The 144179-nt window shown below is 39.9% G+C and overlaps 1 protein-coding gene across 3 annotated transcripts; it reads right to left on the reverse strand.

Moving 5' to 3' along the window:
* Positions 1 to 11339: 11339 nt before the first annotated feature.
* Positions 11340 to 99617, reverse strand: Mdfic (MyoD family inhibitor domain containing). 3 transcript variants are annotated; one of them, XM_050145916.1, is made up of 6 exons: positions 99331 to 99617; positions 98876 to 99069; positions 79564 to 79686; positions 45264 to 45542; positions 44539 to 44574; positions 11340 to 13850 (listed from the first exon to the last, which is right to left on the reverse strand). In XM_050145916.1, the coding sequence occupies exons 2-6, from the start codon at positions 98967 to 98969 to the stop codon at positions 13603 to 13605; spliced, it is 780 nt and encodes a 259-aa protein (XP_050001873.1). In that variant the 5' UTR covers positions 98970 to 99069; positions 99331 to 99617; the 3' UTR covers positions 11340 to 13602. The 3 variants fall into 3 exon arrangements, with proteins under 3 accessions (XP_050001873.1, XP_050001872.1, XP_050001874.1); XM_050145915.1 differs by having other exon boundaries at positions 98876 to 99072; XM_050145917.1 differs by lacking the exon at positions 44539 to 44574 and having other exon boundaries at positions 98876 to 99072; positions 99331 to 99611.
* Positions 99618 to 144179: the final 44562 nt, after the last annotated feature.

Consider the following 144179-nt stretch of genomic DNA (forward strand, 5'->3'; position numbering starts at 1 on the left):
CAGTAAAAATTGCCTGGCATTTCCAAGGCAAGCTTTAGTGAGCTTGCCGCTCTACTTGTTGCTTGTCTTGCTTGCTGTCTACCTTAGAGCTTCATGTTTCGCACACCATATGCGAATTTTCTTGGTGAACGAAGGCCATCATTCAAATTTCGAGATAAATATGGCAACAGTAAATCTTTCATAGCAGCAGTGACTTTCTTTTAAAAAAAAAAAAAAAGCCTCTGCCGATAAGCCAACTTCTCTTGTGAATGCTAGAATGGCTTGGAAAGAGATTATTCTCAAACATCCTTCACTTTTATGTGAATCAAGCATGCCAGGTTCCCTGTTGCAAGGATGATGAACTTGTAGCACCCTCAGTCAACAATGTCTTTGCTTTAGCCATCCTGATTCATTGAGTGACATTCAGTGTTGGTAAATCTCCCAACAGAGTAACCTGAGCTTGCATGTGCCACACCACAATGCCAGTAATGACAAGATCCTGAGGGGATTTGAAACCCTACCTCAACAAATTTATTTCTGTTTTTCAACATATACTCAAAGCAACACTTTGGCATTGTAATGTGATTCTTGACAGGGTAAGGTAAATTCATCATGCTAAACTAAAATGTTTCTGGCAGATGTCTACTCTGTAACAATCAAATTGAGTGTACTGTAATATATGACAACTACCGTGCTACCTTTAGTGGTAAAACTCACAAGTATAATACTTTATTAATGCAAACCTGGAATACAATTACACAATGCATTATCCCACCATGTTTTTCATTTAGAAATTTTTTTTTGCAGACAGCGTGCTAACTTACAAACAATGGAAATTTTTAAATGAGTACAGGATGAAAAAGAAACTGTAACCTTTACATTTCAAAGATATTCAGACATTTTGATACGTTTCAAAATCATATGCCTGCTGAAATTTAAGAAAGCATAAAAGTGAAATGTTTTCTCTTATTAAATATTAACCTTTGTTCTCCATGGAAAAAGTCATTTGTCCCAGATGAATGCTCTTCTTCAGAAAAGAAATTATTAAAATGCCAACAGTAAGCAGTGAACTCTTTAAAGTGGGTAGTTTTCGCACAACCTAAATATGGACACCATCTATATACTTCAGTATAATTTATTGTATTTTAGCTCCAAGCACCTAAAACATATTTTGTTTAAAATAAGGTGTCATCCAAATGAATGGCACCCTTTTGATTTCCTAATAAATTCAAAAGCTCAGTATGTGAACTCTGGTCTATGGCACGCTCACTCCAAACAGCAGCACTCTTGGGATGGAAACACAAGACCTTTTAAGTGCCTGTTACATGTAGCTCTTCGTGTTACAGTGTTCAGACAGCAGCAATACCTGTTTCCTTGCTTCTGATACTTTATTTTAAAGTATGTATTTGCATGAAGAATAAGCTGCCAGTTCCTATTTGATGACCCAGTTGCCAGGGATAAATTGAGTTTCTGCCAGGGGAGCTGCATTCTGACTTTCTTTAGGTATCTACATCTCACAATAGAAAAAACTCCTGACACTTCATCTCCCTGAGAAAAACTCGCCAAGTGCTATTCTTTTGCTTAGGTAGCTTTCCTTCTTTTGCTCTTATTATTTGTTTTCTCCAAAGACTTCCTTGAAAGTCCTTACGCATTTGCAACTCAAAATTCTGATAATTACAATTGAAGTTAATTATTAAAAAACAGTAATTTATTCAATGTCTCTTTTATAACTTAGCATGAAAATTGAATTTTTAAAGCAGGCTTGGTGCTTACTATTAGGATTATAGAAAAATAAGATATGACACCTAGAACTCAAGGCAGGTTAGGTAACCTCTCCAGGGTAGTCAACAGTCACTCAGAATACAAAATTGGAACATTTCCAATTGGGAAGTTGAATTAGGAGGTGCAAAATACAAAGATTGGCAAGACTATGGCTTTGGAAACTTTACTCATTAATTGTCTTGCTGTTGGAGGCCAAGCAGAGATTTGAGTCATCAAGTACCTAAGTCAGACTGGTGCCTGGACCTGGACTTACTGGAATTATTTAATTGGTCAATTGATTAGTTACCAGTATGTGAATGGTTAGGGATTGACTGATTTTGTTTTCAGAGGGCCAGTTAGAGGTGTGAATAACCCAGCAGAGACCTCTCCTGTTAATTTGCACCTGTCTTATAAGCTGCTCAGCCAATGTCTGACTCAGAACATTTATCTTTCCACTGTATACTCCTAAACACCAAGAGCAGATGCTTGAGCATCTCTCCCCCTCCAGGGCCTCTGGACACCTTTGTCCATGTCCCCTGCTCATTTTCTTCCTTTCACATTCATTCCATCTCTACTCATTTCGCCCAGCATTCATCCTATCCCTAAAGTCACCCCAGCCCTGCAGTTTGGCTTACAGGGAGCATTAGTAGACTAGAGAATTGGAACATTTCATTCCAGCTTGTCTCCTAAGAACAACCACCGTGTACAGACCTCACATGTACAGCCATGGTTACCATGCAAACTTCTAGGAATTTTGGCAAAAGTGAGACTGCTTTAAGCTCCTTCAAATCCAACATCATGGTGAGGGAAAGATAGCTTTTATGTTTTGAAATACAAAGGTTCTTTCAAACTTTGATGAACTTGATTTTATTTCACATTCATATAGTTCATATGAGAATGCAGGACATACTTCACAAATCCATCCATCTAGGACATGCTTTCAATTATCACGATTTTTAAATGGGTTAATTAAAGTCTTGGCACAGGTTTGCGCCATCATTTGGATAAGTAAATCAATGCATAATCTTTCCAAGTTGTGCTTCATTACCTCCAGTCCACCATCCATATTGTTTCCTGGATATGAATTTGATCTATCCCATCTTGTCCTCATTTAGCATCCTCAGAAGCTTCTTACGCCATGCAGGAAGGAGTCCAAACATTTCCAAAAAGGCTTCTCAATATTGCCTAGTGTGGCTCAGCTCTGCTTCTCATGGCTGCTGTTCTCCGTCTTGACCATCAGCACAATTTCGGAATATGCTGATGACTGGGAACTTTCTCCGAATCGCAGGAGAATTCTTTCCACTTTTGGAAAAAGATCCAGGTTATCCGAAGGAGCCTACCACTCTCATCCTTCTCCCATTGCGTACAGTCTACTCTTCTTTATATTAAAGCTCACTCGCTTTCTCTAAACTGTCGACAACCCCATAATCTGTGCACCTGTACATCCATGTGTTCGGAGGCAGAGGACAACCTCTGCCACCATTTCTCAGGCACAATCCACTGTCGTCTTTAAACAGGGTCTCTGATCGGCATAGAACTTGCTAAGTAGGCTAGACTTGAATGCCATTGACTTAAGGACCACTTGTCTCTGCTTCCCTAGCACAAATGTCTGGGCCATCATGTCACTTTTCTACAAAGGGACTCACAAAGATGACCAATAGATATTCTTTAACTTTGTGAATAACTGGAGTGGCAATAAAACTGTTACAGTTTACCTTTCTCCAAGTGAACTGATATCTAAGCCTGATACTGGACCTATTTTAGTTCAAAAGTGGTATAATCTCTGAATGAAAATACATACAAATTATTTTATTTCCATTGTTAAGTGTATTTAAATACCCTCAAAAGGACAGGTATGATTCATTTCTAAACTAGTATTTCTGTTATAAATCTGCTTATGTGTGTTGATACAGAATCATTTCAGTTTGGGGGGGGGGGAGTAAAACTCCATTACAGTTAGGAACCCTACAACTTTCTTCACAAACCCAGATGAAAACTGGAACCTTCTGAGGAGTGATACTCCTTTCCCCACTTCCTCTAACTAATTTTTAATAGTGTCAAATGACAGTGTGAAAGATAGGTGATGATCAAAACATGTTGAGGAGCTTTCTGGAGTGTCCAGTCCCACACTTGTTCTAGAATATTCGACTAGATGTCCATGGTGAAGACCCACAAACACCCACAGGGTTCTCAGTATTTATGTTTTGAAAGAATTTTAGAAATACACAATAAAGTGACTGATTTAGACATGTGGTTTTGCACACATGCAAACTTGCAGCCTTAATAGCCAGGATACTGGCAATAAATAAATGGCTCACTCAGAGGGTTTAAGCGAAGGGACTTTTATTTTATTTAAAAAAAAAAACCTGTTTGCAGAAGAACAACCAGTTGAAAGAACATGAGCAAGGGGACTCGAGTGTTAGAAACCAGCTAATCAGAAATGATTAGTTCCAAAGCCTAGAGAGGAAGGATGAGGTATCAGGCATCCACAGAAGGAGAAGCCCTGGGCAGAAGGCTTCTGTATGGAGGAGGTCAATTCACTGCAAATTAGAAAGGAGCCAGCATGAAGGATGGAAGTTATTAACAATGACTTTCCCGCCTTTGTGGGTTTCTACCAGTGTCAACCATCCACAGATGCCTAACAGAAAGCAAAGCTCATAAAAAGGCAGAGGTGTTAGGGACGTAGAAGGGTAAACAGAGGATGAATGACGTGAATGACACTTGACTAGGATAAAGAGCATCGATCATAATCATGTCAGTAACCTACATTAGGCTGACTGACTCAGTTAAAGGTCCGTACATGCAATAACAGTTAACTACCATAAGCAGCTGACTTTACATGTTGTTGAAAATCTAATCCAGATAAACCATTCAAGTTAGGAAAGATGGGAGATAAGAAACCTGACAGGTAAGATTTCATATCCCCATTCCAGGTTGAAGCAGAACAGTGGCGATCAAATCTGTTAATCCTACTAAACAATGTGTGAGATTTCATAAGACACGGGCTGATATAAAGACATGACCCAAGAATACGAATTAAGTTTCCTTGATTTATCTGCACAGTGAGCGTGACTTTGGGAAGGAAACTCCAGTTTTACATTTCAGGTTTTTCATATGTAAAATGGAGGTAGAATTGTAGTGTTGAGAAGATCAAATAGGAAAATGAATTTGGTTTCCTTTTGAAAAGCTTAACAAGCTCTACAAATGTCAGGCCCTATCCCTTCTGGATGCTATCTCACAAAGCTGGTCCCTGGGTACGTGCTTGCCAATCATCACGGACTATCTTCGCTTAACACATGGAACACTTCACTCAACTCCAACTGAAACATCACACACAAAGGGAAGATAAGCAGGGAGGAAATCCAAATGTGTTGGCAATACTACTGCATGTTAAAAAGAAAGAACGAGGTTCACGTTGAACTTAGTTTCTACCATGCCTAACTCCTCTTTCCATAGGTTCCATTAACTTCAAAGGGAGCTCCGTGCATGTAAATGATTATATTTATTGGATGCGCCAACTCCTTCTTATCCTCCGGGCACAATTAGAAATATCATAGAAAGTGAGTGCTAGAGACTTGGATCCATATTTGATATTCTATAGGAAATTTCCCATCGTTACAGATGTTAAAAATCCTGCCCAACAGTTCAGCTATGAATTTGTAGTATTCACCCTTTTATAGCCTTGGAGTTATTTTTCCCCCCTGTGGTTTTAGAATGTTCTTCTTACAACGAAGGAAGCTTATTCTCTTTATATGTGTCTATTGTGGTGATAGGATTTTGGCTGATGTACAAGTTGGTTTAATAATACAAATTTAGATTGCATTGTCCCTGTCTCAAGAAACTGTTAGTGCCTCCCTAAGATTATCCCAAAAACACAGCAGCTATGTTCATACTTCCATATCACTCTGAGAATTGCTATCAGAGTCCCTGCCTAGTATCTAAATGAGCATCCAGGATGATCAGTTTACGATTCCACCCCCTAGACTACACTGTGATTCCAGGGTTCTTTGTAAATTCAGGCATTATCAATATTCTTGTTAGACAGTGAGCTTTCTCTGGGAGGAATCTCTTGAATCAGTGGAAACCCCTTGGTGTACAGAGCCCCGTGCCTGCGTTTTAGAGCAATTTGCTCTTTATTCGCTCTATATTCAGGAGTCTCTCAGCTTATAAGGGAAGTGTCTTCAAGACTGACTGTGACAAATAACTTAATGTCCTCATTATGTTCTATCAGTAAATATAAAGATCCTATAAATGCTACAGTTGGTCTCAGCAGCACTGTGGGTGTGTGTTTGTGTGTTTATGAGTTTATCAAAGAGGACAAGTTAATATCCAACTGTACATTCTTTTAAAGTGTCACGTGGAGAGAAAAATGAGCCTTTCAAATTAAATATGTTAAATTACTATGAGAGGATGTTATAATTCCATGATGAAAATATGTCTACTGAAATATATTCGCATGGAATTGGCAGATTGATAGATACAAATGCTTCTATGTATGATAATTGTATCTATGATAGATAGCAAAACTTTGATAAGCAACTGGTTATAAAAATTCTCTGCCCACCTTATAGACCAACAAATAAAAATACATCAAAGTAGATATAAGTCCATCTTGAATTATCCGTAACAAATAAACAGGAAGAGGCTAACTTTAGTAAATATTTATAAAGCAAAATAATCTAAAGTCTCCACAGCAATCAAATTTCTAGTGAGAATATGTGTAAGTGGGTTTATTTTGAAAGGAAAAGTCCTACTCCCGGTGTCATAACCAATTAAATTCTCCAGGTAATGACCCCATTTGCATAGTGAGCGGAGCCCACGAGTGGGAATTTTAATGGGCACACCACCTGATACCGTGATTGAGAGTGACACGACCTGAACTAGTTTTGTGCTTACCTCACTGAAAATTCTCCTCAGATTATTTTGAATGTCAAGCTACAAGTCAGATTCCAAGATGATGGATTTGTTCTTTTTTAAGCACCAAGTTTGAATAAAAGAAATGCATTGCATATCTTTGCTTTAACTAATCTGTGTTTCTGTTTCTCCCCATTGCTTCATTTTCTTCAGTGATTGGAATTTAATTTTATTCATTAATTTGTGAATAATTAGATAAAAAGAAATAATGTCCTCAGCAGCTAAATTGCTTTTGGATTGCAATTTAATGTACTTTTAGCAGAATATATATTATATAGTTTAAACTCACATAACAGTTTACTAGAAGGTAATTGTGTAAATATGCCCAATTATTCTTTCTGATGATCTGACAAAATCTAATGTCGTGAGCATTCTGGGATATTTCACTTGTCTCTTACCCCGATGCTGATAAAACACACTTTTCTGCAGAGCTGATCAGAGCTGACTTGTCACCTGAAAGTGTTACTTCTAAGATATTCTCTGTATCTCTCGGGCACTATTCATGTCCTTGAAAGAACTGTGCACTCTGATTGAGGGATCATATGACGGCCACATTAAATTATATAATAAAGGAGATTTTAAAACTCTAAGAGTCAGGCACATGATGAACTGTGCTTTCTGGGTTTTGAGGTGACATTTCAAAACCTCTTTTGTTTCACTCTAAGATTGCTTTCAGTACTGTTTGTAGGTGTTTGACACTACTCAGCCACATCTGTAATTGGCATAGCATCCAGCAGACAGGCTCTGTACATCTTTACACTGCAACCTACCAAGTTAAGAAATGTATTGGTTCAATATAAAACAGCAGGCTGTTTTTAGACATAGTTACTAGTGCACAAGCTTTAATATTGCTTGGCTTCATCCTATAATGAGATCTTTTGGTTCCCTGCTCAACAGACTTTTATTCCTTTGGAAAAGGCTATGAACTATGTCAAGTGGCTCAGATGCTTTTGTCCACCCTCTTTCTTGGCTTTGGAATGTAATTCCTTTGCTTCTACCCCTTTATGCATCAGACAGAACTTAAGAACCGTTTCGATTTTTCAAGTTAAACTCAGAATGTCTGTGTTTGAATTTGGTTTCTGCTATTTTTTTTTAAATAATTACTTTTTCAACTAAATTTCACCAAAGGGGCTGCCTAGAAGTCAATACCTAATTGTCGATCTCTGTTTTGTCTTTGTCCTCAGCAGATGTATTTTTGGCTCCAGGTGGCTAATGTGTCAAAGGATGGGTTTCTTAAAATGATTATTTTCACAGCCAGACAAATGATTCTTAGTTTGTATTTATCAAATAGGATAAGGGAAATGTCCCAGATAAAAACAATGCACAAACAAACAAACAACAGGACTAAATATGTGAGCTATTGTCCAACCAGGACACATGGGACTACTTACTTGACAATTGACTGTGTCTGAGCTTTAGTTGTGCTCTGTCCCTGTATGGTAAGAACAGTGTGGAACAGGTAGGTCTCTGCCCTGAAGGACTCTGGTTTTTAGCTGGAGTCTGATCATGACTCTGACCTTCACCTCCAGATTAGCTGCATTAATTATCATTTAATTGTAACTAAAATTTAATCTTATAGGTAGTATTTTGAGACATCATCCTTTTTATAAAAAAGATTTTTTAATTTATTTACTTTTTATATGTGTGTATGATGGAGAGAGGCTACATGAGTTTCTATGCACCATGTGCATGTGGGTCCCAAGAGAAGCCAGAAGAGGGTGTCAGGTCCCCTGAAACTGGAGTTATAAAGGTGTTTGTCAGTACCCCGACGTGGGAGCTGATCACCAAATCTAGATCTTTTAAAATGTGGATTCTCTGAAAAGAGCAAGAAGTGGTCTCAACATTAAGCCATTTCTCCAGTCCCAGAGGCACAAATTTTTAAAGAAAATGGTGCAGAAAGTGTTCACTTGGAATTTTGCAATGGGAAGATACAGAGTAAATTTAGTAACCAGTGACCATTTCTGCTAAACCAGCTTCCAAATTATTTCACATTGCCTATATATTCCATACTATATTGCCATTGATTCCATAACTATTTTCTATTTTAAACCAAACCTGCTGTGGGAAGTCCTTCTGTATATGTGTTGCTTTTATTGGTTAGTAAATAAAGAAGCTGCTTTTGGCCAATGACTTAGAAGAATTCAGCCAGGCTAAAAGGGGTGTGTGTGTGTGTGTGTGTGTGTGTGTGTGTGTGTACACATCCTGGCTCTTTCAGGAGGCCAAACACTTAAATGGGGTTCATGGGCAGTGTGCTGTGAATTACTTGGTGACAGAATGGCCCAACTGGTTACCAGAGTTGAGGTGGTGAGCATGTGTGGCTCCCACCCGACAGTCTCAGAGGCAGTAAATGGACCTCCACCATGTTGGACTGAGAGGAGCCAAAAGACAAAACTGCCTTAGTCCTAGTCACACCATGGCTTAACATTTTAAAAAGTGCCCCTGGACAAAAAAAAATTTACAAATACAAAATGAAAGGTCAGACACAAAAGACCTCTAAACAAAACACAGTGTGTTTAAAAAATATACAGACAAAAAAAAGTAAAAAAAAAAAAAACAGTAAATGTAATATAAAAAATACAGATAGTCAAAGACTAAAGATAATAAAATAAATATTAAACTTATTAAAAAAAGTAATAATAAAGATAAAATATACACAGAGAGTCTAGATTGCATGTATTATTGTGTTTTCTTTAAATATTTTGACTATAAAGGGGCTAAATATAGAGAAATATTTCATTGTATGGACTGCTTAGCTAAATCAACATATATGTTTTAAAGGTATCTTGACTTCAAAATTTGGGCTTAAGGATTTGTTGCTTTAAAAAAGAGGTTCTTCTTTTGTTTCCACAGAGGAAAAAAACATATAAAATCCTTCCAAACTAATGTGATTGAATGGACAAAGAGCCTCCCAAAAGGCTCTATAAACACCCGCAAAAATTACTTCACCCAACAAAAAACAGTTAAAGAAAAACTATGCCCAAATTCCCAAATATTGTTTATAAATGTTTATTTATTTAAAGGGAAGTATGCTATAGAGATGGATAATTTGCATTGATATGGATCTTGGTTTATTGATATGAATTTAAGATTAATAGATTAATTTTGTTTTATATATATATATATATATATTTCTGCTCTTGACTAAGGCATTTCATTTGTGTGGCTCATTTGAAAATGCAATGTGTAATTAAAAATAAATGTTAATAGATAGTCATCTATAATAAAGTTTCTAGTCATGTTAGTTAGATTTTTTATATATAAAGATATATTTCAGTTAGATACCTATTCAAATCTTTCAGAGACCTACAAAATATGACATTTAAATGTTTGAAGAACTTACAATTTTTCATGACAATGAGACACCTCTGCTTTTGGCAGCAGTGATCTACTTCAAGAAGACCATGGGCATTGAATAGGCTTCTCATGGAGTTTGTTAGCCATTTGATCAAGAAACTACTCTTGCCTTGATTGCTTGATGGTATGTTGTGTAAACTGGACATGCAGGAACCACAGAGAAATGACTGCTAAACTTGCCTACAGGAGAGAGGTTCCTTTCAAGTTCCTGCTTCATAAAAGAGTCTGCCAGTAATTTTGCAGGACACACAAAAAAAGTGACTGACAAACTGCCAACATAAGCAATACTGTCTTTAAAATTTCCTGCTTCATGGGAAAGTCTGCAGTATACTGTGGGCCAGTAGGCTGAAGATGGGTGCCCACAATATTACAAAAGAACTTTGGTTGACTGTCCAGGCAGTGAAATATCTCTGTCAATTCTAGAGTTTTGGAAGTTGCTTATGATGCTTTTCTTAGGTAATATTATATGCGTCTGGAGTTTTTGATGGAGTTAAAAATAGAGAGTTATCGTTTTTCTTAGTTATGATAAAAAATAAAGTAGATATAAATATTTTCACTGTAATTCTTGCTTGTAACCTGTTTTGTTATATGTAATTTATTATGTTAAAGTTAAACCTTCCTTTTAGTTAAACAGAAAAGGGAAAATGGTATAGGAAGTCCTTCTTTATATGTGTTGCTTTTATTGGTTAATAAATAAAGAAATTGCTTTCAGCCAATGAACTAACAGAATATAGCCAAGTTAAATAGTTCATTAGAATTAAAACAAATTCCTTAGGTAAATAAATGATATCAAATAGTGAATACTAGTGGACGTCATAATGACGTCCAGTGCTTGTGAGGTAGAGGAGGGGGACTGGGATGAAGCTGAAGTCATGGAGGGTTATATGGTAAAGGACAAGTCAGCCTTGGTTACTGTATAAAATCTTATCTCAAAAAAGAAAGAAAACAGAGACAGAAGGATGGAGAAAGGAGATAGGAGGAAAGAAAAAAAGGGAAAATATAAGGAAGGGAGAGAAAGAATGGAGGGAATGAAGGAAGGAAGAGCAAGAAAAAATAAGCTTATTTTACATTTATCTCAAAAGAACACTGTATTTTGATAACATAGGGCAGCAATGACTTACGGATAAAATATCCCATACATTTCTCACTTTGTAAGTGGGCACGAACCTTGTGATCTACATAGAAATAACGAGAAATGGAGACTAGGAAAATTTTCAAGATGAGATATAAAAGGATAAATAAATTATTCAGGGTTTGCATTATCATTAAAATCATTTAAATATAAAGCAACTAACATATTAATCAGATATACAAAGAATCTTAAAGCACAATAAAGAATTCATTTTTTTTAATTTGAAAATGTCCAGGATAATACAGCTCCAGTTTGAAAATACGTCACGTTTAAGAGAACACTGAATGTCTAACTGTCAACTATTGCAATTAGTCTTGATGGCCATAGGATTCAACAAAACTCTACATAACAAAATTCTAAAATATATTGAAACAGTTTTCACATTTGCCTATTTTTCTTGTGAATTATACAAGATGCCTTAAGGAATGGCTTGCCTGGAGTAGAGAGCTGGAGAAAAGTCCTACATGTACAAGTATGGAAATTAAATTCTGGTATTCACAAGTGCTTTCTACTATGGAAAAAATATTTCAAATGCACTAATATTTTCATTGCAAATCAATGCAGGGTATATTGAGCATCAGACAAACATACTGGTTAAACAGTCTTACAGGATAATGAGTCAGATATTCTAACAATCATTAGGAGGCTTATCTATCAACAGATGCTCGTCTTCATCCTATGACACAAGCACAAGCCAACGCTGGGTACGTGGAAATATTAAGGTTCCCATTATAATTGGCATAACAAATGAAGAAGGCAGTTGTACATTAGCATTGTGTTTAAACCAACATCTTAAAGTGAGTAAATCGCACTAGACAGGAGATTCACTTGCTTTTCTTTTTTTCAAAGAATATTTAAAATAATAATTTAATTTTAAGATAGGCTTACTCTCAAAGGAAAAACATTGAAGATGTTCTCATTCTTCATGTGAAAAAAAAAAGCCAAAAATAACAACAACAACAAGAACCTCAGATGCATGAAAATCTAGGTTGGCTAAAGGCTTCCTAAAATTGCATTGATTTTAACAACTAAACCAAACACACTTTCAAAAGCACACAATGAATTAGTCAATGAATTCAAATTTTAAATCTGAAGAGAAAAAAAATCTCTGTGGGAGGATGTGTGTAAAACCAAACACTCTCCTTCATGAGAGCAGACTCCCTCATTCTATAGTTAGTCTCATCCCAGACATATTTCTTTATACTTTTAGTATCTTTGTAACCTGACACATCAGCATAATTTAACACACAATTGGAACACTGATCTCTAGTGATGGTGTTGGACATCTGACCTCCTCCTGTAGTGGATCCAAGATACACATGCTCGTGAAACACAAGACTATGGCTACAAGCCAACCAAAATAAATAGATTCCCCAGCAGCCCCTCCATAAAGAACCAAATCTTTCAAATATAAGTAAGCTTTGGAAAAACCCCAAATCAAAAAACTGGGATTTTTTTTTAATCTTAAAAAAAAAAATAGAAAGAGAAAGAAGAAAAAAAACTTATTTAAATGATAGTTGTTAAAAAGTGTTCTACATTTTTGGTAAAATATAGTTATGTTAACAAGGTATTATGTTTTCATTAAAATTTATAACACTTAAATTATGTGTAGCAAAGTGCATATTTGCATTAGTTCTGATTTTATAGCTTTCAGAAAGCTGTGTTGCTGAAATGTGCAATGAAGGCACATTTTTTTCACTTGTTCAGAACCATAGACAGTTCAGGTCACCCACCTTCAACTTTCCCTAAATTTAAGTAGCTCATCCTAAGGCATCTGCAATGCCACATCCTCCTTCAAAGTCTGCCTCCATAACACGTACTTGGCTTCTGTTTGTTCCTATGACTTCTTTCCTTTCCTGCCCAGAAGTGAGCATGCATGTGACCTGGTTCACTGTTTACTGCTCGTCTCCCGCCCTCCTGCACTACCCTGCATGCTGCTCTGACGAGAGCAGAATGATCTCCTCAGTGCCTTCTGGGTAGAATACTGGTGGTGGAATCCACACAGAGGAGGCCAATATGGAGAGTCCCACATCTGTTTATGGCTCTGCCCAATATGTGTGCTTCTTTAGAAAAATGAATGTTCACTTTTAACCTCTAATAGATAAACATCAAAGATAAGTGATCTGGTTTAAATACCTATTGAGCAAAGAGTTGTGAGAATGATCAGGAGAAACAGTTATGTCAGCAGAAAGAAGACATACAACATTGCTGGGTGGGTGTGTCGAGATGTCTTCCAATTATTATCATCTATGAAGAAGTTTCAAAACCAGTTAGTCAAGACTTCACATATTAAACCACATAGATCTAGTGAACGAGAAAGAATTTCAGCGATTACTTAATCATCACGAGTTAGCAGTGCAAACACTGATTGCTTTATGAGACTTTTACCATGTGCCTTTTATCTTTCTTACAAGGAATATTGGAAATGGTCTCCAGTTTTAACACAAACGAAAGATACATCTTTATGAAGGAAAACAGATGCCACAGCATTCCATACAGATTTCTAGACAGTCTGAGGATTCACAACAGGCATCCATGATTCCACAGTCCATGTCGCAAGGGCAGTTGCAGTCATCGCCCATCTCGTCGCCACAGCAACAGCAGCAGGCTTCGGAGGTGCAGACGCCACAGGAAGCTTGTCCCAGGACAATATTGCAGAGGGTCAGGAATTCACAGAACAAGCAGGCCAGGATACAGTGGACACAACAGTCTTCAGTCACAGGCCAGAGGAGAGTATACAGAGGAGAAAGAAGAGACACAAAATACATATGTCAGCCAGAGCCTGGGAAAAACTGGTCCAAGTCACGGCTCAAACAATCTGCAGCCCTAGATTTCCGTTATGCATTGTGAGCTAGATGTACAAGGACTCAAACTAAATTCCAGACGAGTGACCTCTAGATGTACACACTGGGCTAGAAAAACAATCTACGGTTGTGTGCACGTCTGTGCATGTGTGTTGGATTAGCACTCTGACCCGCTGTGACATGGATCTTGGTCCCACGGATCACTTTTCTATGTATCTTATCAATTGTTCCTACAACCTACTGCTCTCAGTAACACTCAGCTGAAATAAATTTCTTAAGTAGAAAGTTTATTCTTTTGTACTACACATAGGCTTCAAAATTAGAAAGAAAAAATAGGAAATATAAATATTAATCATTAATTTAATACTTTAAGCGAGGGTCATTAAACCATGATTCACAAGCTTTTTTTTCCCAATCAACTCACTTTCATTTTTCTTTGTTTTTGTTACAAAAACATTTGAAGAAAAACAATGAAACTCTCTAGTTGTGTCTAAGTATAATTACCAGTTTTAAGTACTTCTCACAAGAGGGAGAGAAAACACCAAACATGACAAAGAGACTTTACCACTTCCTCTGGTGGTAAAGTAGTTCAATCTCTACCATTTCTTGATGCTTTCCCACATAACATTATATTTCAGAAACCAGCAGAAAAGAAAAACAAAACAAAATGAACAAACAAAAAAATCCAGCCATCTATATATTATACATACTGCAAAATGTTTTCTTAAAAATTTGGGACAAAAGGGAAGATTAACTGGTGGAAATGCTTAGTTTTCAATTCTTTAACACATGAAATAGACGTATGACTAATATTTGAGATTTCTGCCTCAAATCAAGGATACTTATATTTTTTTACAGTATACATTTTGGGTTATTTCAGGGTTTTTTTTGATTAGTTTGTATATGTATTTTTTACAAGTTAAGTTGTACCATACTGGGGATTAAACCCACAACTTCATGATTGCTGCACAAGAGTTCTACCACTGAGCTATACCAGAAACCCTCAACAGAGATTCAGCAAATTGTATGAGAACGAAAGGATACAGGGACTCTCCCCAAGACACAGAAAGGTTGCTCAGCGGTTGACTTTGTGCTGTCATAGGGAAAACCACTCCTTACTCTGCAAGGCGTTATTCTGCAAGTAGCTGTGGCCTGACAGAACTATTCCATCGCTAGTGCTACAAGTGTTTCTGCTAAGGGGAAGCCAACGGGAACACTTCACTTCCACAGATCTGTCACTAACATCCCATTGGTACTTCCCTAGACCCTGCAACATGTCAGTGTCTCTGCAGTGGAGACTTGGGATGGCACCTGAAGAAAGGGTTCGAACACAAAGTTCTTTTCCATGCACCAAATGTCTTGCGGGAGGAGGGGTCAGGACACTGAGAAGATGAACTCCAGAGCTGGATGTGGTACTGGAGACACTGCACACCCCTTCCTCTTTCCAAGCTTTGAAATGCCAAACCCACTCCCACACACAAAGCTCAGAGAGAAACTGAAAATAGACTAGAATTGTGAGAATTTAGATCTCCCCTATCTTCCCCTAACATGATTTTTTTTTTGTAGCATCCAAACATTTAAAAAAAAAAAAAACTTTTGGTTGTAACAAAACATTTAAAGAAAAACCTTTAATCCCAGCACTTGGGAGGCAGAGGCAGGCGGATCTCTGTGAGTTCGAGACCAGCCTGGTCTACAAGAGCTAGTTCTAGGACAGGCTCCAAAACCACAGAGAAACCCTGTCTCGAAAAACCAAAAAAAAAAAAAAAAACCCTCAGTGTGAAAGTTTTGAGTCTGAAGTCCATGGAGCTCCTGCCCTGTATAGCATCTTTGGGTCCTCCTGGACATCTCCATCCCAGTTTCCAATTGTTAGCTCTTTGTTCATTTCAGCTTTTCCAGGATGATATTATCATTATGTGTAATATCAGAGACGTTATAGAGAACTACTTTATCATTAAGAAAATAGTGCTGAGAGTTCAGGTGACTGCCTATAATCCCACATCTGTCAGGGGAGGATCATAAGTTAAAAGAAAGTTCTTGCTGCACCATGAAAAACTGTTTCAAGAACTGACATAGTGTTTAATTGGCAGTATTTCAGCCCTACTCAGTGACCCAAACAATTACCTACACTGACCAATTTCAACAACATCTCATTGAGAATTTAATTTTTTTGTTCTACAGAATGCTTAAGTTTCAAGAATGAGAAACGAAATTTATAAACAGTATACATTTTACTGAGTAGCCCTAAATACTAGAACACTGCGTGGACATATAGATTCCTTATTTATGAATCATAGAAGAGATCATACATAGCACTATTTCTGTGTGCTAAATCTATCAAATATAAAGAGGAAAAGCGTGTTTGTTCCATTGAACATTAGGCCAAACACAATGGGACCATGTCTGTAACCCTTGTAGTTAGGAGACTGTGGTAGGCTGGTGGCAATGGGTTCTGGGCCAGCATGGGCTATAGAATAAAGCCCATTCTCAATCAGAAAGCAAAATGAAATAAAAGAGAAACACTGACCTCTGGAAAAAAAAAAAAAAAAACAATGGCTATACTATCGACCTGTGCATATTCTGTCGGAATCGACATCATCCTGCATAGACGCCAAGGAGCAGCATGTTTTTCTCAGAGCACTTGAGATGCATCCGCCTTCACTCACATGGCACATTTTCCTCCTGTGTGTCAACCTATTCAGTTAACACCCAACAGATTTACTGATGCAAGTCTGTAAATATTTTGTTTGCTCTTGTAGCTCTGCTCGACTAATCATTGCTTTTGGAGAAAACTGCATGCAAGTTCCTCAAAAGAGACATACTAAAGAAGTAGCTGTAGGATATTGGGGTTGTGGACTTGCATATATTAAACAGTTTGGGGAAGTTTATTAAAATTAATTTTTCCCTAAGCAATTGCTCCATTGTTTACTCCCACTAAAAAAGCAAGGGATCATCCACATTTTCTTTAACTGTTGAAACTGTCTCACTTTACCATATGACAAGTGGTTGAATTCGACATAGTTCCCCCTATTTTCATTTTTGTTGGCTATTCAAGCTGCTTCTTCATGGAAACGCATTTTCAATGGGTTCATGCTGTTCCTCACTTTGGTATTTATTTCTTATTGGCCAGCATACATGTTTTATATGTTCAAACTACAAGTCCATTGTGAAATGAGATTGACTTCTCAGTGTATGACAAACTTCGGCTAAAATAATGCAACAAAATGGACAGGTGACCTAATCTTTAGACTTTGAGAGTTTTGGGTGATGGGTACAAGTGCCAATCAAATCTCAGAGTAGTTAGCCATACAGGATGACATGGTGAAGGAGGTAAAGCAATCAGACAAAAGGAGAAAATAAAGAACGGACAGGCAAATAGGAATCATTACCAAGACTTGGCAGACGAATGAAAATGATCAGTTTCAGTGTTTTTGCTTTACTAAAGCCCAGTGAGAATATGGACAACACCAACACAAATTGAACTCCTCAGCTACTGCTTCTTCTTCTTCTTCTTCTTCTTCTTCTTCTTCTTCTTCTTCTTCTTCTTCTTCTTCTTCTTCTTCTTCTTCTTCCTCCTCCTCCTCCTTCTCCTCCTCCTCCTACTCCCTCTTCTCTTTTTCCGTCTTTTTCTTTCTTCTCCTCATCTTCCTTTTCCTCCTTCTCCTCTTTCTTCATTTAAAAGGAGGGGGGAGTGGTCACAAGGGTCAGGGCAGACCTGGGAGGACTGTGAAGTAAATATAACTGGGGTGTATAATGTGAAATTCCCAAATAATCAAAAATATTACATTGAAAAAAAATTACATTGGAAAAAAAAAGAGTTGACAGTCAAGATGAACCTTCAAGCCACACTGAGTTGGCTGGCCGATAAACTGCCAGCCACATTGCTGAAACAGATGGAAGAGAGTGGGTGTCTTAGAGATGATGCCATGCTTAAAGAAATGAATCTGCAAATCCAAAACTATAAAAATTCATGTCCACCTATATGAACGAGAGCAGAGACATTTTGAAAAAAACTGGAGGAGACGACAAGACAGACACCTTAGAAGATGAAGTTATTTTCAGGAAAATTTCAGTTCACAGAAACACATCATCACCTGAAAGACTTGAATCCTACATAGTTTACTCGAGAGCCATCAGAACTAAGAAAACAAACTAAAAACAAAATACTGCAAGACCTTTGTATATCTCTACACCACAAATGAAGAAAGCAAGGCACTAAGAAGCACCTAGAGAAGCCACAAACCAAAACTTGTAATGATTACAGAGATATCAGATAAGACATCTACACAAGTGCCTTCATCTTCTGGTTTCCGTGGAGAAGTAGGGAAATGGATCCCTAAACTTTATCACATCAACTACACAGTCATATTTATTACTCGCTGAGAGAGTTTTGGTTTTCTGGAACTATACACAGTATAATGAAAAAGCACACAGACATTGAAACAAACTGTAGTTAGCAGTTTTTATGACTGTCTATAGGAGTCAGGCCACACAAGATATTAACATGGTGGGGATTTATGAAGCAAAATTCGATTGTAAGAATTAGCATTCCAGTGTAGTAGAGCATGTCAGAAAGCACCATACTAAGGAGGTGGAGGCAGAAAGATCTGGGGTCCCAGAGCAACCTTGGCTTTAGGAGAAAAATACCTCCAAACAACAAACAAAATCAACAAGAAAAGAGGAAGAAAATGTCAGATGAGGCAATGTACATTATAATGCCATGGTAGTAGCCTCATGAATTTGAGGCCAGCCTGGGTTACATAGAGTGGATCTATCTGGAAGAACAAAATAAATAAATAGAATTTGGGAAGATGAGTAGAGAAACTAAGTTTAAAAAAGATGAGGTCTCTGTCTACATGTGGTTCACTGTCAAAAAAAAAAATTCCTTTTCCCTGAATCCTTGAGGTTTTCAGTTTTTATGGTTTTATTCAGTCATGATTTGCAGGTTTTGCCAAAACTGTTTAACCTTTAAGAAGCCAACTGGGTTCTGGGAAGTTTGCCTATCCTAAACTGGGCCAAGCAAGAATTGCGCAATTCAGTGTACTGAGAGGAGAGCTCAGCAGAAGACTGGCAGTTACTGTAAATTTAGCAAAAACAAAGGAACACAGCAGCAGCCAAGGCACTAAGAAGAGAGCACAAAAGGAGATCTTTAGCAGGACTTCTGAGTTTAAAAGCATCAGCAAATAAAACAAAACTATACTGTTACGAATTACTGCTGTCACATTCCCAAGCCAAGGTCGCTACTGGCAAACCTGTGCTTACCTTACACATCTGCAGGGCTTACAGCCCCACATCACCCCTAAGGTAACAACCAAGACCATAAACAGTCCCTTAGCTACTGGAGGGAATTGTCTGTGACTGATCTCAGGAGTTAGGTTCTGTTGAAAATGAAACTGAAGGTTCTGTTTGGGAGAGCAGCCACTTTATAACGAAAGTATCTCAGATTGATTTATCTGAGCAGTATGTGACCAAATACACTAGGCAAAATTGGTATTAAAGAGGCAGTTTGTAAGAGCAAACAGTTGATCAAGAGCCATCAAAAAATGATTTGGTTGATAAACTAAGGTCTACTTTAGACAAGTCTTTTTTTTTCTTCTTTTTTTCATTTTGTCCTCAGAAGATGTATGGTAGGTACTCTTAGTTTCTTGGAACAAAGACACCCAGATGCAGAAGCGGAATACAGGAACTGGCAGAAAGCAGAGAATTCTCAGAATCACCCACAACCCATTTTTGAGTGAAGGAAGGTTTGTTATATGCGCCTTATCTTGATTAATAAAGTTTCCTTTGACTTTAAGGGCTTGAAAATACTTTCCTTTCTGGGTAACTGACATGTATGTAAGCGAGATGCTGAGAAACGAGGTGCTTCAGCAGTTTGCAAGCCAAGGAGGAAATGTCACCTGAAGAGTGACACACGGTTAGTGATGGAGAAAACTGCTTTGAGATCGGGCCTGACTCTAGTTTTACCATCCAGAGTTCCCCATCCACCTGCTGAGTGGTGGTGCAACCCACACAGGGGCTGGCCTCTGACTGATGGAAGGCATTGCTGGTCCCAGGTATTGCATCACCGTTCCCAGATATTACACCCCTGTGTTTGTTGTTTCTTAATGGAGAAAGAAGGCTGGAAGGAGGTTTGAGTGATCCCAAGTGACAGCCACGATGGTTGCGTGTCTAGCTTTGGCAAAAATACAGCTGGTAGAGCCCAGACACAAACATCTCCAGGGAGTCTGGTTCTTCAGTGTGTGGAGGGTATGTGGGTGGGGCAAATTTACAAACTCTGCACAGTAGCTGGCTGTAAGCAAATGCCTGACTCAAGACCAGGGCTGTGCAGGATACTTGGCCACCAGCCCGAGAGTGACCACCTGCCTGGGTGAGCAGGCCTGGACTGCACCGCCTACACAGAGCCCTCTGGCACATGGCAGTCCCTAGGGCTCTGGGCCATGGCGAAAAAACAGAGGCAACATTTTCCTCATGGAGAGGAAAGTGAGCTAGGTCAGGAGGTTTCTAAAAAGAAAGTTAGAGGAGAGTTATATTTTCCATGCAGAGAGACTCTGGGGAAATGAACAATGGTCTTTATTATCGTCCATTCTCCTAAACAAATTCAGAAGAATATTAGAGCCCCAGTGTGTCCTCCTGTACCTCACCAAGGGACTCCTCAAAAACTTCCCTATCCGATATCCAAATACTGGGACTCACTGGGTCTAATGCAGGGGTTACTGCAGGTGACAGGCAGATATCCTGGCCCTGTACTGTTTCTTGCTCTCTGGTCTTTATTCTCTGGGCAGCATTGTATGCAGCTAGGGCAGCAGGCATTTCAAAGTCTCTGGGATTTGATCCAGAACTTGGTCTCAACTATAGCAATAGTTCAAGACGTCCGTCTAAAGAGAGGGTTTACAGTCTAGGAAGATAGCATCAGGATCAGAGGAATTACTGTTCAATAGAAGTTTAACACAGAAAGCTGAAGAGGAGTGATGGAGCTTCGGGTATTAGCTACGTGTCTTTAAGAATTATTACATTTTCTCCAGGCTATAACGATGACCATGCAGCCTTTAATCCCAGCACTCGGGGGGCAGAGGCTTAGCCTGAGCTACAAAGTGAGTTCCAGGCCAGCTAGAGCTGTTACACAGAGAAACCCTGTCTCAACCCCCCCCCCAAAAAAAAAATCATAACATTTTTTAAATTATTTATTGTGTGTATGTGTTGTGTATGGAATGCAGGCTCTTGCTTGCCACAATATGCATGGAGGTCAGAGAACGACTTATTGTAATCATTCTCTTCTTTTACTATGTGGGTCCTGGGGATTGAACTCAGGTCACCGGTCTTGGAGCAACCACATTTACCTCCTGAGCCATCTTGCTGGATCAGAGGAACTTGCCTAGCACATTTTACACATAAAATCAAATCAGTACCTGAGCAGAGAGTGGCTAAAGGCATATGTTTACTGAATTAACAGGTCGGCAGTTGCCAGCGGTGACAGCTGTGCTGCTCGTGGTGGTGGCAGTGGATAATGTAATTTAAAAAAATGGCATGCCAGACAAGGACGCCAGGCAACAGAGTTAACAGAGTTCACGTGGAAGGGGTTTTATTAGGGGAAAGGAAACGTTAAGAGGGGGAGAAAACGGGAAGACCGGCCTCTGAGGACAGGAGCATCAGAAGAGAAGAGAGAAGCAGGAAGAGAGAGATAGGGAGAGACAGAGACAAAGTCAGAGAAGGAGAGAGAGAGAGAGAGAGAGAGAGAGAGAGAGAGAGAGAGAGAGAGAGAGAGAGAGAGGAGAGAGAAAGGAACAGACAGAGAGAGAGAAACAAAACAAAAAGAGATGGGAGTTGGGCAAGGTCCACCTTTTGAAAAGGACCATAGTCAATGTGCATTGGAAGTGCTCCAGGTTGCCCTGTCAGGACCCCAAGGACAGCCCAGCACAGATGCCTGAATTCTAACAGTGGAAACGGTGGTGGAGGCAGTGGCAGTGGTGGTGATGGCGTCAGAGTATTGAATCTAGGAAGACTGCAACGCTCCTCCTATGTCCAGCCAGCCTCAGTACTGCTATACCAACATGGGGGCCATTCTCCTCAAAGCCAAGAAGGCTTGGGGAAAAGTCTGCTCATAGTTCAGACACAAAAGCAGAGAAAGTACCAAAAAGTAATTCCAAGAGACAGACACTAAAGAAGATGGAAGCAAAAAGCTAGCCAAAAAATTAGTAATCTGTGTCTGGCTGCAGCAGAAGATTTAAAAATAATAGTCTAGTTTTCCATATTTCAACCATTATCTATTTCCCTCAGAAGCTGGAAAGCAGGGAGGAAGGGGAATATTATGCTTTGCTTGAATGCACTCGGTGCTATTCCTAAGTTGGCCAGTTGAAATATATCTAAGACTGAGCGTAAAATAAATAAATAAACAAACAAGCAAATAAATAAATAAAAATAAAATAAATAAAATTAAAAAAAATAAAAAGACTGAGTGTAAATTTTGGATAAGAAAATCTATAATATTTTATTTAATTGCAAAAAAAATAAGCATTTGAAAGGCTGGTTAAAGAGTTCAGACGTGAAAGTTACTTGCCACTAAGTTCAAGTCCCAGGACCCTGTGGTAGGAGAACTGGCTCTTAAAAGTTGTCCTCTACTTTAGATGCCATAACAAACAGGAACCAAACAAATATAAATACAAATTAATAAATCGTTGCTTTCCTTGAAAGAGCAGTGTTGAACCATCTTCTCAAGGTGGTAATAAAGCCTCTTAGGGATAGGACAAACCAAATGAGAGTAAGTTCTCCAGTTTTAATGAAAATAAGTATTTGAAAAAAAAATGACGGAAACGTTCTTTCCAGATGCTAAGTTTAATATTTTCCCCAATTTGATTTTCCAAACTGCATTTATTTCATAGCTAAAATTTTGGCTTGCCTGTTGTTATACTTATATCTTTGGTTTAAGAATTGTGCAAGGCACACTTTGAAAGAAAGGAGTTTTTTCAGTGGTAGAAGACACATGAGTGTACCCATTACACCATAACTGTGAAGTGAGGGCCATGGGGGAAAAATGTAAATTAATACACAAGCCAGTCAGTGGGAGTCGTCTATTACGAAGACCCATGACTCTGCCAGCTTGCTTATGTCCCAAGTCCCCACGGCAGATGGAAGGGCACAAGCAGGACAAGAGAAGGCTTGGGTCACCTAGACTAAGGATTTCACAAGGCACGGATCAAGCACACTTCTCTCAACAGGAATATTTACATAAATACCCCAACAAGGCTACTGCTGTGGCATGGTACTCTCCTGCAGAGGCACTACAACTTGTCCAGCAGGAGTTCTATGTCCCATAGGTATGAGATGACTGGTCTAGGGAGGGCCCAGGATGTGTTCCCTAATCTTGACAGAAGGGACGGACCCCAATCAAAGAGTCACAGCAGTCTAACACACACACTAGCAAGATGAAGAGACGAGCAGAATGAGAAGCTATCATGGGATAAGACACCAAAGCCTGATTCAAAGTGGTGCACGGGAGGTAAATCGTATTATTTATGGAACTAATTTGTGAATCAAGCACAGTTGCTAGTCTTTCCACATCACCCTGTGTCACCCCGTCTCACCTATTAATGTGATGTGATGTTTTTTCAAAGGCACAATCACCAGTCTCTGATGAACGAGACAGCATGACACAAAGATTATAAGGTGTTCATATCTCTATCTGAATTCAGTATCCCAACAATTCTGAAGCCAAAATAAGTTACAGGCGTGTTTGCAAGTGTCCTAATCATGACAGAAGCCTTGGGACCTGGCCTCCTAAACAAGACCTATCATAGCTGCGCCGATTGCTCTGAACTGTGGAAGACAAGATACAAACCCTCTCAGTGAGCTGCCTCTCAGTCCCCTCCACACTCCATTCCTGCCAGCCCCGAACTGAGCCTTCCCTCTGTCACAGCTCATTTCTTTCTTTCTTTTTTTTTTTTTTTTGCTGAGCATCAGAATAATTTTTTATTAATTTATTTATTTATTAAAGATTTCTGTCTCTTCCCCGCCACCGCCTCCCATTTCCCTCCCCCTCCCCCAATCAAGTCCCCCTCCCTCATCAGCCCAAAAAGCAATCAGGGTTCCCTGCCCTGTGGGAAGTCCAAGGACCACCCACCTCTATCCAGGTCTAGTAAGGTGAGCATCCAAACTGCCTAGCCTCCCACAAAGCCAGTACGTGCAGTAGGATCAAAAACCCATTGCCATTGTTCTTGAGTTCTCAGTAGTCCTCATTGCCATAAATAAAGGACATTGAGCCTATTATTAGTGATCCTAGAGAAGCTAAATAAGAAAGAGACTCCAAAGAAAAACATATAGGCATCTTTCTGAATATTAACCTTCATCAGGCAATGAAAGGAAACAGAGACCCACATTGGAGCACAGGACAGAAATCACAGCTCATTTCTTGCGACTCCCCTTCAGACAACTAAAGAAAATGCTGTAACTTTCCAGGTGCTGAAGGCTGTACGTGTTTGTTTAAACAAGCCTTTCAGCAAACAGGAAGAAACATACTTGGGGGCACACAGACAAAAGGCCTTCAGTGAGTGATCATCCTGTCCTCCCCAAGTGGCACAGCTGGGAAATGTCATGCTATTTAGAAGACTGTGATGCTAGGAAGCTAAGGCAGGCTCTCCAGTGCGGCTGCCTCACTAACGCATTAAGAACCCTTGAGCAACTCAGGTGACTCTGTATTGGTGGGCAGGCATAGTGGAAGGTTAACACCTGCCAAGATCTTCTGAGGAGCTAAGGTCCCAGCACCATGACATCTACAAGAACAAGTTTGTCAGTCTAGCTTAGGTTCTTCTCCTGGCCTTCTAGAGCCATTATTATGCTTATTGCAATAGTCAATTCTCTTTTTAAAAAGAGATTTATTTTTAATATATATATTAATATTATATATATAGAGAGAGAGAGAGGAAGGGAGAGGGAGAGAGAGAGAGAGACAGAGAGAGAGAGAGAGAGAGAGAGAGAGAGAGAGAGAGAGAGAGAGAGGACAGAGAGAGAGAATATATATGCCTCAAGTGTGCAGGTACTCAGGAAGTCCATAAGAGTGCCAGATCCCCTAGGGCTAGACTTACAGATGGAAGAGAGTCACCTGATGTAGGTGCTGAGAACTAAACTCAGTTCCTCTGCAATAGCAGCAAGTTTGTAACCTTTGAACTATATTTTTAACCAGTCTCCAATACCAATATTATCTCTCTCTCTCTCTCTCTCTCTCTCTCTCTCTCTCTCTCTCTCTGTGTGTGTGTACACAAGTGTGGAGCTGTTGGGTGACCTGTATATATGCACACAAACGTGCACCCGTGGTGACCATGAGTGCAAACAGAAGCCAGAGTGGGGCATCAGTGTGATATCACTCTCCACTTTCTCCCTTCAAGCCAGGGGCTCTCACTGAGCTTGGAGCTCAGAGTTTCTGAGCTGCTCAGGTTGGTCAGGAAGCACGAGGGAGCCTCTTACTCCACCCCTTGAACTGCTGGGTGACAGGTTTCTGCATTCTCCACTCAGGGCTTGCATGGGTGTTAGTGACTCAAACTCAAGTCTTGTGTTTGCTCAGCAAGCACTGATCCTTGTCCCCAGAACACTTTTACCCACTAATCTCTGCCCCTGCTCTTAAAATAGTTAAAGCACAACGGAAAGCTAACTAATGCTGAATAATAGCAGACTACATTTCAGATGAGCCCAAGGATGGGATGGCCACAATGTGCATGAACCGTGATGTACCAGAGTCTTCAGGCAGAGAACATAGGCTTTGCAAAAAGATTGTACAAAGGCCAACATATAAACTATGTTCTTTTGTTCACAGAAGACATACACATCAGGTAGCATTAGCCAGAGAAGACTTTTGAAACTGGCAAGATAGAAAAAAAAAGAAAAAGAAAACAAACAAACAGAAAAACTAAATGACAAAATATTGTCACCACCATTCCTTCTCAGCAGAGGAAACCAGAAACAAGGCCTTGATGGCTAAATTCAACAGAACTTACTAAGAACTGGGTTATGAGGCAGACACTGCTCTAGGTCCACAGACACATCTCAGGAAAGCAATGTTAAAGAGAGCATAGTGCCAATATAGTAGGACAGCTGCTATGATTCAGATGAGGCCGGAGCGCTAGGGAGCTCCGGCAAAGCAGGCTGCCATGCTGTTGATATGCTGGCCTTCCTAGAAGAACGGCTGGACATAGTTTATAAATACATCTTCTTTAAATGTAAGAGTGTATAAAATAGTTGTCTTGATTATCCTTAAAGGTGAAATGAATAGAAGATTTACTGTCAATTTATATTTGCAAGAGCTGCACAGGATGAGAACCCTGAGCACAGGGTCGATGGAGAAAGTCAGAGTCTCGTGACCTTATATCTGAATATACTCAAATGGGGATATTCAAGAGGAGCTGATCCTGACCTGGAACCTGGGGGTGGGGAGAGAGGGATGGGCTGCAGCCTGGGGGTGGGGGTGAAGAGCTGTAGGGAGTGGGAGGGGCTGCAGCCTGAGGGTGGGGGTGGGGTAAAGAGCTGTAGGGAGTCAGAGGGGCTGCCACTTCATAGTGAGACTTTCTGCAATTCCCAGGAAAAAAAGTATAGGACGACAAGAGAGAAGACTGAAGAGAGAAAAAGTGTTTGAGAGGAAGCGCTGAGCTAGCAGAGACGGGAAGTGGCTATGGAACGCTGTCTACTTCATATGGCATGGCTGTTCAGGTATTGAAACTAGAACAGCTGTGACTATACATATAAAACACTCACGAGAACAAGCCCAGTAACATCCCCTTGAGGAGAGAGGAGTATGAGGCAGTTCTGGTGGGCCGTGAACAGTTAATATCTGGGAGGGGGCTCTTCCTACATGTAGCCACCTAGAAGTTGCCCATAATCCTCCCTGGAGGCCCTGTAAGCAACCCCAAAGAAACTCACTGCTCACCAAGGTAACTTGAATGGAATCATTCTTTGATCTGTCATGATACCCTATCTGGAATGAACAGACATTTGTTTAAGTCTCCCCAGGGAAGCTCACACAATAGGAGTTAACAAAGAATGAAAACCTGGGGAAGGGAGGTACCCATGAAAGGATGAGGAAGAAAAAAAAAATGTTTGAAGAGGTAGTCAGGTACCTCTTTAGGCCAGAGAAATTCCAGGGATAGGGTAGGAATGCAGGTGAATAGATAAGAGGTAGGGAGTGACTGAAAGGGACAAAGAAGAGGTCACAAATGCAAGAAATCTGTCTACCTTGGAGAACCAGAACTAGAAATGCAAAAGAATGAGCAACTTAGAAAAGATCACAACTCACACTCACTCACACGCATGTTCACACACACAACATATACACATGCCTACCATACATGCATGCACACATGCATAACACACACATGCTCACATGCATGCACATACACATAATATACAACGCACATGCTAGAATGCGCGCACACACATTTCTAACACAAACGCATACAGACACACATTTTTAGGCAGAGACATATGTGGAAAACCCTCTGTTATGGTTTTCTGTCTCTTTAAGAGACAAGCCACACCCACTCCCCTCCCCATCCACTGAGGCAGGCTGATATTCAGCTTCTGGCCTAAGCTCCCTTGCTTTTCCATCTTCCTCTCAGAGAGGCATCTTCGCTTCTGCCTTTCTCCCCACTTTAAGAGACAAGGCACGCCCACTCTCTCCCCCATCTGCTGAGGCAGGCTGAACTTCAGCTTCTGGCCTGAGCTTGCTCTTTTTTCCATCTTCCTCTTGGAGAGGCAGCTTCGCTTCTGCCTCTTTCCCCACTTCTCTGCTTCCCCCCTTCTCTGTCTTTTTCTCCTCTCTCTCTCTCTCTCTCTCTCTCTCTCTCTCCCCTTCACCCTTTCCCCTCCACAACCCACTGAATAAATATTCAACCTCACTCTGCAAGTCATGTCTATCAATGTCTCTGTCTCCTGCCTGCCTGCCTGCCTGCCATGTGTCTCCCTGCCTGGGATCAGCCACTGCTAGAGGACCGGTAGCCATCTCTGGCTGCTCCCATAGCCTGCTGCCTGCCGCCATATGGCCCATCACCACTGCTCGGGCCACCACTCTGGGACCAGCAGCTGTCTCTGCCTGGGACTGGCTGCTCCCAGGGCCCGCTGTCTGCTGCCACATGGCCCGCTATCACCATTTGGGACCTACAGCATTTTTGCTGCCTACTGCTGCTGGGGATCTTGCAGCATTTAAAAAAAAATGGATAAAGCTTCCATTCTTTCAGGATGCTTAGAGAAAGTTCTTACTCAATAAAAAGGACATCACCCTCCTTAACTCTGGCAAAAGGGAACTTGTGGTCTTTCCCTAATGTGTGACTATTGTGCCTTAGAACTTGTCAAGGGCAATGCTAGCCCTGGGCTCTGTCCTGTTCCCATTTGCCCTGGGATCTTTTCCTTGACTTTACAGGAGACAGCATTAACAGCTGGATACAAACTTGTTCTGTTTTTACCCTCAGCATGGCTCTTTATTAACTACAATTCAAAATCATTACATTTTTTAAGGCTAAACCTGATATAATGTAAAGTTTTAGTCTTATGAAAGCTGCTAGCTTATTATAGCCTATTAAGAAATATAAGTTAGTAGTGAGTCAACCTTAAAGTACTGATATAATTAATTATTGGGATAAGCCTTATTTATTTCTCTGTATAGGTTTTCAAATTCATACTTAAAACAAGTAAATAGAAACAAAGTTTGTCCAATCAGATATATATGTAGGCTGCACTCATTAATAATGATTTAAAAGCTTATATTAGACAGAGACTCCAAGATTCTAGCCATAACCCAAGGCATCCAAAGAAGATTATGAGACACCATGATGTGTCTACCTAGATTATGAGAATGCTGACCACTGGGCGAGATGCCCATTGTAATACCTGCTGCCAGGACCTGGTCCAGACTGTGGACAAACAGCAGGACCTTGGAGAATTGATTGCATCACTTTTGCCAAGACAAAATAAGGTCAGTCTTTTCAAAGTCCCTCTTCCACAGGGGAAAAAATTCATCTTATGGGCCCGGCTAAGACTGTAAGACTGCTGTTCTAGATACTTCTGCCTCCAATGCTATTGAAAGACCTCCGGAGCGGGGAAACTCTCACTCAAGTCTCAGACTAACAAACACCCCCTCCCCACCAAGGAACTCACGAGAGACCGTATTTTCTGCAATCACATGAGGTTTATTGACAGGACAGGAACCAGTATACTGGGCCTGAGACTCATAACCAAAGCAAGAGTAGAAAGTTCAACTCTGAGTAGCTAGGAGAAGGGGTATTTAAGGGAAAAAACCACAACCCAGTAATCCAAAGGGGGTAGGGAGGGTGCCACTGAAAAATTCTGAAAATACCAGTGATAATCACAAGGGGGTAACTTCCTGTTTCTCAAGATTATTCTCAAGATTATAATCTAACTTTATCTTCAGCTAGTTCCTGAAACAGAGTCACTGAACCGGCTATTCCTAGATTTTTGGCTCTTCTCTTCCTGCTAGATTTTGGGTTCTATTTTTCCTGCTAGAGGGGTCTGAATTTATCACTTTGGAAACCTGGGTATGGCTAATTGTATATGGACTCTGGTCCCTATTATTTTTAATAGATTTGGAAGCTGCTTGGTTTGTGTTCAGGTATAATTTATTTATTCTTCTGGGATCTTTGCTTGATGGCTAGGCCAGTTATAATGTTGTCAGTGTAGCAGCAACAGGTTCCAGATCCTTCCACAAAGCTATAGCCATCTTGTTAGCTCATTTTTATATATATTAGAAAACAAACCTAGCTTTATCTAAAGCTGCTAGTTCTCTTGACAAAAAAAAAAGTTTTAAGATATATAAAGTTCTGAGGATATAAAAACTCTGAGGGTCTAAAAATGATGATGTAAATACAGGTTAAGATATGAAAAATGTTTTTGATTTCTTTCCCCTTCTATGGTATAATTCTGATAAGCTGATAGAGCAATGACTACTTTCTGTTTGGGTCACAAGCTCAAGATTTTAGATTTATTCTGGTTGCCATTTAAACATGAATTTAAAGGTGTTTCTCATCAGTCCAAAGACATCTCTGTAATGATTTCAGCCACATAAGACTCATGCTCCAGGTTCTAGGGGTCATGCAGGTACAGACAAGCCTTCAGACAGAAGTTCCCAATGACCCTGTGGGATGTTAAAGGTCCCTGCACAACTCAGCCAAGCCCTTGCTTGCAAGTGTAGATTACATCATCCACCTATGACAGAGCTAAGCCCTTGCGAGCATGTGTGAGCCCTGTCATCTGCATATGACATAGCCACGTCAACCCCCTGTGCGCATGTGCTAGGCAGCTTTTAAAAAAGCTGGACACACCCTCTTCCTAGCTCTCTCTCTCTCTCTCTCTCTCTCTCTCTCTCTCTCTCTCTCTCTGCACACTGACTTCCCAGGCCTATACACGCCCCCTGTAATAAACTCCTAAGTGAATTTGTTGCTTGTTCCATGTTTCCTTCTCACTCACATCAGATAATTTTAATCTTTGTCCAATCCATACCTGGTTCTCTATACAGCAGAAAAATATACTTTTTTTGTTTGTTTGTTTGTTTGTTTTTTGTTTTCGAGACAGGGTTTCTCTGTGGTTTTGGAGCCTGTCCTGGAACTAGCTCTTGTAGACCAGGCTGGTCTCAACTCACAGAGATCCGCCTGCATCTGCCTCCCGAGTGCTGGGATTAAAGGCGTGCGGCCACCACCGCTGGGCTAATATACATGTTTTTAACCAAAATCTGCACTAGCACTCAGAGGTAGGACTCAGCAGTCTATGCCTGCTGTTTACCGATACCCATTATCTGCTTTTATCTATGATGCGGATTTCAATACAGTCCCAAAAGCTTCACAGGTATTATTTTCTTTGAAGTACATAAATTTTAACTTCTGTTCCTAGTTTAAACTTATCTCAGTAGGTTTCCACTTGGCTGGTAGATACATCTAAGCATCAGTTGCTGACTACAGCCTGCTCCAAATGACTGTGAACCTTGGACTTGCTGAAAGCTGATGTGGGCCAGTCCAGGTTATATGAATGCTCCTGGTCTCTTCAACCGTCTGTGAACCAGAGGCCTGACTCTCTCCTTTACCTTTGGCTAGACTTTCAGCCTTCTTGGGCCCTGACAACAATGCCTCAATTGCTCTAAATAGTTACAGAAAAGAACACATTGTCCCATGCTCCCTGCCCAGAATAGATTGAAATGTTAAAATAAGAGGGAACTCCATGGTATGGGGGACAGAATTTTTACCCATAGTGCCCATAGTGCCCATTGATGTATCAGAAAAATAGACCCAGAGTTGTCAACTAATAGATCTATTAACTAAAACTGTACTACAATAAAAAGACAATTTGGTTCTTTATGCAGAATCACAGAACCAAAGAGGACATTCAGGATTATAATTACAATTTGGTTGTACTAAAAAATCAGGGCTACAGGGCCTGGTAGGCTGGTCACTGCCCTGGAAAAATCTGTTAGCTAATGTTTCTTAGGTCCCAACAATATCTCCTTAATCCCATGGGTAAGCAGGTCCCATAATTGGGTCCTGTCATTGGAACTTGTGAAGAGGGAAATGAAAGACTCAGCTCAATAGAGGCCTGAGTCTCAGCAGTTGACCCTGGTTCCAAGAAAGACCACAAACTGTGACTAGCAAGTCTCCACCCAGAAACAGACCATCCAAAGAAAATTCCTAACATTCCAACCATTGTAGATATGATCACCTGCCAGACACCCATTGCTTTTCACCAGGACACCCCTAGACAAATGGCAGCCAATCAGGGGTCCTGAACCTTAGAAATCCCTCACCCACACCTTTGCTACTACAGAAACTCAACCCTAACTGAGCTGGGGTCTCTTTGATCACTCCAATATGTTGGACACATGGAGAGACTCAGTTTGCAAACTAGTATAAGAATAAAGGCTTTTTGCTTTTACATCAGGACTCAGTCTCCTAGTTGGTTTAGGGGCGGGGACCCTGTGATCTGGCTATAACAGTTACAAGATGGGGGGAATCTCTCTCTCTCATTCTCTCTCTCTCTCTCCTCTCTCTCTCTCTCTCTCTCTCTCTCTCTCTCTCTCTCTCTCTCTCTCTCTCTCTCTCTCTCTNCTTCTTCCTCCTCCTCCTCCTCCTCCTCCTCCTCCTCCTCCTCCTCCTCCTCCTCCTCCTCCTTCTTCTCAGTGTAACAGCCTTTGCTGTCCTAAAGCTCACTTTGTAGAGCAGGCTGGCCTCAAACTCCCAGAGATCCACCTGCCTCTGCTTCCTAAGTGTTAGGATTAAAGGTGTACACCAGCGCTCCCAGTTAGGAAGTATTCTTAATGACTGAACCACTCCTCCTGCCTTCAAATGTATTTCTAAAAGCTTCTCTCTTTGTTTTTCTTTTTTAGGCAACATAGAAGAAGATGCACTTGATTAAAAAATAGATTGGGACTCCCCCTTTAGAGTGTAGCATGCAGGCAGGCTGACCTTTGGTAAGTACCCGTGACTTAATGTCAGTCACCTGCATGGCCTGCAGTAACATTGCCTTGCGCTTTCCGGGAACATCTCTTGCCAACTCGCAGACACCTGCCCCCAGGAGAATCTACCTTGCTACTGAAATGTTCTTGCTAAAACCGCCACTTTTTTTGTCATTCCAAATGCAATTTCCACATCACTCACTGAGCATAATTATTAGAAAAAAATAAACTTCAACTTCTTGTGTCAAGTTTAAATGATGCCGTGCTATGGGGATATTATTCCCCGGGAGGTCCACTTGCTCTAGACTGATTTCCCCAGAGAAACCACAGGAGAAACGTAGGCAGGCTTAATATGTCTCTGGAAAACTGCATTAATCCAGTGTACTCTTTTCTTTCAATTATCTTCACATTTCCCCAAACTCTTGATGTCTCAGTCTTCCAAGCAACAACTACGATTTGCTTGTCTCTTTTTCTTCTCCTTCCAACTAGGGAGAAAGGTTAACTTCCTCAAGCAAGCTGTTTTCTGATTATTCTGCCCGGCTCCTCTGATTGCCTCCCACATCCGCCTGATCAGCTGCAGCTGATCACCTTCTCAGTGTCCCTTCAGTGAACTCTACAAGAGGAAGGGACACCAATACCAACGTCCCCATGCTCTGCAGGGGCCTGAAGCCACACTCACTACTCATCAGTTGGAAATCACAGGTGAAGATTGGCCTAACAGCCCTGAAATAAATGCGTCATCAGATTGTGGTTGACTCAAAGTTTTTCCTCTGTTTTCTCTTGTACTTATCTATAGAGATTTAAATAATGGTAGCTCAAAACATACCATATAAAAGTCACGTACTCGATTTCTCCCTTCTGCTATAGCCTGTCATTGCTGAGTATATGTTATTAAAAATAGGGCTTGGAAATAAAAGCATTAAAATAAGACTTAGAAATTTACTATGTACTACATAGGTTTTTTTGTTTGTTTGTTTTTGATTTTTGATTTTTAGAAAGGGTATCTTTCTGGTAGAGCCCTGGCTGTCCTGGAACTTGCTTTGTTGACCAGGCTGGTTTTGGGGATTCATCTGCCTCTACTTCTTGAGCATTGGGACTAAAGGTGTGTGCCACCACTGCCTGACTACTGTAGATTTTTCTAAGGTGACCATCTGCATATGCCACTTAGTATCATTTCAATTTACTGGGAATCTCTGCAAAAGCTATTTGAAAAGTCTTTTCCTGCAGTGTAAAAAGATAATTTATATAAATTTGAAATAATACATTATAAAACAAATTACTTTTATTGCATGCAATGATTAGGACATTAAGGGGTTAAGAGTAAGTGTCTCTATACTGTTTCTTCTTTTTTTTTTTTTTTTTTTTGATGTGCCATGGCTAAAAACTTAAATATGTAAAACAAGCACACAGAATTTAAGAGATATGCAATGATGTCAAATCACATGTACTATTAAAAGTTAAGGTTTAGTAAATGTGTTTCTTTGCAAATATACTAGGAAGATCTAATAGCGGTCAGATAGCTTCTGTAATCCCAGAGTAATTATTATAAGAAGCACTCATGATATCTACAATTGGAGTACAAAAGAAAAACCACAGTGCATCTACAGTCATTGAGAAAACATACTACTGATTGTGCCTAAAAGGATGTTTCAAGAGAGGTTTGAAGGAAGAGACTCACAGCAATGGAGATAATGGGCTGAATACAAGAAGAAACCTAGCTGAACACCAACCAGCATGAATCTCTTCACCTGCAGACTGAAGATGTATTGTGCCCACTGCCACAGATTCCTGTCAGCATAACTTCTGTTCTCAAAAAATGGTCATTTTATTGTAATGATCTGAAATCTGATATATATGCACACACACACTGACAGTACAGAACCCTGCTATGAATTGCCTCCCCTCTCATTCACCCAGCCTCACCATTATGCATCATTATTGACCCTACCCTTGAGCTGTGAACCAAAATCCACTCTTTCTTAGTTGCTTTTGTCATGTATTTTGCCATAGCTATAAGAAGAGGAACAGAAATACCCACCCACCAAAGACCTCCATGAGTAAATCTCATTCATCTTATTGAACTTTTAGAAACATGTGACATGTAAACACTCATTCCAATTTAAAACACTTCCTTCATTTGATTTCCCAGATGGCTCTCTTTTTTGTTTTTATGAATGTCTACTCACCTGTACTCTCCCCCAGGTTTTTTTTTTTGTTTTTTTTTTTTTTTTGTTTTTTTTTTTTTGCTATTCTCTAATCAATGAAATGGTGGCTCAGGGTTCTGTTCTCTCTCTGTCTCTGTCTTTGTCTCTGTCTCTGTCTCTCTCTGTCTCTTTGGATATTTGAGACAGTGTTTCACTACTGACTGGTTTTAGGGTTCTGTTCTTAAGATATTTCTGCACTTTCTTTCTTGGCCCCAGTTCTTAACTCTGAATCCATATTAGAATTATATGGAAAATGTCCAAAGGAAAGCCAACACTTAGACTTTATTTCCCGTTCCCCTCATCCTGAACTACAATGACTCAGCCATTATATACACTACACCCTCACATCCCATAGAAAATATCTTAGACTGCAGGCTCAAGCTCCCCATCATACCAAACATTGAAAAGTAACAGTCATAGAAATTACAGCAGTCCACATCCAACAAAATCAAAGTTGCCCTTACCCTAAGAACCAAGTTTTTTCTATCTTCAGTATCACAACACCACTCTTCCTCTGACCAAAATGCTGGGAGTCATCCTTCATCCTCCCATTTCTTCTGCTGAAAGTGTGTTCTTCACCGAAGTATATTCTACAATCAATTGTATATCCATAGCAACAGCATCTCATGGCCTCCAGCAATGCCACACCGATGCTCACCCATCACTCATCCTCTGAATCATGGCAAGGGCTCTTACAAAGAGCACTTATTTGGCTGTTTTGTAACCTACTCTCAGCCAATAAGATAAGGTAATTTTTAAGAGCACTAAATCAGATCATGTCAGCACAATTTCCTCAATACTACAGCAGGGATTCTGTTTCAAAATTAAAACCTGCCACCATGGTTCATTAAGTCCCATGATCAGTTCAGTACTTAGAAATATTTGATTTTTAAATAAGATATCTTCTTAGATCTAATCTCTTTAGTTACCACAAGAATACCAAAACCGCTAACAAGATTTTATTACCTGTCTTTAAATCTTAGAAGAAAAAGAATAAATTTTATCAGATTCTCAAATTAATTCATTAAACCAAATATGATCAGTTACTCTGTAAGACACAATCACAATTAATCACAGTTCATAATTATAGTTTAAATATCAATCTTTTCAAGTCTATGCTGATACTAATTGAATGAAGAGTAGATCATACTAAAACACATCTTTGCTTTCATTGTATAACAGTTTCTCAAAAATTAAAACACCCACACTTCAAGAAAGATACTAAAACTCATGAAATATACAATAGCTTACTGAAGTCTCTGAAACTGACCAGATTCACTAGGACCCTCCTTCTCAAACATATATAAGTTGTAGGGATGGCTGAGAAACACTCTCAGACAAGCTGACCTGCCTGGAAGTAGCTGGAAAGGAAAAGGCCAAACTAAGTTGCCTGGAAAAGACACTTTAGCCTTTTGAGCTGTTTATGTGTTGTGGAATATGCTCTAGCCTTCCATCTTTTCTGAGCTGTCACTCATGCTGGGATGGGCTTTGTTGCTGCAGCTGCTTTTGGAGTATTTGTGCTCCTATAAGTAACCCTTCACACATATACCTATAAGTAACCTCAATGAAACTTACCGGTTCACTCACTAAGTGGAACTTTGGTGGGACGCACACTTCAGGTTGTCATTATTTCTTACCTGGGGTGAGTAATATTTGTTCACATCTCCCCAGGAATAGCACTTTACAACATTCTTAAACATATATTACAATCAACATATTGTGTTCTGTTTGTCTGAATTACACAGTGGTTTCCTGACTCATCTTTCCTACGCACGCGCTCTAAAGCTGCAACCATTTGTTCAGCAATTCAAGTATTGCTTTATTGTTAACTATTCTTTGTGTAAAATCTGTGATTAAATTCAACTCAGGGCCTTGTGGACATCAGTTACAAGCAGCTATCAAGTCCTATGGAGCTGTGGACCAAGACACAAAAGTCAGAAATGTAAGACTCATGATGATGACTCTTTCGATGCCTTCTATTCAAATGGGATTGGTACCCTTACAATAGAACAGGAATGGGGCCTTGAGAAGAAGGATGTTTCAGTCAGCAAACCTTCCCACCATGTCATTCCAAAGAAGTTACTCAGAAGTCTTCTAAGATTAACCAAGTAAGTTTACATCACATACAGAGGTCAGTGACTCATGAAATGCTTCTCTGGTTGCTCAGTTCTCTTGTTTTGATAATGTTTGTGTATTCATTTGGTCTAGTGTGATGAACTCAAGACCTAAACGCCAAGGAAACTATGTGTTGGTTTGTGAAAAATATATCCTAACTACCTTCTTGAATCTTCAGCCTTTTTCTCTCTCATGGATCTTTTCCATCCAAATGTAAACATACTCAAATCTTTCCCATTTTGAAACAAAACAATATAAACCTGAGAAAAGTAGTTCTCTGGTTCTGTACTTCAGCCTAGTCTCTCTCTCTTTCTTTCTTTCTTTCTTTCTTTCTTTCTTTCTTTCTTTCTTTCTCTCTCTCTTTTTTTTTTAGGGTTCTACTGACGTGTTTCCTCATACCATTGATCCAAATCATTCTGGCTACTACATGAAAATGGTTCTTAGAAGAGCATTAAATAATATCCAAGTTACTATATCCAATAGGATTATTTCAGAGCTAATCTTCTTTATTTGCCAACAAAACTTGGTACAGTTGGGTATGGTCCCCTTCATGATCTTAGACCCTTTTATCCCTGTATTCCTGACAATAGGCTATCAAACCTTCGTCTTCTTGGTTTCTTATTTCCTTCACCCAAGTGGTCGTTCAATTCTCTCTGACTCTGAATCCTTCCACTGTACCCTGTCAGTATGTCATTACTCAGTCTTACTTTCCACCTGATTTTGTTTCTGGAGAAAAGTACGACATTGCTGTGTGTTTGTCTCCAATGACTCCAACACTTACACTTCTATGGCACCAAACCGGCCAGTCTCTAGGGACCTGAGACATTCTGATTCAGGCACCTGACCTTCACTTAGAAATCTCTACTTAGAGAACGAACTGAGCACAGGTTCCAATATCTGCTCCGTGAGAACCAATATTGATAAGCAAGCCTAGTTCTAAACTTTCTCCGAAGCCTCATGAATGTGTTTCCAAATGCGCTTTGGAACTTTCCACTTGAATTATTTCAGACTGACCCGATATGAGACTAGTCACAATCAGCTGCCAACTACATTCAGCTATTCCTCTTGATTTTGTAATTTCTAGTCATTTCCTCAATGACTGGAACTGGGAAAGTAATGGCAGTGCAGCTTAGAATGAGCAAGTGACCTCCGATCATTTTCAACTTAGAATTATTCATGCACCAAGACTTCTCCATCTATCTGGAACCCGTGTGATGACCTGCAGGGCTTCTTTCGTCTAGACACGGCATGACTTGTGTTTGAGAGCAAATCTTCCTCTACACTTGCCTAACGTGCCTATAGCAAACATATTGGTCTCAAAGCAAAAATTAAAACACACACACACACACAAACACCCTACAGTTCCTAACACTGTATTAAAGATTATACTAAAAAGCACAGTGTGCAAATAGGGCCATAGGTTTCCTCGGCTTTTTCCATTTCGCTTGGCTCTGAATGCTCTCTGCTCCCAAGCACCCCACCCCTAAAGCTTCCTGGCTGATCTATCTGTATCTTCATTGTTTGATTTCCTCCCCACCCATGTCCTGAGTGGATGCTGCGCTCATTTAAATGGTAGATCAGTTGCCTTAGACAAACTGAGTACAAAACCAAAAGCCAGAAATTCCGATGATGGCGTTCAAACACAGCCGGCAGCTTTTAACATCATTCCAGATAGCCTGCAAAGATGTGGATTCTTATAACAAAGGGTGGGTGGAGGGACTCTGAGAATTGAGGCTTGTTTTCAATATCTTTATGTTGGCATGTGTGTGTGTGTGTGTGTGTGTGGTATACTTTCGAGTTTCAGAACTTTGTGAAATCATTTCTATTTTTCCTATTTTGGCCTTTACAGAAATACTTCTTGTAAAGTTCTCAATAATTGTTACAATTTATTAAACATTTAAATATTTCAAGTAAATTTAAACAAAAAAAAACGATGACTTTCCTTGTACCACACATGCATACGCACGTGTGCACGCACACACACACACATTTACACACACAGAGTATTTGTTATTCTACTTAGTGTACTGAATGAGCAGTTAAACTGGTTAAACTTCTAGTCTCCAAAGCACTGGTCAATACTGCCCCAGAACTCACAATCTAAGCCATGTATCCCGAGTGTTATTCTGACATGCACTGAAAAACACCATGCCTCAGAAAACAGAACACAACCAAGCAAAATGTCATCCAGGCAAATTGAGGAACGCCATGGCATATCTTTTCCAAGCCATAGAAAATCTGTCTCTGGACGCTCTGACTGTAGCACTGTGTAGACATCATAAAACCCCATTATTATCTATCCCCACTGAGACACTGGTCTGCTACACCTACAATCACGGGCGATGCCTTTTGTATGGGAGAAAAAGAGTGGTGGTTTTAAAGTGTTATAAAACTTAGAGTGAGGAACTTAATTTCAATTTTGACACTTTATTCCAGGTTTTAAATTTTGGAATGTCTAAGTTGTGCAAAACTATATGGACTAAACTAAAATAATAATAATAATAATAATAATAATAATAACTGATGAGGTTGGCAGGAATTTCCTGGAGGACTTGCTGTTGGCAAGAGGATGCTCAACCCTCTAGTATATTATGAAAAGCTGTCACAATATAAATGCTCAGAGAAATGCACAGAAAAAAAAAAGGATGAGGGGGAGTCTAAGAAGGAGCAAAAAGAAGATCATAGAGTCAGCATCTCTAAGAAGAGTGTAAAGAAGGGCAGAAGCCAAAACCACAGAGACTGGGCTTCAATCCACCCACTCGTCCAGATACCTCCACTGGAGCCTGTTAGCTTCTGCAAGGCGACAAGTCTCAAACCACTCATTATTTGACTTACAGAGGTGGGCCATCACTAGAGCACAGGAGGCTGTAAGAGAATCACAGTGAAGATCACTGCACATACTGCAGGTATGAAGGTGTCCAGACCTACACAAGAGCAACCAAGGGAGTTCCAAATGATAGAATAAAACACAGCCCAAAAGAACAGAGTCTACGCAATGATGTCCTTCAGCAAATCACACAGAGTGGGGATACATCTTCAAATCAGACATCTTGGCAGCCTGGGCAGTGACCCTTTCCTGTTCACTTCACCATCATCTTTGCTTCATCAGCTTATTCGCAAGGTTAAATTATTTATGCAACATGAACATAATACTAATTGATAAAATTTCCTGTACCCTTGGATCCTTCTATTTGATGGCTGGCTTTAATTCTTAGCTTCATACAGTATAAAAATCAACTGAGAAGAGAGTCTTAATGAGGAAATGTTCCGATTAGATTGTAGGGGGATTTGTTGGAGACACTCATATTAGCTTCGTAGATGTGGGAAAACCAACCCAAATGGGCAACGACATTACTTGGGTCTGAGTTCTCATACAGTTGCAGATCATATAGTTGTAGAGAAGTGGTCTGAACAATAAGCATGCGTGCATGCATGTGCACATTCATTTCTCTTTGTCACTGACTGTTGATGTCATGGGACTGTCTTTTAAGATTCCACTTGCCTTGACTTTCTTACTATGATGAACTCTAATAGAAACTGTGAGCTAAAATAAATTCCTCCCCATAAGTTGCTTTTTTGTCAGGGCATTTTTATCACATCAACAGAAAAAGAAACTAGGACAGTCTACCTTCAACTCTCTAAATCGACTCTACCTTTTCTTTCAAGGCCCCACCCAGCACCTTAGCCAGGAAACATATCTTCCTGCCACCCACCCCCATGCATCTTAGAAATGATCATCACCAAGCAGGCAAAGTTCACTAGGAACTGAGAGCAACTCTATGACATAGGCATGTATAACATCCCCGTTTTCCAGGTAAGATACCACAACATGAACAGGCTGAAAACTCACCCCCAGACGCATGGTGGTCGGGGTGAACTGATAATCTGTATTCTAAACATCAAGGCCAAGCCACCTCTATATGATTAACAGGGAGATCCCCCAGTTACTGCTTTACACTGTCTTTCCAAGCAGAGATACTCAATGAGATGCTGAAATTCAAGGTGCACCTCTTACAAACACTGACTCTAAAGGATCAAGTGCGGAGTACAAATACATTATCAAACATCAGTGAAAAGAAAAGAAAAAAAAAGAACCTCTTTAACAATATTGTTGAAACCAATTTTTTTTTTACAAAAAAATATAGCTATAAAGAGTACACCTAAAACATATTAGCATTTACCATCCCTATGATAAGAAGAGCGTCTTCAAGACTAATGAAAGCCCTTGGCAATTTGAATATTCGATGATAGTAAATTACACTCTAATTATTTCAAAGGTCAAGAATCTTACACATTTTGTCTTAAAACTCTCCACCTGGGTGATGCAATCAGAAAATTTAAGTATGTATGAAAATATTTAATTATACAAAACAGGAAGAAATCTACTAATTTAATAACCTTTAAGTAAAATGTGCTATCTTCCCACGTAAGTATCTTCCCCTGTGCTGCAAAACGAAGATTTTAGATGAATATGTGAACTATGTTAGTTTCAAGGAAGAGTGAGACACCATGGTTTGAAATAAATCAACACATCATGTATGAATACTTGGGAAACTGTAAGACTACAGGGTACCATTGAAAATACGACAGAGAAATACCCAAAATTTTTAGGAATCTAGTCTCTTAGGGGGGAGAAACCAACAAAGAGCACAAGTGTAAAAGCTGCTCCTGAAATCTCCAGAGGAAGGGATTTAAGCAGGGAAATGCACACTGAGATGAAAGTCCATGCCTCCACCACAGCTGGACTGCCATCCACACTGAAGGGATGTTGTAAATTATCCTTAGCTCAGATTAATTAATTATTTCATTAGTTAGCGTGATTCTGTTTTTTTTTTTTTCCCCTAGTTTTTTGAGATAGCATTTCTCTGTATAGCTTTGGAGCCTGTCCTGGAACTAGCTCTTGTAGACCAGGCTGACCTTGAACTCACAGAGATCTGCTGCATCTGCCTCCCGTGGGCTGGGATTAAAGACGTGTGCCGCCACTGCCCGGAGTTAGCTTGATTCTTTGAGGTAGTATCTTACTCTGAGGAGAAAAACGGCCTTGAATTATGTCAGGAGTCCAGAGAGGTCAGAAGAGGGCACTGGATTCTCTGGAACTGGAGCTCCAGACAGCTGTAAGCCAATATGTGGATGGTGAGAACTGAACTCAGGTTCTCTGGAACAGCAGCCAAGGCTCTTAACTGCTGAACCTCATCTCTGGCCCCCTGATTAGATCATTATCAAAGCAGATTTGTCTTCGAGATTTTAAGTTCCTTTTTACAGCCCAGCTTCCTCAACTCAGGACAGTCCTCTCCTCTCCTCTCCTCTCCTCTCCTCTCCTCTCCTCTCCTCTCCTCTCCTCTCCTCTCCTCTCCTCTCCTCTCCTCTCCTCTCCTCTGCCCTCCCCTCCCCTCCCCTCCCTTCCCCTCCCCTCTCACATTGATAATCTCTCATGAAATGTGGAGAAAGCTGTGGCATTCCCAGAGGCCAGGGCCACAGTGAAATGGTTTTCCTCTGCTGGAATGGCCCCTGGCTGCAGAGATCTATGTTACCTGCTGGAACAGGGGCTCTTGCAGTGGCTTTTTGTTTTGTGCGAATAAACATGGATGAAATTTGTTTTTGTAAAGCAATTGTAATGGGACATTTTAATGAATAGACTTAGAAAACTGCTTCTGTTTTTTTCTTTGAGGATCTTTGCATTTTTGATTCTGGCAGACAGGGTTTTACTACCATGTAGCCCTGGCTTGTCCAAAATTGACTCTGTGGATCCAGTTAACGTCAGACTTGTGATGTTTGCCTTCATTATTTTGTTTCTGTTTCATATTTTCTTAAGCCTTCATCATGTATAATTATTCTACATGCAACAAACTAACAAAAAAGTACAATATAATATTACATGAAAACTTCAAAAACAGCTACCCTCTTGGACGTTGTACTCCCTTTTTGGTTGTGGTTTTTATACTGAACATTGAATACAAATAACACTGACAACTTGAGAGACATATATCTGGCTCAAATGACAAAAGTAATACACAGTTAATTCACAGTGTTTCATTATAACGATGAAGGGCCTCTACTGACCAAATATGGGAACCAGTTTTAGAGTTGGGAGGCATTGTGTGTCCTAAGGTGAGGAGGACTGGACTTCAGCATGGCTGAGTGTGTAGAGCACCGAGACAGGGCTGACTGCCAACAGAAGAGACTCCAGCAGCCTCTTTTAAGCTGTGTTGTCTCATCTGGGCAACGAGTGCTCCCTCTGTACCAGAAACTGTCTACCTGCTTTGTTCATGGGGGCTGCTATTCTGCTCAGCCACACTAGTGTCCTGTGAATTGCATGACATTATCAAAACATAAATGAGGAAAGTGGCATTGAGGGTCTCAGAGAAGCCACCGCAGTCAATGGGGTCACGGTAAAATTTAACATCCAAAGCAGATGCTCTGTGTTCTTGGCTTGACCACTGTATGCTATTTGCCTGTTTAAAGTTCTTAGAGGTCAAATGAGGAGGTGCATGTCTGTAATCCCGAGGCAAACGTTAAAGACACAACCTTAAACAAGAGCCAAATTCATGGAGATAGTTAACTTTGAGAATATATGAAGTAGGACAGTGGAATTTAAGTCTAGATTCAAAATAAAAATCACAAAGTATGCAAAATAAAAAATTCTAGAAGCTAAAAGTGAAGACATGGCCAGAACTCGACAATCTGTTTGGATGCTTTTCTTTGTTTCATACTCTTCATGCCTCCAAAACTTGATCTTAAATGATATTTTATGATAATTGTAGCCTATAAGGAACTCCTGCATCCAAATATTTGTGGTCAATCCTAAAAGGATATTGGAGGGCAGAGAAGAAGATGAGGACAAAGCAAAGAAATAGAGGAGAAAAAGACAGATAGGAGGAATGTGTTTCATTCACACCCTGCTTCCTTTTCTCCTCCATGTCACTACCAAAGATGCATTCTTGCATTCCAAATAAATCCAAACACAATTAAAAGCAAGAACTCTTGAAAAGCCATATAAACTATTTCAAGTTAGACTTATATGCCAGTGGTATCACTTTTTAATATTAAAATAAGTAAAATGGAAAACAAGAGCCGAAGAACATAACAAGTAAATTCATATGTATAAAACAAGTAGATTTCAATTGCATTCAATTATTTCAGCCAATCACCTCGAAGGGAAGATCCTCTAAAGAAAATTGCATTGCCTTCCCAACTCCTTGGAGAGCCAGTTTAGTTAACAACCTACCTACACTTCAGAGATGACCACGCAGCTTACATGTCAAACTCATTTTCAAATGTCAATCATGTCCTTTTCAATCTAATTAGTTTGGAAAGTAGTGTCACTGACCTGGAACTATGCAGACCATTTATTATCATATCATTTGATCAACCTAACACTTCGCCTCAGTTGAGTTTAAGACACCTGTAGCCAAAATGTAATATCCTTTTTCCTACTCATTACCGGGAACTCTCAATACAATTCCCTATTTACAGCTCAATTTATCACTGTGAGTACACATGGCTAGCTTTATGGGGACCTTCCACAGAATCCTCTTTAAGATTTCAGGTCAATTAAAACAGAAAGGTAAGGAAAATATATATAGATAGTGACTATATACATATATATGCATACAAACATATTTTATTAGTACCAAATATATACAGTAGATTCTGGATTTCAGATAGATAATTGCAGATGGGGAAAGGGGGAAGAACAGAAAGCCATGCACATGGGAGTAATTCGCAAGTTTGACTACACAGATTGGGTTTTTGCTTCCTCTAATATGACACAATGGACCATATGGAGAGATTATGCAGGTTGTCATCAAGTGAGTTTGTAATAGAGAAAAACCACCCTGGTCCATAGTTTACCTGACTTTAACTCAGCTAAGGCCCAGTGAGATAGCACTGTAAAAAAAAAAAAAAAAAAAAAAAAAAATTACCAGCTGCCCGGAGGTCAGAGAGCATTGGCAAGTGTATGAGAGAAGAGCAAAAAAGCTGGGCGGGGCTAGAGTGGGCGTGTGCTACGTGCTGGCAGCAAGGGAGCTGGAAGACAGCACACAGACACTCCTCGCCTGGTCTGTTTTCCAGCAAGACCGGGGAAATTACACGATCTTTTTCCCATTTCAGCTCTGCATATTAAGAATGAATTTGCAAGACAAAAATGCAAGCAGGTAATCTTATCTCCACTGCACAGCATCGCGCACTGTACCACGGAGGGAAAGAATACCGGCACTCTGATATGCCCCAAAATGGTATATTCATATTTTTAACTGTGGCATTTTAAAAAAAAAGTGCACCTGCTATATTTAAAGTAATGACTAGTCACTCTAGGATGGTAATCTAAAAGCAGAAGGCTGGCTGCCGGGTCTTCCTTTTTTATCCTGGACTTTTATTGGAAAAAGTTACCAATAAAATTTATGTTTGTCTGATGGAAGGGCAAAAATGTTACTCATGTTTTCCGGATCAATTTACTGCTTCTGAATAATTTTTCATAAGATTTAAAAAAGAAAGAAAGAAAGAAAGAAAGAAAGAAAGAAAGAAAGAAAGAAAGAAAGAAAGAAAGAAAGATGCATATCTAATGTATCCCCACTTACCTTCCGGGGAGGAGGCAGACTTTTGGGAAAAGAGAGCATTGACTTTGCTCTTCTTACTGCTATCATTGTTTACAGACAAGCTGGACTGGATTTTCCTATGCATTTTCTGAGAAACAGGAGCTGAATTTTTGTGATGATCTGTGGGTGCATGTTTGGCTCCGTGATGAATTCCATTTCCATTGCTCAGACTTGTGGGGCCCCCATTCTTTATCTTGCCTGTTTCCTCCTTGTTGGACTCCTGTGTTGTTGTCTGCAGTCGAGGCAGGCGCTGAGGTTGGGCTGAGTTAAAAAAAAAAAGTCCATCTAGTTAAGCAAGAAGTTAAGAAGCTATTATTTTACAATAATGAAAAGATATATTCAAAAATACAAATTCAAAAATAGACTGGAGGTCTAACCAATGATAATAAAACAGAAGAGATAGGAGGGTTATAGAGGAGAGGAAGAAAGAAAAGGTGAGTCAGGAAGAAGAGGAATGTTCTACAAAGAAGGAAGAAAAGAATGAAAGGAAGAGGAAGGGAGAGAGGAAGAAGGAAGAAGAAAAAAAGAACAAGGAAGGAAGGAAGGTCTAGAAAGTAAAGTAAAAGTATGTTCAACAAATATCACTATACAAAGATATAATTTTAGAAGATTTAAAAAAAAAGCTCTGTTTTAAAAACAGGTAATTGAACACTGGCTCAGGGAAGGCTGCTCTTGCCTGTTGGTCTCCTAACTACACATACACCAGCATGGTCTCAATACTAAACTCACAATTCCATTGAAATGAAAGGAATGACGAATTCAGACATTTAAATTTGGACAACAGTCAAACTTAGTTTTTTCCCAGGCAATTCCAAATCTGGGTGAAAATCTTTTCTGTGTTTATTCCTTTAGGTCCGTTTTAAAGAAAAAACTAATTCAATCTGATATGGTGCAGCTGCCAAAAGCACATGTAAGCACTTAGGAAGAACTCCTGTTTGAGACTGGACCAAGCAAAAGAGACCACCTTCATTCCTCTCCTTCAACACTACACCAGACGTCCCAACAAAAGAAATGAGTTAGAAAAAGAACGAACATCAGAGTTCTAGAAAGGAGAACACAAGCTTACGGCATTGTGCACTCTTAGGAATGAATGAAAAGTTAAAAATTAAGAAAAATGTATTTAAGATAAACTGTACAAAATAAATAGTATTCCAGTATGCAATGCTAACAGTAGGCAATTAACAAGTGAACAACAGAAGAATTAGCTTCTCATCATAGGGAGAAAAATGAAATTCCAAGCCCGCCCCTTAAAAACACGAGTAACGATCCACTGTGTGAGAGCAGTAAGAATGGATAGATGTAGTTCCAGGGATCAAGAAAATGACAAAACACTATTGAAGAGCATGGAGATGTCCGAGGAGAGGGCATAAGGATGTTCATTCTACTAGTTTGGTAATTCTGTCCTATTTTAGTTAGTGTAGTTCCCACTAACATTTCTTTTGGGATTTGTTTTTTATTGGTACTTAAGAAGCTGATCCCAAAATAAGGAAGAGAAATAAATATTACCAACGACATTTTAGGGAAGAAAAGTAAGGATTGATGGAACTTTAATTAGATGTGAAATTGTGTTACCAAATTTCAGCAGCTCCTGCACTGTGGCATTTGACCATACACAGACACACAACCAGTGGAACAGAAGACTTCCAGGTATGTAGATGTATGCACACATATAACATGTCTATGACATACAAAAAAAATTCCAGACCATCCACATGTCTATGTATGGAAAGAAACTCTTTAGTTTACTAAAGTGGAAAGAGGGACTATTTTAATGGCTTGGTGCTCAAGAGGCTAATGAATTTAATCCCCTGGACACCGCATCATTGAACAACTGGGTGAGCAATGACAATTTGTGTTGATCGGCACTACGGAGCAGCTCCGTGTGACCTCAGGACCACTATTACAAACCAGCATCTTCAACAGGAGATCTGTTTCTTAGGAATGTGGAATCACTTGATTTAGAAAATCCTATGCTCCTGCTTCCCAGAGCATCCAGAATGACATCCTAATGACTGCCATTGAGCCCTCAGCTGGGTAGGCATATATATTTCGAAAGATGCCAAAGAAGACAGCTCAACCTAATTTACTGCTCTTCCCAGAGCACTTTCTAGAAATCTCTCCAAAGAAATGGAACGTTTGAGCTACTTCTTCTCTAAAACAAAAAATTCAAGCAATCTCAGAGCTTGGTGAAGTTGAAATGTCACTGACCAATGCTGGGCCAATCTTCACCAATCAGTCAAAAATATCTTCTCATACTCTAGTCTGAGATAACCTGAGAATTACTATGCAATAGTTAAACAGTCTCAATAAATTAAAAAAAAATGCAAGTGGTAAAAGATGGTTGTGTCCTGCCTCCAAATTCAAACAATGATAAATTTGACCTTTTTTTTTTTTCTTTCTACTAACAGAACAGACTGCAAATTATGGGTTAGAGCTGGGTTAGTTTAATGCATACTTAACAATTTATCTACGCTTCAATCTTCAAACCGTATCTATTTCTGGGGGCAGATAAATGATGGCAATTTTATTTTTTGTTTCACTGTCGCCTAATTATTTTTCTGAGTTTTGGAATTATAGTTAAGTAACCAAATATTACCTCTTCCCTTCAGGTTTTATTTTTTTGCAAATATTAAAACATTTTTTTAGTCGAATGATTCTGCCGCATGTGTGCAGCCCATCAAATCAAAACTGAATACGCTTTATCTTAGTCATCTCAACGGATAGGAAAAGTGGCTTCATTGATCACTTTTCAAGGGTATGATTTTAATCTTATGGTCGAGTTGTAATTAAAACTAAACAGGAAACATGATTTTATTTTCCAATGGAGAATGAAACTGCCTACCTGATTAAACCACAACTATTTAGCTTAAAATAGATTTCTTCTTACTGTGTAGAACTCATGGAGAGCTCTAAACCAGCATGCTAATATGGGGGTGACACAGGCTTCTTAAAACACAGGCGACGCCTGGGGACCCTCGCTCCCGCTTTAATGATGCACCGTTCTCATTCAGCTGTCTTGCTTTTTTTCAAATCTTTACATATGTGACAGCTCTCAAAAGTAGACCATAGACCATCTGGCATTTTCCGAGGTGTAACTGGTGCAAGTTCAGCTCTATTGGGAGTGCGCTGCTATCTTCTGCCTGTGTTATAAAGGGACAATAGAATGTAGAACTTAGGGCTTGTTTTGAATTATTCATTTTTTTGCCTGTATATTCAAGAAATTTTTACAAACTCTGCATTTTGTACGACATAATCGCATGCGTTAAAGGTACAAAGAAACTTTTTGACACCTCTTTTCTACAGAAGGCTGGCGTTTTGTTTGATATATGAACATTCAGCATCTGTTATATCACTCCAAACAGGACGGGTGCCGCTACAAAAGACCCCATTTTAAATTTACTCTCTATGAGCAAAAAAAATGTATTCTCGATATTCAGGAGTGAATGCAATACTTGTCAAAATTTCAAACACCAAGTACTAGAGCATTCAGCATCTCCAGACCTGGATAGCGTCGGTCACCTGATCACCATATGTGTAGAGATTTTTTTTTTCTAAACCACAGCTCACACAATGCCGCATGATTGTAATTTTAATATCCATAATGAATAGTTACAAAAGTCTTAAGAAATACTGCTCTTTCTAGGTTCAAATGTTTTCAATCATGGAGGATTAGGTCTAACAGTTTTCATTGGGAATAATAAACATGGGAATAAATGAGTCAATAGCATGAACTTCTTCTGATAATTAAAAAAAAACTAGGTGATATTGTAACTCGTAATAAGCATACACGAAGCTGCAGTTGCTGGAGCAGCAACAGAAAGCCATGTTTTACTCCAGCATATAATCTATTAGTGGGAGCAGATAATCTATCTTCATTGCTGATGTCCACACAACTCATATTCAATAAAACTGTGAGGGTTCTCAGGCACTTAGTTAATTTAAATGATTGCTATATACTTTTAAAATCACACTAAATCCCATTGCTTTCCTCAGAGATAATTATAAGGTTCTTACTGGGCATGCAGTACTACATGGTCACTATAGGACACAGAGAGAGAGAGAGAATAATGATAGTGATATTGTATATGCGATACTATATATGAATATATAAACAGTTTAGTATATTAAATGTTATTAAAAGACACCATTCATCCTACCAATCTATATGCAATAGTGTTGTTAAATGGGAGATGAGATGTTTTATAACATGACTCATAATTATTAATGTATACTGCCTTTTATTGCTATGTAATGTGAATTTAGTTAAAAAATCACTTAGAATCAACATGAAAGTGCTCTCTTTTTCATGAGACAGGGCCAAGACTTTCTCCATGTGCAAAGTCTGGGTGCACAAGCCTTTAAATTCTGCCTAGCTGGAGGCTCCTGGTAAGTATACTATACTGCTTTTTGTTTTTCTCCTCCCAGGGCTTTTGGAAATGCCTTATTTATCTGTGGAGTTTCTAGAGTCTTTTGGTCACATATCCTGTTCTCTCTCTCCACTGTCTCTAAGATATACATTTAGCATATTAAATTATATTTTGAAATTCTTATGCTTTTTTTTGGAACATTCATGATTTTTGATCCCAATCAGACACTGTGGCTCCCTAGCTGTAAGTTCACATTCTTACACATTGTATTTTCTTTAAAAAATTAATTCAATTGTAATCATTGTGAAATGAATCATCAGATTTCAATAGGAAGTATTACTATTCAAAATAAAAAAGGAAAAATGTTAAAAATTGTTCAGAAAGGCAACTGGTTTATTGATATTGCCAAATTTCATAAAGAATATTTAGAATATAATTCAACATATTTAATGTCCAGAGAGGAAGACTGGTAGCTTCCTGAAAATCCATTTCTGGGTTGTTCCAGGTAGCTATTTACTCCTGTGCTCCAACCTTCTCTTGCAGGTAGATTCAGCCATTCATTCATGTTCTCGGAGATCCACTTGTTTCTACACACTCTTTCCAGGCTTGGCCATGAGGGTGTGTCCGCTCTGTAAAGTGGCTGGCGGCCACCGAGCCTCGCCCACAGTAAAGAGCATACTTCAGATATGTGAAGGAACCAAACACTAGGGATCCTCCTGGAAGCAGAGAAGACTGACTCCCAGTCTCATCATGCCCAGGCTGGTTCCGTCCCTTAATCTCACCTACATAGATAGATTCCCTATACTTTCAAAGTTCTCCGTTTGCCTTCATCTTTAAATTCTGTGATAGTGTTAATAATTACTTTTTTCCCTAACAGCCATTGAAAAACATGTATCAAGTAAATATGAAGAAATGATCTTGTATTTTCTAGAAAAAAATGCAATAAAAATAAATTCAAAATGAGGATTTTAAGGAACAGAGCCGGGCGGTGGTGGCGCACGCCTTTAATTGCAGCACTCAGGAGGCAGAGGCAGGCAGATCTCTGGGAGTTCGAGGCCAGCCTGGACTACAAGAGCTAGTTCCAGGACAGGAACCAAAAGCTACAGAGAAACCCTGTCTCAAAAAATAAACAAAAAAAAAAAAACCAAAAAACAAACAAACAAACAAACAAAAAAAAACCCGAACAGAACCAAATTCCTTGAGCCGTAAAAGGACGATGAGGTCTTCAAACCCTTCTTATTTCACGCTTTGACCAATATTTGACTGTCTATTCTTTNAAACCCTGTCTCAAAAAATCAAAAAAAAAAAAAAAAAAGAATTTTAAGGAACATAAAGCATATTTTCACTTAAGGTGTATATGTGTATGTGTGTCTGTATTATATATATGGCCCTTAAACTATAAGTCATTAAAAAACAAACAAACTTTTGTATCTACTGTTTGATTTTATACTCAAATGAATGACATCTTACCGTGCCTCACAGTCTCTAGCTAACTTGTATGAGTAAAGAGTCTCCCATTTTTGACTTTAAAATGTTTAAATTGTCAGGTTTGGTTATAGAATGCCAACTATCGGATTTATGTTTGTGTTTAAGTTATTATTCTTCCTGGAAAACCTCATAGCAGTATGGTATTTGCTGTGGTATTCCTTTTGCTCCCTGACCCAATTAATAGATACATCTACCACTGAGTAAACTGATAAAAGTGACTACCACCTATAGTTATTACAATATATTACTAATAAATATGTTGTGAATACACCTAAGAAAATAAATGCATATGCATCTATACACAATTTGTAGAAAAGAAATTACACAAACACTGCTTTACATTATCAAAACAATACCTCAATAAAACAATTATCATCAAGGTATGAGTTTTTGAAAAAACTATTTTTAAATACGTTGTATAAAATGGCAGACAGATTTATGAGGGACATAATGTATTCATTTCTTAAAGGAAACACCCCTGTGTTTTCTAAGAGGCAATAATGGGCACATTTGGAATCAATATATCTGTGATGTTCCTAAGACGTAAGACACATTTCCTTCATGTTTTATAAAGAATCAATTAACAGACAAATAGACATGCAAAAAGCCCGACTGTTGCCTTCATTCTGTTTCACCAGACAGAAGCTTTGCTAGCAAATCTTCAAACACTAAGGCGGTAACTATGGAAAGGCTGCCGCTTAGTACTTTGACCACAATTAAATGTGAAGCATTTCTCCACTTTTGTTCATCTTCCTCCACAAAGGATTCAGAGAAATGGCTTTCAAATTATTATTTGAAGGTTTTAAAAAAACAAAAACAAACAAGCAAGCAAACAAAGAAACATGATTGTTTGAAAGGCACCCTATGGTCTATACAACAGGACAGGATGTATTTAAATATATTCTTCTTATATTAATGCTTTGAAACCACATCACTGAACCAAACTTTTCGTCTCCTACAAACATGTGATTGCATGCTATGGCGAAATTCGAGTGAACAATGAATGACATTTAGTAGGCAATCAAAGAGCATAAGACCAAACGACCAAAACCTCAGAATTCACCTAAAGGCTCTCCACACTAACGAAAATATCCAGGGACCACAAAGCAACCTTCAAGAAGCCTGGAGAAATCTAGGCTTCACCCTAACAGACCCACAAAGACTCAGACAGATGCAGAACTGATCTGGCTTACAGACCCTAGACCCAAGCTGTGTCTCTGGGTTATTTAGCCTTCTTGGTGTTTTACAGACTTGTAGCTAAGGAGTGAACAAAAATCAAAATGCTTTAAAGCAAGAATCTGATCCAGAGTAAAAACCTGCATAAGGAGGAAGACTGACTTGTTGACACGTAAATCTGGCTAAGCAGAGGTAAACCTGGGAGAAGGAATATCAGTCATCCTTGTTAAACCTAAGCAGTCAGTAACAAATATTAATGAAGGGTAAGTTACACGAGTTTCCATCAGTTCTTGGGAGGCAAAGCTTGTGTTGTTTAAGGCTGGAGTGTTATGGCATTCTGTAGGAAATGTAGTAGGTTTTTTCAGTAGTAAGGAACATAATGGACACTGGGCCTGCTATAGTTAAAACACTAAAAGGATCTTGTGATGTGGACACCTACTAGAAAAAGCAGGCAACTTTACTAAAAGATGATTTTCTTGTTTGGAAAACAACCATTGCTAGCAATATACAAATAAATAGCCATTATATAAATCTAAAACTGTGTACCCCTCTATGTAGATAAATTACAAACAGCCAGGGGTCAAGCCTTGGTGGAGTAGATGAAAGGTTAGTGTTCAGCCTCCAGGTACCTTTTGGCCATCCTTAAATATAGGATTACAAGAAACTACTGGTCAGGATAACCAGTGATCTAGACCTGCTGGGGTTCAGAGAAGCATGCACACTGGCTAAGTCACAGTAGGCAAATCCATTGCTACTTTCTCAATTTAGTGTCCTAATTAAAGTGCTATGAAGAGCAACAGTGGAATCCGGAAGTTCTACAGAGATGGATAATTCTCCTGTGGAGACACATTGAGGTATAGAGGCAGGCACTACCTGCAGCGAGCCTCACTGCCACCAGAGGTATGGCTGGAGACAAGAAGCTTTTAAATGGTGAATAAATGAGATCAGAGGAGGGAAGATCTCAAAACATGCCATCAAATGAGGTCCTCCACAAGGAAAAGAGAATAAAGAGGAGAGACAGAGAGAAGAAATTGGACTGCTACCAAAAATAAAAAAAAAATAAAATAAATCCCTTGGGACTTTCCCACTGAATCTAAATATTTGTTAGAAACTGAAGAAGCACTGCTAAGTCTCCTCCACGGGAATCTTCTCTGAAATGGCTTTGACAGATACCAAACAAGGAAATCTTAACAGAGTCTTCCAGTAAACACACTCACTACACACAAAGCACAGGCCAAAGTCGGGGAAGAAACTATAGGCGGATGCTGTACGTGGAATAATCAGACCGTCCTCACTATCCTCACTACCCCTACATCCCTTGACCCACCCTGCATCCCCTTCACTGTGTCTTCATCCACAGACAGGATGAAAACAAGTTATATCAAGTTTAATCTAGGGCGGTCTTCCAATTTCAGAGGAGGGTTACACATCACCCAGAGGGCTGAAAAAGAGAATGTGCTAGATCTAGATGCACCGTCTCCATGACTGACTCCTCATGAGGAAAGATAAAGTGCGTAGGTGTTAGTGAGAAAGGGCAATCGGATCTCATCAAGTAAACACAATGTGGAATTGCCTGAGCAGTACAAAAACAATCTGCTGTATACCTGTATACTGTGAGCTAAGGTCACCGTAGCAGACATTTATGCTTGTCGATTAAACACCATCACTGTTGTCCTGGTGACAATATAGATATTAATGAGAATGGAACTAGATTCACTGACAGCAACTTCTGCAGTCACAAAGTGTTTTTAGTTTCAGGCATTTGTACACAGAACTTGACAATCCTGGGTCTTCACTGACTTGCACTGACAGCAGTGTTCCTAAAGGACAGGATCCCATATTCCTCAGATTCCATCAACCTTATCAGCACACGCATGCTGACAAAGAGCCTTGTGTGATGTTCAGCACCCAGTGGACACCCAGTGGAAATTAACTGATGATGATGAATTATCCTAGCTTTTAAGCTGTCACTTGATCCCAGAATATAACAACCTTCCCGAATAAATCAAGCAACAGTTTGGTATTCAGTACCATTATAAACTTCATTCTTCACCTTCCCGAGCCTAGGGAATTGCTGTAAGAGCATAATATAAGGATGGTAGAACTGTAGCAAGAATTCAAGAAACTCTCTCTGTTATAACAAGGGAATTAAAGATTCAGTTACAGATATCGTAGAATGTGTGGAGAAATGCACCAAGAAATGTTCACGAAATAACCTTTCCAAAGAGGAGCATTAAAAAAAAGTCACTGCCAAATTATCTCTCTAAAAGATCCTTCCCGTAAGAAAAGCAAACTCAACTTAGTGTGCAAGGAAAGCCAGTATTTCCTTAAGCACAGGGCAACGGACGTACAAATGAAGTCATAGCTAAAGGATGTGAGGTCAGATCGAAGAACCTGAGATGCTAACTAAGCAATTCAACATTTAAGAAGGAAAACCCATTTCTTAATGGCTTATGTGACATAAACCAAAAGAATAACAAATCCAAAAAGAATCACCAGCTTTAACCAAATTCTTAATCCCCAAGTTCCTTGGTGAGTGGCGGCAATGGCAAGAAATTCTACAAATCCCCTTAAAATGTGGTCTGAGACTAGGGATCCTCTGCGCTTTAGCTCTTGTTATAAAAGATGCACCTGCCCAGATAATTTGAAAATTCAAGACTGAGAGCAAAGTTACAGATTGACTCAAAGTTTAATCAGGTCTTAAGGATCGTGTTGGACTCCTATAGGGACCCTGGCAACATCCCTTCATAAAGGATCTACTGCATAACTTGCTATGCTGTGGAACTGCTGGCGATATTCAAGGTAACGACACAGAGAAGTTTGTGCAGGTTGCACAAGTCCATTCCCATACGCACAACTGAGCAAATATGTATATATAGGGTATTCTAGCAGATAGACAATGGGGAAAATAATTGTGAAAATGCATAAGGAAACCCAAGAGTGCTTTCTCATTCTTATCCCCCAGGGTAACAGTCTTAATTCCTCTATTATAATAGGGCTGCTTTAACTTTTTGTATCCTGATTTAGATTACGGTATCCATCAAATTACAGTACAGCTTGACAGAATAAAATACTCCTTAAACCACAGGCGTCAACAAGTGGCTACGTAGAGAGGGACAAGACCATTCATCATGCTTGAAGAGTCACAGTCTGGGACCATTTACATAAATGGTTCCTCTCCTAATCTCTCCATTAAAATATACTAAATCTGTCAAGGTCACTTTGGCTGCAAAATGGCTGAAATAAGTCATTGTAAAATATTTGTTATGTACTATTCTAGGGACAAAGGACCTTACAGGGAACAGATTTACAAAGAATTCATTCACTGTAGAGCTTATGGATATTTATGATGTCGAGTAACAATAAATTCAGAGGGCATCCCTAATAGTGTTAATTTCACATCTTAGTGTCATTAGAGGAAAGGATTCAACTGTAGGAAAAAGAGCTATCAAAATGACGTCACAGTTTTCCCATCTGCCAGACATTGGGGTGGACAACGCGCGGTGCCCTCTCGCTATCTGCGAGGTTTCAGTGGACACACTAGCTTCACTTTCACAGAAAGCTGAGTTTGCTTTCATTATGGGAAGAAAAACAAAAAGACAGAAACACTTTCAGATGTACAATTTGGCACACTCCCCCGAGAGACAGCATCATCTGCAAGCGTGTGTATAAACACACTTCAGAAGCACACTGTGGAGACACATGTTATTTTATTTGTATGTAATATGTTTAAGTCACAGTGTTCTTGAAAAGGAAAAACAAAGACAAAACTGAGATACAACGTCAGAAAACAAGGATAAAATAGTAGAAAAAAATGGAACGGTAAAGGAAAACGGGACAGAATGAGAGATGAAAGAAGATGAGAAGGGAAACAGCGATGGAAGCGGGGTGAGGGAGGAGACAGCAGTCTGAAAAACAGCACAATGGCACAAGCAGCCTTCCCTGAGGCCCTGAACCACTTGCCCCTGGAGCTGAGTCTTGCACACAATACCTGTGCCGAACACTGCTCCTTCTGCCTTGGCAGCAACAGTTTAAATGGTTGTCGGTTCTTACCTAAGTTATCACGGCCTCCGAACCAGAGCTCTCTAACTCTGGCCCCCTTTCACATCACCAACGAACCAGGACAAACCCAGAAGCTGTTTGCCTTACTGTCTCGGTGAAAAATTCTAGGTTTATTGATCGTTAGGGTAAAATCAGTACTTTTCAAAACCCTTTCCTTCCCCTCCCCACCGTTTTCCTGGGCCCCAGCCATGTGACACTGGCCTTGCTTCTCACATGGTCCAGGCCACCGTGTGATTCTTTTCTATTTGCTCTCTTAGAATACTCCACTACGTCTTACTTCAAACCTACATCCCATTTCATCTGCCCTCTGTCCTTGCAAATGCTCCCTCTGAGGTAAATGTGACTCTCTCCTCTTGAAATTAGGAGAAAACCTTATTGGAAAGTCTGCATTTCCACCAACATACTACGTTCCTCCACAGCAAGCACCATGTCATTCGTGAATTCGCAGCGTCACTCAGCAAGCCTCTGCTTAGCGTGATATGCATGTGTCCCGTGCCTACCAAGTGGGGCAGAATATCCAGCACCTAGAACAATCGACGCTAGGCAAAAATGACACAAATGTCAAGGTAGAAAAAAATTGCATTCTTCCACCGCTCCCCAATTTGAATTCTTTAAAGAAAGCCCTAACATATAAGTATAGAGTGCTCTCATGAAAAGTCTGGGCAGAACTGCCTTTCCCTGTGCTCCCTAACAGACTCTGCCTTCTTCTTCCGTTCCTTGGTGAAGATTAGAACGTAGCTGAATCCTCTGAATCCCCAACCACCCAGCATAGCCTGTAATTCATTAGGCCTATCATTATTTCTTATTCAAATGAATTAGGGGAAAAACCTGTCAAAATTATGTATTACCATGAGCTTCATATAAATTTCACATTAGAATAATATTACCATGTAGTACAACAGTGGAGAAGATATCAAAAATAATTAAACAAAATAAAAAAAAAACTGAAACAAAAGAATTTAGCGCTTCAGATAAACAGCTGATAGAAATGGCTGTTTACAGAGAACTGGGATTTGAGGAATTGTTGATTCTTCGTTTTGTTTTCGATGCTATGCATTCTTTCACCAAGTGCTGACCGAGTATATTTTAAGTATAGGACACAATGCAAAGGCTAGTGAAACAGTGTTGAGAGACAAACAAAAGTCCTGCACAATTGAAAACTGTGGTAGCTGTTACAAAGTAACAAATACCACTGGAAACAGTTTTCTCCCAGTAACAAGACGAAAAGCTTCACTTCTGAAAGGTACAAAGGGCACCTCAACAAACAGCTGAGCCGAGAAGGTCTCACAAGGAAGAGAAAGAGAAATTGGGCCAGACTAGAGCTGCCAAAGCCTTGAGGCACAAGAGACCTCAGGACTTTCGCTGAGGTGAGAGGAAGTCAGCATGGCTAGGGAATTCACACACTGCCCTTTGGACAATCTATTTATCACCTAATTAAAACTATAAACATTAATGAATATACTGGAACAAGTAACACAGGATATGCCTCCAAAATTGTTCCTGGCAATATTTTTCTGGATATTGTGCATCTTTACCATAAGTCCATTACTACAATAAATTATTCATTTACAAGACCACTCTCAATTTCCACTGACCAGAAGTTGGCATAAATACTTTGATTTGATTCAAGACACTCCCAACAAAAGGGCTCTTAGGAAGTTACCGAACACAGTCGGCCACTATATACAAATGTAACACGAAGCCAGAACTCAGATTATTAGGAAACATTTACAGAAATCTTAGACTTTAATTACCTCCCAAGAACAAAAGACATATAACCATGCCTCTGAAATGGACTGACCAATTTATGCCTCAATTTGGTGAAACGTGAGCTCACGCTCCACAGAAGAGCATGGATGGTATGATGGGTTTTCAACAGTGAAAAGAAGACTTAAGAGAATTAAGCTGTTTTCTCAGATTTAGGAGTGAGATTATTACTTTGGTTTGTATTTATCTTGTATTTTTCTAAACTAGGCTCCTTTATCAGTTAATGGGCATAAACCTCTGGTAATTGTTCTCAAACTTCGTCCAACTCCAGAGAGTTGAACAACATATTTACCTCATGTTATCCCTTCGCCGGGAACTGTCTCCTCTCTTCCAGCATGCACCGTGCTCCAAAAGGACAAACAGAAGACATGCCCATAGATGGTTAGAGTGCTCACCATGAGCACTTTCTCAAAACGTCAAACTTCCAGAAAACACACAGCAATTTGACAGTGAACTGAGTAAGTTTGTCTGCGAGGGGCTTTATGAACTTCCTATTAGTCTCTAGTAATTGTTTACAGCTTTTTTAAAATCCCACATGTCGATTTCAAATTGCAAGCATGTTCTTACCCATAAACAAAACTCATTATCAAGAATTACATACAGTCCCATTCCAGGCATCCTTGGGCAATTGTTTACCTCATTCAAGCTCAGTCTGTCAACTGGGAAGCACAGGTTAAACATATCAATTCCTTACGGCATCAACCTGATCTACAACATTCCAAAAGCAGAGGCCTAAAAAGCATTGTTAAGAAGTAGGTACATAGTAGGCATATGCCTTAATATCCAGAAATCTATTAAAAAATAAATAAAGAGTGTACTTATTTCTCTTGGGACTTGGGATTTTGAAAACTATTTCAAATACTATCCATCTTGTTGGAAAGTTGTCTCAGCACTTTAAACACCTGTGCTTTGCCAAGAACCAGGGTTCGGTTCTCATCACACACATGGCAGCTTCCAAGAGCCTGGGACTCCAATCCTAGGGGATCAATGCCCTCTTCTGACCTCCTTGGACACCAGGCAGGATGTGGCACACACATAAATACAAGCAATACACTAGTGCATAAAAACAATAAAATAAATAAACCTAAAAGCAAAGAATATCTATCAATGATATTGCAGGGCTTTTCCTAGAAAAATGAATGCAAAAAAGATGTAAAGAGTAACATCTTCTCTAGAAAAAAGTGTTTGGGAACCAAATCAACCTGCAGGAGTAATGGAAGCTTCTGGGTGCTTTCCTAAATGCTTACAACAACAGATATTAACTGAAACAGTGTCAGGGCCCTTGTTTGTTCTCAAGGCCGCTACAATGACAATAGCCATCAGCAGTCGGGAAGATTACATCTCTGCGTTTGTATTGTTGTTACTTTGCCAAATGGAAAAGCACTGAACAAATGGGAATATGAAAATAAACATTTTCTATATCTGCTTTTCACACGATCTGGTCCATGAGAGTAAGTGGTTAAAGGTGGGGGGTGGTTAGAAGTCTATATGTACTTATGTGTCAGAGATGAGAAGGAAGAGGTTTCTTCTTCTTCTTCTTCTTCTTCTTCTTCTTCTTCTTCTTCTTCTTCTTCTTCTTCTTCTTCTTCTTCTTCTTCTTCTTCTCCTCCTCCGCCTCCTCCTCCTCCTCCTCCTCCTCCTCCTCCTCCTCCTCCTCCTCCTCCTCCTCCTCCTNTCTCTCTCTCTCTCTCTCTCTCTCTCTCTCTCTCTCTCTCTCTCTCTCTCTCTCTCTCTCTCTCTCTTCTCCCCTCAGGGTCTCACTGTCTTGTTCTGCCTGCCTGGATATTCTGATCTGTTACAGACAGAGACCAGGCTGCCTTGAAACTCACAGAGCTCCACCTGGCTTTGTCTCCCAAGGGCTAGAATTAAAAGCTAGCACCAACCATACCCAGATACATAGTTTGGTTTTCATTTGTTTGTTTGGTTTGGGTTGGTTTTTTAAGACAGAATTTTTATGTGTCATCCTGGCTGTCCTGGAACTCGCTCTGTAGACCAGGCTGCCCTGAAACTCAGAGATCCACCTGCATCTGCCTCCTGGGTGCTGGGATTAGAGGAATGAGCCACCACCGCCTGGCTAAGCTTTTTGTTTATTTTTTTTAAGTTCATGCGATAATATGAAATAATAACCCACATTAAATGGCAATACATTATACAATGTTGCTTGTGTTGCCCCCCCCCCTCCTTTTTCCATCTGATAAAAGCAGGTCATGATTTCAAACTCAACATTAACCTTCAGTAGACTCTGCTCACTGCTATGGCTCGTCGCCTCACACTTGGCAGATAATCTGGTCAGATACATTTTTGAGTATTTTAAGATCATATAAGAGAAACCTCACTAGACCCTCTGGTTGCTTTTCCCAGAGTGCTGAGTAACCAATGAGATGTCCAGTCAGACTCCCTTGACTCGACTCCAAATCTCCACACAGGCCTGAAAAGGTAGTATTTCTACACTTCTTCCAGCCCCGTTAGGGAACACCCCATCACTGAGGATTTGGCTGGTCACAAGTCTATTTAGATCTTCTTTCCCAACTGTATGATGAGAGAATATATACCTCTAAGCGTATCTCAAAGTTGGCAGAACTTACTGCTGAAAGACATAGTGACTTGTCCACTGTCCCATACTAAGTGAATCTCATTTAGAAGTAGAATCTAAGCCCCATGACCCTAAGCTTCACCTTCTCCATCTACATAAAAATCTCTGCATCTTGCTGTTGTACGCCACCTGCACCCTTGCTGCATCTAAATTCTGTCAAAAAAAAAAATAGAGCTTGCTACCAGCAAATTAAATTTCAGGCCATTACTTCATTTTCAAGCTAATTGACTAATGGCATCTGTATTTCCTCTTTGGATGGAAATCCTATGTGGCATTTATCTATAGTGGCTCCTGCAGTTCTTTCAAAGTCTTCCTTCATTATCCCTGGAGGCCCTTTGAGCACTCATCGGGTGGACTACCACAGCCGGAAGTGATGGAAACTATCCGAGGTGAAGAGCAGGGCCTGTGAATAGGGAAGCATCACTGCGACACGTTACAAAAGACTGAGTTGCAACGTGCTGCACCAAAGGCTATCACAGAGACGGATGTATGGTAAGGATTCATGCGGCAACAAGCTGATCATCCAAAGAGACTCTCCGCCTCTCCGCACACATTGTCACTCTTCGTACTCCCATGCCAAGAAGCAAAGATGACAGTATCAGTTAAGAGGGAGGAGGATAAAGTCATCCCTAAAGGATGACCCCCAACCCCAAGGCATGCTATTTTAAAACTACAAACTGCCCACTTTTCGGTCCACTGTAATTTAGTGTTTCACACACTAAAATGGACACTGAAATCTGTCATTATTACTGCCCAGCCTGTAATCGCTCCCACTCAGTCCTGCCAAAGCTCTGGATTCTGACTCCGAGAGCTCAGATATGCAGGCTCAAAATGTGGCGTGGTTAGCCTTTGTTTTTAGTTTTTTTTTAAAGTAACTGCAGAAAGTGAGCAAACCCAAATGGGCTTTCACATTAACTATGTACCGTCCAGACCTTAACACAGTAGATCAGTGGATGTCAGGAAGAAAACAAGTTATTAAAGACTTCTTCCCAGGCACTTTTATACTAAGCCCCTGTTTTCTTTAAGCTTAAGGAGGAGAAGAAAATGATCGTGAACTAAAGACTTACAGAAACAGATAAACCTGGGAAAGAGGAAAACCATGGCATGGATGGTAGAGCGATGCTATGGGCTCCGTTTCTCAGGAAGGAAGGGTTGGGTTTTAATAAATGATCTTTAACTAAACATCCTGATGACTATACTCATTGGCTGCAGAGTATAAATTTCAAAATGTCAGAGGATAAAAGTTCCACGTGCTGGCACACCTTTAATCCCAGCTCTTAGGAGGTAGAGGCAGGCCGATCTCCATGAACGCAAAGCTTTGTCTACATAGCAAGTTCCAGGACATTCAGGGCTATATATTGTCAGAAAAGAAAAAAAAATTATAGAGAGAGTTTATTTTTGTGGGTTTTATTATTTCTGTGGAAAATTCCAAATTATATGACTCTCCATGAAAATGTTTTATCTTGCTTATTCCTTTACTATTTGATATTTATTGTTATATATCAGCAATGACTATATCATGATTTATTTATCTATTCTACCCTAATGTGCCTTTGAGTCATTTTAAGGTTTGGTCAGTCATAAAGCTGATACTTGGAATGCATATAATAAAAGCTACAGCAAAGGTGAGTAGAAATGATATTTTACTTGAGGGCCTTTAAGAGGGGGGCAAATGAAAACTATGCATGCATGTAGTCCTCTGTGTTATGTATGACGTAGTCTCACTTCCATGGTGAACATGCAATGTTCAGACTCTTCCTCCACACGAGGATGACTGGAAGTCCTACCAGACAAGCAAATTCTAGTTTAGAATATATATCCCCTGCAACAAATCAGTTCCTTCCAGAGAGGCACTTCCTTCGCTTTCACTTAAGACACTTGACGTATTACAACCTCTATTCTTCCCCTTCTACACCATGGTTCATTTCATGATTCGCAGTTTCTTACTCTCTAGATGCTGGCATTTCTGCAGTAGTCCATTGTTTATTATCATAAAAAAATCATCATTTAAATAGCCAATCCCTATTCAATGCTAAACATTGTCATACCCTAACTCCCGTACAAACAAATGCTCGCCGACTCAAAACAATGGCACTAGGCGCTGTATTTGCCAGTGTTTTTTTCCAACGGCTCTACAAACCCTGCCTACAATTCTTGTTTTAGTCACTGTCTTAAATAAGCAAACTATGAACCTATATATCATAAGAATGGTTTAAAATTGTGCCTAATAAATCTTCTCAGTCTCCTACTGTATTTCCATACCACTGAAAGAAATAGCTGATATTGCACAAAGTTTTGAAATACACTGTTCTCCAAAGTATATGCCTCATCAGCAATTTATTTTAACATCCACATCTCCCTCACAAAGGGAATTGAAACTCATTATGTATTGTCCCAGATGCCTAGATTCCACTGATACCATATGGATTCATATATTATTCAAAAAGCAGGTTTTTCTGTTATTAATATGACTCTTAGGTAAACTGTATCTGTAGTATAAAAGACCTCACTTTCCTCGAAGAACAAGCCCTAGATGTAATAGTTAAGATGATATTCTTTCCAATTTATCTACAAACAGTTGATTAGAGGCTGCGTATTCCAGGCACTTTTAACTGAAAGAGAACACTTAGTCCAATTCAAGACACAGAATCAAAGGAGGATGAAAGAGGCAGGTGTGCGTAATTCTCGAGAAAATTAGACAAAATGATTTTCATCTTCAAAATCTCGCTCACGTGTAAGGTAAACTTTGATTTTTATTCAATGTATCAAGGATACCAAGACAATCAAATAATTCCTTAAGATAAGTCTAACAGACTCCAGAGTCCTTTCTGTGCACCATTTAACAAGACTACCTGTGCAAACTAAATAGCTCTTCCTCAATACGAAAGGACTGATGAGCCATGCACAGTGAAACTAAAAGTAAGAAGCATCTGAACGATGTTCAAGAAAACAACTCCCCCAAAGGACTATGGGGGGAAAAAAAAGCCGGTACCAACTCTACCCAACAGCCACACCGATGGGGTTTTAGTGGTTTTAGCAATCACAAGAAAACTGCTTTTTCTTTTCTCTCTTTTATTTTTTTTAAAGGCAAATGATGAAGCTGATAACTAATGCTCAGATGCGGCAGTATGTTCCAGCGCAAACCTTGCTGGTTTCTCTGCAAAGTGGAATTATCCTGGGGACTCCTGGATGCTTAAGTTCCACTCCCACATGATTCCAAGTTAATTGGTTTGGGCGCTACCTAGAAAGCTGTCTGTTCAGCTAATGCGAAGAGTGGGAGCCACTGCTCCCCACAGAAAGATATGACCACAGAACCTTGTCCCTGCCCACCTATGTAGTCAGCTTCAGTCTTCAAGATTCCTTCTCACTGAAAATGGAAAGCCATTTAAGATAAAGAATGGCAAATGCCAAAGTTCTTATTTCTTGCCTAAAATGAGTCCAAGCTCTAAGTTCCAAAAACCAAAGCAGTTTCTTTCCTAATTTTATATTAAAACCCAGAAATTTTCTTGAATCTATTAGAATAAGAGATGAAATATGGACAGTGTATAGTATATTGTAGGTGTTCCAACTTTTTCCTCCAGCTCAACACAAAGGCAGGCTACAAGAATCATGGGTAATGATGGTAAAGCAGCAGGAACTTTCAACTAAGGAAGAAGACTAAAATCTGGGCTTCAAATACACACACTTTAGTCAAGCTGCCTTCCTATGCGGGTGATTTAAATGTGAGCTCAAGAGGACCCTAGACATTACACGATCCCTCCCCCACCCTTCTCTCTGACAGCAAGGAAAAGCTTTCCTTTATTCAGCGACAAACACAGAAGTGAGGAAACAAACTCAGCATGGCCATGTCCTTTCCAGCACAATCCACTGAGATGACATCTATGCTCTAAGGATCGTTGGTTCAGCACTGGATAAGAGGGGCACACACAAGTGAACTGCAACTTCAAAACCAGTGAGCTTTTCCTGAGAGTGGCGGAGAAGCCCTATCCTGATGCCCTTGCTGCCTGCCTGAACATAGGGAAGAAACATAAAGGAAGCCCAGTCCCGAAGGAGGAAGAGGCCATCACACATTCACCAAACAAAGTGGTGAGACCGAAAGCAGGACTGATTTTAGTCCCAGATTCAATCGCCCGGAAACATTCCCCCAAAGTTTCCTGTGGTTCTGGAATTGTGACATTTCCCATGACTTAGAACGAGGGGACAGTAGGCATGGGTTTGACCAAAATCACAAACTGTGACAATGGCTAAAGGAGGAAAGAGCACTGAATGTAGCTGGATGGGCTATCTGGGAAGTGAAAACGATTGGTAAGTAAGGCCTCACACCCGCTAAGGCACTCACAGGCACCCAACAGAAGGGAAAGGCAGGCTCACTGTTTAGGCAGGCAGCAGAACTAGGGGCAGAGAGGGAGAAAATGTTTTTCAGGCTTTGTGTCCCATCAGCTACTACAGAAAGGACAAGGGAGGAAATTAGTTTACTGGAAAATGACCATCAAGCACAGAAGAACATTGAGTAGTCACTACTTAACCCTTGTAGGACAAAGACCAAAGTGGGTTAAGCCATCAGCCATACGGTCCAGAAATGGGGTTGAATCCCAGTAGCTGTTGCTTAGCTACACCTGAAGTATCCCAGTGATGAGCATTATAACCTGAGTCCTTTAAGAATGGTAAATGTCTACTTCAACTTCCCAGGTGGATCTATACATGCTTCTCTTAAGGTTCACTTTGTTACTTAGTTTCTATAGGATCATGAACTATAGGCTCAAAATCCTTTGTTTATAGCTAGTATCCATTTATGAGTGAATATATACCATATTCATCTTTCTGGATCTGGGTTACATCACTCATGATGGTGTTTTTTAATTCCATTCATTTGCAAGCAAAATTCAAGTTGTCATTGTTTTTTCCCACTGAGTAGTACTTTAAGGTGTAAATGTGCTGCGTTTTCTTTATCCATTCTTCGGTTGAGGAGCATCTAGGTTGCTCCCAAGATCTGGCATTTACAAATAATGCTGCTATGAACTTGGTTGAACAAATGTCTTTGTAGTATGACTGAGCATCTTTCGGGTATAAACCCAAGAGTGGTATTACTGGATCCTGAGGTAGGCTGATTTCCAATCTTCTGAGAAATCACCATACTGATTTCCAAAGTAGTTGTACAAGTTTGCATTTCCACCAACAATGGGTGAGTGTTCCCCTTACTTCATATACTCTCCAGCATAAGCTATCATTGGTGTTTTTGATCTTTGCCATTCTGACTGGTGTAAGATAGTATTTCAGAGTTGTTTTGATTTGCATTTTCTCTGATGCCTAAGGATGTTGAACATTTGCTTAAGTGTCTTTCAGCCATTTGAGATTCTTCTGTTGAGAAGAATTCTGTTTAGTTCTGTACCTCATTTTTTAATTTTTATTTGGAATTATGATATCTAATTTCCTGAGTTCTTTATAAATTTTGGAGGCCAGTCCTTTGTCTGATATGGGGTTGGTGAAGATCTTTTGTCATTCAGTAGCCTGCATTTTGTCTTATTGACTGTGTCCTTTGCTTTACAGAAGCTTCTCAGTTTCAGGAGGTCCCATTTATTTATTGTTGCTCTCAGTGTCTGTGCTACTGGGTTTATATTTAGGAAGTGGTCGCCTCTGCCCATGCATTGAAGACTACTTCCCATTTTCTCTTCTAGACAAGATCACCTAATAAAATGGGAACATAAGGGTGAGGGGAGAAGAAAGGGGAGAAGGGGAAAATGAGGGGAGAAGGAGAGGGGCAAAGAGAACTTGAGGAAACAGAATAGTCAAGATGGAGGAAGGACAGAGATGAGAGGAAGGAAAGAGATATATTGATTGAGGGAGTAATTATGGGACTAGCAAGAAACCTGGCTTTAGAGAAATTCCCAGGAATCCACAAGGGTGACCCCAACTAATACCCTAAGCAATAGAGGGGAGGGTGCCCAAACTGGCCCTGCCCTATAGTCTGACTGATGAATATTTTATATGTCACCATAGACTGATGGAAGCAGAGGCAGAGACCCACAGCTCCCAAAGTCCGGTTGAAGAGTGAGAGGAGTGAAAATATGAGCAAAGAGGTCAAGACCATGATGGGTACACATTGAAACAGTCTACCTGAGCTAATAAGAAAACATTAACACCAGCCAAACTGGGAAGGAACAAGCATAGGACCAAACTTGTCTCTCTGAATGTGACTGACGGTTACATGGCTGGGGCAGACTGTGGGACCACTGGCAGTGGCACCTGGATTTATCCCTACTGCTTGTACTGGCTTATGGGAACCGATTCTCTTTGAATGGATACTTTGCTCAGCCTAAATTTGGACCTTCCCCAAAGCAATGTGCCTTACCCTCTCTGAAAAGTGGATGGGGAGGGTGAGGATAAGTGGAGCAAATAGGAGGAGGGGAAGGAGTGGGAACTTGGTTGATATGTATAATGAAAAAGATAATTTTTTTGAAAGAAAGTTATATAAAAAAAAGGACCATAAATGTCACAAAGGAAAGGGACTGGACTAGAACAAAGGTGGAACTGGGAACTGAGAAGCACATGTGTATCAATTGAAATCAAGAACATATTTTTACAAGAACCAATTATTCCATGATAGAATATTTCCCACTGTCATCACATACCTGGAAGTCTACTGAGAAGATGGAAGGATGGTGGCTACTGTGGTGTCTGTGGGAGTCTAGCAGTTGTGGCACAGGGCTGTGGAATTTATGGGCATCATGAGATATGAGATATCCCAGGTTCCATGTGGGCGTGGGAACAAATCAGGGAAAATCGCAGAAGAGAAGAGGAACAATGAGGGACAGGAACACACAACAGATGAGGCATATTTACTTCTACGGCCATGTTCTGGAAGAAACAAGAGAGTGGATTTCTGATTTCCCAATGTTAGTTGGCACAGATTTTGGTGCTAGGAAATACCAAGCTATGTCTACCTTTGTAAGATTGCAGAAGGGAAGTAAAAGCCTCACAGAAATGACTTTGTCATTTCAGTGACAGCGAATGAAGCCCCAGGATGGCCAAATCCTGGGGAGTCACGGTGCAGAAGTTGAGATACTAGTCAAGAGTTCATATATAACCTACAGGTTCAGCCAGCAGTTGGCATGCTGGGTAAAGAAAGAGTCATGGTCACAATACACTCTGACTTGCTAAGCTTCAGTCTTCTGGCTTCTACTGTTAGCCATGTGAAATCTCTCAAATTAACTGCCCATGACCTAGATACACAATCAATATCACATTTAAAAATCATTCAAGCAATAAAATTTTATTCAACCAGATTTTAATAATTTTAAACAAATTTGGAATTTGGAGAAAAGTCAATATTATATAACTCACGTTTAAAAAGGATATTTTTTAACAATTATATATATTTTATTTCATTGGGTCATCATAAGTCTTAAATTTTAAAGCATTTAAAATTAACCAAGTTATTTAAAATATCAGTTGTATGAATGTAAGTAAAAATTATAAATCTTTAGAAGAGATAGAACAAACAATAGCCACTTTCACTTAGCTCAGGTACTGAAAACTTGAATATCTAGGACAATTGACTTAACTTTGGTGCCAATAATGAATTTTTGTATACAGAATCTTTTAAGAAGCTGTATGTGTTATTGCTCTTGTCAATCTCCATGACCGTAGCAGCAGCTTTGTAGGGTCAGAGGACTGAAGAGAGGGACAACCTGCAATGGTGGGCCGACACTAAGTGGAACCAGGGACGAGAAATGGCAGGCAGCATCCAGAGAGGAGCTGAATGGCTACTTGCTGGTTACCCTGGCATGAATCAATTATTCATGACAATTTGAGATGGTGAGAATCTCCATTTCTTAAATTTTCCAGGCCAAGTTCTCACAAGTTCTCAAGAGCCATGGCAAATGTATTTAATTAAATAACGCTTCAAAGCGGAACACATTTTTGTATCCGCTCCCGTCTCTGTTTCACTTAATGTAATTTTCGCCCTCTACTAGCGCCTCTCCAGTGCTTTAAAGGCGGTACCCCCGGGGTTTGTGCATCATGCTGCTGAACCCAAGAAACTTGGGAAGACTTCGGCTTTTAGTGGAGAACTGTGAAGCAATGATTTGCTCCTGACTCCTGAGGACTAGTTGAAAGAAACGGGACAAGAACAGCATTGATTCTTTCCTCTGCTGTGTCGAGAGGAGAGCAGAGCTTCTGAAAGGGATGAAAAGAGGCTTCCACAACCTCTCTCATTCCGTACAACCTCACCATCTGTTCCGGGCCATGGACTGAGCTGCAAGTCTCACCCTCCTCTAGGCTGCAGCTGCTGCTGATGGAGCAGCATGGCTGTGCAGAGATAGTCCTAGTTCCTGCTCCCTCAGCCAGAGCCGCTGCTCGGTGTTACGACTAAGAGAACGACAGATTTGCCTAAGCCCAGAAAAACGCTTTCTCCCTGAATTGCAAGAACTCAACTAGTTATAAAGTTGGGATGCAGCTGTGTTTTATGCTTAGCGACACTAGAGCTGCACTCCTTCATGGCAACCGCTCCATCTGCACTCAGCTTTACTGACCTGTGACCTCTGTGGATAGAGGCAGAAAGCCCAGTTCTTAAAATGGCCCAGCACTGGGTTTAGTGCTCTGCCTCTGTTTTCTTGAATTAGCAGTTGTCATTTAATAAGAGTCAGTCCCCCACCACACCCCATCATCCCCCAAATTGTGTGAGGGTTCTTGCCTTTTTCAGACCCTGAAAGAATTTAAATTTCCTAGTCTACTTACTGACTTTACACTGTCCTATGCAGGCTTCAGTGGGTTCTCTGATGTCTTGGGAAGCTGGTCCTTACTCTAATATTTTTGCTATGCGGGAAAACATTCTTTTAAAAATATTATTGTGTTGTGTTTAATGTACTATGATAAACTTAAGGAGCTGATCAGAAATGCAGACGAGAGCACACAGGATATTCAGAGGATACCCTCTTCAACCATGTTTCCACTCAACTTCATAGTACTCTCCAGGGAAACGACTCTAAATGGGTGACCATATATCATGTGGCAATGAAATATATATATAATGTTATAGATACAGATACAGGTAAATATAAATATCTCTATCATGAAGGTAATACTCATCATGATATATATATATCATGATATATATATATACTCATATATTTCCATTCCAATTGTGTACTTACTATAGTATATATATATAAAAAAAAAACTTCCTTAGAGTCTTATGATAATGAAGACCAGTAGCTTGAAATGATTGTATCATTTCCCACAGTTTCTGAGGCTGTACTTTGGGGATTTCAAGCTACTATCTACACACAGACAGACGCAAGCACAAAGCAACAAACACCAGATCAATCTACACAATACAACGCACTACTGCAGGAAGCTTCAACACGGAACCCAGATGGAATTTACAGGCAGCTAAAGCCCCAGCTTTGCCCTTTTCTGGGTGTGTTGACAGGAACAAACACCCGTATCTCTGCTTCCCTGCTAGGTATCATGGCAATCTTGCAAAAAGCCTCCAAAGCTTTTATTGAAGTTTTATTCCTCTATGTTTGACATGAACCATTTCTGTTGTTTATCCTCATGGCCACATCCAGGCTCTGATCTCACCTAAGATGGTTCCAACTAAACACCTTAAATCCATATTTTCCATGATATCCATCCTTATCCTCCCACACTTCCTATCCATCTACAACAGCTGGTTCTCTCCTGTTTCTTAAGGAGAAGAAACATTTCTGGAATATTAATTACTCTTTGCTCTTTTAGTTGTAAGCCTCTTCATTCATGTCTTCTTTCCCCTACACCCACAGCTCCTCGTTTTGTAAGCCCTCTGTTGATAGAAGACTTTGGCTTTTAGTGGAGAACTGTGAAGCAATGATTTGCTCCTGACTCCTGAGGACTAGTTGAAAGAAATGGGACATTTCTCTGGGGCACTGCTAATGCAAGGAATCATCTCAGGAGGAATGTCTGCCTCTTAAATGTTTTGTCTCATTGTCGTTGTATAGCAGCTGACTTTTGATCAAATCTAAACCCTTGGCGTCATTCCTGGCCCTTGTTTCATCCCATCCATCTGGCAGATTGCACCTCACACAATAATGAATCCAGTGGATGTCAAGTGGTTTGCATTTGTAATCTCAGAACTCGAGAAACTGAGGCAGGAGAATTGCTGTGAGCTTGAAGCTAGCCTGGGTTACATAGTGAGTCCCAAGCCAATCTTGCCTAAAGTGAAACCCTATTGGGAGATGGGAGGGGAGATTCAGAGAAATCTTCCTCCTTCTTCCTTCCTGCAATCTTAGCACACATAATCTAGACCAAACACCTTTCTTTCTTGTCTTGATTAGCACAACAGTCTTATCATAAGTCTGCTATTGACTTTAGTCCTTCTCATTTCCACTTATTTTCCAAAGTATTAAAAAACAATCATTCAAAAATAAATCCATATTAAAAAAAGCATAAACCTGATCAGGTCACAACTCCATCATCAGCCTTCACTTAAATTCTTTTCCTCTCTTCTCTCTCTAAATCAACACTTTATATCCTACTTTGTGCAAAACCTCAACTCCATTCAACCATTCCCTCTCTTATTTCTAGGTCCAAAGATGTGCTATGCTTTGGGCTTGTAACACACACATGCTCACACATGCGTGCGCACATGTGTGTGCGCGCGCACACACACACACGGCAAGGGGGTGGGAGAGAGAATGAGAAAAAGAGAGATCCTTGAAGCTTTTTGGTAGAATCACACACACGACTTCCTCCGGAAAGCTCTCTCTGATGCCCTCTCCCATGTGAGGACTTGGATTTGTCCCGTGTGAACATACAGTAGCCCTGCAGTTTTCCCTGGGGCACTGCTAATGCAAGCAATCATCTCAGGAGAAATGTCTGCCTCTCCCATAAGATCACAAATTTCACAAGCAAAAACCATACCTACATTGATCATGACTTAACCCCCAGTATAATCCAGTAGGAAACTAAACACTCAGTCATAATCCATCATTTGCCCAGTTTTCTAAGCTTTATTTTAATTCCTAATCATGGAGGTCTAATAATATAAAACACAGTCTACCCCCCACATGAAAAAGTAAATAATTTTTGTACAAATTCTCAGAATGTTCAGATCCAGGAAGTTTGAGGTTAGAGAACTAAAATTATCTAGACCACAGCATCTGCAGTCTTGATAATTAAATGTTATTTATTTCTTCAGAGGTTAACATTTTTGAAATGATCTCTATGATAATTCCCAGGCCTCAGTTCTTAGAGGCTAGAAAAGTTTACAAATGAGAAGGAACTAAATCTAGTGCCCTTGGTGAGTCGTTATCCCTCACCTACACTCTAGTTCAACCTCATCTCAGGTCAGGGAGGATCAAAAGACTTTTGAAATATCAGTAAGGACTTGAAATCATCTGGCTGACAAAAGTGTGTTGAATCTGCCAAACTAGAGAAATTAGTAGAATTATAATTTTTAAGGAAAATCAAGAATTTTATATTTCTTAATAAAATGTATGTTGGGTTATTGGCAGAAAAAAAAAAAACATGACCACACAACTGGATTTAACCAAAAGGTTTCTAGTTTGTCGCCATACTTCCATACTTTACCCTCTCACATGATTGGTAGCAAATTTGACCCACAGTAAGTAACATCCAAGGAGAACACTGGATGCTAGTTACAGGAATCTTCGAACATCCTTTTCATCCTGATAACCAGAACCTCTGTGATGGTTAGTTTTGATCGATAACTTGACACAGTCTAGAATCACCTAAGAAGGTAGTAGTGTCAATGAACGATTGTCTATGATAAGTCGGCCTGTGCACAAGTCTGGATTGGGGGTGTCATGCTTGCTTTTAAGTGAGATGGTAAGACCTACCCACTATGGGCGGCATCATTCTCTAGGCCACGTATTGTGCAAGAGTTCAGAAAGTGATTGAAGAACTGGACACAGACATTAATTCACCTCTGCTCCTGACTATAGATGTGACTTCCCCACAACGTTCTACTGTAACCTCAAACTGCAAGTCAAATAAACTCTCCGCACCCCTACCCCCTAAAATATATAATAGTCAAATGCCCTACTACATGATAAGGAACATATATAAATAAATTAGACCAAATGTATCAGTATAAGAGCAATGACAACATTTGTTGTATTTTTCATAACACAAGGAACTTTAAAGTATAGCCAGACAGTCTTCATAGAAACAACCTTGAGTTCTTAGACTAGAATTTTCTAAAACAGTGATTTTCAACCTCCCTAATTCTGTGACCCTTTAATACAGTTCTTCATGTTGTGGTGACCCCCAACCATAAAATTATTTTGTTGCAACTTCATAATTGCAATTTTGACACTGTTATGAACCATAATGTAAATATCTGATATGCAGGATATCTAATATGCAATTCCTATAAAAGGCTTGAGTCCCCAAAGGGTTGTGACTCAAGGGTTAAGAACCACTGATCTAGAAAAAAGAAAAAAAAAACATGGTTTAGGGAAAGACAAAGAGGCATATATACAAACATGTATTTCCTTAAGTGTAACTAGAGACTTTTTCTGTCCTTTCTGGTCCCAGTACAGGGATTTCTCTCCCACCCGCCAATTTCCACAGCCGTTTCTAAAGAATCACTCAGAGGCTTAATATTAATTACAAACTGTTTGACCTGTTAGCTTAGACTTATTATTAACTAGCTCTTACAACTAAATTAAACCATTTTCAATACGTATTTTACTACTAGTCTCATGACTTGCTACCTCACACCTTGCTTCCACAATGACTGCTGGCGTCTCCATGATCCTGCCTTCTTTCTCCTTGTCTCTCTGCTGGGATTTCTTGTGTAGATATATTCTGCTCTGCCATAGGCCAAAGTAGCTTTACTCATCAACCAATATTCGCAGCATACAGAGGACATTCCACATCACGTAAGCGCAGCACAATCTTTTTTATGCTTTGTGTAATGGCTTATAAATGTCTTGCTGTTATATAACACATTAAAATTCATAAGCAACTGAACACAATCAACTGTAGCCACGGGTACCACAGGTCTCAGAAAACTTTGTCTCTGTACCTTGGTGCTTCCAAGCATTTAGTTCAATAGAATCATGATGAACGGGAAAAATATCTAAAAACTCATAGCTCAGCTTAAGGATAATACTAACTCACACTGATAAACTCACACCATCAGTTCCTCACTTATCTAGGTATTAACCCTGCAATGGACCACATCTCCTCTGAAGTCATCCTCAAAATAACACAATGAGGTTCCCAGTATCAGCAGTTCCATTGGGAAAAGGAGAAACTCGAGTTGCCAGATGTGTCATAACTGACTCAGCACCACAGTCAGCCACACAATCAGGACCCTGTCCCTCCAGTTCATTTCTACTGGCCTCCCCATACGTAGTATGAACCCGTTCAACAAAAAAGATTGGAAATATTTCCCTCCAGGTCAGGGGAAGAACCCAGGTTGAGAATGGAACAGCCTACCAGGAAAGTGAATTGTGTCAAGAAACTTCAGCTTTGCTCTAAAGTAGCAAACTAGACAGACGACCACTGTTAACAGAAGGGGTAACCACAGTAGAACATCAACAAATGAACGGCAATCACACACCCCACCCAGAAACCTAACCTTTCCCTTGATTTTGCAGAAGATGATGATTAAATGTTTTGCTCCAGGACAATAAGAAAAGCAGCTGTGCTGATGGTAAACACTTGGTCAGCAGAGTGGATAACAAAGAATTTGCCTGCTGAGAGCTGAATAAAGGGGGAAGGGATGGGGAGCAACTCAAAAGTCAGAAGGATTTAACACTAGTACTTCTCAAAGACATGAAGGAGTGTAAAGTGTTAGGCAATGTCTGAAGATACTAGGAAGCATGATTTATTTATTTGTTTACTTGTTTAAAAAATTCAATTAATTTACATCCCAGCCACAGTGTCCCCTCCCTCCTCTCCTTCAAGTTCATCCCCCATGCCCTCTCTGTTCCCACACCCCCAATCCACTCCTCCTCTGTTTCCTTTAAGGAAAGGGCGGGTTTCCCATGAGTATCAACAGACCTTGCTAGGTGCTATGTTAATGGGGGATAATTTTTAGTTTCGTGTAAACTGAACTCTAAAGAAAGCCAAATAATAGTTGCTGAAATGTGCATTCAAGTAAGAGAGCTGTGGAAAACACTTAAATCAAAACCTCTTCATGCTCCCTCTTTACCATGGAAATAAGGAGTGCACTGAGTATTTGACAGTGCGCCCGAGTACCTGCCTTTCGGTCGGTGTTTTACACACAGGCAGAATCCCCTCGAGTGATGGAACGGTGTTCATTAAGGGTGATCAGCTCGAAGCTGGCAGAGGCTCAGAAAAGAAATAATAGAGTTCCTCACAGCACAGCCTGTTGATATAGAGAGGAGATTCGGATGATGCCAAGGGGAAGGCTTCAAGTAGGAGGTGAGTGGAAAGGCGAGGAGCTGTTGCTGGAGCTCCACAGGGCCGGGGAGCGTGAATTAAGTGAGTGGTTCGCATTCTCCTGCCAATTAAGTGCTTACTATTATGAGAGCTAAAAACTCTTCAAAATGAATAAATGGGTTAAAGAGAACGGGGATTACCATTTAAGTAGAGCATTCTAACTTTGCTTCAGATCCTGGGAATTCTGCAAAATCACAAAGGAGAGAATTAGCTGAACCAAACAGTTTAATGGGAAATTTATTTCAGAAGAGAAGCTGAGGAAAATTTCTGGAGTTAAGTAAGTAGTGACATTTAGAATTAGAGGCCTGTGTGTACAGAGCAGTGTCCATGGATAAAGTTAAGCAATAGGGATGCGCAGAAAGACCTAGAAAAATCTGCAATAGAGACCTCAGGCACTTTGTACAGAGGAACAAAGAAAAATGTAAGCTCTTTACAGGAAATAACTAGGATAGTAGAATTTGACCCAAATTGAATCAAAACATTACTTGCACACACGGACTGCCTGTCAGTAAAGGAACACATGTATATCCATGTATTCACATATAAGTTCATACACACATATATGCACAGATATACACATGCACACACGGGCATCTACATGTATACACACATCCACACGCCTGCCTACCTTAGAAATCATCCCAAGAGCATTCCTTTTTTAGTATCATTAAAACATACAATGTTGCTCAATACCTATTATGGATTTGTGCGTGTTATGGATTGGAAGAGAAAAATTAATATTAACTGGCATGTCACTTCACTGCAATGTATATTTCATGAAGTTAGAAAAAAATGGTAATTATTAGAAAATAAAAGCACTATGAAAAGGTGTAGTTTCTAATTACACTATGAAAAGGTGTAGTTTCTAATTACACTATGAAAAGGTGTAGTTTCTAATTACACTCCACACGAAACATGCTCTTCTGGGGGGGGGGGGATTTGGATTCTCAGCTCATGCTCTTAGAAAAAGAAAAGTTTTCATAAAGTCTGAAATTTAAAATAAGTCCCAGAAATTGAATTAAAAACCAAAATATTTTCTCAGAATATAAATGCTTTTTTAAGCACTGTAAAGGATCTCCTTTTAAAAAAAATATATAAAATAGAAACTTTCCAATTATAAAATATCCTCAGAAAACCACAATTATGTTTTTAATTCTTCGCTAATTTAAGGATTCTTTAACAAGCTTAAGTGGCTACAACTGTCTTTTTTTTTAATTTGAATTTCATAAGAGATTCACAAGGCACATTCCCTCACTAGACTAAACTCCGGGTGGCCTATTTATTCGCAATGCTTCATTCCGTATGGATTTCTTCTCTTTTATTTATTACTTCCAGAAAGGATTTTCTCTAATAAGTTAGCAACTCAGGGGCAAGAGATTTGACTTGCAAGCCTTCAAATCACAAGACCACACCTGTCACCTACCCTATATCTTCTAGAAGCACCAAAGAAAACAGAAAAGCTCAAACTTTACGTGACACAGGAACCACCTCTGTGTGAACCACAAGCAGGCGGTCCACAGAGGTCAAGGTTAAAGTTCGTGGAATAATCTAGAAACGGTTCTCAGCTGGGATCTCATTTATGAAGCCTGAGAATACACCCTCTAATTAAAATGCAATTTCCAAAGCAGACACTCCCTCGACTTTCCTGGGTTAAGTTTCATTCTCAGCAAAGAAAAGTAAAAACAGCTCTCTTCACATTTCCAGATAACAGTCCATTATAAATTAGGCCTTAAATAGCCAATAAGGAAGGCAGCCGGCATCCCGGGCAATGGAGACAATGCGTGAGCCATCAGCCCTCAGGAACCACCCTCAAGAACAGATAATGAGAACTCAGATGCAACAGCCACTCTCTGCACTTTTGACTTCTGCAGCTGAGGTAGCCCATGGAAGATTGGAAAAACGAGTGGGTTGTGGTTTGAAACCGTTCCCACACCCCAGCCGCCCACTTTTTTTTTTTTTTTTTTTTTTTTTCCTGATGACCTCTCCAACCAGCCACCCTAACACCCGTAGTGGGACGTCTCACACCAGTTCTGTGGGAGCCAGCTGTCCTGTTCTGCGGTGCTCAGGGAGCCACACAGGACTCCTGGAACAGGACCCAGCCAGAGCTGACTCACCGCAGCTGCTCCCTTCCAGCCCCACGGAGTTCTGAGCCACAGTCTCCCTTTCCAAGGCCTATTGTTATTACAAAAGACTTGCTGAGCCGCCAAAATGTGCTGAACAGAAAAGCAAGAAGAAAACACCCTCCTCACCTAATGTGGGAAGCAGACTTTGAAGCAGGCAGAAATGGCTGAGGACTCTACTGTGGAAGGCCAAGAAGGGAAGGCAGACAGTTACATGGAGTTCAAAATCAGCATGGACCAGCAGATACTGCCACCGAAGCGAACTTCTCGATGCTGCCGTGTTTAAACGGAGTCGTGTTTAAAATGCTATACGTTATTCCACTATAAATGCTTATTATACATCCAACCAGACAGCCTTCGTCTAGAAAAGTGGGACTGGGAGAATTGCAGAAATAAGAGGTTTGGGAAATGTTACTCCTCATCCAGGGTCAGATGTTTACCCCCAAGTATTTGGAAATGCTTGCCAGTTTGGGTTTCCAGTGGCATCGCAGGCTATAGCTGTTATTTTCACATAGATCTATTTATCTGCCAAAGGCCCCCAGCAGCACTCTCATAGGAGATGACAGATCTCCGCATCTCTACATTCTTTCTGTGAACATTATTAGCAACCTAAACATTTGTTCCCAGACGCTCCGGTGTCCCGTGGCACACACCGCATCATTATCTCCGTAAGGAAACTATTTCCTGCACTATGTAAACTTCACCAGTAAAGACAATGGAAAGAGTACTTCACTTTAAATCCTGCCTTTTTTTTTTTAACAGCATGAATTCTGTGTCTAAAATGAGCTCTACCAAGTTGCAAACAACTTTGACACCTTAATCCAATTCTCCAGATCCTTACGCAACACTGTATTTACGGGTTTTGTCTTTAGTGATCTTATTTAGATTTTTCTGTGTGGGCTCTGGGAAAGAAGATTAGAGAAATCAAGCAATTAAATGGAACACTTACAATTCTGTTTCTACACAAAGAGGAAAAAAAGTGGGGGGCTGCACACGTCCTTAATAAGTCGAGTTTGAATTCTCTCCTATGTACCTTAGTACAAAGTCTAGTTGCTAGGAAATCTCAGGCAAAATACGCCAGCATCTCACCAGACTTTCTGTTTCACGTTTAAAAAGTTGGTATTTCAATAAAAAAAATGGTCAATATATGTTGAAGGATAACTGTTTACTTGAAATAGTGACTGTTTGAATTTTTGGAAATGGCTATATAAATCCTGTTTGCCAATAGTTTCTGACCGTCATTTCCTTCCTTCCTATTCCCTTCCCCGGGATAAAAGTATCGCAACTATAAAGATAAATGAACAAAAACTCATTTTAAGAGCTTTTTTAAAAAAACAACAACAAAAAAGAAACCTATAAATAACAAGATTTTTACTATTATTGTTAATTTTCTGCCAAGTTGATCTTTTTTTTAGTATTCTGTGAGGGCTGAGCACTGAGCATTCTAGAGAAGAAATGAAAGTCAAAAATTTTGAAGAAAAAAATTTAAAAGAAAGAATCTATATTATGAATTGTCTAGGTGTATTGAATTTAAATTAGATAGTACAGCACCTGAATCTGAGAAATGTGTTCTCTGTCTACTCTATCATACTAATAATGAGATGTAATGAACCATGAACAAGAATTCCAAAGATTTCCTGCTATGCTTTTGCAGCTGTGTCCCCTTACGCTCACTCATTTGCTAAATCCTTTTCATGGCAAGTTCAGTCTGAACAATCTAGGGGGGACTCAGGGACTGAGCATAAGTTCCAGAAGATCTAAGGCAAAACCTCAAGTAAAGGTCACATTCTCAGCACCACCCGGAAGAACCCAGCATTTCAAGACAGTCTCAGAGTAAATAAATACACCGATGCTTTATAGATGCTCTTTGAAAGAACCTGGGGAGGGCATCAAAAAGATACAAATAGCCATACAAAACAGGTTGGGCAACACTTGTCAAATGAATAGAGACCACAAGTACTTGTCCTTTAGCTAGATCTCAATTTGTTTTCTTAGTGTCACAGTCCAACATGTTACTTAGAGATACCTGATTTTGACTGAGTCCACACTGATGAAAGATCTAACTTTGACTAAATCTAACAGAGTTTAACATTTACAGGTCAGTTGTTCTATTCTAAAGAAAGTATGGGAGTTTATGGAGTATTTACATTCTAGTTTTAGCTCTGATATTTTAGCACCAACAAAAACACTTTCAGATTTATAGTCGTGTAGCAAAATTACTTGGGAAGGTAACCGAAAGTATATCACCGTCATACCCCTCAATCACTCAAATTTTTTCTTAAAAAAATACTTACTTCTGACGAGTTCCCCATCTTCAGGATTTCCCCAGATGGACTGGTCCTGCATCAGTCCATACTTGGAATGATTACTGCTAGCTTGACTCATGTCTTTCTCACTATTGTCTTCATTGCATTTCTCTGAAAAAAAAAAATTAAACATTTATTGTCATTTGATGAATGCTATATGTGTGTGTGTGTTCATATATTTTTTACTTTTAGTTTTTAGTTTTTGTTTGTACGTTTGAGACGGTATCTCATAGAACAAAGGCCTGGAACTCATGATGTAGTTGATGAGGACCTTGAACTTCTGATGGTCCTATCACTACCTCTCAACTGCTGGAATCACAGGTATGCACCGCCAAATATGGCTTACATTTTTCCTACTGCTTCCAAGTCGGTCATAGCTTAAGGAAATAGAATTATATCATTATCGACTGTTGCATATGTTATTGGCTCAATAACATTTGTTGAATACTTACTATCTTTTCATCATTAAAGAAAGAGGCTCACAATAAAATGAAATCTATCAAGGTTGTGGTAAATAAATTTTAGCATGGCAAGCGGTCTGTCATCATAGAGAAATGTAGAAAGGTTACCTCAAGGATGAGAGTGAATGAGACCATCCAGATAGGGGATGAGACAGAAAAAGCATCAAAGGAGAAGAGACTTGACGGAGATGATTGATGGAGATGAAAGCCAGACCACAGTTGAATGAGAAGTGACTGGGCAGTCAGGATACAGGAAACCAGTTCAGAGTTCTCTGTAGAAACTGGAGGAAAAGTCAAAGAGTGCACGACGCGTTCTCAGAGATGGAAGTATTAAGGATGAGAGGTTGGTGTGTAGGATTATGAGTTCTTAGGTGGAAAGATAACAGGTAAGGAAATGGAATGTCTTGTTGGGAGCATAAGTCAAACAGCACACAACCTATAACACAAGGGAGGCTGCATGCTATGACAGGTCCAGAGCACCAAAGGGGCTCAAAAGAAAGGGGGGGAAAAACCTCATCAGGATTCAAAGATCAAGAAAGACACTTTAGAGAAAGGAGCACATTGGATGGTTGCTAAAAGATTAGAAGAACTTCAAAAGTCACACAGGAGAAAGGAGGAAGAACAGCATGGGAAAACTCCAAACGCAGACACTTGGACAAAGGTCCCAGATCCAGCCTGTGAAGTGCTTTCAGAGGGACAGGAGGCAACACTCTAAAGCTCTCATGAAGTCATAATGTGGATACTTGCCAACATGGGAAATCTAGACTTAAATAAAAAACAAGAGCAAATCAAAGTAAATATTGAAGCTTTGTGAAATGCCTAAGCAAAGCTACATATTAAAGAAAGTAGTAAGCAGGTACATTTGTGTTTCTCAATCCTCATTGGCTGGAGAACAATTCTGAAAAGGCAGATTCCTAGTCCCCAGTGAATCATTCTACTTGAGAGAGAAGGAGCCATCCTTGGGGTGATCCACTCTTCCTATGCCCTTTAAGTATTCACTTAATATCTGAGGAGGGATAAGAAGAGAATGAAGACGGAGAGAAAGAGAACAAAAAGGGAAGACAGAGACCGAGACTGCTGCATTTGAATGTTTACTGCCCGCTTAGGGTCACGTGTGCGAAGATGGGAACAGGTGGAACTACTTGAAAAGGTTCTGAGGTCGAGCCTCGATGGAGGAAATGGGTAACTTGAGGCTTCACAGCATGCCTCACCTACCATTCCCCTCGAGCGCAGACAAAATGTAACTAGGCAGCTTCCCGTTTCTGCCATGACATATGTATTCTCCAAAGTACACCTTTTCTCCCTAAGATATCTTTGTTGGGGTGTTTTATCGTAACAACAGAAAAGGAACTAATACAGGCTCTGAAATGGAGACTTAGCAAAGTTCAGATAGACACTGATGAGAGTTGAACTGGATGAGCCAGGCAATGGTGGTGCATACCTCTAATCCCTGCAATCAGGAGGCAGAGCCAGGTGGATCTCTGTGAGTTCGAGGCCAGCCTGGTCTACCAGAGCTAGTTCCAGGACAGCCAGAACTGTTACACAGAGAAACCCTGTCTCTAAATAAATAAATAAATAAATAAATAATAAATAAATAAATAAATATAAAAATAAAAGGAAAGAAAGAAAAAGAGAGTTGAACTGGATGCTATAATAAAAAAGGTAACAGATGTGAGAAACTAAATAAGGCTTGCATAGTTGGTAATGACCAAATTTGTAATCTTGACCTGATGGTAAAAATTTGGAAGAATGAGAAAACAACTTAGTCATTACGTACATAGAATATATGTGGTGTACCCAAATGTTTATTCATTTCACTGGGAGATGCTTGTACCTTGATAGATAACATATTACCCAGCCTTCACACAGTTCATAGTCTAGATGATGAGTTCAATACTGAGTTTGTGAATGTGCAAACCAGAAAGAAAAGTATAGCTAGTCTGCAGGAAACGAATGAAATCCTGAGTAAATGTGTATTGCGGGGACCTGAGCCAGCCATGTCAAGAACCAAAGCCTCAACCTCACGAGGAATTGGCACATTCCACACGGGATGAGGCTCAAGAGAGATTGCCAAGCCTTCCTCTATCCCAAGAGTGAATGTTCATAGTGTCTGCAGAAATATGTGTCATATCCTCCCCCTTTACAACCTGAAAAACAGCCCTCCTATAAAGCTGCTTCTGGTTAGATTGGCTAAGTCTGCAACCTCCATGATTCAACTATACACCATAAACCCTGCTTCCATGCACAAATATCTATAGTAAACACGCGCTTCCAGGGTACTGTGGCTTCTCCATTAGAGATCCCAGTGCCGCGGATTCCCGGCTGTTCTGTGTGCCCACGTCTTCTCTCCATTCCCTTGATGCCCCTGTTAGGTCAATCCCTGGAGCCTGTGTGCTGGACATACATTAGGCATCCTCTTCAACGTCCACTGTTGAAGCATTCCCAATCACCGAGCTTGTCACAAGAGAGAATGTATTTAAAAGAGTATGTGCCATTAGGAAGTATGATGCCAAGCCATGGAGGCAGACACACAAAAGAGACTCACACAGGAGTTGTTAGCCCATCTTTTTAACATTTCCAGTACAAGGAAAAATTTATGCACATGCAAAAAAAATTCTCATGTATCATAGAGATTTCACAACAAATTAACAATTCGGCTGCAAAACATATTTCAATACATGAAAAATTGGTGAATATAAACTCAGGACTAAAACCAGAGGTTAAGATTGCTCCAAAAAAAAAAAGGGCTTTCAATGCTAAACATTTTCAGACTGCAAAACCATACTCAAAGATCAGTAAAATATAAATTAGAAGCATGTTAAACCAGTATGTTCTAGATTTTTGTAACATTTACTCAGCATTATCACAGAGAAAACGCAATCTTCACGAGCTGTGTTACTTTCAATTAAAATCTGAACTTTCTTAAACAACTCCAGAATTCTTGACTGCTGTCGTCAACCCTGAGATGATCAGTAGGAAAGATTGCCTGCAATATCGCTGGTGTATGTGAACTGTCTCATCAGCAGAAACACATACTCATACTGTTACGTAGCTGACTGCCGCCAGGTGTCATGCTAGTAGGCTTGATTCAATTAGTAACTTTAATTGAAGCTGAATGAAATTAATTATATAATTTTGAGCTGTTCAAGTTTAATTCCATTAAAATTAATTCATGAAACCAAGGCATTATGAAGCATTGCTGACTAAAAGAAAATAGGTATGAATAAAGCCTCCAGACACACTTGACGCATATTTGAATCATGTCCAATATTCGAGTGCTAAGCGCAGACCCTCTCGACTCCTCACTGCATAAATGACAATGCCACGTGGTCCATAGACACGGGGATTTACAATGATGCAACCTTCTCCCAAGTGGGGAGGTCAGAGTTCTTCCTACCCCAAATTCTTATTAAGAGACTGTTTATTATGCTATTTTAAAAAGGAGCTTTCATATCTGGAAATTCTAGAATGAGTTGATCCCAAATGTACTGAAGTCAAAAAAGGAAAACTACCACTCTGTGTCATGAATGATATAGGTAATAAATTCTGCGCAGTTCCTATGACATCACAATCACCAGCGTATTCCACTTTGCCTCCTTTGAAAACTAAATGTCTTGGCTTGAAAGCTGGTCCCTCATGTGTCCTGTGATGATCCATTGCACCCACACCAAGGCAAGGCCCAGGAAAGGTTCCCTGTAAAAACGTAAATTGTCTTCCGCTAATTCTTTACTTGGATAAACTAAACTCCGGGCCCAGCCAAGGCATGCACACCGTTTATCTCTATTGTTTTACATTGCCTCAGCCTAATGGAATGCTAGATAGCAGCCTCACCAATATCCCAAACTTGCAGGCGTCACTGAAGAAACGGAAGGATGAGAGAGAGATTCACTGACATCAGTCATGTGTTGGGGGCGAGAAACAGTTAACCAAATCAACCTCGCAACACTCTTTACCTGGCTGTCTCGGTCACTCCTCCTTAAGATGATGAACCGTCTGAGAGCAGATGACCACTACCCGTTTAGGTTGCTGTGTCACTTCCGCAGTGGGAAGTCAAGGGTTCAACCATTGCTTCTGGATATGAAGATTTGTGGTTGCCATTCAGCTACTATTGTGGGCCTAGTGTGTAGCTCCTCAGCACCAAGGGATTTCCCTAGCATAGGACATCAGTTTGTACCTGGCCATAAGGTGTAACAAAGACAGTCGATGGCTCTTCTCCTCTGTGTAGAGGATTATTCTCCTAAGCCATGGCTTTCATTTCGGTACTGAGTTAGAAGCATGCAGAGAACTCTGGCCGCAGACAGATGCACAGACGCCCAACCTTCGAGCATCTAGTCCAGGTGACTTTGGTGGGTGGAATGTTGACGTCAAAATGAAAGAATGTCCATCCGTATCTTATTACTCATCTCCTCATCACAGGGTTCCAAGGCATCAGAACATCATCAAAGTTGATCTCATCTCATTAACACATCTGCATACAGTCATAATTCCATGAAAAGACTTGTGTGAAAATACAAATGTGAATGATTTAAAATATTAATCAGTTCTACGGATGTGTGGGATAACATAAATATAATTTAGGTACCATAAATTGAAAGCCTTTTAAAACTACTGTGAGCCAAAGGATTGAGGTATACTTGTGGGTGTGCCCAGCTGTTTAGTGTCCCTCCTCTGCACAGGGAAACGAAAAGCAAACTTTGGATAAGAAGGAGACCATGTCCTGACAACAAATCTCTCAGTCAGGGAGACACGAAGTAATCAAGGCCCAATAAAACAGAAGGCGATGGAAACTGCCCAGGGTCAGACTTCTGGCTACAAGGATGACAGCTGTGGGAGCAGGGCAGGGCCTAGTCTCCTCCTCCTCTATGTGGGGAAATGTAGGTGCTGTGTTGCAAAGACCTTCTCACACTCAGGCTGTTTGACTCTGAATGGCGCCCTAATATCCCATCCATGCTGAAGGGTGTTCAGACTGGAACGCATGACGAAGAAGAATTCGTAGACACTGGATTTGATTTAATTCTTAGGAAAAGCAACAAGTATGAATTAAGTTAAAGAAAAGGTCAAAGGGGTAAAATAAGTTCTAAACGATCGATTTAAACACACTATCCTCCAAAATGACTATCTATATAGCATGATCGATTCCCTTTGGTGGCTTTGTTTTTTCCTAAAGTTCAGCATGAATAGTGATAGAAAAGCCCTTCCAATCTTAATTGTTTTTGCTGAGGGAGCATGGGAAAAATTCAAGTAAATGGAATTTATATTTAACTTAAAATTCTATAATATTTTACCTAGCTGGCATTACCCAAATTTCAAATCTTGATAGTGCTACTTGTCTCCGACAGTTGGGGAAATCAAATGATTGGTTAGTTACAAGAAAAAAGTTAATAACAGAAAAGAAAAATCTAAGAATATTAAATGAATTAGATAATAATTTAGGTAAAATTCATCATAGTCACTTACTTGATATGTGGCTCGGTATTTTTTTAAGAGAAAGATAAAAATACTTTGCTTTGTTGAAAGAAAAATGTTAATGAATTTTGCAATTACAGTACTGTCCTGGGAATTTCCAGGGGACTTTAACATATAATATTTGGTAGATCTTCACAACCCTCAGTGATATAATTAGGAAGAAAACATCAGTTCTACTGATGAGAAAACAGCATGTCTCAAAGTCAGATACTGAAGTCAAACAGGATGATAATGGCAGAGGCGGAGATGATCTTGTACTCAGCTGATTCCATCAGAGAAAGCTCATTGCTCACTCAGCCCTTCTCCCAGAATGTATGGAGTGACTCCACATGGAACACGGTCTGCTCTTAGTCTGGCAGATCAGTTACTTGCTCTTTATTTTGAGCACAAATACGTCATCAGGTAATCTATATCCAGTTTTCCTTCTGTCCTTTGTAGTCAGAACTAGCGAGCTCAACTGCTTCTATTAGACGATTACCCAAACTATTAAACAGGAATGTTTCCACCAGTGTGGAAACAAGGAAATATATTATTCCAATAGTTTATCTTTCCCGTGTGTATGTATGTGTGTGTGTATGTGTGTGCTCACCCGTGTATGTGGATGTAGACACAGAAAGATGGCATTTTTCCTACATCATTCCTTCACTATTTGTTTGTTATTGGAGACGGGGTCTCTCAAGGAAAAAAGTTCACTATTTTGGCAGCAATGGCTGGCCAGTGATATTAGGAACCCTCCTGTGTCCACCCCCGGCAGTGCTGTGTCCCCATGTCTAGCTTTAATGTAAGTTCTAAACATCAAAACTCAGAATCTCACACTTCTACAGCAAGCACTTTATCCACCAAGCCATCTCTCTGGCCCTAATAACTGAATATTTTCAATAAACAGTAACAAAAGAATACATACTAAAAAGACAGAACGCTGCTTCTCAAGGAATTAGGCTTAGTAAAGTTATTGTACAACGGTGCATGAGTAAACTTTAAGACACAATAAAGTAATGGACATACACAACCTTCCAAGAACTACGAGCAATGCCATCTTTTTCAATCTTAGATATCTGCATACTTCCCTGTCAAGAAAAAAGGTTATCAGGGTCTCTAGGACAAACATTATTTCCCTAATGTGACTCTGCACTAGAGAGACACTCGGGAGCACAGGTTTGACATCAGTGTGCTACATACGAGGACCACCGCTAATGATGTCAATCCTATGAGAGCTATTCTTTGTTAACATCCTTCATCTTTAAACTGAGAACAATCACGGTACCTAGAACATAAGGTGATGTCAACCTATACGGACTCCTGTCTTGTTTATAATAAAGGCTCATTCACAGTAGTAATCATGGCTTTGTTTTGCTGTTTTTTGTTGTTGTTTTTACATAACCATCTTTCAAATTCCTGCTATAAAAATATCCTGGGGAAGCAGTTGAGGACAATACCTATTCCGCAGTCCCTTCCTGAAGCACCATACAAACTGCGTGACTGTAAGTTGAACAAGGAAAAGCACTTCTCTGTGACAAGTTGTGCCGGTTTTAAAGCTGTGCTATTTGTGGACAAGGCAGTTCTAAGAGGAGAAAAAAATGTCAAGTCCATTTCACGGACAAATCCAGATCCATGTATCAGACTTAGCAGTCTGTAGCCACACAGTCTGGGTCTTCCTCAGCCATTTCTGTTATTCTGTTTTCATTTTTTCTTTAATTGTTCTATCATGTCATCTCAAGTATTCTGCCGAGCTAGGCAAAGGTATGTGCAAACTCACAAAGCCAACATCAAGTATGTTTTCCTCTTGATATCTGCATGCTATTACTTACTTAGTGAAAGTCTAAATGATGACAGAGCTTGGAAACTATCTTTCCAAACCCCTCTAGACCTTAATAAGTGTTCAAAGTACTTATAGTTTTACAGAAAAGAGAATACAAACCTCTGTGATTAAATTCAGGGACTTTTGCATGTTAGGCCTCATATACTTCAATTAAGTAATGTATAATCTATAACAGAGACAGTTACCAAAATATCTATGTTGTCTGCATTTACAAACCTATATTCCCATGTACTTTATCAATAAAACTTGTTTTATACAATTAGCTTTATTTGATTTTCCACCCAGATAACGTATGTGTATTCTAGTTGACAAAAATCATAAGAAATATGATACAAAAATCCCTAAGAAAGTGAAAAATTCTGTGACTATATTTTTCCCAGAAGCATGTGACCTTTAAAAACAAAAAACAAAGATAAGGTGGTTCTCAGGAAGACCTCAGGCTTGGAATTTCACTTCCTCACTGATCCAAACAAACAAACAGACACACACACACACACACACACACACACACACACACACACACAAACACGCACGCAAATAAATAAATAAACAAAAATTAAAAAAAAAAAAACCTGTCCGACCTACGGACCTTAGAGAACAATGCAAATCCAACCTTCTTTGTCTAATCATCTTCTCAATGGATTACAATCTTCTTATCCAAAAACCACATCAAGGTCACGTACACATTTCATCACGTAAACGAGTATATACATAAACTTCCATTATTTTATAAACACAAAAGAAAAATATGTAATCACAGATAAATTATGAGTGCTTATGGACTGAATCGAATGTTTCAGTCAATTCAATGAATTTGTCATTTCCAGGGTTTTGCAAACTGGCAAGACTTTTCAGCATGATCTAAAATGCATTCCTTCAAAAAGCTTCTTAGGGATTCACAAGCTTAATGTGTGATTATATTCAAAATGGAAAGAGCAAAACAAAACAAAAATAAATGACATCAATGTACATCAATGTACGCAGTTTACCTATTGCTGTGCCCAAAGGAGGATATGCATAAACAAAATAAAAAATATTTACAGAAAAATTAGGAAGTGATTATATATGAACATTAAAGAAAGGTATAAAATTCACCAGGAGTTTAAAATGCATCTCAATAAATTAGGGACGGAGGGAAAGATACCACACTGTCCACTCTTAAAAGGAGATGGGTTAGAAAGAAATTTGATAAGGAGAAGAAAATATATTACCTCTGTCATCTTATTCTCCAGTACCTTCACACTCCTAATCCAGCGAAGGAATTTTTAAAACATCTCACCCTGCCTGAACCATAGAAGTTCCTGCTTTCCCAAATTCTCAAGTTTAATGATGTTTACTGAACCAAGAACAGTCACACTATAGCCAAACATTCAAAGGTTCGTGGAATGTAGCATTACTGTCTTAGAGGTCTCCAGAACGACTCACAACACAGATGAAAAGCATTCAATACCCACCATCCTCAACAACTGGCAAAGGATGCCAGCCTTGGTCTTTCAGAAGAAAGGAACTAGCCAAAGCAGAAGCAGCGCCTTACAGCTGGGAATCTTTCTGTTCCTCAAAGACCTCCTACATGTCCAGCTAGAGTCATCTCCCATACAACTTTCACTCATTTCCTTTATTGCGTGGTTTACAAAATTGACTAATAAATAAATCTAGGTAAATTTTTATCCTTTACTTTTGTGACTGCTGTAGTTTTAAGATTCTTTCTTGGTCTCTCTCCCCTATGATAAACACCTCCAGTTCATTAACTGGCTTTACATTCAAGTTGCCTTTTTGGACATAGCACTGTTAACCTTACCTAGAAGCCCTCCTGTCAGGAAACGCTCCATGTAGGTGGCTGCTGAAATCCACAGACGTGGTGTCCACAGTAGCTCCCTTCCTTAGGAGTCCATGAACACTATGAAATAAAACCTGGCCATCTTCCCCTGTGTCACCATGATGATACATACTCATCTTTCATCTTGGCAAGGTCTCCTTTCTTTTCTTTGTTTCTCCTTTTTAAATTATTATTACTGAGTACTCCTAGTACAAAATAATGGGTGGCATCGTGACATTTTTATTCACACACGTAACGTACTTTAGAGTCACCCTTTCAGTGGTCTCAGTTTTCAAAACTTTTCTGTTAGCTCCAGATTATTTGATCAGGACCACATTCTTTCTTTGGCTTTCTGGCGAAGCAATGAACCCTTATTTGGCACTTGTACAAGAATGAAGGCCACTGGAACTCAACAATGAGCCAAAGGGGTTGTTTAATCTGTAACAGCATTTCAAAGCTGAAGAGTCTGACTTTGAAGTAAATAAGTCAGAGAAGACAGGGCAACAGGGTTGGCCATTTCAAGTTTGTTAAAGACACAAATAAAATTATGATGCATGAGTTAAAAGGATATTGAAATGGATTTCTTACACTTCAGATGAACTGATAGGGACTTGACTTAAAGTCAGAAGGTATAGCCTCTGCTAATTCTCATTAACGCCTAAACCAGAAGCTTCTCCAATAATTCACTAACCCACCTTTGGGTCCCTCTTAGCCCTAACCGTGGGATGCTACATTGTTCCTTCCTTTAAGGCCACCCACCCATTTTCATCCAGCTCTGCAACCTTCATCATCTCTTTACCTTTCACACCATCAGCTGCTACCAGATGACGACACTGTCTGGCTCTCTTATCCTAGACACCTGTGGACCTATCATCTTAAGTTATCCTAAATCCCACAGCATCTCATCTCTTCCTGTCTGTTTGCCCCCTGAAGCAATCTTGGGCAATTGTAGGAACAGAAACATCAGCAACATTTTACTTCCCGGTTTTCCTCTTGCCTTAAACATGAATCAGTTGCCGTTCCTGCTAGTGACAAGTCCCCAACTTCTCACAGATATAGACGCACAAGCCATCCATCTCATTCAATCCCAACCAGAAGAACTTTCCTCTCAGACAAACGCAACACACTGTTCCTCAATCAAGAAGTTGTATTTTCTGTTCTTAGATTATGCTGCTTGTTTTAATATGCCTATACAAAAAAGTTAAACATTTGTTTGCTAAAGAAACAAATAACAACAACCCCAACAAAAAGATTGCTTTCCACACTTTGTATCAATCCCACGACCAGAGAGTTATTTTAATATCTTGCCTACTTTAATGTTGTCAAATCCTATGCTGTTTTCTCATACTTGATAACTTACCTTTCTTCTTACTGAGAAATGGTGTGAAACTATTCAGAAGAAAACTTATAACTTGGGTAATAAAACAAGATGCAAGTCTATGTTCATAAATGGTCTAAAGGTCAGATGTTGCTCCATCATGAGAAAGGATCGGGAAAGCTATGCTTTGGGTAGGGCAAGCAGAGGCAAGCTGGCTCCTGGACACGTCACCTTCCGGCCTCAGAGTGCCTGACAACTGCTCCACCACAAGTTGCCTTATTTTGAGTGGCAGCTCTTCACAATTCAAACCAAAATAAATGAGTAAATAAATAAATCCCAAGGCCTGTGTTGTTCACTCTTCAACTGAGGTCACTAGCAACACAACCCAAACAAAACCAAACCCTTCCTGCCATTTTGAAAGTCCCTTACAACTGCAAAAAAATAAAAATAAAATAAACTCCAAAATGAGACCACCCAGGTGGCAGATAATCTGTCACAGGTTCTTGCTGTAAGATTGAAATGATATGTAAATGAGGAGTGCAGTTCCTTTTGGCATACCTCTCGTGTTCCTTCACCAGTGTGCATATGCCTTCTGCGTGCAACTCTGCACACAAGCATCCTTCATCTTCATGGGATCTTGTACATGCCAGGCACACAAAACACCTGGGGTCAGGGTTTTCCCATTCAAATGTCAATACTAAAATGTATGTACTAGTGTAAAGCAATCATTTCCACCTTCACGCCTGCGACTACAGAAAGAGCAAGCAGAAGGGCACATGTACGTGAATCATCTTTCTCCAGATCATGTGGGCGTGAATCTGAAAACCAGAAGTAGACTGCAAGTAGAAACCACAAGCAAAATGGAAATCGGGTTAAAATTAACTCTTTTCATAGCACTTCCGGCTTACTGGATATTGAGTGATCAGAAATAGAATCTACAAACTAGAACTCATAACTACTTCAGAAGCTTAGGGTTGACGAATTATTCCCCTTCTGGATGTTCACCTAAGGAGAAAGGGCAGCTGGACCTTTAAATCCCTTCCTGTGGAGCTACTGTCAGCAAGGGGGACAGAGTGGGAAGGAGAGGGAAGGAGGGGAAAAGAAAGGAGGGGGACAAATCTAAAATACTGGTTCATATGTACAATATCTGACTGAAATAGAAAGCTTACAACTTCTTCAGTCTGTCCCCAATGAATCACCAACTTTAGAAAATGTCCCAATGTCTAGAAACAGGGAGTCCACAGCAGTGGTCTTTTTTACCTAAGCTGAACACAAATACTTAGGGTTAGAAACAGAAATCACCTGATTTAGCTTCAGCCTTCCTATAAGAGAATGGTGATAGTATCTCATGCATTTCGATGGAATTTTTCCCTGTTGTTTGTTATTGTTCTAAACAAGTTTCCGTTTTCAAATGGTATAACTTTAGACAGTGTCAGCTGATGTTTCCTCAGGTTTTTTTTCCCAGCCTTTTATTACTATAAAAATAAAACACTGGTAAAGTGCACTGTTATTTGGCTTTCTTTCCATGAAATCATCTCTACCAGTTCCAGGAAATAAGGTTGAAAGAAACAGGAAAAGTCCTAACACGCCCCAAAATTCCACAGCTTCCCTCACATCTCTGTAAAGGTCACTGGATCATATATATCAAATCCTTGAACGTGGACTGACCAAACAAAGCAGCCGTCACTTAGCTGCAGTCTTCACCTGCCTGTGGTAATTTTTGCTAGCTCTGGAGCTCTCTCTAGCTATTTTTCTCTGCCTCCCATTCTCTGCCCTTCTCCTCTACCAGCCTGGAGTGGAGATCAGTGAGGATAAACACACTCCCCCACATTTATTTTAGAGATATTTGTCCTTTTCCCATCTCCTTCCCTTTGCGTATGAAATCCCAACAACTCTAAGTCCTATGCCAATTCCAAAATCCATTCTCTCTGCTTCTATTCCAAAGCCCCCACCAGTCCCCTTCTGAGAAGGGCAATCAGCCATGCTGATCCATGTCCAGTAGAATTCATGCCAGCCATTCTTAGTTAATCCCTCAGTCTTATTGGGCAGCCTGGGGGTTACATCAGATTGAGTCCCTTTTGAATACTTTCTGCTTTCAAAATTTCCCACAAATCTCAAATGTCTTGACTCATCCTAGCCTCCATAAAAATATTACCATCTACTTTAATGAGAAGATTTAGGCTTTCAATAGTCTATCAAATTTTCTCCAGATTATAGCTTAATCCTTTTCTCCCACACTATTTTAAAGGAAAACATTCCCTACTCTCTAAAGCGTCTCTAGAATTTGGCTCTTTCAGCAGCAAGTGCTTACCACACTTAACACATACCCAAACCAACCCGAGTTATCTTTGCATCCCTCTGTCCTGAGCTTTCTTCCCAGAAAGGTGTCCTGAGAATTCTCAACCCTTGGAAAACATTCTATGTATGTCCTTTGTCCTTTATAAATGACAACGTTTATCTCCTGTAACCACTAAATACCACTAAATGTTCAATACTTCTGGAGGATCATCATGTGCTCTTTTTCTTCTTTTTCAACTTCCATCCAAGGTGCAGCTCTTCCTCAAGATTCTGAGTCCAGAGCCCATGAACTATCTCCCTGATAGAGAACTCTTCATCTGTGAATCTGACCATCACCTCCACCTAGTTACAAAACCGGCTCCTATCTACCTGTTGGTGACTATGACCAATGCTATGTTCCCTGGATGCAACATAAACAAAACAAGACTTCAACGTTCCTGCATGCTGTCATGCTAGTGACAGAGCAAATCTATAGACTGCCTTAAATTCCTACCTCTTCAACAGCTTTCATACTACATATAGCCTAAATATAACAATAAGATGAATTTAATTTATTAACATGTCTGAAAAATGCACCGGAACTCAAAAGAATCACGGTAAATTAAAGTCAAGAGGCTCTCAAAGGTCAGCGTGCGTCATCCTGTTTCTACTGCTATTCTTAAATCAGCTTCCTCAGTGTCCGAGGTCTTTCTTCTACTCTTTTCCCGGCTATTGTAGTGACCTCCTAGATAATTGTCACTTCTACTCTTTTTTTTTTTTTTTTTTTTTTTTTTTTNGTTTTTCGAGACAGGGTTTCTCTGTGGTTTTGGAGCCTGTCCTGGAACTAGCTCTTGTAGACCAGGCTGGTCTCGAACTCACAGAGATCCGCCTGCCAGTGCTGGGATTAAAGGCGTGCACCACCACCGCCCGGCTGTCACTTCTACTCTTGCCCCTATCTTTAAAACCACCCTTTGAACTGCCATCAGGTTTGTTTCCCTAAAAATCCAAATTACGTCTTCTACTTTGTTCTTCTAAAGAACATTCAATGACTCACTAATGCCAACAAGAAAAATGTACATGATCCTCAACACAGACAGTACCCAGTCTTCCTTGTCGTTTTCTCTATCATTTTCCACTTCTGTAGAGAGCCCGTGCAATTATCTGTCTGGAGTAACCAACACTCTGTGATCAGCCCTCCCCAGTGAGTCACACAGCCTACCATCCCAACACTGAGTCCTATTACCACGCCTTCGAGCCCAAGTTACAGTAAACTTTCTTGACAATTTTGCCAAATCCCCAACTAGAGAGAGGTGCTTTCTGTATTCCAATTTCAATTTCCATCGCTGGACTTTCTTTGTGCCTCTGTTATAGTACCTATCTTTTTTTTTTTTTTTTTTTTTTTACATGCTAGCCACTTGTCTAGTTCATACCAGGCTAAACCATAAAATGTGTTTTTCCTACTGTTCAATTCAGGCAATTCAAACCCTCCAAATACTTTAACTGATAAATAGGTCTATCACTTTGAACTCACTCCTTCCTTCCCTTCCTTTCTGACCCTTTGTTCTCGGATTTTTTTCCCCAGTTTTCATTCTTTGACGCATTTACTTCTTTTTGGCAAAGGGGAAAACAACACAATGCTGACAAGCCTTGCCCTCCTAGAACTAAATTTATAAATTGAACATTACTCCCTTCATACATATGAAAGAATTAGGACTTTGGATTTCAAGGTGCTTACAAATGTCCCCACATCCCCTTTAAATCCAGACAAGTCTCCACCTTTTCTCTGTCTCCCACCTTTTCTCTGTCCTTCTTCAAGCATATATATGTGAGACGTGTATTAAGACAGATTCTACTGGGTTTACTTTTATTCTTCATTGTTTGTCTGTGGCTGCCAGCGTTGTAATACTAAGTTGTCTGGGGTTCATCATACAAAGTGTGGAAGTTTTAATAAAATTTATTTCCAACAATTTTTGGAGATTTATTAAGGGAGCTAAATATAATTTACCACTATTTCTAGGGAAAAAAAATAGAGCACAGATTCCAAGAGTCCAGCATCCAAATGAACAGGACTCATGTGAATGCTGAGGGCTATCTTCTGTGTCTTGGTGTAGTTTCTCCAAGAAGTTCTGAAGGGGTGCAAGTCAGGATATCTACTGAGGTGGCAAATGGAATCCTATTGATTGTGGCAGGCTTTTAATTTTCCTCTTCTATCTCTTTTTATAATACTTATGACCTGTTTATTTTAGAAGAAATGATTCTGAAGCTCAAAAGTACTCTGAGAATGAACTGAGAAATTGAACCAAAATTTGGAACATCAGTAGAGAGTTTGCATGGAGTAACAAACTTCAGATTTTGGGTTTGTTTTTTATAGCTTTTTGAAGTCTCTATTCCACTCCGCATAGCCCGTCCCCGCACCCCGGGTATAAAAGAAAAGACTGTTTTCATCCTAAAAGTAAATATAATGTGTCTTTTGGCTGATGGGGGTGGGGGAGTAAATTAATAGGCCTTCGCCTTGGGTACAATCTAACAGCACCAAGAAATCATGTAGGGGCAGATTTGGTGGGTTTCTGCCTGGAGAATCTGATTATGCACCAGAGTGAAGACAAAATCCTTGCTGGCGCCCAAGAAATAAGGACAGAGATTTTTCTGTCTGAGCCATTATTGACTTTGGGCCAGGTCACTCATTATTGAGGGAATGTGCTATCCAGGGCCCTCCTGTAGGATGCAGATCAGGATCCAGATTCCTGGCCTCGGCTCACCAGATGTTGGTAACATACAGTACCACATTTGGACCAACTAACAAGTCTCCAGATATTGTCAAATGTCTCCCTGGGGGCAAAACCATTGCTCTGTGGAGGCCAATGACAGAAGCTGTCCAAAGATAACACATTTTGAGAAACAGCATCTTTAAAAGGGATAAAGCAACATGTACAGATATATACAAACTCACATTATATAAATTGAAATAAACAGGCTTCCTCCGGAGGAAATCTGATTAGCCTCACGAACTCCCGACAACTCAGCTAAGCGTCTAAGTCAGAGCTCTTCTTACGCAGTTTCTACTTGAAGAGCCTCTCCCTCGCTTCTATTTTAGATTATTTTTAATTAACTTCACTGGCATTTTGCATCCTGCTATGAAAAGTCCGCCTAATAGTCTCAGAGGACTCTCCCTAGAGAGAAGAGTACATTAAATCACACATTATCACATTAAAGTATATACCAGCACTGAGTCCAATGGTCTACATCTTGGCAAGTGAAGCAGGGTGGGGGTTGGGATGGAAACAGACTCAAGTGATTCGCAATATCCACAGTCTATTAACTTCTGTGCATCTGCCCCCTGTGAAAAGGTTGTATTGATTCTCTACTTCAACCACATTTATCACAGTGGCATACATTCTACAATTGGTGCTCCACCCGATTTCTTGTTAATCTCTGTATGTGGAGCAATCGCTGTATGGAGCAAACCCCTTAAATTCTCTAAAAGTCCTTTCCCTCACATAAAAGTAAGCAGAACGAAATGAATTATTTCTAAAGATGCTTCTATGCATAGACTACAAATTTATGAAGGAAATACTTGAAATCATAAGGCCCTTTCATTTACAATACTGCAAGAGCATTAAATGCTTAATTGAAAAGAAAACAAAATGCCAATGAGAAGAATCATATATACAAACCCATTTTCTCTTAAAACAAGAGCAAGTGTGGCCCAAATTGCCTTTCACCTACGGAGACATTTCTACAGGAATTTTGCATGAGAACATAACTCAATGTGGTCAGTCGTAAACAGGAAAATCATTTTAAAACACATTAACTTTCTGTTTTCAAAAGCAGGACAACAAACCAGGGGCAACATCCAGTCTCCAGGCAGTTACTTTATCACAAACAAACAAAAGTGGTCAATTAGTTCCTATAAAGTGATGAAACAATACACATAGACATCTAGGATTCAATAGTCCTTGGGACATCAGAAGATAGGAACCCCTGTGGCGGTACTTAGCTAGACCTAAGCAGGGCTATCTCCTGCCCCACAAACTCTCCTGGTCCCTGAATTCCACTGATTCATCGGCCACCTGTCCTGGTTCACAGTTAAGGCCAGCAACAGGCAAGCTCCTTACTCTGGACCGCCTTGCAGAATATACCAGAAAGAGTTCTGATACCAATAACGCTGTCAAAGCAATAGAAAAGCGCGGAGGCACAACAGAAAGGTAAGTGTTCATGGCTGTTCTCTCAGTAACGAAAATCTTTCCAGCTTGATGTTAAAAAGCAGGGTTACTCTGCTAAATTTCCAAACAACACCCATCTTGAAGAATATAAAACTGATTCCAAAATTTAATTAAGGGGTTCAAACCAGATTTAAAAAAAATCCCAATTTTTAAGAGTTATTCCTTGGGTTAACTTAATGGATAGTTCATTGCCACACACTATATATATATATATATATATATATATATATATATATATAAAATCCCACAGTGTGTACATAATACATATGTTTAATTATGCAGAAAACATGTTGGTTTTTTTTACAAAGTTATCTTCTGTGTATGTCCTTAAAGTATTATATTTTCCTCACTAAATTTAATGTACAGAATTTTAAAACTAAGATAGGAAAACTTAGGGAAGGTTAATTTTCAGCTACAACAGGACACTGATTTTCCAGAGACAATATGCATGTTGCATCTTGACAGCACTTAACCTCAGGCCCTTTTAAATGCCCTGCTTCTTGTACCCGGGTCACGTGATACCAAGCGGCTTTGTACTGCACAGGTGCACTAAGTATCGTGGCAACTTCTTTTAGCTGATTTTAAAACGCCATAGCATGAACACTGCAAACTGTGCATGTTAACTGTTTCCAAGTCAAACTGTTTTCCGTGGGTGCTTCATGTTGATGTTTTGCCTCAGCATTGTTTAACAATAGTGATGAATGGCCCCGAGGGGGAGTAGAAACAGCCTATCAGCGAGTCGATATGACTACCGAGGGCATGCCTCGTGACAGCAAACCGAACGCGTTGACAATACGATGCGTGTAAAATGGACTGCTTCTGAGAAAACATATGTTTACCATTTTCTAGTTCTTTGCTTTTCTGCAGCTAATCATTTGAATTCTGTCTGTTTAGGAAAAGAAATGAGTCACTCTTCTAAAACAAAATGATGAACATAACTCAGTTTAACAGCCCAGAGGCCAGATCATCTCCTTTCAAGCTTGGATGTTTTCTGTTTTCATCTACTGTGGCTAGAACAGCAACTTCTAGAACAACAATAAACAACAACAACAACAAAAACCCTTAAGACACTCAATATATATTGGACTCCTGGGGGGAGAGAGACAGATTTTAGTTATGCTTATAATCAAGAGTATGCAGTTTTGGAGACATGGAAAAGTTAACTGGTGCATGGCAGTCAGAAATCTCCTCATCTGAATTATCCTTACAGGAAAAACTAAGAGAAACATGAGTCTGGTTCTGCCACCAGTGAGTAACTGAAGTTTATAACCTTTAAATAAGATACAGTCAAAGTTTTAAAATGTTATGCAAGTTCCCCAGAAGCAAAATTACCCTTTTCCCTTTGGAAGAACACAAAAGAGCAAGTTCATTCCGGGAACACAATTCATTTAAAACATGTTTATTTCAAAACAAAAGTTATTAAAAACATATGCAGGAGCCATTCCAAAAGCAAGTGGTCCCAGAAACCCAAATGGTTAACCTGGTGGCAGAGTACTCCACAAGAACCAGAAAGATGAGAAGAGCCCACGCCAGTTTAGAGAGCAGAGACAGCCCTGAATGAGAAAAGGACACAAGAACTTCAAAGAACTAAGGGTTCGAGACCCCCGCTCCCTCCACACGCACCCCAGCCCCAGGTGCAGGCCAAGAAATGCACAGGCAGAAGGTAGAAGCCATCTAGTCATCTTGTTTCTCACAAGGAAGGGGGAGTGGAGGGACCAGGGACCCCGCCCTCCTCTCCGGTTGTTGATCTGGGGCAGGGATCCTTGGGCAAACTCGTTTAAGTAACTTGAAGTGTGCAAAAGTTGACAACTGTGAGGCTGCACCCCGTCCTCCAAGCACCACCACTACCACCACCACCCCTTCCGTAGGTGTGCGTGCAACCCCAGCCCAGAAGCTCTCCATTCGCAAGCGCTCACTCACCGAGGGCCGAGGAGCCCAGCCGGCCGCCGCCCGCCTCGGCCGAGCACTGCTGCCCCGCGGGCCCGGGAGCGAGGGCTTCGCCCGCACCGGACATGAGCGGTGCTCCGAGCCCGCGCCGCGCCGCCGCCGCCTCCAGCCGCCCGCGGGGCACGCCGACCCCGGCTGCTTAGGTGTTGGGGGCAGGAAACTGACTGCTTCTGGCGGGAAAAGCAAAAGGGACAGAAGGACGAACTGTTTTTAGAGAGAGCAGCACGCTGCCGCGGCGGGCCATTCCCTCCCCCTCCGTGTCCCTCCTCCAACTCCACCCCGGGGAAGTTAGGATTTGAAAGCAGCTTAGGGGACGGTGGGGCGGGAGGGGACGCGCGGGGCGGGAGGGGACGCGCCGGGACCTTGGAGGCAGAGCGACCCGAGGGAGGGGACCCGACCCCCCTCCCCCACGCGCAACTTCCACCTACCTCGGCATCCCCTCCGAGGCCGATCTGAACCCCTTCCTCCCGCCGCCGGTAGTCAGCAAAGCTCGGGAAGCGGTCCCATCGTGTCCCGGCTGCCTGACCACGTCCCGTCGCCCCGGGCTAAGGCCAGACGCAGCAGTGGCCGCGACGGTGGCAGCCGCCGGCGCTGACTCCGCGCACTCCGCCCCCTCCCTCCAGCCAGCTCAGTTCGGCCAGCCCCGCTCTGGGAGGACTTTAGGATCCACTCGTGCCTCTCTTTCACCCTCAAGCTGCCACTCCTACACTCTTCAAACACTTCTCTCTCTGTGGTTCCCTTTCATCATATCCGGATGGGAATGGCCTCGAACTCTTGGCAGGAGGCCTCGCGACTGGGGGCGGCTCGACCTGGGCTTGGCCCTGCACTCCCTTGCGAAGGGATCTGTCTGGGTCAGGAGGCCAGAGCTGGACAGGCCTGGTGTGTAAGCTCTGCACTCCAGGTCCATGCTGCTTTGGGAAAACAGGGAGGCAGCTGGCCTTGGCAGTTGTGAAATCCCCAGACAATGCCGAGAAAGTTCCCCCAATTTCATTTTCAATCCTGCCCACCAAAGGACTATTGAAACTACAGGAATACCCCAAGGAAACAATCTTTGAAACCTAGAAAGTGTGTGTGTGTGTGTGTGTGTGTGTGTGTGTGTGTGTGTGTGTGATGCTAACGCTCACTCAGACTTTTCTAGTAATATGAAAACCCACTTGTTTTTAAATGTATTTAAATCCTTGTTCCAGGTACTTGTTTAATCTCCTCATCTTCACTCTACTTTTGACTTCTTTGCTGCCGTCAAACAGGATTCCTGGTCCGGTAAAACCAGTTAGTTGCCTTACACACAGCCACTGGCGGCAGCCAGCTGTGGAAGGGTGACATATTTAAGAACATTGGTCCTACTTCAGGCTGAATGCCTCCCTGGATCCATGTCCTCTGTGAAAAGTTAAACTGTGGTCACAAGCGAAGAGCTTGTGAGCTGTGGGTTTATAAAGGAAATGTCTTGATTGTAGCGGCCTCCAAGGGGTGATGCACAAGGGTATTAAGTATAAAGTACTCTATCTGGCTAATACTGGCTTTTCCATTGAGTTAAATGCAGAATTCAGTTGAGGAACTCTCAAAAGAGCACACCTCTAGGATGGACTGTCTAGGACAAGACGAGTCCCCCATGTTGGCAAAACTGAGGAAACTTCGTGAATTCACCTTCTCTCTAGTTCTGTCGTTACGGATACTCCAGCAGTGTTGTCTTCAAAGAATGACCATTCAAGGTCTTTTCAATGGACTGAAAAGATCCATTTCTCCCCTATAAAGAACCAGTATGTTCAAACTTGAATTCAATTACCCTGAGAAATCAGCTTCCAAAGGTTCTGAAGACAGATATTTGGATTATGTTCCCAGAAAGATAAATGACATTTTACTCAATGACCTACAGCTAACAAGCATGCCCACTCCTTTTTAATTCAACTTGGAGATTCACGTTGTAAAAGGTGCCCTAACTCTTGAGAGTGTGTCAAGGGTCTAGACTATGTGCAATCCATTCGTCCAGAGCAGGTCAGCTGTGAGGAAGAAACCATCAGCATTAAACACACACACACGAAACTTGAGCTTTCTATAACATAATCTTTACTTATCAGAGTTAGTGAGAAAGTTCTAGGAAGTTCTTCTTTATTCCCTTACTGTGTATTTCCTTGTTCAGTTCTGGAGAAGGGATAGCTTGCTTATACAAAGTTATAATGATTTCTTTCTTTCTTTTGTTTTCTTTTTTTCCTTTGTCTTTGGTTGAGCAAGCATGTGCACCATGGTGCCTGTGTGGACGCCAGAGGATGACCTCGGGTGTCTGACCTCTTCTGTCTTCTTTGAAACAGGATGTCTGGTTCCTGGCTGCATACAGCAGGGAAGCTGACTTTTGCACCCGTGGCTATTTGCATGTTTTCTGCAGGAACACCAGAATTGCAGGCTATACAGCTAACTCTCCACACTCAGCCCTTCACAGTTGCACACAGGCCATTCTCTCCCACAGATCCATCTCGGCAATAAATATTTGTTTGTTGAATTGCACACCCTATTACATTGGCACACCTGGCACGCAATACCTAACTTTCCTGGGAAGTTGAGCATTTGAAATCTTGATCCCCTTTCGCCGTGACTCCTTGAAATAAATATAAGCAGCTTACTCAGGCAGAGAAGAAATAAAATTCAGATAAAAATATTAGGAACAAACAGAAGACTGTTGTACTACCGCCAACTTGGTCAAAGGCTGCATCTTGGTCTTGTGTGTCTTTGAGTATGTCAGTCATACACCTGTGATCTGGCTGCCTCAGAAAGGGAGAAAAAAATAAGAGAGAGTCTTTTAAGGTTCTCCATGAAGACTCAATAAGGTTATATCACAGCTCTATCACTGCTGGAAAAGTGCCAGGCATGTGGTAAGTGTTTACAGTTATTAACTATTGGTATCGCAGAAGAGAGGAGAATGAGTAGCAGAGGGTGAGGTGAGGGAGGAGATAGAAAAGGGTGGCCAATGAGTCTAGGAGTGCGTCTAGACAGGAGGAATTACTTTAAAGGCTGTGTGTAACACTAATGCAAATAGCGTTGGTCACAGTTACGTGTATACTTAAAATAGCACATACAGGGCATTTTCACAGATAAAGGAATGAGAAACGCCAACTACTAGGCATTAATACAGAATAAACAGTTTCAATATTAGTGCGCCTCTGTGGTGTAGCAGAAGTACTTATTTTCCTGATAAAGTGGAGTGTAAGGTATTGACTACCACCAGGGCCACATCAAAATAGGCTGGGGCTCAGTTGGTAAGTTCAATTACCAGAACACATGTTAAAACGCCAGGCGTGGTGGCACACACTTGTCATCCCAATGCTACGGGAAGGAGAGGCCAGACAGCACAGCCTAATTACAGGGGATCCAGGCCAGTGAGAGACCCTGGCTCAAAACCAGGGGTGAAAAATAGCCAATGGGGCCTCTGGACAATGTTTTCCAGGCACCTAAACTCTTAAAACAATTAAGTCACGTACTTCACACCGGTTATATCAATGAATTCTTACACTAGCCTTGCTGGGGTTCAGGCCCAGGTTTGTGAACTCCGGGCTTCCCTCTGGAGCTCTTGTCATGAGTCCCCTGTCTGCCAAGTCAGGAGTTAAGTGTTTTCTCCCAAGAGTTCCCCAAGCTTCACTCTCCTCCCTTCTTGCTGCAGGAGCTAATTCGGACCTCTTTGCTTGGCTCCTGGAGAGCAGCCCACTGCCCACATCACCTTCTCTCGTTCCATGTCATAGGGTGTTTATGTTTCCCGTCCAGTTCCTGTGTTGAAAGCCTAATTCCCAGTGTGACAGTATTAGCAGAGGTAATTAGGTCATGTCATAAGTGGCCCTATAAAATGACACTGTAGTTTGCTTTCTCAGAGCAACACATAAGCACGCACCCGAGCCTCCCTTTCTAATGTCTTGTAGAGCAGCATTCTGCAAAAGAAACTGGGGGGCACATAAGCCTTCAGACAAAAGCATGGGCTTACACCTTGCAAATTAGGGTTTTAATATATTTGGGGGTGAGTGGGGAGGTGTGCATTCATATGTCAGAAAAGTAGGGTGGAGGGCAGAGACCCCCTTCCACCACACAGGGTCATGGAATGAAATTCAGGTGTCAGGCTTGCTGACAGGTATGTTACCTTCAGAGCCATTTCATGGGCCTTAAATTGTTTTTTTTTTTTTTAAAAAAAAAAAACCACACCAATAATAATGCTGTATATTGAAATACTTTGGAAGCACTGGCATGCTCAATTATGAGATCATAAATAATACCAGTGGTAAGAATGGAGCCAAAGAATCAGAGATAAAGAGGAAGACCAGAGGAATTAAGATTTCTGTGTCTAAGTGGTAGTGGACAGCACAACACCCTCAGGATGAAGACCTCCAGAGAAGTAGGCTTAGCTAACCACATAAATGCCATAGGACCTAAAAGGCACGCAAGGAGAACCTTGCAGCAGGATGCTGGGTATGCATCTGGAATACCAGCACATTGGTGGTGCTTTACGGTTGGGCGGTTACAAGAGTGCTCACGGTCAGTATGCTGACTCATACCAGAGGGCCTACATAGCTATGCTCTCCATTCAGATATGTCCCTTCTGGCTTGTTTGTTTCTCCACCCCCTTCATATTTCCTGGCTTAGGAAATCACAAGAAGCTGGGCACCATGGCTGCCAATACCCCACTTGCTGTTGTAAATCCTTATGCCTGAGATTCCCATGTTGTGGCACACAGTAATTTAAATGGATGGAAACATCCTATGATGGCCATCCTTCCAGTAGACCTGAATGCCTTAATCCTCTGTCAAAGCCCGACCATAGATATCCCAGTGTGCCCTGCAACCTTTCTTCATGAGTGATATAGATCTAATGAAATGTATACTTCTGTGAAAACATGATTTTGGGTTAGGACAATGACACTGTGAAGCTTCCTATGGACGACTTAATCCTCATCGCTCATTCATTACACATTCATGAGACACTTCTCAGGCACCTCAAGCATGTTATATGTTAGACTCAGAAACTAAGTTTGATGTTTGAAAATCATCTTTTGTCTGCACAGAGTTCTATTTTTCCAACTAACATCAAAGTTAACATCCTCACATAGATATCTAAGCCAGAGTTCTATAAATAGGGCGTTTTGCTTGCGTGTGTATGTGCAATATATACAGAAAATATTAAAATGAATGTGTATGCTTGTTTTCACATAATTATGAGTTCAGTATTACAGGGTACAAGGCATATAAGCATTTGTGTATAATTTATAAGTGAAGATACATGGAGGGTTCATACTAAAATAATTCGCCAGTTACTTTTAAAAACCAAATGAATTTGAACTAGGGAGAGGTTCAGCTGATAAAAACACCTGCCATGCAGCCCTAATGACCTGAGCCTGGAACCCAACGTGGAGGGAAGAATTGACCCCCTAAAGCTAGCTTTGCATGCACGCTATGGCATGTGTGTGGAGTCTCCTCTGTTTTATAATAACGATCACCATTATTTTTAGAGATACGCTTTCAGAAAAAGTGACTTAACTGTTTTAGCATTCAGATTGAATCAAGATGGTTTTTCTAAAGAACATACATATCAGGTTTATGTTGAGCAATGACTTTAGAAACCTCAAACCCAAAGGCATAGAAACTAGAAATGAATTCCAACACTTTTCACAGCCTCCACAAAACATCATCCTGAGCCACAAACATTCTCAAGTTGTATTTGTTCTTTGGGGAGGACAGCCCTGCTGAGCAAACTATTTTTCTCTTTCACAGTATCTAGGAAGAGGAAAACAAGTTACGGGAGAGGGGAGGTGGCATTTTGAGGAGGAGGGAGAAGCTAAGGGAGCTATTAGGTCAGTGAAACAACAGCAGGAGAAGTGGCAGCTGACTGACAGGAAAAACCCGGGAAAATGAACATGTCATAACAGCACCTTAGTGAATTCAGTACAGTGGAGGCAGTGTTCCTAATGAGGGCCAGAGTCATTGAGAAGGGACTCACTGATGGGGAAGTGTGCTATTCTACTTTCCAGGGAACCAGGTTGGTGTTTTTACATTTGAGGAAAAAGTCCATTAAAAATTTAAAAAAAAAAATAAAAAACTAAAATAAAAAAAAAAGGCATTTTTACTGACAGTGGAGAATTCCACAGAATGGCAGTTTTACAGCTGCAAGGGCAATGAACCACTTTGAACCAACTTGATCAGCCTTGAACCACTTTGAACCAACTTGAACAGCCTTGAACCACCTTGACTTGAGGCCACATTGCTTTAACTATGCTGTTCTGACCATCAGGATCCTGATGGAAGAAGGAAACCTCAGGGAACAGGTGGATGGAATCCCATTCCACAAATAAAGTGCTGTGTGCTCATTCTCTGTATGTGTTGGTCTTCTAAATCTTTAACCAATGAGATGAGAAAGATGGTTCAGTGGAGAAAACGTTTGTTGCACAATCTTGAGGACCTATGCTCAGAACCCATAATAAGCCAGGCCCAGCCATTTCTGTAAGAAATAGGCAGCAACAAGTTGATACTGAGGGATAAGTGGTCAACAGATGTAGTGTAAGCCCTACGTTCATTGAGGGACTCTCAATAATTAGGATGAAGAGCAAGAGGTGAACCCTCGTCTTCATATAGCCAAACACAGGTGAGTGGTGCTCACATGTGTACACACACACACGTGTGTTCACTCACACACACACACACACACACACACAGTACCTTTTCTTAAAAAAACAGGGGAAAACAGCTTTCCCAGATTTAAAAGATTGAAACCACTGATGCTGACAACTTTTTGTTTTCCCCTGTAAAAAAATCAAAGAAGTAAATTTTTTCATTCAGTTCCACAAGCAAAACACATGACAGATACAAATGTGTAGAGGAAATGTTTTTTTATATCTATTTCTGGCAACTTTAAGGCAGAGGAGGGGCAGAGGAAGGCAACAGAGTAGGGGAGTACATTAAAGTAACACAGAAAGACCCAGAAGGGGCATCTAACTGCTCATGTGTGGGTGTGGGAGGCCCAGGGGATGATTCTGAGAGGAAAAGATACCAAGTCTGATGCTTCTAATGAGTCAAACGTGCCTGTCAAAGAGGTCAGGGAATTCCAGAGAGAAGAGATGTCAGCTGCAGAAGCATGGATGTGTGGAAGCCTCAGAGAAGTTAAATGACTTAGCAAAGGCATTTGGACACCAGAGCTTGTACTAGGGGCCCAGCTTCTCTCCTCGAAGGCTTCTCCAGTTTTCCTTGAATACATGCAAATGAACCCATCGTTTCCAAATGAAGGGAAAGCAAGGACTCTCTGGATGTTTTTGTGAGGAGTTCCAAAGGTTCTGTTGTTGTTGAGAATGTATGGACAGAGACTGTGGACAAAAATCTTGTGTGCTTGATTTAATGTGACTTGTCCTTCCCATCTAAGCTCTCAGAGTCTCTTTTGGCTGCCTGACTTCTCCGGCCCCGGGGCACTGGCCTTTATGGTCTCTACTTGGGTTCTACAGGAAGAACTAGGAAGCATATGGCGCTACTTGTGACATAAGGACAGCATGACTGAAGATCAAAAGAAAATGGCTTAATAGATGCACTGAACAGCAAGCAGCTCTTTGATTCATACAGAGGAAGTGAGCCAGAGGAACTGGAGTGAGACTGGTGGGTACCTGGGTAATCCCCGAAAATGACAGCTGGCCACCTGGCCTACTGAGTCTGCTATTATAACATGACAACATATTGTAAAAGACACAGGAGATGGAGGTCCCTGCACTTCCTAAGATTCTCAGGGATAGAGAAAACATTTCATACTTGACATTTCAGCTTGTGTTAACATTTCTCAAATTTCTAAATTAAGAAATAGACAGTAAATACAATGGATAGGATTGCAGCTAAACTATATGGCTTACCTTCTCCTGAGACTGGTTTTACTTATGTCTGTACCAGATGCTTGGAGCCTGTTTATAGGCATGAACTCTCTCCCCAAAGGCCATGTGTTGAATGTTGGGCCTCAGTACAATGTTTAGAAGATGTTTAGAAGCAGGACTTTGGGAAAATGAGTGGATCAAGAGGAATCTAAGATAGCAGTGGGTGACCAGGTTGGCAGCTGTGTTATTTGGTGGCACTCTTAGGAAGAAGTAGAAACTAGGAAATGAAGTAGAAACTAGGAAATGAAGCATAGCTAGAAGAAGTAAGTAGTTGGAGATCTACCATTGGCTTTGCCCGCTGTGGTGATTTGAAAGAGAATGGTCCTACAGTTGAATACTTGGTCACCAGCTGAGGAAGGAGTTTGGAAAGGATTAAAACATTTGGCCTTGTTGGAGGAGGTGTATCATTGTGGGCAGGGTTGAGGTTTCCAAAGATTCATGTGATTCTCTGTGCTGTCTTTCTGACTAATGTTTGCACACCAGAAAGTGAGCTCTCAGTTGTTCTTTTCTGCTTACTGCTCTAGCGGCAGCAGGACTTGGGGAAACAGAACAGATAAATGAGGCCAACTAGCCTCGTGCAATAGCCAGTTTTATTCAGAGCATTGGACAGTTTATACGACACAGGTTAAGAGGAGTCACCGGAGTAAAGTGGACATTGCCAAGGGCAGGCAGCACTCGTCAGGCAAGCTGCACCATCCTAATTGAATTATCCAATCTATAAAAAGGGCATATTTCCCCTTATCCAAGCCATACAGAACACTGTAGTCAGCCTCCTAATGACTAGCGGTGGATATCATCTTATTTAGTAAGAGTCCTGGCAAGTTGTAGCTAAGCCAAATAGATGCTGAGATATAGAGAAGATCCTGTATTATCCACATTGTGCTGGCTTTTATGTCAATTTGACACAAGGTAGAGTCACATGACAGGGGGAAACCTCAACTCAGAGAATCAAACTTCATAAGATTGGCCTATAAAACATTTTCTTAATTAGTGTTGGAGGTGGGCAGACCCAGCCCATTGAAAGCATTGCAGACCTTGGTGGTCCTGGGTGATATAAGTAATCGGAATGTTTCATTAGGAGCAATCCTCCATGGTCTCTGCATCAGCTCCTGCCTATACCTTCACACCGATTTTAGTTTTTGCCTTGGTTGTATTCAATGATGAACAGTGAGGTGAAGTGTAAGCCAAATAAACCCTTTCTTCCACAGTTGCTTCTGGTCATGGTGTTTCATTACAGCTATAGTAACCCTGAGACAAACATAGACCATTATTTCATTGGCAAGTAAGTATACCTGTAAAAGACAGAGACAAGACAGTGACAAAGGAGGAATTTGTGAAGATGGATATGCAGACTAAAACTAAATGGATGCAGGCCAAGGAATCTGGCAATCATCGGAAGCTAGAAGAAGCTTAGGCAGATTTCCCTAGAGTCCCTAAATGCATGTGGCCCTGGTGACACCTTCATTTTAGACTTTTGATCATGAAAATTGGGAAGTAAAACATTGTTTTAATCTACTGATTAGGGGATTATTTGTCACAGCAGCCAAAGAAATGAATACAATGTTTTAGAAATACAAAGCTGAGGTGTTTGGAAAAGGTATATTTGAATTATTTGAATTGAATTATTTAAAATTTGATGTTCTCTTACCATTAAAAAAGAAAGCAATAAACTAAATGCATGATGGGACTCAAACTTTTTCACTACAACTCTTTTCCCAGCCTGCCGGGTACCCACTCTAACATCTTGGTAGCTCTTAACACTAGTTACAATGCTATACACAAAGTATGTTAGAATACACATGTTTTGTTCTACTCATATTTCAATTTCACCTCTGAGATCAATATATAAAGATATTAATGTATTTCTATCCATATTCTATAAGTTGAAAAGCTTAGATATTAATAAAATTAATAATTATTCTCCAGATATTTATTGAGAATACACTCTACATCAGATATCATGCTATTTCCTGGAAATATATAATTTATGTTTCAAATACAAGATGTCAGATGATTTGGTGAACACTGAAAATGAAAAGCAAAGAAAATGAGTATTTTCCTTATAAAGTTTAGTCTTTACACAGGTAAACAATACTAGTAAACATACATAAGCATATGTAAGTATAAATATTAAGTCATGATGAAAAATTATATAATGATGCAAGTGGATACAGTGTGAGCATATATAATCATAGACAAAGTCACCACTCTAAAAGGTCTTTAAAATAAAGTACGAGAAAGGCCTATGAACAGACAACTGAAATGGAATAGAATTTATCTAAGGACATAGAAGTTAATCCCTGTGGCAGAACGGAAGATGAAGCCTGGAAACCAGTTTGAGGAGATGTCCTGGATAAGAGGTAGTTAACCATGGGGACAAGGAGAGGAAGGACCAGGTGATCAGCTAGTGTAGGGTTCAGAGGAAGATGGGAGAAGGCTCATTTGGAAACTCCATACTTCAGGCCCATTCCATGGTATTTTCCACAATATGTGTGCCTCGCTTTTAAGTTTTAAGGGCTTCAGTTAACCACAACTCTATTGAAGGACTTTCTGTGCTAAGTTTTCTTCACTCCCACAATAAGATCTTGTCTTCGGGTTCACCAGGACAACAACCCATTTGAAATGTGTTTAAATCTTCTGGTAGCCATTTAATGTCAGTAAACACCTATCTTATACTCAACTTGAAGAAGGGAAAAAAGGAGGACATGAAGCAGGAAAGGAGGTTGCTTAGAGCACTTTTATAAATACCGTATGAAGTTGGACGGTGGTGGCTCATGCATTTGGGAGGCAGAGGCAGGTAGATCTCTGTGAGTTCAAGGACAGCCTGTTCTACAAAAGCCAGCTCCAGAACAGACTCCAAAATGACAGAGAAACCCTGTCTTGAAAATAAGTAAATAAACAGATAGATAGATAGATACATAGATAAATAAATAAATAAATACCACATGAGCTGCACCATAAATATTACAGAAATATTGCCGCATTCCTTTGGTCCCACCGTTTGGGCAGAGTATAACGAAGATTGGTGTCGCATCTCTTTACATTCTATAGTCTTCATTTTGTTGGTTCTGAAGAGCAGAAAACAACTTCTGGGTTGCTATGTGTTCCACAGAATGGTATCTGGAAACCCTGTTGATGAATGGAAGATATAATCTGTAAGCAAATGAAAATGTCTGAAACGTCTAATGATTAAATTATTGAACAATGAAAAAATAAAATACTGAATCCAGGTAAAATGTAACCATTGGTGCCAAAGATTAAGTAAGAAAAAGATAAGGTTCACTTGAACCATTGCAAAGTAATATAAATAAGTAAATAAATAAATAAAATGTTGCCTTTTTTTTTTTTTTTTTGGCTTTCTGAGACATTGTTGTTGACTCTCCATATAGTCCAGACTAGCCTCCTATTAATGGTCCTCCTATCCCAGGCTTTCAAGTGATAGCCTATCAGCATGCCCAGCCACAAAGCCTCTTTTAAAGAGTTTGTTTGGTTGACTTGAGACGCAGAGTAATCTTTGCTTGCATGGTGAATGAGGACTTCGTACGCGACCTCTCAGTGCTACAGACACTGAACGTTCATACAAATGTGACTACTTTCAAAACTATATACAAACAACCTCTTAGGGCTCAGCAAATATTTTACCTTCTGACAGATGCATGTTAGAGGGTACCCAAGGTTTTGAGTTCCTTCTGCCTTCTGCTGTTTTTATTCGTGTGTGTGTGTATGTGTGTGTGTAAAGGCTGCATGTGTTCAGGTACTCACACAGTCAGCAATGGATATTGATTATCTTGGAGCTGAAGTTACAGGTGATTTTAAGATACCAGACATGAGCACAAAAAAAACAAATTCAGGCCCTTTGGTAGAACAGCAGGAGATTCACTGAGCTTCTCTTTCCAGACCCGTTTACATTAATAGTTTTAAAGAAACGACTTTAAAATCCACAAGTTACTTTTAATATTTTTATGTGATTTTTGTTCATTGAAGTAGCCAGCCAGTAAGTAATGGATTGTTCCTGCAACCAAGTAACATATATGTATTATAAAGTATTGATATACAACAGGCACAGATTTCTATTTCTAAAAATAATTCAGTCAACTAATCTTTTAAATTAACCTTGTATATTCTATGTTGTATTCTCTTTATAACTCAATTTTATAAAATGCAATGCAAATTTGATCATTTAAGTAAAGATGTTTGAGTGATTATCTTAATCTAGTTCTGTGTTGTGTGCATGTGTATGAGAGAGAGAGAGTGTGTGTGTGTGTGTGAGAGAGAGAGAGACAGAGACAGAGAGACAGAGAGACAGAGACAGAGAAACAGAGTTAGTTACTCTAGAGTGATTCTGAAGAAAACCCATAGCAAAGTTAGGTCATTTTGTCCCACTTTTAATCTGTAGTTATATTAAATACCTTATGTTGTGAAGGTTTGTATAAACTTTGTTATATTTCTCTGTAGCATCATGAAATGTTTTCAACAATATTAAGATGAAAATATTCTTATGCACCCCTGTCCCCTTGGGGCTTGGCTACCACTCATGGTACAAACCCAGGATTCCTCTGGGTCCTTCTCTTCAGTCCTCAATCTTGGGCATTCTGCCCCACCCATCTCCTTCCTTACTGACTCCAGACCTGCTCTCTTCTAGAGACACCACAGCTGCCATGCTCAGAAGGAACCAAGTAGGCTACCAGAGCCTCCTTCACCTCCTCCACTCTGGTCTCTAGGGTCCCCTGAGTCCTCCCTTTGCTGCCCCCTTCAGCACCTGCTCTAGTAGAGCAACCATCAGTCCTTATTGGGAAATGTATCAACTTAATAAAATATATGAGGAAACAATTTGAGGGAAGTGCTTGTTATTGTCTAAAATAGTGCCAAGAAAATATTTCAAGATTTCATAGGCATTATCTGAGAAAAGAATTGATGTAGGAGTCTTTTAAATAAAATTCAAGAGCAAATATTTCTCGAGATAGCAACACTAAACCTAGTTGAACAAATGTATTAGTAATTCTTTATGATTGTCTGTAAAGTCTAGCAAATATAACACAATAATTCAGACATTACATCAGTGGCAACAAGTAGAACTCCACCCCGTTTTTTGCTGTAATCAGATGTTGTGTGAAGCGGTACAACACTGATAACACAGTAGCTTCCATCAAAGTCATGTGGAAGGGTGGACAAAAATGGTTTTAAATATGTATCTTATCTCTTAATTGGCAACAAAACATGAGAAGGGAAAATTAGAATATATCAATTCCCTTTCTTCTTTTTGTGCCAACCCCTGACAGTGCCGTAGAGAAGAATATGTTTTTGGCTTGAGGCTTAAGAAGGGATAGAGTCCATGACAATGGGAGAATGTGGCAATGAGAGAAGAATGTTTTCTTCCCATGGCATCCTTGTCAGGAAGCAGAGAGAAGCAGGTGCTGATGCCCTAATGATTTCCTCCTTTTCTTCTTTTCACTCAAAGATTCCAGCCAAGGGAACTGTGCCACTAGAATTCAAGGTGAGTTTTCCCTTTCTCACTTAAACTTCTCTGGAAAGACCCTCAAAAACGCATCGCTTCTTGCTCTAAATTGGCCAGGGCTGTTCAGTTGCCGCAAATAAACTCAGCAAGACAAGTGATCTATGAAGAAGTTTTGTTTAAAAGTTCTAAGACAATATGAACAATGGGTTTATGAGAGAAGTTTTACTAGGAGAATATATTCTCTCTCAAAAGCAACTAATACATCAAATGTTAAAACAGTTAAAATTTTGGTTTCTTTTTTTCATTTTCTCTTTATTTTGGAGCAAGATCATCTTGAATTAATGTGTAAGAAGAAATACCAAAGAAGAGCTGCACCTGGCTACCCCTGCCTCACCCCTCCCTATAACAATATAAGATAAAAAGAATAATAGTGTTAATTGATATTGACTTGCCTTATCAGTTAGCAAAATATTTCTCTACAGTCACAATAATCAAACAAACAAAATATTGACAGGGAAATGAACCAAAAGATTAAGAAAGTGTATATGTATAAAATCACATACATATTTTCAAGTATGTTATGCCTTCATGCTTCAATATGAAACATACAATTATTGGCATAATAAATCATTCTGCTGCAGTAAACTATCATGATAATTAATCTCAGTTGTCAAGTTGATAAGCTTTGGAATCAACTAAAGAGAAGGCTTTGGTGAGGCATTATCTGATTTAGTTAATTGAGGTGGGAAAATCCACTGTAGTGTGTGGTGAGCCAGTGAACACGAGATGGCTCCATTGATTAAAGGTGCCTGTCACCAAATGTGAGGACTTGAGTTCAATTCACAGGACCCATGTTGTGGAAACAGAGAACTGACTCCCAAAAATTGTCTTCCGAATAAATGCAGGCTGTGTCATGTGTGTACACCCCTCCTACACACAGGAATAGAAAATAAAGATGTAGATTGTGTTTAGGAAAAAAATATAAATATAATTATATACATGAGTGCATGTGCACGTGACTGTATGTGTGTATTTAAGTATCAGCAATTAAAGAAAAAGAAACCATAAATTTAAGAACTAGAAAGAGTACATGGGAGGGTACAAGTGGGGAAATGATATAATTATATGATAATTTCAAAAGCCATATATATGGATCCTAGAAACTTTTATATGTTTAGGGTCTTTAAAATGTAATAAAATGATTAAAAGTGAGTAGCACCATTCCCTGAGTCAGGTTCTGGACTGCATAAAAAGGGGAAGGTGAACTGAGAATGAATAGTTCTTCTCTGCTTCTGGACTTTAGATGCACCATGATTGGCTTCCTCAATTCCCAGTTCAGTGGTACCCATCCAACTCTCAGACAAAATAAAGCCTGTCTCCCTTGTGTTGCTTTTTTCAAGATATTTAATCACAGCAATGAGAAAAGTAGCCAAGACAATATTCTACTTTGAAAATAGTGATGTTTTAATTCTCTAAACAGTAGAATAGACTGTTAAAATTAAAAATTAGTGCTGACTAATCTTTTGTCAAATTGGCGTGAGCTAGAGTCATTTTGAAAAAGCACCCACAACTGAACTGGCCCGTGGGCAAACCCATAGTGAATTCTCTTATTTAGTGACTGATGTGGGAGGGCTCAGAACATTTCAATAGTGCCTCTGCCCCGGGCTGGCAGACCTGAATTGAATGGTGTAAGAAAGCAGGCTGAGCAAGTCTTGACGAGCAATCTAATAAGCGGCACTTTTTGCATGGTCTCTGCATCACCTCCTGCCTCTACGTTCCTGCCTTGAGTTTCTGCCCTGACTTGCTTAGCGATGACCTTAAATTTGATTGTAAAAATAAACATTTAAAATGCAAAAAGACAACACAAATAACTTCAATCATAAGAAAAATAAAGACACGTCTTACTATACCAGAAAGCTAGAATATTTTCATTTATACCTTTCTACCTGCTGTAACTTTTTATAGGAATACAATCCCTATGAATAAGTAAGTTTACGTGTATCATGTTGTTTTTGGCAATATTGTACTAAGGGGGAAGAAATAGAAATAATTTGGTTAATAATTCAATTCAATTTATTGTGCCATGGTCTGCATTACATATTAGTATGCAGTCACTACAGAAAAAGAATTAAAAGTTCAGCTGAAACTATTCCCATTGATGCTGTTAAGTTACAGAAACAAAATGCAAAGACATGTATCTAGCATAGCATTTTGCAGAACATAGACCAAAACAAGCAAGAGAACATTAGGTACAGATGTGGACGAACACCAAGCTTGTGTATCATATAACTCCAGGGGCTCCATGTACACATGGGAAGGAGTTACAATATGCTAGTAATATATGCATGTGCAATAGATTGCAACATGACTGTAATATAATTTCAGGTGTAGAATCAGATGTAAACATACACAAAGATAATGATTAATTTAAATATGACTATTTTAATGTAAAAACACAGATGTGTCAAGTCCAGGATGGTATCATGGGTTACTGAGGACAGAAAGGAACACATGCAAAAAGACATTTGAGTGAGAGAATAATGGAGGAGGGAAAAAAAGAAAAAAGAAAAAGACTCTAAATATCTTAACACTTAGATAAGATGTATGCTAGACCTACCTATGTATATATTAACTCATATTTGTATAATATATAAATATTAAGAAATTATACTCTAGCCATTTCTAAAATTAAACACTGTAAACCTTTACTGAGCTTTTGATTTAGTGCCTAATAGTTCCTTCACACTTTATCAGGATCAACTTATGAGAGTGATCCTGACTGTCTACACAAATCTAATCCATAAGGTTATTTTTTTCTCGTTTCTTCAACTTCCCTGTTAAAAATTGAAGTATAGTTTGTTTATTGTCATTTGTTTACTTGTTTCTGTATGGGTGGCATTCACTCCTTGTTTACTATCGCAGAGTCTACTTGCTTTTCTATATACCTTCCAAGTTTAACATGGACTGAAGTGTGCTCCCTATTGCTTTATAAAGATTTATTCTAAAATCAATGACTTAAAAACATTAACATTTACAAGGATTGTGTCAGTAGGCCAGGAAATTGGATGTGACCTACATGTGTCTTCCAGCTCTGGGTCTCTTAAATGACAACAATCAGCAATTATCCCTGAGATCATGGGAAAGAGCCCACTTGCTAACTCACAAGATTGATGAGAGAATTCAGTCCTTTGTTGTGGTTGGACCGAGGATCTCTCTGTAAGCTGTGTCATAGTATGGTGCCAAAAGACTGCAAGAGGGCCAGAGAGGCTGTCAGGAGGACAGAGCACACGACAGCAGTCTTCTGGAACCTAAGTAAGACAGTACAATCAGTCACAATTGCTGTGCTCTGTGTAGTAGATCCATCACGTTACTGGATCAAACCTGCACTGGCCACCATGAGTTATCCCAGGGAGTGGACATCAGGAGTCCACTGGGATGCTCATCACAAGCCCCACAGACACAGTGTGCTTAAGCAGTGTAACATCCTTTTGGTACTCCCTATTGTTTGCCTGTGACAGATGCTGCAGGACTTCACAGCTGTGTTTGTAGAAAATAACAAACTGTTTACCAAATCTGCACCTTAGCAACTTTATTGAAATGAAATTACTTTGTATGCATTTCATTGAATAAATCTTTGATCACACCCAGATCACACAGTTTTTGTTTTGTCTTCTGTTAATTTAGTAAGTTGTATTTTAAATAATTAAATATTTTCCACATATAATTATTTTTTAAAAATTCCTTTATTATTTTTAACTTCTGGAAGATATGGTTTGAGAATTCATCACATTTCTATCATACTTTCCTTAATCTGTATAACTAAGATCATACTATATTTTATGTTTTCAAAGAATCCATTTTTCATTAAAAATATCCTTAATGCTTGTCTATTTACATTGTTTCTTGACTATTTTTCTTTTTTCTATGTGTATTAGACTTACTTTGCTCTTTTTTTTCCCTAGGTTTCTAAGTTGCCCCATTGACTTAGAACTTTCTCCTTTTTTTTTATAATTATATACTCATTCTTAAATTCCACCCTCTGATGGAGGTGGGTCTTGTATCTATCTGTTGCTTTCATTGGTTAATTAATAAAGAAACTGCTTGGCCTTTGATAGGACAGAAAATTAGATAGGCGGAATAGACAGAACAGAATGCTGGGAAGAAGGCAGTGAGGCAGACGCCATGACTCTCCTCTCTGAGCCAGAAGCAGGTTAAGAATCTCCCTGGTAAACCACTAGCTCGTGGTGGTACACAGATTATTAGAAATAGGTTAATCAAGATGTGAGAATTAGCCAATAAGAGGATAGAACTAATGGGCCAAGCAGTATTTAAAAGAATACAGTTTCCATGTAATTATTTCAGGTAAAGCTAGCCATGCAGTAGCCAGAAAGTGGGAAGTGGCCTGCCGTTCCACACTACAATCCCCTCCCTGGCACTCACTATAGTCTGTTTTCTTACTTGCTGTGTAGGCAAAGCAAGCCTTAACTCCCTACTCCTTCCTCTGCATCTCAAGTGCTCATCTGTTACATATAAAGATTTAAAACACTTGTTTTTTTTTCTCTAAACAGTGCTTTAGTTTGCTATCATGAAGACTGGTCTATTATTCAGTTAAATTTTTTTCCAATTTTCATTGCTATTTCTCATAAATTCCTTGCCAGTGAACTGTTATATAACAGTTGTTTATTGTCCCTGGATATGCTATTTTTATAAGCTTATAATAATTTTGCATTATTCCATTTCTTTTAAACACATTGCATATTAGTTAAATGCCCATCATACACTGTGTATTGGTAAAAATACACTCATTTTTAAAAATATAGTGCTCTGAAAATATGAATTGCTTACATTTATGGTAATCTTTTAATATTCTTTGTGATTATTTGAATTGTGTCTAGTTTTCTGTGTCATTAACAAGTTCTTTCATGGTACAAATCTCCTCTTTCCATAAATTTAGCTGGATATACAGCAACTCTGCAGTTTCTTTTACAAACCTTAGTCATCTCTTGTGATAGTGGCACTATTAACTGTTTGAGGTAAATACTGATTCATATACTCCAGAAAGTTAGCATATTCATGCTTATACTCGATACTGAAACTAAGGGTCCTTCAATGCCAATATTCTGATATTTTGCCCACCACTTAGGGTTCATCTATGAGATTTGGACAAGGTTAAATAATTCCAGAATGCAAAACCCACAGGCTTCACTATAAAACCTAAAGTCCTTTTGATCTGGTCCAGGGATCCTCTATTTTCAACTATCATGGAGGGTGCAATAGATGACCAATTTAAAGTTTTATAAATGGAAACAATCAAGTTTCAAATACTATATTCTTCTATAGTGATGGAAATCATTGGTTCTTGTCTTAATTACCAATTATAGATTAAATAAGAAACTACACTGGTGGCTAAGTGGATAGGCAGGTGGTCTCTAGCAGAAATTGGAAGGTATCATGAGCTACATGTTCTGACTTTCCAAACAAGAAAGACCACATGTGATCTCTTAGAACTTTTTTTTTCTACCTGTAGTTGATCTGTAATCACAGCTCAAAGGATCTGACACCCTCCTTTCACCTTCATGGGTACCTGCATACATATTTACATGTATACACATAATGTAAAAATAATACAATAAAACTTTAGAAGTTTTTTATGTGAGCAAGGTAATATCCCTACAACAACATATTAACCTTCAAAAGGTTACTAGATTTTTAGTATACATTTAATGTGTACTCAGACGTACATCATAATGTATCACTTTTTCTTACTTTGATTAGTCTTGTATAAGAATTTAAGTAAGCCAAGTATTCTGAGTTTTTAAGGATAGTTATTACATATTTAAATCATAACATATATCTCATTTAATACATATTTCTCTAGTAACTACTCCAGCCCACTCAGGCATAGTATCTTGTACTATAAATGCAGAGATAATGTTTGTGTAGCTTTTCTCTCTCTCTGCTGCTGGATTCATTTATTGTCTCCACTCGTGCAAAAGGCTATTGATTTGTGAATCTATCCCTAAATAAAGAACTTCTGAGCTAGTGTGGGACTACTTTATAGCATCCATCTATATCTGGAGACCCACATGGATCCCAACTCCATGCTTACTGGGACTGGCCCCAAAGGTTTGTTGCCCAGAAGATCTCCCACCCCCACCCACCTAGCTTGATTTGACCCATTAAGGTTTTTTTTTTTTTTTTTTTTTTTTTTTTTTTTTTTTTTTTTTTGCCAAAACCTCACTGCAAAGGAACTACCCATATGGTGGGCCCAACTCATGGCAACTCCATCACTTTCCCAGCTGCAAGGCAACTAGCACAACTTCTGCTTTTTATTCCCAGATTTCAGGCTCTGAGATCCTTGATATTCTGGCCACAAAAAACTCTCTCTGTGTATGGAATCAATTTAATTGCTCTTAATTTGTCAAACATATTTGTCAGAATTAAAGCAGGTGCCAAAGCAGAACAGAGTGGGACTGTACACTCTGCCAGATGTCACATCTTTCTGCCACATGGCCACAAACATGACACCTGCTGGCCAATAAAGAAGATTATATCTATAACAATTTACTGAAATGTCATAATGGAGGTAACTTTATTTGATTTAATAATTACTAAATTTGAAAGTTATAAAATGTCAAACAATATCACCATCCAGGAATTTAATAACCTTTTTGCTTATACTATGGATGGTATTTTGCAAGGCTTATTTGGTTTTTCTGATACATCCATTTGTTTAATATTGGGACTTAGCTTTGTTTTTCATATTATCTCAATAAGAAAATGGTTTGATAACAGAGCCAAGAACCAGGCACTTTGAGAAATGATACAATGTTTTACCAACTAATAATGAACAGCTAGCTGACAGGATTAATACCACCAAAAATCAAAAGTTAGCTGAAAAAATTAATAGCATTGAAAATGATAACATTAATTTGACAGACAAAATTTAATCCATGTCAAAGGGTGCTGAGAAATTATCTGAAAAGATTCATACTGTTTAATTTGACAATTGAAATCTGTTAAAAGTTATGATAAGTTAGCAGATAGAGTATCTCTCCAGGAAGGCCATCTGCATGCCATCCAAATAATAACCAAAGATGAAAAGATATCATTAATGGAAAAATTCCATACTTGGAATTATATATGCAGAATGAGGACAAGAGATTATGTGAGTCAATGAAATCATTAGACATATCTACAGGTCAAGAGATTCAGGCCTTACAAAAGAGAGTGGTAAATTTTTTGAAATGATTGAGGAAATTATCAGAACTGATGATCAGGGAGAAGGTACAAGGAAAGGATTCAACATTGCCAGTAATTGTCGGAGTCAGAGATGACTTACCAAGAGTTTTAGCTACTTACCCTGTAAACAGCTCTGACAAACCATCAAGTACTACATACACAAAAGCATCTAAAGAATGTAGATGGAAATCTATGGGTATGAATAATCTAAAAGAAATCAAGAAAGCAGTAGTATCTTATGACTTGCATTCGCCTTTTGTTAAGGAAATGATAAAGATATTGGATTCCAGCAATAAGGCTACCCCATATGGCTTTGATTAGTTTCAGCAGTTCTGGAATACATGCCACAACTACTGTGGAGATTCTACTACTGAGAACAGGCAAAAGTTTTAGAACAGGGAAGAACAAAAGAATTTGAGACTTCCCAAGATCAAATTCTTGTTGAGGGCATTTATGCTGACCCACAGGATCAAATTCTTTATGATGAACACATCTTGTCCCCATGTCACATAGCAGCCTTACCTTAATGCTTGATTGAGACAGGATTCAAGAATTAGGAAAAAGAGGGTATCAATCTTTTGGATTATGTAGAAGATATGGCAAAGGCTGACATTGGACCAATGTATGAAGATCAACATAAGACAAAAAAAAAAAAAAGACAAAAAAGGAAACCTGGGAAACTCTTTGGGGGGGGCTTCTCTCAAGCCCTCAGGTTAGCCATGGTCCAGTCATTCTGAATCACTGTGGAGGACATGTTTTACTGTGAAAACTAAAAAAAAATCTAGTGCCTACTCTAAACCCCCATACTATTCTGGATGATGAAATAAACATAGAGAATAAACCAAAAATTCCAATAGAAAATGTATATTTTGACAGACTTCCATAAATGATCAAAGATGAAAGCTAAAAGTATGTATAAATAACATTGTAATTGAGAGATGACTGGACATGGGTGCAGATATGACTGTCAATACTCCAGAATCTTGGCATCTGAATTGACCTCTTCAAGAGGCAGATGTTCAATTCCTAGGAAACAAAACATGAGATGGTTTGAAAGCATATGGCTAGAAAAAACAGAGAGGAAGGCTGAGAACCTATGTGGCTAATATTGCACTGGATTTATGGGATCATGATCTCCTGCAGCAAGGAACTACCCAGATCAACCATCTTGCAGTCCCAGGAACTCATGTTTCTCTGAAGGATATTATAAAGTACTATATAAAAAAAAGGTAACCAGCCATTCAGGCTGTACAAGAACACAAAACAACCAGCAAACCTTCAGAGGTACCATAGCCTACCTTTAAAATGGTTACCTGAGAAAAGAAAGCAATATGGGTTAAACAATGACCTTTAACTGAAATCAAACTGCTGGCATTAGAATAACTTGTACAGAATCAGTGAGATGCTTACCATAGTGAAGAATCAACAAGCCCTTGGAATTCTCCTGCATTTGTTGTTAAAAGAAATCTAGAAAATGGAGAATGGTGGCACGTCTAAGAGCTGTCAACAAGGTGATTCAACCTATGTGCCCTCTACAATCTGGAATACCTTTTTCTTCCCTATTGCCTAAAGGATGGCCTCATAGTTATTGATTTAAAAGATTGCTTCTTCACTATACATTTATAAGAAAAATACAGAGAAAAAATTGCCTCTGTAGTGCCTACTTGTAATAATTCTCAGCCTACTAGGAGATATCAATGGACTGTCCTCACACAGAGAATGCCTTGTCTACAGTACCTTCTCAGTTGTCCCATTCACCCACAATTAAAACATTTGATATTTTGATGTCTCTTCATATCATTGGAAATTGCTTCTCCTACCCAAGCATCAGTATTATAGTCAAACGTCTCAACACTCAATGTATGCAGGATCCATTCATCCATTGGTGCTGATTAAACCTTTAAAGGTGTCATCAGGAAGACACCTGACACCTATATTTACCCTAAAAGTAGAGAACACTGCCCTTAGAGTCCCCTGGATAGGTGGGCACTTGGTAAACCGGTATAAATGGAACAGTGGCCATTATATAAACTTAAACTTAAGATTCTCAAGGAAATCACTAGAAATCTGCTTAAAGAAGGATGGATAAGGCCCTCAGTGAGCCCCTGGAACAGCCCTGTGTTTGTGATATGTAAGCCTAATGGGACCTGGAGAAAGTTACAGGACCTATGAGCAATCAGTGCCTGTATGGAGCTTTTAGAGGCCCCTTTAAGGGCTTATCTTGGGTCCCAGCAATCCCCTCCCAGTTTCACCTCACTGTAATTGATCTAAAGGACTGTTTCTTCTCAATTCCTCTTCATGAGGACGATTGTGAAAAGTTCGCCTTTTCCATTCCTACAATTAACTCCTTTCGACATAATGAGAGCTATAAATGGGCTATTTTCCCACAGGGGATGGCCAATAGTCTAGCCTTTTGCCAACAATATTTGTATAGCATCCTCTCTCCTTATTTTGACAAAGATAATACTCTTCTATATTTATATGGATGATCTAATCATTGGGCATTTGGAGGAATCAGGGATAGCTCCCTGATAACCACTATTGTTGATATCCTCCAACAACATTGCTTTAAAATAGCCCCAAACAAAATAAAAATGTACCCCCATTTCATATATTGGGATCCCAGTTAACACTCACTCAAGCCAAAGTGAATGGATCCTAATGAATCCTGCCTGAGCCACTCATTTTATTGGGATTACAAAAGATACTAGGGGAAATGAACTGGGTAAGGGCCAGATTGTCTGTAGAGGCTGGGAGACTAGATGTGTTATATGATCTCCTAAAAAAGGAACAACATTATGAATCATTTTTTTGGCGTCTGAGGGCCATCAGGCACTCACTGAATTGGTCAACAAGCTTCATCAGGCTTTTTTGGCAAGATATAATCCTAACATTCCAACCCAAGGCTGGGTATAATTAGGGAAAAAGACCATGCTGGCTGCCATTGTTCAGCAGACACGACCACTAGATTGGGTACACACCACCCTGGGGGAACTCCGAGAGTGTTCTCTCTAGTCGATCAAACAACTGATAATGGTCATAAAAATCAGGAACATGTCCCTCCAACATTATGGAAAAGATTCGTCTAAATTAATAATTCCATTCAAAATTAAGGATTTAGATTGGGCAGCCAGACATTGTTCTTGATTGAGTCTTGCCCTTGAGTGATTTCTGGTGACCTTGGACATCCACTGTTAAGTTGGAAGCATAGCCCCCAGCCCCTTTCATCCATCCCAGCCAACCTGGCCTGGAAGTTATATTGGTCTGGACTCCAAATCCCAGCATGCCAGGTCCTGACCTCTTGGGGGGTGGGTCAGGCCCACTCCCGCAGGGTATTTAAGTGAGCTCCCAGAGGTCTTCATGGGCTCCCTGCTGTCCTGTCTCCCCACTATGAGCTCAACCACCCGGAAGCATCATTCTTAATAAAACGATGGGCATTTTGATTTGGTTTGATTTGACCTAATTGGATTTCTTGCACTGGCAGAGCTGCCTTCTTTCTTATTATCTTTACTTATCACATGGAGTGTCCCACTGAAGGGCCTTAGTTTTTTCTTGCGAGGCCCAGGCCCTCTGTTTGAGGCCATGCAGGAGAATGGGCCTTTCTGCCCATGTGCTCCACCAGGCATGTTGGGCTTCAGTGAGTTTCTTTTGTAAACTGCATGTGGAGTAGGGTCTTGGGGTGACCCATTCATTTTTTTCAGGCTTTTCTTGGAGTCATGGGCCATGCACAAACTCTGACTGGAGGCAGGGACAGGGCCTCATGCTGAGATGGGATTTGGGTGCCAGAAGACGTTCCCTCCCAATTTCTCATTTACTCCATATAGATTAAACGTATATTTCTACTGACTCGATGCCACAGAGACATGCATTTAAAGTGGGTTTCTTGCAATTCCTAGCCGATTTCAAACGTCCTTACACGGGCACTTAAAACCTTTTTAAATTGCAATCTAACTTAAAGCAAATTACACTCCAAGCCAGGTTTTTTCAAGTATGGTGCTGTCGTCCCTCCCCTTCTGCTGTTTTTTCTCTTCTGGCTACTACACGCTTTGTCCCGCCCTCCACTTCTGAAAGACCCTCGGGGAGGACCTTCCCTCAGAAGGAGACCCCTGAACCCAAGGAACAATCCGAGACTACTGGCTGCAAACTGCAAGAGGTTTCTTTATTGAGAGTACACAGGTACCTGCAGGCGTCAGAGTCTCTTTGGAAGACTTGCAAGCTCTCAGGCTGGGCAGGGGGTCTTTTATATGGAAATGGGTGGCAGAAGCATGCATGGTTACAGGGATTCCATTGGTCAGTTTGGATAAGGCGATGGGTTCATTTGGGGACAAGCTCCTCAAGGACATGAAGATCTGATAATAGCTGTCTTGGCTCTATCTAGGATACATGTGATTTTTCCCAGAACTTTGCGTTCCCCTCCTAGGCCTGATGTCTGACCATAGATATCCTGTTTGGCAGCCTAGGAGTACCAACTTTACCTTGAACCTATACTTGTTTGTGTGAAAGCCTTGCAAAATGGCGTTACAGCAGCTAAGCTGGGGTCTTTCACTTCCTTCTCTTTCTGTGTGTTCTTTCACTGCCTCATCAGCGCTTTGCCCCATACACACACTTCTGCCCCTCTGTAGCCTCTGCGCACCACTCCACTACGGAGATGGGGAGATGTGTGGCTGGTCCTAAAATGGCACTTACCCAACAACAGAGATCAGCATTCCAAAGTGCTCTGCTGCTACACGCCCAACAATGTGGCAGACAGTTTGCAGAGGGGCACTTGTCCCAATGCAGTGGGCAGTTTGTGGAGCAACACTTGCCCCAATGTGGCGGCCAGTTTGCAGAGTGGTACTTGCCCTCAACACAGGTTCCCATCTGGGCCCTGGCACACCCCGGGTGCTTAGCCTTCCTTTCTCAGCTGTTCCAATGGTCTCTGCATCATCAGCACTCTGGCCAATGCTGCCCCAACCTTCCCTACTGATAAATCTGCTTTCCTCCTCATCTTTCCAGTCTAAACTCAACATGTTTCTATTCTCTCATCCGATGCCTAGTCAGTTGACTTAGGTCTCTAAGTCTGTCCTGTTTCCCTGTCAGAATAATGTGGCCATGATATGTGTTTATATAAATGTGTAACTGGGTTTTCTTAATTTAAGTTTCAGTTTTGTGTTTATATGTTCTTCGAGATTGCAACAGCTAAAATACCAAATAATAACACTTGGTTTTTAAGTGCCTTTACAAACCTGAGATCATGGGATTTCTAAAATATAAAGCTTCTAATACAGAGACAAGCCAACTTTGCTGGCATCCTGTGGTACCTTCAAGAAGACAAAAGACCTGCACTTCCAAGTTTTCTCTGGGTTTGCAAAGCACCTACACAAAAGCAAAATAAAAGACCTTTTTGTTTTCAGGGAATTGATCAGTTTATCTGCCAAGCAAGGTAAGACATTCTTCCCTTCACAGGAAAAAAATCTGTGGGCCTCTCGCACTCAATGGCTAATGGCAATACTGCTTCTAAGCCTGATGTTCTCTAAAGACCAGAAGAGGACTTGAGATTGCCTGCTGGCCAAAAGCTGTCTCCTTTTTTTTCTCATTTGTTCCTCCCAGATCTGTCTAAAAACATTTGACAACTCAAGGTAACTGTTCTTAACAGGCTTCATAGTCCAGGATTAATAGATTTCAACCATCAGAGGTTCAAAGTTCCCAATTTCCTCTAATAGCCTTCTACCAGTTCTCTTACAGGTTCCTCAAAAAGTTCTATTGCTAAACCAAAATCAGGTCTGGTAAAAATCCAGGGTCTCCAATTCATCTCATTGTTTTACTACTACACTAACCCCAGATGGTTTTAAGCATATTTTTCAGGTTATTCCTGCTGCCTAAGTTAAGACCAACTTACAAAATGCTCCCAGGAAACACCAAAAGCACCTGTACCAGTTCCTGGGACTTCACCATTGGTACCAACTCTTCTCAACATGGACACCTGCCAACTTAAATCTGGTTTCATCTGTTATTGTGTCTTATACCATGGCTAGCCCCATTTCATAGAGCCCCAGTAATAACAATATTTTTTCCTCCTAGACATCTGCCTTCTTACCTCCCTCAAGAAACAAATGCCTGGTGTCTCTGAAATGACAGCCAACAGGATGCCTTTCCAGCCACACTACCTACTAAAGTGGATCTACCAACACTTAGCTCTCCCCTCCCCACATCACCCTATGCCTGTGGGAAGTAGCCAGACTTGAGTCTACAACCTTTTTCCAAAGAGAGCCTAAATTGTTGGTCATAATTATCACTTCAATTTCCTGTCATCCCTATATTCAAAGAGTCTGGAATGTTAAGTTGGGAGCATAGCCCCCAGCATCTTGAACCCATCCCAGCCAACCTGGCCAGGAAGTTGTATTGGTCTGGACTCCAAATCCCAGCATGCCAGGACCTGACCCCTTTTGGGGACTCAGGACCACTCCCACAGGGTATTTAAGTGAGCTCCCAAAGGAGAAACATGTGGTTTTCGTGTCTGCATGGGCTCCCTACTGTCCTGTCTCTCTGCCATGTGCTGGGCCACCTGAGAAAGTCATTCTTAATAAAATGATGGGCATTTTGATTTGGTTTGGTTTAACCTAACTGGATTTCTTGTGCCAGCGGAGACCTAGCATGCTGGGATTTGGAGTCCAGATCAATACAACTTCCTGGCCAGGTTGGCTGGGATGGGCTCAAGGGGCTGGAAGCTATGCTCCCAACTTAACATCTACTTTGGGGAGTCCTGGTTAGTAAAACTATATCAAGAACTACACTGGAGAGTCCCCTTAGTCTTTTCTTCTAGGCTCCTGCCCCAAGCATTCACTGTTTGCACAGATGGTGGGAAGAATGGGGCCACCTTTGGAGTTTTCCCTGCAGGGGGGACCAAGACAAGGATTACCAAAATTCTCCCTTGTGGGGGATCGCTCAATATAAGGAATTGATGGCTATATATATTGCTCTACAAGTGGTCCCAGAACCCTGCATCCTCTATTCAGACAGCTCCTATGTTGTAAACCTACTGCCACACTTACCCTATGTCTATATCAGACTGGATGCTAATTCTATTTCTGCCTTGATGATACAACTCAGATCACTCTTAGAAGGTAGAAAAAAAACATATATATTCAACATCTCAGAGGACACCAAAACCTCCCTGGCCTCATTTCCCAAGGGAATGCTGCTGTGGATGTTGCAGCTTCAGGGGCCTCTCTCATAAAGGTCTCCACTCTGCCCATACAAAATGCTACCCAAATGCATGAATTAACTCATGTCAACTGGAGAGGACTCAAAAACCTATTATCTCCAGATTCCTGAAACAGAATTAAAAAGAATTGCTCATACACGTAAGACTTGCCAACAGTTTCTCTGCATCCCCTTTCCCCCCTTTACAAGGGCCGGGGATGAACCCAAGAGGGTTAGGACTCAATATCATCTGGCAAACAGATGTAACACATTACTCTCTGTTTAGCAAATTAAAATATATGTTTGTGACCATAGACACGAACTCTAAGGCATGCTGGGCTACCGCCTACTCAGGGAAAAAGGCAACTCATACCAAAAGCCACTTTTTACAATGTTTTGCTACACTGGGGCTACCACAACAGGTCAAGACTGATGATGGCTTTTATAAGTAGAACATTAAAAGAATTCTTCCAGAGATGGAATATATCCCAAACCATTGGGATCCCATATATATAACCCTCAAGGTCAAGCAACTGTCAAAAGACATCACCAATATCTCAAAGAGGTCCTTATGAAACAAAAAGGGGGAGAAGTCTCCCCCCATCTACAACTGCAAAAGGCATTAATAACCATCAATATTTTAAATTTTCAAAAATTAGATGAACAAAATAGATTCCAGAAACATTGCGGATCCCTACCAATGAAGCTCTGTCTAAAGGTTAGGTGAAAGGATCCTCTCACTAATCAATGGAGGGTCCCAGATTCCTTGTTGACACAGAACTGAGGATATGGATATGTCTTCCCAAACAGAGGGGAAATGCCTATACTTGTAACTTAAAATTTCTCCCCTCCCCTCAGGGCAATGGGAAAGACCATGATGACTGACAAAGAAAGAGATTATGGTGGACAAATCTTTTTTTTTTTTTTTTTTTTTTTTTTTTCGAGACAGGGTTTCTCTGTGGCTTTGGAGCCTGTCCTTGGTGGACAAATCTTAAATTCAAACAAAAGAAAAGAAAAATAAACATTGCCCAAGGTAACTTAACCCTTGAGGATAGTGTTGCCTATTTATCTATTTCAGATGGCCCTCCTGGCGATAATCATGTTAATTCTTCTCACAGGATCAAGGTCCAGGTAGCTAGCTCCCACCAACCACAGAAGGTGAGATGGCAAGCTCTGGCACTGGAGGGATCCTAAACCAGACTTCTCAGATGACGACATCTTGGACATGGCAGCCTGACCTGATGTTTGACCTCTATGATTTGGTGCATGGGAGCTGGGTTTTGGGAGATTGGCATCAGGGGATCTAAGAGAGACCTGAATGTGGAGGCTCTCAGGGGTACACCCTACCCCAGGCATCTTATCTTAATGAGCCTGAGTGTTCTCATGTCCTTAGGAGACATCATCTCCTGCAGATACCCTTTTATGTATACCCAGGAAGCAACCAGGCTGTCCCTGCTATTAGAAAGTGCTGGGGGGAGTTGGGAAGGCAGCTCCTGATTACTATTGTTCTTCCTGGGGATGTGAGCAGACTGGACTGGACATAATTAGAAAAGACGGAAGCTGCATTATGTTATTTACAAAAGTCTTTGAATTCCTTAGCAAGGGTAAACTTACAAAATAGTAGAGGCTTGGACTTGCTGTTTATGGAACAGGGAGGAATTTGCAGGGCACTTGGGAAAAAATGTTGCTTCTTTGCAGATCATTCTGGGATAGTTACAAGAACCCTGGATGAGTTAAGAAAAGATATTGATTCATTTAAGTAAAGGACCCCCTATGAGACCTGGTTTAATTGGTCCCCATGGCTTACCACACTCATCTTTTCCCTAATTGGGCAGATGGTTGTTTATTCATCTTTTTGGCCTATGCAATTTTCAAAGGCTGAAACAGGCATTCCAAAAACAGATACAACAGGTATATGACCCTTCAAGTACATTATGATAGGCTTGATACATCTCACTCCATAGATGAACTCTCAATTTGAGGGTGTCCAGACTGAAACTCCAGATAGAGGTGGCCCTAACCCATACTCTATTCCTGGTAGGCTATCCTGTCCTGGTGACTGGGGTAGAAAGTGGGATATAAAACAAAAGAGGAAGGTGTTGGGCAAAACATATCTCAGAGCCTGTACCTCGTGGCCTATAGAACAGAAAAAAGCCTGGCTTGAGTTTGAGTGAGGATGAGTCAGCAAAAGCTAGGTAGATGCCCCTCCAGCTAGAGGTGCCCTTACATTACAGGGTGTCACTCTTTATAAGAGGATGCTCACAGTAATAAACTGAGTTCCTGCTTTAACTCGACTTCCTATATTGTCTTGATTGTCCTGCATCATGGGGCTTTGGGAATGGGCAGATAGCATACTCATCTTTCCATGAAGAATAAGGAGCTTGTTTTCTTCTTGGCAAAACTGGCCTTTGGGCAAAGAACTGTCCATGCCTTGAACACTGACAAAATATATGGTGTCCGGACAGGACAAGCAGGATACAAGAAAAAAAGACTGCCAAACCTTGCCAAGACAGGACAAGTTGGTTTTGAAAATTTTCCTGCCTCTGAAAGTTGTTTGTCAATTACTCTAGGCCTTAGCCAAAGTTGGTTGTTCTAATATTGCAAATGAGACATTGGGTGGTTGCCCAGGTAGGCAGTAGTCTCTGTCATTTATTGCACATTTTGGAAGTTATTTGCATTTCCTGTTTATTCAAGTAATATTATTTCCCTTCTCCTCAGGTCTTCGATGGGGTTGAAGACTAGATAGTTTTAGTTACTTTCCTCTCATGTCCTAGCCAAGCCATTTTTAATGTAAGACTTCGACTTCTTAGGATATGATAACTATTAAAACATTTAGCATATGTTTTTTGCTTAATATTGTTTATGCTGGTTATAATTATAATTTTTATACATAGTATTTGCTCTTATTGTATATAGTTTTATATTAGGCTTAGAAATCTCTTATTTAGATAAATGAGGGAGGTACTGTGAGAATTCTTCAGCCAATAGCTTTAAGATACCTGCCCACTTGTGTGTGGTCTGTTGTGTTGTAAATGAAGATGCAAAGCTTGCCCAGCCTCTCTCTCTTGGCTGCTGAATTTGGTTCCTGTTTCCTGCTTGTGCAGAGGACTATTGAACTGTGAGTCTACCCCAAAATAAAGAACCCTTTATTATACGCAATTCTGAGCTAGTGAGAGTCTACTTTATAACACCCAACATATTAAGACCATATGTTACAACAATTTCTTTGTAGCCAATATCCACCTATAACATGAAAACATTCTTAACAGAATATATTTACATAATGAGTGCATCAATCATACGGAACTGACTATTCCACCATTTATTAAATTTATAATAAAAATTATGAGAAAACTCAAGTTTCTATGATATATATTATCATTTCAAAACATAATATATTCTATGAAAATAAAAAAAAAACTTGAAAAACCTCCATTGCAACAAACACATTCTTGCTATTGACTAATTTAAACACTTAATTCTTATAAGCCCTGTAACAGATATCAAAGTTGGAATAACTTTCTCAGAATTACCACATTCTGCAAACTATAAATGAATTTTTAGGCATTTTACCTAGTGAATAACATCAGAGTTTCATGAACTATGAGACTCCAACATGGCCTAAACACACAGAATGAACCCAATATAGCCTATATTTCCTGAGAAAATTTTGTAGACTGGTTTCTTACTAAGAAAAAGAGAAGAGGTTTTGTGCTATTTTAGGTTTCTTGGATAATATTGCAGGTCAGTTCACAAAGTGTGGGTGATGTTAAGAAATGCAATAGAATTTCTGACTCTGAAAACATAGACAAGTCCTGCAGAGGTTTCCAGACAGGGTCCCATTACTGAGAGGGGAATTTGGGCAAAGAGACTGAAGCCTGAATAAAAAACCTTATCTGCAATTGATAGGTACTAGCAGAAAAAAAAATCAAGTTTCTCTAACAGAGTGTGACTGTGTTTATCAGCCATATTAGAGAGCAATCTCCATGACCTGGAGTAGTTGACCAACACAAAGGACCTCAATGATATTTGTGTGTGTGCTTCTATTCATTTTTTCTTTGTTTGGGCTTTGCTTGTTTTTTGTTTTGTCTTACTGATCTTTTGTCGGTTTGTTTAGATTTTCATTTTTGTGGATTTTTTTGATATTTTAAAAAAGAGAGATGCTTTCTGGAAAAGCAGAGTATTTATCATAGGACCAATGAAATCAATTTTCCAATAGAGTGAGCTGAAAAAGACATACTTCTCTATGTATGAGACTGTTTGTTAACATGATCAGGAAGTCAAAAACATCTCTATTGTGTAGGGTCCTTATTGCCCCTCTTCCTCTGCCTCCTCCTCCTCCTCCCCCTCCTGTTCCTACTCTACTGTGTACAGTCCTCACTGTCCCTATTTCCTATTCCTGTCCCTCCTCTTCATTCTCCTGTTCCTACTTTTTTTTATATCTTTTTCCTTCCTCTTTTTTTTTCAGTCTTCTCCTTCTTTGCTTGTGCTTGTGACTGAGCCCAGAGCATCAATTGCACTATGCATATGCTTTACCATGGCATTCTAAAGTCACCTCACAACCTAGCTCCCGTTATTCTTCACAGTTGGCACTCGTACTATTTGTGTGGCTAATGCATATAAAAGTAGGCTATATGCTACTGGGACAAATGTAAGACAGTATCAATGTGAAATAAAACTATGATATTCTAGGAGAAGACATTTATTCTGTTACATGCAAAGCATTTATATCTGAGGAAAGTAGCTCTGTCTTCGAAAAGTTATCTGACTAGTGGTAAGATTATCAAAAATAAATAATTGTTGAAAATAAAAAAGAGAAAGAATAAGAAGTGTTTGGGTATTGAATTTATGTTGTGAGGAAAGTGTTCGTGATTATGGATGGTTGGAGACACACTCTTCCTTTACCACAAATGCAGTAACTTTGTATACTACTCAATTTTATTACACCACATCTAGAAGTTTTCTCATTAAATAAAATACTTTCAAAATTATAAAAAAGAAGCAAGTTCTTTTGACATGTCTTATTGGTTTGTAAAGAATGCCAGTTTTTTTTTTTTTTTTTTTTTTTTTTACATTTTCCATCTATGAAGAGAGAGGGCTTAATGAAGCAGTTAGAATAAAAGGCTCAGGACAGTCAGCTTTTAGAAGTTGGGAGACATATGGTTCTTACACCTCGGAGTTCCTTCTTTTACTTGAAAGATTCCTGGTCCATAATGGGAACACTAAATAATTTTGATTTAAAGAAATAAGTGAATGTTGTCAAATACTCTTTGTGTTACCTAATGTAATTTGTGTAGACAATCTCACATATTAGTAATGTTGAACTATAAAGATACATGTACGCATGTACTGGCTTTGTGGGAGCCTAGGCAGTCTGGATGCTCACCTTACTAGACCTGGATGGAGGTGGGTGGTCCTTGGACTTCCCACAGGGCAGGGAACCCTGATAGCTCTTTGGGCTAACGAAGGAGGGGGACTTGATTGGGGGGGGAGGGAAATGGGAGGCGGTGGTGGGGAAGAGACAGAAATCTTTAATTAATAAATAAATGGAGAAAAAAAAAGAAAGAAAGAAAATGAACACACAAAAAAAGAAAGTTGGGTACATTTTCCTTTTTAAAATGGTATCAGACAAAGATACCCATGCAGATGAAAGACACAAATTTATAGGCTACCCAAAATCCTTCCTTAACCATGGAATATTGTCATCCCTGGGTCTTGTGCCAGCATTACATAAACTAAAAGCCTCCCCAAAGGGAATCCTTCAGCTCTGAAGTTCTTCTCAACAATAAAATTTATTTAGTGACAAACCGTAAATGTTACTGTTTCCTAGTTGATGATAAAATTCATACCCAAACTACTTTTCCTAACAATCACACAATGTTGATGTATGTTGGCCATATGGATCCAGAAAACTACTGCTCCAGAAACATACTCCATAGCTTCCTCTGAATTCATCATTCACTTGCAGTCTCAGTATTTAATATATCAATTAGTTTCATCTTTCTTTTTTAATAGAAATGGAAAGATGAAGGGAGAGATGAAAGTAGAAATGACAGATAGATAGAGGCACATACTCTAACTCCTACAAAAACTGTCAGGTTACCCTCTCAATAAAGAATGAGAAAATTTTGAAAACTACAGAGACAAATGTTCTTTGAAAGCAGAAACTGACTAGGCAAATGAGAAGTGGGATCAGGTTGACATTGTATGACAAGAAAGTTAATTCTTGAGAATAACTAGTATTTTTAAAGTTCTTTCAGTCATTAATATTGAATAATATCTAAACGTTATCTTTGTGTTGAGTCAATTTTCCAAGATAGCATATGATTAAAATAATAAAAAAAATCAAGAATTTTTATACATAAAAGTTTAAACTTAAGCTTAAATTTTATATATAATATATATAATCCTATATTTCATATAAAATTTATTTATACATGTTCACTTGGGGTTTCCACTTTGCTCCTGCTGTGTATCTGCCTCTCATGTTTCCACTCCAAGATGATCTTTGACACTTTCAGTCTCCTCATCCCCAGAAAAATCTCTTGCAGTAACTCCTGATCTTGCACTAATTCCTGATGTGTTCTCTTAGTGGCATACACAAAATGTATGGCTCACCGAAAGCTCCTCCCACTACCTTTTTACTCAATAGGCTTTCCTGTCATTTAGTCTGGCCATGCTGGGATTCTGCCCATATACAACAGATCTGTGCTCTTTGTCTGTTTTTGTCTGGTCTCCCATCCTAAACTGTATAAATACCCCATCCTTATGTTTGTTACAGCGTGGGAGTCAGAATCAGAGAGGTCAGCTGCTTCATGCCTAGCACGTGCCTGTTTTCCCTTATGAAATCTGCTGATCTGGTCCTCAACAAGGTACGTACTGCCGTGGTTCACAGGATTCCACAGTGACAATACAGCTGCCAAAGTCTTTAGACTGACCCAAGGGAATCACATATTCTAGTGAAGGAAACCTGACTTGCAGAACTTTGGGGATACCTTCCTTTTGAATAAGTACCGTAATTTCTGTAAAACCCTTGTGAAGCCAACACGCTCTCTTCTTTCATAGTAAGATTCATCCCTAAACCCTCCGCAGTGAATTAATCAATTATTGAGCATAACTCCCATCTGTACTGCTAACTGGATGACCTTTTCACACACTGATGGACCCTGGTGTGAAAGTATTCACTCAGTCAATTAAATTTTTGTTCTCCTAGTCAAATCTACATAAAGCTAGCCCCCACCCCCAATTATCTTTTATGGCAGGACATTCAACAACGAGAGAAGCCTTGCAAACAGACCATACTTGGAGCCTCAAAAGACGGGCACCGAGTAAGAGGCACAGCATGTCTTACTTACTGAGAAGGAGGACCATGAGGAGGCCAGAATTCTCCAACAGCTGACACAGGAAAGGAGAACCTACTGGCCCCTACTCTAACTAGCTACCAATAGTCTGTACTTACCTTCAGCACAGTTTCATTGGACACAAGATCTTAGACTAGGAAATTAGCTGTTTGTGCCTCTATCCCTAAAGATACAGGACAAAGCTTGGATCGGTAAACCAGCCCCAGAGAAAGAACTTCCTTCTCACCTGGGCATCAGTGGGTACAAGCGCCTTGCCACTTAGCCCATGGTTGGAAATGGCAGTCTCTGGATTTTACATAAACCCAGCTTTTCACTTTGATCTAGTGCTAAGAGATTCCTTCTAATAAGGTAGCATTTGGCCAAAATGAAAATGCAAATCAAGCACCATCCATTTCTCTTCTGACACTCATGCTGGTTACCATGGTTACCACAACATTGTGTTCCCAGTGGCCACCCTGGAAAGAAGCTGAAGAAGTGCTTGGAGAGTGCACACATTATTGCATTCTTTCCACTTTTTCTACATTTGTCAATTACCAAGAAACTTATAGTTTAACAAACCGCACATGTGTAGTTAACATACAAACCCATTTTTCTCTCTTAGAAATCATAGACCCTACAGATTCAATGCAATGCCCATCAAAATCCCAGAAAAAAATTCTTCACAGATCTTGAAAGAAGAGTACTCAACTTCATATGGAAAAGCAAAATACCCAGGATAGCCAAAACAATTATGTACAATGAAAAAACTTCTGGAGACATCACAATCCCTGACTTCAAACTTTTCTACAGAGCTACAGTACTGAAAACACCCTGGTATTGGCACAAAAACAAACAGGAGGACCAATGGAACTAAATAGAAGACCCAGATATTAATCCTCACTCCTTCAAACACCTGATTTTTGACAAAGAAGCAAAAAAATATCAAATAGTAAAAAGAAAGCACATTTAACAAATGTTGCTGACATAACTGGGTATCAACATGTAGAAGAATAAAAATAGGTCCATATCTATCACTATGAACAGAACTCAAGTCGAAATGGATCAAAGTCCTCAACATAAAGCCAGTCACACTGAACATTATAGAGGAGAAAATAGGAAGTACACTTGGATGCATTGGCACAGGAGATCACTTCCTAGATATAACCCAAGCAGCACAGACATTGAGAGAAGCAATAAATGGGACCTCCTGAAGAAGCTTCTGTAAACCAAAGAACATAGTCAACAAGACATATGACAGCCTACAGAATGGGAAAAGATCTTCATTAGCATCATATCAGACAGAGGTCTGTTCTCCAAAATATATAAAGAACTCAAGAAATTGGTCATCAAAAGAACAAAAAATCCAATAACAAAATGGAGTACAGACCTAAACAGAGAAATATCAACAGAAGAAACTAAAATGGCTGAAAGACACTTAAGGAAATGTTAAACATCCTTAGTCATCAGAGAAATACAAATCAAAACAACTCTAGGATTCCATCTTATACCTGTAAGAATGGCCAAAATCAAAAACACTGATGACAACTTATGCTAGAGAGGTTGTGGGGTAAAGGGAACACTCCTCCATTGCTGGTGGCAGTGCAAGCTGGTACAGCTCCTTTTGGATGTCAGTGTGGTGATTTCTCCGAAAATTAGGAAACAACCTTCCTCAAGACCCAGCAATACCACTTTTGGGTATATAATCTAAAGGATGTTCAATCGTGCCACAGGGACATGTGCTCAACTATTTCATAGAAGCATTGTTTGTTATAATCAGAACCTTTAAGCAACCTAAATGCCCCTTGACCAAGGAATGGATAAGAAAAATGTGGTACATTTACACAAGCAAGTACTACACAGCAGAAAACATAACAACAGCTTGAATTTTGCAGGAAAACATTTTGAGTGAGGTAACCCAGACACAGAAAGACAATTATCACATATACTCACTCATATCACATATACTCACAAGACCACTCATGTGGTTTTTAAACATAAAGTAAAGAAAACCAGCCTACAAACCACAACCCCAGAGAACTTAGACAACAATAAGGACACTAAGAGAGACCTACATAGATCTAATCTCCATGGGAAACAGAAAAAGACAAGATCTGAGTAAATTGGGAGCATAGGGACCTTGGGAAAGGGTTGAAGGTAGAGGGGGGAGGCAGGGAAGGGAGCAGAGAAAAATATAGAGCTAAATAAAAAATAAAAAAGAGATGAATAAATAAAAAGAAAACAAATATATAAAAAGAAATCATAGATCCTCCCTCTATCCTTTTCAGATATGCCTGGGTGCTTCACAGCCACACCCTCTGTGAAACAAGAGTAAGGTAACAGGCACTCACTTTTTCAGTCTTATCTCTCATCTTGGCCTTGAATAATGCACACCTAACATGCTTGCCATTGCCAAACAATTACTAAATTGTGCCTGTGTGGGTATATAAACTGAAAACATTGTGGAATTGAGAGAGAGAACATTGAAGGAGAACTTTTTTTTGAAGAATAAAGATACATGAAAAGGAGACTTGTATGGCTGATTCATTTTTTGCCAATTCTGCTTGCTGTAAGCCTCCATCTGAACCCCAGCAGGATGCTGAGGCTGGTACTCAGAGGCACCAGAATCATTTGTCTGTGACTTAATTTAATTCCAAAATTTAGAGTCTGATTCTTCCTATATGACTTTCCATATGGACACATGTGTGTTTGTCTGGCTCCTACAGCTCACATGGGCATCTCTTCTGCTCACTCCCCTTTCCCAGCAGCCTGGAAGACTCACAGCTTAAACTCTAGCCTGATGTATTCTCCATGTGGCTCTGACTCTTGTGGCCTGCAGACTCACCTAGACTCCTCTCTTGCCTTCTGCTCCTTCCTGGCTTTCTTTCACCATGCACCCAGACTACTGACATACTACACTATTTCTCAGTTCCTACCTGCAATCCTGCAACTCACATTCCACTCAACTTCCCCTGGAAACTTACAGAAGCACACTTGCACAGTGTTCCACTCTATGACCCCCTCTCTATTCTTCCATGGACTCAGATTCTATCATCTTGACCTCAGTACAAATCAGTGGTCAAGATTAGTGAACTTGATTTCCAAATTCTCACAAATTATTGACTGCTGCTTCTGCAAACAAACTCACTCTGCTACGTTTCCAAGTCACACTTTCTCACTCCTAAAAAATCATTTGTTCTATAACTCCTTTGTATGCTTCCACTATATCTTAAGAGCATACTGCAAATTTTTATTTCAAGGTTTCTAAGTTGCTCACCTGGCATGGTTTAAAATCTATATAATGTATAAAAATGTCTGTTTCCCATGGAAACTTTTGTTTGTCTTACTGTTAGAAAGGTCCTATTTTACATGTATGTGTGGATCTGTACCTGTATGTTTTTCTGTGGACAATGGAGCCACACAGAATTATATCAGGCTCTGTTGGGTGTGTAAATATGTATGTGACTACTGAATGCTTGTTTCTGTTAGTCTCGGGTACATAATTTCACTGTTTTCTGTATGTCTTGGTAATATCTCAGCTGTTACTATTGCATTTAGCTACCTGGGCTCAGAATTTGCCCCTGGGATTTCTGGCTACTGAATCTGATACAGTAACAAAGACTTGTATGTCATTTGGGTATAAATAATATTAAAGCTATTTTATTCAGTTCTACCTTATTAAAAACAGTTAAAGCTGGGCGGTGGTGGCACACGCCTTTAATCCCAGCACTCGGGAGGCAGAGGCAGATCTCTGTGAGTTCGAGGCCAGCCTGGTCTACAAGAGTTAGTTCCAGGACAGGAACCAAAAAGCTACAGAGAAACCCTGTTTTGAAAAATCTAAAAAAAAAAAAAATTGGGTATGGTTAAAAATCTGTTAAAAAAAATCCTGAAAACTTGTAACTCTGAATTTCTGAATTGAAACTACTCTGGAAAACAACACATGGTTTACCAGCGCCTTAGTTAAGTACAGTCACATGGGAGGTCTCCGATTTGACTAAGGTTGGAGAAGAGGGAGCTCATGTAACTTTACTGCTATTATGCTTAAAGGTGACCACATGGAACATGCCTACCGAGGAGACAACAGGTCTCCAGGATATTTTGGATTAGGATGGATTTCTGTATGATAATTTCTGTTCTGTACTGAAAACATGTTTCATGAAAAATAGGATTTAAAACAATGCTGGTTTACTGAGGTGTTAAAGATACACTCCATTCATTCATGTACAGAAAGTATGTTGTTGGCAGTCATATTTTGTAATGCAAGTGTAATTACCTTGGTGTTGATTTTAGAGACAGCGAATGGTTTACACTGTTGAAACTTAGTTTTGCCTTCTACTGTTGGAGGAAGTTGCTTGTTGGTTCCCGGCTGCTCAGCCCCGAAGTAATCACACAGAAACTGTATTAATTAAACCACTGCTGGGCCTATTACCTCTAGCTTCTTACTGGCAAACTCATATTAATTTAACTCATTTCTATTAATCTGTATATCGCCAAATCTATTAATCTTACTGGGTAAAGTTCCCAGCACCTGTCTCTGGTAGTTCCATGGCTTCTCTTTGACTCTGCCTCCTTTCTCCCAGCATGCAGCTTAGTTTCCCCTGCCCAGTGTGGTTCCCTTATAGCTCTGCTATAGGCCAGACACAGTTTCTTTATTCGTTAACCAATAGAAGCAACACATATACAGAATTCTACAAATATGATTGTGCTCTATATCTTTATTCTTGAAATAAAAACTTAGGACCACAGGTAAACACCAGAGACTGGGGTATTCTTATCTTACAATGTAGAAAGACATTAGCCTAAGCCATCTGGCAAAGGGTCTCTCCACCTCAGCTTTCTTTAAGCTAACAAAGACCAACTTAGGAATGTATGTCTAACCTCCTTGCTTTTACTAACATTGTTAACCTGTACCTAGTTTGGCAAACTAAGTCATATGGAAAATTATTGTGTTCTATAGTGGTGTACTATAAAAGAATCGTGAAAGATTCAAGTCTCTTTGTGGACTGTGTTTATGAGTTAAAAATCTCATCTTAATATTAAATAAAACAGAGCTTCAATTCAGAAATTGTTATTAACCTTAACAAGAATAAAGCTGTGAAATCATAATCTTTCAAGACATACGCATTAACGATCAGTCACCTCATAACTGATCAATTTCCTTGGTATGTTCAGATTTAGCTTACATACATGTTCTCAAAGTTAAGCTTAAAACATGTAGCTAGAGACAAACTATATTTGTCAAGTTTAGATATAACTACCAAATATTGGTCCTCAAATGCTTCAGAGATCTGAGAATATAGCATTTAAAATGTTTAATAAAAGAGCTAAGCTTTTCATGGCAGCTCTTGGCAGCACCCTATCTCCTCCAAAGAAGATGGATGGGAACAGAAGAACTTCCACTGTCACTTGTTTCAAATGTGGCAAGGAAAAAAAAAAAAACCTGCTTTTCACCTCAACTGCTGACAAGATTGTCCATACTGTGGACAAGTGGGACACTGGGGAATTGATTGCCCTGCTTTGTCAAGACGAGGTAGGTCGGTCTCCCCAAGTTCCTAGTCCACAGGAAAGTCTTTCAGCTCTTCTGGGACTGGTAGCTGAAGACGGATACTGTCATGGGATGTGTGTCCCCTACAACCATGGAGAAAACTGGGATAGCTGTCTAGCTAGGCAGTAAGCCTTGTCATTTTAATAGATTTAGAGGTTGCTTCAGTTCTGCTTACTCAGGTGAAATTTATCCTTCTCAGGTCTGATGGCGTTTGATGACTAGCTTTGCCCGTCTAACAGCCCCCTCCCCACAAGGGTATAGTCACTTTGGTAGTTCATTAGTTCTGTTTCTTATTAAAAGTACAGACAGGATTGCCTTGTTCACAGTCTTCATAGAAAAGGAAATCAGGTCTCAGTTGTAACTCCACACTAAAGGAACGCAAGAATGTTTTAAGATACAAAATGTTTCAGACTTTTGTTCCTTTCTATGCTATTATTACACTGGGATTTCAGATGTTCCGAGTTTTAGCATTGCTATGTGGAGTTCTGATAAACTGAATGAGCACTGACTGTTTACTATTAAGCCACAAGCTCAATTTTTATTTTATTTTTTTATTAAATTTTTTTATTAAAAATTTCTGCCTCCTCCCCGCCTCCCTTTTCCCTCCCCCTCCTCCCACTCTCCAAGCCCCACTCCCCTCCCCCTCCCTTCCCAGTCCAAAGAGCAGTCAATGAGGAACAGAAGGAGGGAGAACATGAGCAAGAAAGTCAAGACCTTGAGGGGGGCAACCACCCATTGAGACGTTGGGGCTGATCTATTGAAAGATCACCAAGGCCATCTGGAACTGGGATTGAAAATGCATGGGATAAAACCGGACTCTCTGAATATGGTGGACAATGAAAACTGCTGAGAAGCCAAGGACAATGACACTGAGTTTTGACCCTACTGCATGTACTGGCTTTGTGGGAGCCTAGCCGGTTTGGATGCTCACCTTCCTAGACCTGGATGGAGGGGGGAGGATCGTGGACTGCCCACAGGGCAGGGAACCCTGACAAGCTCAAATTTTTAAATTTTCCATGGCTGTCTAACAAGTACAGACTTAGAGGTGTGCTTCATCGGCTAAAACCAGGCTCTCGAGACATAGGAAAAATTTCATGCCTTTTAACCCAAAGGCATAGCCTCTGATATGACACAAAGGTGTAAATCTCTTCCAGCTGTTTTACAGACATCTACATGTTCCTGGGGAAAGATAGCTGCTACCCTATCAAGGAATCTGACCTGGTGGAAATTCAGATTGAGTCATTCCACAAATTGAAGAACTTCACCAATACAACCGGGGCACATCACCATTCCACTCTTCCTGACAGTCCTCACTCTTCCCATGGCTAGTTCCATTTATACAGCTGGTGTTAATAATCTATTTTTTTTCTCCTATCAACTTGCTTTCTCCACTTCTTCCTGTAATGGACCTGAGGTCTTCAGGATGGCAGTTAGCTGAATGCTTCTTCACCTACACCTCCCAAGGAGTGTGAGCCCACTGATTCCCACTCCCTACATCATCCAATGCCAACAGGAAGTAGCCAGATTTGAACTGGTGCCCATATACTCAAAAAGGTTGGGATGTTCAGGTGGAACTTCCAGTTCACTCCTGTGAAAGTCTCTCTCTCTCTCTCTCTCTCTCTCTCTCTCTCTCTCTCTCTCTCTCTCTCTCTCTCTCTCTCTCTCTCTCTCTCTCCATTGCCCTCTTAGAGAATCTACAATAGAGACCACCAAAAGCCTCCACATACTGGGTGGCTGGCAGCTCCTCCTCTGCAGTTGTTAGTGTTGGACCTCTAACAAACACTGCCTAAAAGCGTACCATAATTGGGCAGAAACCCAGTTTGTGGCAGACACATCATCACCCATGCTTACAGCATATTTAAGCTCCCTTAATTTTGTCACCTTGATTTCTGAGGGCTAGAGGGTCAACCAGGAATTTTTTTTTTTTTTTTTTGCCCAAATGAACCTGATCACTTACTTTTTATTTCTGCTTGATCTGGCTTACTGTGTTGGTGGGGAAACCTATTATCGGGTTACAGAAAACCTATTAATGCACAATATTAATTCATATCATTCAGTTCATTAAACATCTAAGTAAAATATGCTATAATTCGGGAAAGGAAAAAAAGCAGTATGAAGAATTTCAAAATAAGGTGTTTCTACCTTAAATATCATAACATTAAATTAAAGCGAACATGGAATGGATGTTGCAAGAGGTACAAAGTTGACAGCATGAAATAGGATGTGCAAGCATACAGCATACTGAGATATCTCAGAAACAACCAGGGGTAAGCAGAACTGGGTACCTGCTGTGCTGTACAAAGCACCCACATTTTAATCAATAACTTGTTTCCACCTTATCATTACTTACATAGGAAATAAATTTTACTTTGTCATCAACTTCACTGTCAAACCCTTGGAGCATCAAAACGCTTAAGTCTTCCTGATAATCTCAGAGTATGGTGAGTCTGTTTAGCATTATCCCATCTAACCGTTCATTTATGATCGGTTTTAAACCTTCAATGTGTTATTTACATCCCCAATATCACTGTACTCATTCACCTGTGTTTTGGTTCTCACTAGTCCCAGATAGTTTTTGTCTTTTCTCTGGCACTCTGCTTGTGGCTCAGCAGTAGCAGGCTCATGCTACATTTCTGCCTGAGGTTCTTTTCTCAGTCTTTCTAAACTCTGACTCTTCTAATTTAACCAGTCACTAGAAATCATGTTGACATTTTCATGTTCTGAATTATCTTCCTGGGAAAGACTGTGAACATGGCCTTGGCCTGGGCACCCAGTGGAGCAAGACTGATCTCAGTTACAGTCTGTCACAGACAGTCTCTTTCTCCTTGAGTCACAGGTGATAAGAACATACTGAAGTCTCAAGTGGCATATTGTCTACCAGATAGGGCATAGTAAGAAAGAAAGAACCTAATGCCTGGCTTTGAGTAAATCTGACAGACATGCTGGAGTGATGAAAAAAGTGGTCCTACCTTATAGATTTGTCTCAGCGAAGAAATATCTCTAAGGTTTCAGATGCAAGGGTCAATGCATTCTCTTTTTGCTTAAGCAAGTCTGGGTTAGAATTTTTGTCATTTGTTTCCACCAGTCATGGTTGATACAAAAACCCAGTGCCAAGGATGTATGTTTCAGGGAATGGGTGACTGAAGGTAAAAAGGAGCCCATCACTTTTTAACGATAGGAAAAAATCTATAAAGCAAAACTAAGTCATAAAGGCCAATTCAAATAATTTCTTGAATAACAACTAAAAAAAATTTGAGGATTTTTTTCTTGCTCCTTCTCATCACATTGTGGTGATATACATCCAATAAAATATAATAGTCTGTTGTAAGTAACAAGTCAATTTTCCAGTATTCTATCTCATATTATTTAAAATTTAGAAAGGCAATGGTAAGTATAAACTAGTTTGGGTTTAGTCTGACTATTCAGCTAAGTGACTAGGAAAGCAGTTCTGACTAGAGAAGTAAAGTCAGTATGCTCATAAGATAGGCATTTAATGCACTCACATGGGAAATACACATTATTAAAACCTTTTGTAATAGCCTAAACAACAATGAAGCTGAATGCCAGAGTTAACACTTGTTAAAGTTTGGAAGGTACCCCAAATGTGAAAGGTATTTCTTATAGCAAGAAAGAGGTTAGGTAGGAGTCTAACACACTGTGAGAAACAAAACATATTGTAACATATATTAAAACCAGTTGGCAACCCTTTTTCTCCTTGGGATTGTCATGTAGAAGACAGACATTTTACTGTGAGTTCTTTTGCTGGAGGTGGTACAATTAATCAGCGCATGACTCTCTGGGGCTAAGCAGGAATCCCTTTCTCACACTTAGGACATCTTTTTTTTTTTCTCCTTAAGAAACTGATGACTCAAAACTAGGCTAATATGCAAATGTAATAATATCTTTCCATAAGACATTTTGTAGCCCAGATACAAATCTCAATGAGAGGATTCAGTGTGCTTGCATTTGCAAATGAGAGCTAATGGTGGTCCTTCCTTTTAGGGACCTTTAGGAGGCAGTAACAGGAAACATGAGCTCAGAATATTTCTATTGTCTGGTTATTACATCCAGGTTGCATACCTTTAGCATAGAAAACTCCACTTCAGATTCAGAAAGAGTTAGTTTTTTTCACCATTCATTAGATTTGTATTATGCTTTATGACATAACACAATTTGATTGAGTTTTTTTAGATGACCACATCTGTAGCAATGTGCCCATTAAAAGAGGATACTAGTCACTGGGAACTTGTATTTAAAGATGTGTATCTCTGACAGCAAGATGTCTGATTTTTTTTTTTTATTAAGAAGACACAGGTTAAATTTATCATAGCTTATCCAAAGGAAGTGAGAAAGAAAAAAAAAATGAGAAAACACTAGCAAAAGCATAAATAAAACTAATTTTTTCTTGTAGCAACTGCTGCACAGCTTGAGTGAATCTTTCATACTTTCTATAAATATGCAATTGATTGAGCAAGAGCTCCTCTGATTTTTAAGCCCTTTTTCAGATACATCCCATTTGCAAATAATGTAAGATACATAGTGGAAGAGTCTCAGTAGAAGAAGAAACAGAAATTACCCTACATGAGAGGTTGTCTTCATCGAGTAATTATAAAATGAGGAACCATAATTTACTTTGCAGCTTA

The sequence above is a fragment of the Alexandromys fortis genome, unplaced genomic scaffold, assembly GCF_014885135.2.
Source record: "Alexandromys fortis isolate MF-2015 unplaced genomic scaffold, M_Fortis_MF-2015_v1.1 scaffold_34, whole genome shotgun sequence".
NCBI lineage: Eukaryota > Metazoa > Chordata > Mammalia > Rodentia > Cricetidae > Alexandromys > Alexandromys fortis.

What these genes read in the sequence shown, in the direction of transcription:
- Mdfic (XM_050145916.1), bottom strand. Translation starts at nt 98,969, where the DNA reads ATGTCCGGTGCGGGCGAAGCCCTCGCTCCCGGGCCCGCGGGGCAGCAG. An exon ending in AGATGGGGAACTCGTCAGAA is followed by an intron (nt 45,543 to 79,563) that starts GTAAGTATTTTT and finishes TTTTTAACTCAG; the next exon opens with CCCAACCTCAGCGCCTGCCT. An exon ending in GTCTGCCTCCTCCCCGGAAG is followed by an intron (nt 44,575 to 45,263) that starts GTAAGTGGGGAT and finishes TTTTTTTTACAG; the next exon opens with TGCTATCTCACTGGGCCTTA.